Here is a 144,179-nt window from a genome sequence, read left to right on the forward strand (position 1 = left end):
ATGGTATTGAAATCTTTTTCGAACGCGTGCTCGCTTTTCACTTTTACATTTTTGCACAAGAAAAAAAAAAACACCACTCACATTTTCATCAGAATACGTAAAAATCTAGTTCTTGAAATGTTGTAGGGCCAAAGGTCGTTGTAGGGCAAAGTTTTAGGGCAAAAGGAACAGCTCAACTGTTCTGTCAATTTTAACAATTCAGATCTTATACTTGAAATCAAATAATCCTCTCAGCTAACAGCTCAGCTATAAACAGGGAAATAATTTCACAGACGTCACTTACAGTAAAGGAGATCTGGCTTTGTGTAACCCTCCGCGGGGAGGTACCCACTAATATAAGGGTGAATCCTCGCCGGAGAGAGCAGAACCTGGTACAAAGGAAATTACTTCCATAATATGAGTACAGAAGATTTTCATGGAAAACACAGGCAAGATAAATCAAATCAGATACCTGTTATCTCAGGCATTCCTCAAGCAGAGCTGCTATAACATGCCCTGTGACTAAAACCCAATTATTTATCAACGCCTTGGACACTTAGTTCCTCATGTTGGACTTGTTGGACAGTCGGATAGAGTCACGTATTCCCAGTATTATGAATAAACCGGTGGAGTTTGTTTATGTGCATGTGAGATGTATAATATGGGTGGCTTGAGTACAGGATAAAAAGGGTGGAAGTTTCATTCTGGGGTCCTGTACTAACTTTCTCTCTCACTTACACACACTAACAGCTCTGAGAGAGATACTTTTACAGGTTCTGAAGGCATTAAGGACAGTGAGTGACGCAGTAAGATAGCGGAGAACAACTCAGAACAAGAGAAGAGGTTTTTGTCCAGCTGATCTAGTGTCCTCGCAGTCAGACAGGCAGCATGTATTGGGACGTGGCCCTCTGGAGCGTCGGGATCTGGGCGATTCTGAGTTTAGCTGGTGGACAACTGACCGAGCAGGAGAAATCAACCATCGTGGACATGCACAACAAGCTTCGCTCTCAGGTTCAGCCCAGCGCCGCCTTCATGCAGAAAGTGGTAAGAGATGCACCTGACCTGACTGGAGAAACATGTACAACATACTTCACTTTGGTTCTAGTGGTGAAAACCTAATTGTTCCAAGTTACTGAACAAAAAGTATTTATATATTTATATATATATGTATGTATTAAATGGTAGTATACATGATACATAGAAAATAACTTTCCCAAACACATGTGTGTGAAGTCTGAGTTTGATCTCTGACTGTTGATGTTTTGGTCTCTGGATGTTCTTATGAGGTCAAAGCATCTAATCATCTGCCATCAATCACAGGAATCCCATCTATAATAGTCCCATTATTACTGCTGTAAACAACAATTATCACATTAATATACATGGGAATTGTGTCATGATGCTTATTCATAGATCTTAGCATGAAAAATGACCAGGCTTTGCAAGATTCACTCAATGTTAATCACGTAAATTATAATATTACATAGTTATAATAATGTAAAACAACATTGGTTTATTTAAGGCAAGGCAAGGCAAGTTTATTTATATAGCACATTTCATACACACTGGCAATTCAGAGTGCTTTACATAGAAGAAATTAAAATAATAAAAAGAAATAAGAATAATTAAAACAGTTTAGAAAAATAAAATAAAATACAGTACAAACAGTCGGATGAACAGTGGCACAGTGCTCATTCAGTAAATGCATAGCTAAACAGAAGTGTTTGGAATCTTGGAGCAGTTCTGATATGTCTGTCTGTGGTGAGCTCTGTGGGCAGGGTTCAGCTGAGATTGTGTCTGTGAGCAGAGGTTGTTGTGGCGGAGTGGTGTTATCATTGTCCTTGTGTGATATGTCAACCACATGTCCATTTTGCTGCTGAAGTGAAGTCCCGTGGTCATTCATACTGTGTCCAGGTGTGTGTGTGCCGTTCAGATTGAGTGGATTGGCACACACTGCAGAAGGATGATTGAGGGAGAAGTAGATATTGTCCTTTAACACTCTTGAACCAAGTTTGTTTGGGTGATGGCCATCCCGATGAAATAGTTGTCTCTGACTCCACAAAAGATTGAAATTGTCAATGAAGTATACTCCTTTTATATTGCATTTTTTTTGCAGCCATGTATTTAGCCCAAGCAACCGTGAAAACCTGTTTGTTCCTCTTGCTGGGAGTGGTCCACTGATGAATGTTTGAACTTTCAGTCTTTTAAATGTTTCAAAAAGTTCATTGAAATCCTTCTTAAGGAGTTCTGACTGCTCTTTATGAATATCATTTTTCCCCACATGAATGATGAGTCGATTTGCAGTCTTATGTTTCATCACAATGTTCTGAAGTTCCCTGTTTATATCAGAAGTTGTTGCTTGTGGAAGGCAGCACGTAGTTGTATCCCTGCTGCTAATGTTTCTGATTATGGAGTCCCCCACTATCAGAGTCCTGGGCCCGGCTGCGCTCTGAGCTGAGTGCCGCTGTCTGCTCGACCTTGAGCGCCAGTTAGCATCAGTGTTAGCTACTGGCCCATTCAGTCTGTGTTCGATCACATTTATCACATTTGGGGATTCCTCATTTACATTCATTAGTACTTCAAACCTGTTCTCAAGATGTATAGGCGGTGGTAGCAGACCAGTGTTTGCAATCCTTGTCAGAGCTGTATCTGGGGTAGAGGATGCTACTGCGGTAATATGTGATGCTCGTGACAATCTGATGTCTCGAGTGCCTTTGGGTCTCGCTCCCTGTTTGTGCCATCGATTTGTAAGTCGATTGGCTTGTTTCTCTACCTGTCGAGGAGCACTAGTTTCATGGGACTCACCGGCTGTATGCTGAGGGTGTCCATGAGGAAGCTCTGTTGTGTGCTCCGTCTGGTTTGGTGGTCCCATAAGTAACTTTGTTTCAAGAACTGAAATCCTTTGTAAAAGTCTGTGGCAGTTAGTGCAGCAAGTAGATTCTTGAAGAGGCATTTTCTCTTATCCTTGTAGGCAGTTGTGTTTTCCTTTCCCGGAATGTAAGCTGGTCGGGTAAAAGAATTCTGCGTTTTTGTAGTATTTCAAACTTTGTCGTATGAGCACTGTGCTGATTTGCTGAAGTTAAAATTAGGTGATAAAAGGAAATAAAATATAAAAATATAGTAGATAAAATGTAAAAGCGATAGAGCAAAGCGCGGAGCAGTAAGCAAGAGCGTCCAAACAGTAGCTGAGCAGTATTTAAGCGTCCGAACAGTAGCTGAGCAGCATTTAAGAGTTAAGTAAATACATTTTTCTGCTGTCACAAAACTAAAAAATGTCAAAGTCAAATAACATCATCAAACTTGTTTCTGTCGTTTAAGGTGTGGGACGAGACACTGCGTGTGGTGGCGGAAGCTTACGCAACAAAATGCATCTGGGAGCACAACCCTGATCTTGAGGAACTCACTTTGGGGGAAAATCTCTTTGTCAGCACTGGACCTTTTAATGCAACCAAAGCAATGGTTAGCTGGTATGTAAACTATCTTAACTAAAACATAAATGAGAATGAATGAATGGCTGATGACTAAAAGAATAAATACCAATGATCTGTCATATGCAGAAATATTATCTGTAAGCAGTAAATCAACTCATTTCTTTGCACCACAGGTTTGGAGAAAATGTGGATTATGACTATGAAAACAAGTTCTGTCCTAAAAACAAAATGTGTGGCCATTACACTCAGGTAAGCACCGTTTCCATTCTGTGCGTTTGATTGGTTTTCGCAGTATGAATATGCAGATGTGACAATGTGTTTCTGTTTTTACAGATGGTGTGGGCGAACAGCAATAAAATTGGCTGTGCTACTCACTTCTGTGACACTCTTGAGGGTCTAGATTTTAAGAAGGCCACTCTTCTCGTCTGTGATTACTATCCTCAGTAAGTGTGTTACAATAATCCAAACTGAACATGAGCTCAGTGTTCTAGAAAGTGTGTTCATTCTAGAACATGGACAGTTTTACAATATTTATTGTGGTTGCAACTTAACATCATATGAGTTCATATACAAATATTTTAGTCTAGAAGTCTATACTATACTGACACAGAAAACTATCTTAAGTAATGGTTCTCAACCTTTTCGAATGACTCAAGGACCATTTGTAAGTCGCTTTGGATAAAAGCATCTGCTAAATGATTAAATGTAAATGTACATTTTCAAAGGCATCCAAATATATTTCTGCTGTACTGTCAAAGCTGTTCATTTTCAAACTTTTTATTTACAGAAACTATTTCATTCAGTCATATTTGATATATATTCAGATATTAATCATTATATTTTTTATAAAATAAATAAAATATATAAATGTTGTATAATTACAATATATATATATATATATATATTAGATGGTATATATATATATATATATATGTGTGTGTGTATATATATATGTATATGTGTGTGTGTATGTGTATATATATATATATATATATATATATATGTGTGTGTGTGTGTGTGTGTGTGTGTGTGCGCGCGCGTGTGTGTGTGTGTATATATATATATATATATATTTAGCTATTTAAGCTTATATAAAAATATTTAAGCCATTTAGTAGAGAACCACTGATCTAATATACCTTTTACATAATAAATTTAAATATTTATTAAATCCATCCTTCATTTTTTCCTTCATTTTTTCCTTCATTTCAGAGGAAATTTTAAGGGACGAAATCCATACATTTCTGGAAAGCCTTGCTCAAAGTGTCCAGAAAACCTGCCAGTGTGTGAGGAGAAAATCTGCGGTAATGTGAAAACTTTATCAGATCAACTTAAAGCAAACATGAACTAAATCGTTGAGGAAATTGCCATGAATAACGTACTTGGTAACGTAACCTCGGTTCCCTGAGAGTAGGGAACGAGTATTGCGTAGCTAATACGCAGTGGGGAAACTCCTTTCCTCAGATTTATTGAAGCTTTTATGTAAAACGCATTGCAGCTGCACAGCGAGCACAGAGAGTGACAGGATCACTCATTGGCTGTGCTGCAGCAACTGCACATCCAATGGCGAAGGCGCCTGTTAGCTGATTGGCGCACACATCAGAGGGGCGTGGCAGAGCCTATAAATGAGCCCGAATTCACCATTATAAGCGACAAACTTACCATGTTACTACAGTGCGGCAGGCTACGCAATACTCGTTCCCTACTCTCAGGGAACCGAGGTTACGTTAGTAACCGAGTACGTTCCCTTTCGAGAACGGTCACTTCGTATTGCATAGCTAATACGCAGTGGGGACGCAATGTAAAACGCTGCACCAAGTAACTGGCTGCAACTGAAAACCCAGCACCCCTGGGCTCGCAGAAACAAGCTGTAATTCATATATGAATATATATATATACTGATAAGACCGGACACCATCGGGCCTGAATCATATATAGTAAAGTCACTAAGCTCATAGCCCAATATTAGCTAATAGACCGGACACCACTGGGTCTGATTATACATAGGGACCAAAAACAGCCAAAGGCTGGTTCATAGTAAGGGACAGTGTGCTTATAAACAGTGACATGACACATGAATGAGACCGGATCTAGTCGAGTCAAATCATACAGAAAGGACCCCAGCTTGCAGGGAAGGTACCTCCTTGTTATAGAACCTCACAAATGTGGATGGCGAGGACCAACCGGTCGCCGCACAAATGTCCTGAATAGGAATACCAGAGGACCATGCCCATGACGAGGCCATGCCTCTAGTCTAGTCGAATGGGCCCTGGTGCCTATGGGGCAAGCCTGACCCACAGATGCGTATGACAGTGTGATGGCATCCACTATCTTTCTGGACAGCCTCTGCTTCGTGACTCGGCCACCAAAGCAGACAAATAGCTGTTCTGACTGCCTATAGGACGCGGAACGTTCCAAATAGACCTTCAGAGCCCTGACGGGGCAAATTAAATTAGCCTCCCCATCCCCATCAGAAGGGGCAAGAGCCAACAGTGTAATAACTTGTGCTCTAAACGGTGTAGAGAGCAGTTTAGGCACATAGCCATGTCTGGGTTTGAGAGTGACTTTGGAGTCACCTATTCCAAACTCCAAACAGGAGGGGCTCACAGAGAGCGCCTGCAGATCTCCCACTCGTTTGATGGACGCCAGTGCCATCAGGAGAGCAGTCTTTTATCGAAAGTGGTTTGAGATCAACCGACTGAAGCGGCTCAAATGGCGGACCCCTCAGGGCCCCAAGGACCGCGGAGAGGTCCCAAGGCGGTATAGAAGGGGATCTGGAAGGATTCATCCTCCTGGCTCCCTTTAGGAACCGTACGACCAAGTCGTTCCTTCCTAGTAATTGGCCAGCCACGGGAGCATGATAAGCTGCTATGGCTGCCACGTACACTTTGAGCGTGGACAGGGAACAGCCTGCATCCAACAGCTCCAGTAGGAAGGAGAGTATCACTGATACCTTGCATGACCGGGGTTCAAAGTGTCTTTCCGAGCACCAGCCGGAGAACACTGACCACTTCAGAGCATAGAGACGTCTGGTAGACGGGGCTCTAGCCTCAGAAATTGTTTTAAGGACCTTTTCAGGAAGGTCCCCGGGTACCCGCTGAGGGGCTACACATGTAGGGCCCATAAGTCGGGACGAGGGTGCCAAATCGTCCCGTTCGCCTGTGTGAGGAGATCTTTCCTCAGAGGGACAGGCCATGGAACTTCATCCACCATCTGAACCAGTTCTGGGAACCAAGGTCTGGTTTTCCAGAGAGGGGCCACTAGGAAGACTGGGCATCCGCTCTTCCCGACCCGTTTGATGACCCGGGGAATCATGGAAACGGGGGGAAACGGATACAGGGGTGACTGGGCCAGCTGGGCCAGCTTGTTCTTCGAAAAAAATACTGCGCAGTGAGCGTTTTCTTTCGAGGCAAAAAGGTCGACTTCGGCCTCGCCGAACACACTCCTTCAGGGTTCAGGGACCACTCGCCTAGGGGAGTGTTGTCTCGAGAAAGCATATCCGCACCCAGATTTTGAATGCCCGGGATATGTGCTGCTCTCAGAGAGCTCAGGTTGGCTTGAGCCCAGAAAAGGAGGTCTCTTGCCATGGAGTACAGGTTGCCCAACCTGAGACTGCCCTGGCGATTTATATATGACACCACCAACATGTTGTTCGTGCGGACTAAGACGTGGTGTCCTTTGAGGTTTGACAGAAATGCTTTGAGGGCCAAATAAACTGCTTTCATTTCCAGACAGTTGATATGTAAGCTCTTCTCCGTGCTCGACCAGAGGCCGGAGACAGGGTTGCCCTCGTGCAACGCTCCCCAACCTAGGTTGGAGGCGTCTGTGAAAACCACTTTCCTCCTGGAGGCCAACCCCATGGCCACGCCCACGTGGTACCAGTCCTGAGCCCGCCAGGGAATCAGGGTCCGTAGACAGCCGCGATTCATCGTAATGCGCAGGTTCCCTGACCGCCATGCATGGGCCGGCACGCGGCATTTGAGCCAGTGCTGGAGCGGACGCATACGCAGTAATCCCATACGGAGTACTGGCGATGCGGCTGCCATGAGACTTCCTGAGGGGTGCGCATGCGCCTGCTTTGAAGGAGGCTGTCAGCTGTTGTACATAGTTGTAGAGTCGATAACTGTGCCCAGAAAGATCACACTCTGACTGGGGTTTAGTTTGCTCTTGGATAAATTGATTTTGAGCCCTAGGCATTCCAAATGGCCGAGGATCAAATCTCTGTGTTTCAAAAGTTCGGTCCTCGACTGTGCCAGCACAAGCCAGTCGTCGAGATAATTCAGCACACAGTGCACTCCCTGAAATCTCAGGGGAGAGGAATGCCATGTCCATGCACTTCGTAAATGTACGGGGTGCTAGAGACAGAACGAACGGCAGAACTGTGTATTGATAAGCCTGCCCCTCGAAGACGAATCTCAAGAATGGCCTGTGATGGGGGGTTATCTGGATGTGGAAGTATGCGTCTTTCAGATCCACAGTAAATAACCAGTCCCTCGGGTGAGCCTGCGCGAGGATATGTCTGATAGTTGGCATTCTGAATGGCCGTCTCATGAGAGCTTTGTTCATATGCCTTAGATCTAATATGGGTCTGATGCCGCCGTCTTTTTTCTGTAAAACCCAGAGGCTGTCGTTGTGTTCGTCATCCGACGTACCGAATGAGACCAGGCCCGCCACGTGGATGGGGGGTGCTGGTCCGCCTGCGAGAATCAGAATAAGGCTTGTTTCGACGGTGATAGCTTCAAAGTTTTCCGGAGGACACAGAGACGTAAGTTGTCGCTGAAGTTGAGTAAATCTGCTATAATGGCGAATTCGGGCTCATTTATAGGCTCTGCCACGCCCCTCTGACATGTGTTGGCGCGCTGTTAGCTGATTGGCGCACACGTCAGAGGCGCCTTCGCCATTGGATGTGCAGTTGCTGCAGCACAGCCAATGAGTGATCCTGTCACTCTCTGTGCTTGCTGTGCAGCTGCAATGCGTTTTACATAAAATCTTCAATAAATCTGAGGAAAGGAGTTTCCCCACTGCGTATTAGCTACGCAATACGAAGTGACCGTTCTCGAAAGGGAACTAAACTATGCCTATTTTTGCTGTACACCCTCCTCTCAATCTCTCTTTTCCTCACAGTTCGTGAGAATCTCTTCCATCCAACTGAGGAGCCGGACGTCACTAAAGATCCGACTGTCTTACCTGAGCGTTCCCACAGGACCACGGAGCCCGTCGATGTTCCCCGAGAGTCCACACACGTGCCTGTTAAAGTAGATGAGACCGGCATGGAAAAAACTACCAAGAGTCATGGATCCAAGATGGAAAGCGTCTCATCTCATCTACTGATGCTCATTGTGCTGCTGCTTGTTTTGTGAGGGTCTGGAGTGGATGAGATTCTTCATAACCTGACGAGACACACACAAAACATGAATATATATAAAGAATATATATATATATATATATATATATATATATATATATATATATGGTAGAAAACTAAAAACTAACTCTTTGAATTTAACCTCTTGTTTTATTGCAGCTTTTTATATAGTGAAATGAAAAACTTTTTTCAAATGTTTTAAGATAATCTCGTGCAAGACGTTTTTATGGAAGATATGGATTAATAAATAAATAAGGTATTGCTACTTTTTGTCGCACAATTCAGACTTTAACCCCCTCAGAAAAAAATATATCAAAATAAAAAAATACAAATCTGAATATTTTTTATTGCATGGCAGAAACAAGATTCTATAAGATTTAGATCATCTGTTCATCTCAATTTCTTTAGGTTTACTGCAAGATGTGTCACTTTAGCTGGAAAATATTTTCATGGTTTGAATTTGTGCAGCCTTTTTATCTACAGTATAGTATTAGTTTTAATGAACAATTTGAGAATTATTACAATGCACAAGTATGCATGTATTGTATGAAGAGTAGGCCTATATATGTTTTATACGTATAGGCTAAACGTCATTTATAGTGTTAAGAATCAAAAGCTGGTAAAAACTGGAATGGAAAAATCTAAATGAACTTGAATAAATTTAGAATTTTGTTTACTCCATTTTTTTAATGATTTGTCCTATTTAAAGTGACCTATGGTGGTCATTTTCTTTAACATATGGTCAAATGTCCACTGTTTCTTATTTTGGATGTGACAACTTTTATGCAGTCACACGACAGATCACTGACCACTAATAACAGTTATTTATCATGTCCATAAATCATAATTCACAGATGATAGTCACTGCTTTGAAACTAAGTTTCATGTTTACAGCTTGATGTCAGGTTAACCTTCAAGTTAAGCTTTTTTGTTATTCAGATATTTTGCAGAGGAATTCTGTTTGGTAACTAGAAGGTTACATTTGTTACTTAAATGTTTAAGTATTAGTATGTTTTAATAAGTATGTATTAATAAAGCTAGTTTTAAAAAGCTAAAAGGCTAAAAGCTAAAAAGCTACAAGGCTCAATAGGGCATGTGGACCATATGTTACCAAGAAACGCTGCAGAAGGATCTTCCTTGCATTCCCGAATCCAGCTGTCACTGATGTTTGCAGTGGACCATTGAGCTTTCCTTTGGTCAGAGACAGTCCTATGCCAATCATTGAGCCTGAGATCACTGGAAACACAGAGAACTTCACTGCACAAGATTCAGTGAGTGCAACTCCCTCAGTGGAAGCTGTTCGCAGATATCCACAGAGAGTTCGTACTGCTGGATTTGTAAGTATTTTACTATTATGAGTTTGGTGCTATTAATTTGATGTTAAAGGAACAGGGTGTTGTAATGTTGTGAAATACTGTTACCTGAAAGTTGGTAACTGTTGTGTTTTCTCTGTTGCACAGATAAAATAAAATAAAATAAAAAGTTTATTTCTAACATGTTGATTTCTAAAGAAAGTGTTTCAAATCTAAAGGGGAAGGAGTGTAATAGATGTGCTAAGGGACGTGTATGTTAAGCCACGCCCGATGGTATGTACATGAGTGGTCCGTGCTGGCTAAAGTACTCAGTAGAGTCAGCATCTTATCAAAATATATTACACACGTAAAATCACAGAGCATGCTGAGGTGCACAGAAGTTGCCAACTTTCTGCAAAGTCAATACAGACCTCCAAACTTTGTGTGGCCTTCAGACTAGCTCAAGAACAGTGCGTAGAGAGCTTCATGGAATGGGTTTCCATGGCTGAGCAGCTGCAGTGGTGTAAAGCAAGCCGGCACTGGACTCTAGAGCAGTGGAGATGTGTTCCCTGGAGTGACAAATCACGCTTCTCTGTCTGGCAATCCGATGGACGAGTCTGGGTTTGGCGGTTACCAGGAGAACAGAACTTACCTGACTGCATTGTGCCGAGTGTAAAGTTTGGTGGAGGGGGGATTATGGTGTGGGGTTGTTTTTCATGAGTTTGGCCCCTTAGTTCCACTGAAAGGAACTCTTAATGCTTCAGCATGCCAAGACATTTTGGACAATTTCATGCTTCCAACTTTGTGGGAACAGTTTTGGGATGGCCCCTTCCTGTTGAAACATGACTGTGCACCAGTTCACAAAGCAAGGTCCCGATAGAACACAGTAGCGGTTTTAGGCACGGGCGAACCGGGCAATCGCCCGGGGCGGCATTTTTGGGGGGGCGGCGCCGCCGGCACGAGCAAAATAAATAAATAAAAAAATTTATCTGCGCCGCGAAGCGGTTTTCTATTATCTATCATTTCACTGTGTGGGGAATTGGCAAATTTGCGCCCCTGCTTGCTGAGAAGATGCCGTGCACAGAAGCTGTTTGTTTGAGAAGGGGAAAGGGGAGGGGGCGCGGAGGCGCGGGCGCGGATGACAGTTCACCTCTGGGTCTCTCCCAAATGGAACGGACAAGGAGGGGGGGGGGGGGGGGGGGGATCCATATAGTTATCTAAGTCAGTCACACCTCGACTTTCTTCCAAATAACGCACATTTCATTCATAATATTATAAATACAGGCCTCTATATTTCCTGCACATTTTTGTTTTTCTGAATGGTCTGAATAAAAATAGGTAATACAAAAGGATTACTTGGTCACCACCACCAAGGTGAATTGGTTTAGTCTTGACTTCTGGTCGTGACTCGTGAGTGACAGTTGGTATGGGGGGGATCAGGGGAAATCTGTTGATTGTCGTCGATGTCGAGTGCCAAATAAGAGATGGACAAGAAAGGTCACAGCCATCAGGTGTCCAATTTAGAAACGAGCGAAAGATAAAGGTATGCAACTATGTTTTCTCTGTATGATTACGGTATCCATGTCATGAATGAAGGGGCAATATTAATTGGTGGGTATAACTCTTATTTGTTATCCTTTTTGCTATGATTCTTGCTATGCTTAACAATAATTCGGTTTTAACTCAAACACGAGATCTAATTTCACCATAATATTGTGGTTTGCAACAAAACTGTGACAAGTTCAGTTATTACACTGCAAAAAATGCTTTTCTTAATAAGTATTTTTGTCTTGTTTCCAGTCCAAATATCAAACATTTCTTAAATAAAGATGCATAACGTTAACAAAGTGGTAAAATGACATAAGATATTAAGTCTTGTTTTCTGGGGAAATATATTTTTTTTTATTTCCCCAGAAAACAAGACTTAATATCTTAAAATTGAGTGAAACACTTAAAATTGAGTTTTTTTAAAGCAAACCATGATGATCTGCCAATGGGGTAAGAAAAATTATGTAATTCAATGTAGAACCGCCACTGATAGAACACCTTTGGGATGAATTAGAGCGGAGACTGCGAGCCTGGACTTCTCATCCAACAACGGTGCCTGACTCCTCATAGAGTTCAGGAGGAAGAAGTTCAAAATCTATCCAATCAACCAGTCTATCCAATCAGCACGAGAGGAGGCCTTTACGCAGCCGACTCACTTATGTTCCTCGACAGAATTTGTTGCATTTTCCTGTTGTACCGAACTCGTATCTAACCCTGACCCCAAAACCGAAGTACGTGCCGAACCGTGACTTCTGTGATCCAATACACCCCTAATATGCAGGGTATTGAAATCTCTTTTGAATGCACGCTCGCTTTTCAATTAAATTTTTTGCATTTGCACAAGAAAAAAAAAAACACCACTCACATTTTCATCAGAATATGTAAAAACCTAAGAAAATGCTTGATTAGGTATTATATTCAAATGAAAATATATTTTAATTTGCACTATATTAACCCAGTTTTATTGCTCTGTGGTTATTGTTGATTAAAATGTATTGTTAACTCTGATGTCCAAATTACATACTTTATTATCCAATGTTGGTTTGTGCATGTAGTTTTCATGTAATATGAGGCCCAGTGTTTGTTTGTTTTGTTGTTGTACATTATTTTTGTTGTTACAGACATGTGATGTACCTTGCTGTGTAAGTGTTCAAGATAATGCAATAAAAAACAATGTATATATATTTAAAAAAACTAGAATAGGAAAAAATCTGGTTCTTGAACTGTTGTTACTCAAGTTGTAGGGCAAAAGGAACAGCTCAACTGTTCTGTCAATTTTAACAACTCAGACCTTATCCTTGAAATCAATAATCCTCTCAGCTAACAGCTCAGCTATAAAGAGGGAAAGAATTTAACTGGCGTCACTTACAGTAAAGGAGATCTGGGTTTGTGTAAGCCTCCGCGGAGAGGTACCCACTAATATAAGGGTGAATCCTCGCACAAGAGAATAAAAAGCTACAAAAGAAATTCCTTCAGTAATATGAATACAGAAGATTTTCATGGAAAACACAGGCAAGACAAATCAAATCATCTCCCTGTTATCTCAGGCATTCCTCAAGCAGAGCTGCTATAACATGCCCTGTGAATAAAACCCAGTTATATCTCAACGCCTTGGAGACCTAGTGCCTCTAGTTGGACATCCGGACAGAATCACATATTTCCAGTATTATGAGTAAACCGGTGGAGTGTGTTTATGTGCATGTGAGATCTGTAATATGACTAAGGGGCGGCTTGAGTACAGGATAAAAAGGGTGGGAGTTTCATTCTGGGGTCCTGTCCTAACTTTCTCTCTCACTTACACACACTAACAGCTCTGAGAGAGATACTTTTACAGGTTCTGAAGGCATTAAGGACAGCGAGTGACGGGGTAAGATAGCGGAGAACAACTCAGAACAAGAGAAGAGGTTTTTGTCCAGCTGATCTAGTGTCCTCGCAGTCGGACAGGCAGCATGTATTGGGACGTGGCCCTCTGGAGCGTCGGGATCTGGGCGATTCTGAGTTTAGCTGCTGGACAACTGACCGAGCAGGAGAAATCAACCATCGTGGACATGCACAACAAGTTTCGCTTTCAGGTTCAGCCCAGCGCCGCCTTCATGCAGAAAGTGGTAAGAGATGCACCTGACTGGAGAAACACATGTACAACATATTTTGCTTTGGTTCTAGTGGTGAAAACCTGATTGTTCCAAGAGTTACTGAACAAAAAGTCCATGCAAAAATGATTTACTTTAAACAAAACCTTACTTACCCCAAACTTTTAAATGGTAGTGTACATGATACATAGAAAATAACTTTCCCAAACACATGTGTGTGAAGTCTGAGTTTGATATCTGACTGTTGATATTTTGGTCTCTGGATGCTCTTATGAGGTCAAAGCATCTAATGATCTGCCATCAATCACTGGAATCATATCTTTAATGGTCTCATTACTGCTGTAAACAACAATTATCACATTAAGATCAATGGTAATTGCGTCATGATGCTTATTCATTAGCACGATTAACACTAGGGAGTCTAAGTAATGCAGTAATCATGAGTGTGGTTTATCAAATGAAAACTTTTCCTAAATGTAGTATTAAATAAGTATTATATAAATCACTCAACATAAAGTAATTTAGTATCAATGTTAGTATTTAAAATGTCCCTTTAAGAAGAAGCATTGTTGCTGTGTGAAACACGCCTCAACTTGTGTGTCATGTGAATGCATGAGACCATCCTTTCTTATAAAAAAGGGACTTTTCGCATTGAAACCATGAGTCCGGTTGATTTAGACTGAATGGAGTGTGTGTGGGTGTGTGGATGCATGAAATACCATTGCGCAACGTGTGTGTGACATGCTGAGGAATGTGAATGTTATATGAGCCTGCAGGAACACTATGCTGAGTATGAGTGTTTTAATAAAGCCCCATGTGGTCATCCTGTCATACTCTCTTGTGTTTGTATTACAGGGTGAAATTCAGAGCAGGAATATGGGGAGATTTAGTAGAAAAGACTCTGGGCGTCGTGTGAAACATGTTTTGTTCACTTACATTTACACAACAATAGAGTGGATTGTACCAACAACATCATTCTGGGTCATATTTCACTGCAAAATGAAATGAAAAAAATTGTAGGTGCTCAATTCTCATGTAAATCAATGACACAGATTCATTAAAAATAAATGGAATGAATTGAGTTCCCTTTCACCTCTTCTTGTGCTTGAATATTTAAATAGGCAATTCGTAATACTGCATCATCATGAAAGCTTAAGCATTGGCTATTTAAATATTCAAGAACAAAAAGATGCGAAAGTGAACTAAATTCATTACTCGCACACTGTGTGGGAAGTTTAAGCATACGAAGCACACGCCCAGAAAGCCGCGTCTGAGACAGTGTGCAAATACTAAATTGAGCTCTCTTTCATATCTTCTTGCACTTGAACGGATAAATTCACACAAAATAAGGTCAAAAAATGCCCGTCTCGACGAGTATCCTAGTATCCCATAACCGTGGTCGGTTATGTCTTAAGTGAACGTAAACAGTAGAGAAAGAAAATGCATGTGCACAGTATATCAGTATATTGGATCCGTGCATTAAGTCTTAAAGTGACAGTATCCTAATACTATAGACCTACCTGAAAAGCACTGTCTTAGTTCTATTGTATTTATTTGTGCTATTGCTTGTAATTTGATTATTTGTTCTTATTTTATTACTGACTGTTTACATGTCTTTAATAATGTTTTAAATTTATGGTTAGGCAAGTAGTTTTAGCTGTGGTACCAAAATTGGAATAGAGAAAGTCTCGGTTACGTATGTAACCCTCGTTCCCTGAAGGAGAGAACGGAGACGTAGTCGACTGATTGGGATCACGCTTAGGGTGACATCAGTCGACAGCGTGCTGTCACCTTTGAGTATTGTTAAAACGAGCCAATGCACATTGGCGTCCGTGAATTGCATCACACGCTCCGCAGAGCGGGTATAAATACTGAGTGGCCCACTCAGGAATGCTTACGCTGGAGTGCAACCGCTGGAGCGTAACCGCTGGAGCGTCTGCAGCCGGGTCCACGCTGAGGCCTGGGTGGAGGCTGCTGCGGTGGCCCAGTGGTGACGAGCAGGCGGAGGATCTGCCCCGGGCGGACGGGTGGAGGCAGCAGTGGGCCGCCAGGGCAGGATGTGGCGGATGGCCTCCGTCTGCTTCTGGGTGGCAGAGAACTGATGGGCGAAGTTCTCCACCGCTTCGCCGAATAGCCCAACCTGTGAAATGGGGGAGTCCAGGAACCGAACCTTGTCCGCATCTCTCATGTCTGCCAGGTTGAGCCAGAGATGGTGCTCCTGGACCATTAAGGTGAACATCGCCAGACCGATCGCATGAGCTGCAACCTTCGTGCGGCGGAGGGCGAGGTCAGTTGCAGTGCAGAACTCACCCATGAGCTCACGGTCTGGGCTACCCTCGTGTATGTTCATGAGTGCCTGGGTCTGGTGGACCTGAAGCAGCGCCATGGCATGCAGAGAGGAAGTGGCTTGCCCACAGGTTTTGTAAGCCTTGACGGTAAGGACGGATGAGAACTTACAGGCCTAGAGGGGAGACGAGGATCCCTCTTCCATGAGGTAGCAGTCGCTGGACACAGTTGCATAGCGACAGACTGCTCCACTGGAGGGATAGCCTCGTAACCCTTCACCGTTCCTCCGTCAAGGGAAGTGAGGGGGGAGGAACTACTTAGGCGGTTTCTGGCAGAGAAAGGTGCCATCCACGACCTAGTAAGCTCCTCATGCACTTCAGGGAAGAAAGGTACTGGGGCAACCAATCATCCAACCGAGACGGTTCGGGACACGGTGGAGGATTCCAGATGAGCCCTACCGCCCTTTTCAGCATAGCTGCCATGTCTGGATCTGGCTCGGGCAGCGTTGGTCTCCCAGAGGGAGGCAGTGGAGCCGAGTCGTCATCTCCAGAGCCCAGCTCTCCATCCGATGCTGCGATGGACATCCTGTCCTCTGGAGGGGCCCCGAAAAAAATGGCTGGTCATTCCACTACAGAGGGACCAGTGCGCTCATTGGGGAGCTCCACCGACTGCAGTGCAAATGAGGAGTGAGGGACCCACAGGGCTTTGCCGGGTGGAGAACCCCTCTCTGTGATCCTCAGATCACCCAACTCACACGGCACTCCAGCCTTCTTCTGGGAAGTTGGCCCAGAAGAAACACTAGAGCGGGGCATGGGAATGGGGACTCCAGCTTCGCGGACAAAGGCGAGTCTTGATCTCAGCACCGCGATGGTCATGTTCCCGCAGTGAGAACATGAGTCATCCACAAAAGCTGCATCAGCGTGCTTTAAGCCCAAACACGTGATACAGCTATTGTGACCGTCAGAAGGGGGACAGAGCCCTACCGCACCCACAAACGCACGGATGGAATGGCATCTTGAAAAAGACGCAAACACACCCGTGTTGCTCTTTCAGGAAATGGGACCAGTGCCGGAGCACACAGGGGAATGACCGCGGCAACACTGTACAGAAACAGTGAAGCACTTACTACTTCCGCCTTCAACCGGCCATCAACAAACACTTCTAGAAATTAAATGCTGTTAGAACAGCAGTTGAGAGTTTTAGAAGCTCGCGATCACCACTGAAACTTCGCTGTAGAAACTGGGAGTGTCTTCCAGAAGAACACCGACACACTCGCTCGTTGTAACACAACAACAATCTTCAGAGACATCGACACCGATCAACACAGATCTTCTGTCACAAAACTAACAAACGTCAAAGTCAAATAACATCATCAAACTTGTTTCTGTCGTTTAAGGTGTGGGACGAGACACTGCGTGTGGTGGCGGAAGCTTACGCAACAAAATGCATCTGGGAACACAACCCTGATCTTGAGGAACTCACTTTGGGGGAAAATCTCTTTGTCAGCACTGGACATTTTAATGTAACCAAAGCAATGGTTAGCTGGTATGAAAACTATCTTAACTAAAACCTAAATGAGAATGAATGAATGACTGATGACTAAAAGAATAAATACCAATGATCTGTGATATGCAGAAATATTATCTGTAAGCAGCAATGCAACTCATTTCTTTGCACCACAGGTTTGAAGAAAATGTGGATTATGACTATGAAAACAAGTTCTGTCCTGAAGACAAAATGTGTGGCCATTACACTCAGGTAAGCACCGTTTCCATTCTGTGCGTTTGATTGGTTTTCGCAGTATGAATATGCAGATGTGACGATGCCTTTCTGTTGTTTTTACAGATGGTGTGGGCGAACAGCAATAAAATTGGCTGTGCTACTCACTTCTGTGACACTCTTGAAGGTCTAGATTTTAAGAAGGTCAATCTTCTCGTCTGTGATTACTATCCTCAGTAAGTGTGTTACAATAATCCAAACTGAACATGAGCTCAGTGTTCTAGAAAGTGTGTTCATTCTAGAACATGGCCAGTTTTACAATATTTATTGTGCTATAAGTTGCAACTTAACATCATATGAGTTCATATACAAATATTTTAGTCTAGAAGTCTATACCACCAGCGAATACTGACACAGAAAACTATATTAAGTAATTGTTCTAAACCTTTTCGAACGACTCAAGGACCATTTGTAAGTCGCTTTGGATAAAAGCATCTGCTAAATGATTAAATGTAAATGTAGTAACATAAATGTAAATAACTCTCATTTATATATATCTTATATATGTCTTTATATATAAATACTGCATATTTTAAAAATCTTCAGTTATGTATAAATATTTTTAACTCACAAATGGCAATTTCTCAGCAATTTCTTCTCAATAAAATATTTTACAGCTTGACACAACTAGAAATTGTATAGAAGTTTTTACATTTTTATGAGTTTTCCAGGTCTAGAAATCTCACTTATATTAAGCCCATACATACATACATACACACATATACATATATATATATATGTGTGTGTGTGTGTGTGTGTGTGTGTGTATACACTCACCTAAAGGATTATTAGGAACACCTGTTCAATTTCTCATTAATGCAATTATCTAATCAACCAATCACATGGCAGTTGCTTCAATGCATTTAGGGGTGTGGTCCTGGTCAAGACAATCTCCAAACTGAATGTCAGAATGGGAAAGAAAGGTGATTTAAGCAATTTTGAGCGTGGCATGGTTGTTGGTGCCAGACGGGCCGGTCTGAGTATTTCACAATCTGCTCAGTTACTGGGATTTTCACGCACAACCATTTCTAGGGTTTACAAAGAATGTTGTGAAAAGGGAAAAACATCCAGTATGCGGCAGTCCTGTGGGCGAAAATGCCTTGTTGATGCTAGAGGTCAGATGAGAAAGGGCCGACTGATTCAAGCTGATAGAAGAGCAACTTTGACTGAAATAACCACTCGTTACAACCGAGGTATGCAGCAAAGCATTTATGAAGCCACAACACGCACAACCTTGAGGCGGATGGGCTACAACAGCAGAAGACCCCACCGGGTACCACTCATCTCCACTACAAATAGGAAAAAGAGGCTACAATTTGCACGAGCTCACCAAAATTGGACAATTGAAGACTGGAAAAATGTTCCCTGGTCTGATGAGTCTCGATTTCTGTTGAGACATTCAGATGGTAGAGTCAGAATTTGGCGTAAACAGAATGAGAACATGGATCCATCATGCCTTGTTACCACTGTGCAGGCTGGTGGTGGTGGTATAATGGTGTGGGGGATGTTTTCTTGGCACACTTTAGGCCCCTTAGTGCCAATTGGGCATCGTTTAAATGCCACGGCCTACCTGAGCATTGTTTCTGACCATGTCCATCCCTTTATGACCACCATGTACCCATCCTCTGATGGCTACTTCCAGCAGGATAATGCACCATGTCACAAAGCTCGAATCATTTCAAATTGGTTTCTTGAACATGACAATGAGTTCACTGCACTAAAATGGCCCCCACAGTCACCAGATCTCAACCCAATAGAGCATCTTTGGGATGTGGTGGAACGGGAGCTTCGTGCCCTGGATGTGCATCCCACAAATCTCCATCAACTGCAAGATGCTATCCTATCAATATGGGCCAACATTTCTAAAGAATGCTTTCAGCACCTTGTTGAATCAATGCCACGTAGAATTAAGGCAGTTCTGAAGGCGAAACACAGTATTAGTATGGTGTTCCAAATAATCCTTTAGGTGAGTGTATATATATATATATATATATATATATATATAGAGAGAGAGAGAGAGAGAGAGAGAGGTGTGTGTGTGTGTGTGTGTAAATACTGTTTAAGCTTATATAAAGATATTTAAACCATACCTTTTACATAATAAAGTGAAATATCTATTAAATCCATCCTTAATTTCAGAGGAAATTTTGAGGGACAAAATCCATACGAGTCTGGAGAGCCGTGCTCAAAGTGTCCAGATAATCTGCCAGTGTGTAAGGAGAACATCTGCGGTAATGTGAAAACTTTATCAATGCAAATCAACTTAAAGCCAACATGAACTAAATCGCCATAAATAACTAAATGCTTATTTTTGTTGTACACCCTCCTCTCAATCTCTCTTTTCCTCACAGTTCGTGAGAATCTCTTTCATCCATCTGAGGAGCCGGACGTCACTGAAGATCCGACTGTCTTACCTGAGCGTTCCCACAGGACCACGGAGCCCGTCGATGTTCCCCGAGAGCCCACACACGTGCCTGTTAAAGTAGATGAGACTGGCATGGAAAAAACTACCAAGAGTCATGGATCCAAGATGGAAAGCGTCTCATCTCATCTACTGACGCTCATCGTGCTGCTGCTTGTTTTGTGAGGGTCTGGAGTGGATGAGATTCTTCATAACCTGACGAGACACACAAAACACTCAAGATGTGTGTGTGCACTGTAAAAAATTATTGTTTCCTCAGTATTTTTGTCTTGTTTTCCAGTACAAACATCTAAACGTTCTTAAATTAAGATACAGTTACTTAAGAAGCAAAATGACTTAAGATATTGAGTCTCATTTTTTTTTTTTTTTTTGCTTAAAACAAGAAAACATATCTCCCAATGAAACTCCTGACTCATAATCACCAAAGGCTTCGATTAGGACGGCAGAAGCATTATTATCTAGACTGGGTAAACCCAGCCTGATCTGCCGGCGATTTGATTTCACCCTGCAGCTCAAGCTGGAAACCTGTACATTTATCTCTGCTGCTTCCTTTACAAATTTGCGGGAACCAATCACAAACTGGCTTATCCACCTGGCGCACTACTGGCGTGTTTAATCCAATCCAATTCCAGAGCTGTTATGGCTCTGTCCAATTCCTTTTAACCTCTCGACGATGCTCAATGGCTTCTTTTTAGCAAACAAATCACTCGAGTGGGTAAATACCACTTTCATGTTTTTTTTTTTTGCATAACCTACAAAAATCGCTCGATTCCATTGCTGCTTCTGCAAACCGCTGATCAACACGTTTGGTTACACATTTCCTGCCTGGAGTTTTCGCGTCTCTCTGCAAAGTACGTCACCCGGATCATTTGGTCTGATTGGTTGAAGGACTATCCAATTGTGTACAGAGTCATTTGAACTATGCCCGTTGATCACGCCTCTTGTGCAGTAGAAAACACAAAGCAGACTCCCCAGACTAATGTTCAATCTTAAAAGATTGAGCTTGGTCTGGTGATAGCCAGACTAATTATTATCCAAAACATGGTAGAAAACAGAAAACTAAAGCCCTATTCGCACTGGATTAGTATTATCTGGGGACCTTGTGTGATTTAGAAATGACCCCCCACATCTGAATTTCGTATGGCGCATTCGCACAGGATAAGCGAAGCCTGTGATTTTACTCGAATTTACTGACTTATCTCCCGAATATGATGTCAATAGGCTATTGCTTGGAAATGTCTTATTATAATAGGTCTAGCTGTATGCTATATCATAAACAGAAGAATGTTCCTTACTGCATGCTTCTATACATGTCATCCATCTCCATCTAATCATTCTTTTTGTTTATGCTCTTCTAATGGTTTTCAGCTTTCTCTTTCTGCAAATTGTATAGTTGTATGGTGTATAGCGATATGACCCAGCACCCAAAATACTATCAAAACACTCCAACACAGCCTCCATTCTTCGCGAAAGATGGATAAAAAAGCGCACAGGAAACAAAAACCTTGAAAAAAAATATAAACGACCCCACCAAATCACAGAGATGCTGATTCGCACGGGACTAATATTATCACAGGACCTGATCGGCGAAATATGGTAGGTCATTTGCGGGGGAATTTTTACTTTACAAATTAGTCATGGCCGATTCGCACGGGATTAAGATCACAGACAACCTCCTCCAATTATTACAAATGACTAGAGGTCACCAGGTAATACTTGTCCAGTGCGAATAGGGCTTAAGAAATAAAGTAAAGAAGGTGTTTGAGAAACACCTCTTTGAATTTAACCTCTTGTTTTATTGCAGCTTTTTATATAGTGAAATGAAAACTTTTCTTTTATATCTCAGAATTGTGAGATATAAACTCGCAGCTGCAAAAAAAAAAAAGGTCTGCATATTTTTTTATTCCATGGCAGAGACAAGCTTCTATTAAGATTTAGATCATCTGTTCATCTCAACGTCTTCTCAAGTTTACTGCAAGATGTGTCACTTTAGCTGGAAAATATTTTCATGGTTTGAATTTGTGCAGCCTTTTTATTGACAGTATAGTATTAGTTTTAATGAACAATTTGAGAATTATTACAATGCACAAGTACATGCATGTATTGTAGAGTATATATATTTTTATATGTAGGCTAAACGTCATTTATAGTGTTAAAATTCAAAAGCTGGTAAAAACTGGAATGGAATCCCTAAATGACCTTTAATAAATTTTGAATTTTGTTCACTCCATTTTTTAATGATTTATCCTATTTAAAATGACCTATGGTGGTTTTCTTTATGGTAAAATATCCACTGTTGTTCTTATTTTGGATGTGACAACTTCTATGCAGTCGCATGATGGATCACTGACCACTAATAACAGTTACTGATCATCTCCATCAATCATAATTCACAGATGATGATGTTCCATGTAGAACTGAACAGACATCACTAGATAGCAGTATAACTGTATAACTATTTTAATTTTAATTTTAGTTTGCCTTTTGTTTCATAATATATTTGATTTCTATAACCCTTTTGCTGATTTTAAAGTGTTGCATAAACAGGACAGGTACTATCAACACATACACAGACGTAAAATGTTTGCAGTATGCTTTCATGAACCCTCACCTTCCCCAGCTGCACCTGTATAGATCTGCAATGGGTAATTAATGTATGCTGTATTGTATATATGATGTATATATGACAAGTGACTGTGGTGCTTTGCTTGTACATCTGGAAATGGAAATGATTATCTGAACAGCAAAATGGTCCAAGTCTAGAACAACACCCTACAGAAGAAAGAAAATAAATAAACATATTCATACTGTTTAGCACAAGAAAGATCAACCCTTGCCTTTCAAAACCAGTAGTAAAAACTTTATAGTACAACTCTTCACTGAAGAGATACATGCAAGTGAATTACGATCAAATGTAATAACTGATAAACGAAGGCATCTGTTGTTTAGACACAATCCATCAGGTCATTAACACGGGACACATCATGAGCAGCGCAGCAGAGTTCAACAAGTGTGTGAAAATGAGTTCCCTAACATGCGGATGCCAATCACTCAAATACGCACATCAACAGCAAAGAAATCGCACCCTATACCCTTAAAGGGATAGTTCACACAATAATTTAAATTCTGTCATCAATTACTCACCCTCATGTTGTTCAAAACCTGTATGAGTATCTTTCTTCTGTTGAACACAAAAGAAGATACACTATATTGCCAAAAGTATTGGGACACCCCTCCAAATCATTGAGGTCAGGCGTTCCAATCACTTTCATGGCCACAGTTGTATAAAATCAAGTACCTAGGCATGCAGACACTTCAACAAACATTTGTGAAAGAGTGGGTTGCTCACAGGAGCGTAGTGAATTCAAGCGTGGTACCGTGATAGGTTGTCACTTGTGCAATAAGTCCATTTCCTCACTACTTTATATTCCACGGTCAACTGTTAGTGGTATTATAACAAAGTGGAAGCAATTGGGAACAACAGCAACTCAGCCACAAAGTGGAAGGCCACGTAAAATCACAGAGCAGGGTCGGGCGCACAGTGGGCAGAAGTCGCCAACTTTCTGCAGAGTCAATAGCTACAACCTCCAAACTTCGTGTGACCTTCAGATTAGCTCAAGAACAATGCGTAGAGAGCTTCATGGAATGAGTTTCCACGGCTGAGCAGCTGCATCCAAGCCTTACATCACCAAGTGCAATGCAAAGCGTGGGATGCAGGGGTGTAAAGCAGCCGCCACTGGACTCTAGAGCAGTGGAGACGTGTTCCCTGGAGTGACAAATCACGCTTCTCTGTCTGGCAATCCAACAGCCGAGTCTGGGTTTGCCGGTTGCCAGGAGAACAGTTTGCCTAACTGCATTGTGCCAAGTGTAAAGTTTGGTGGAGGGGGGATTATGGTGTGGGGTTGTTTTTCAGGGGTTGGGCCCCTTAGTTCCACTGAAAGGAACTCTTAATGCTTCAGCATGCCAAGACATTTTGGACAATTTCATGCTTCCAACTTTGTGGGAACAGTTTTGGGATGGCCCCTTCCTGTTGTAACATGACTGCGCACCAGTGCACAAAGCAAGGTCCTGATAGAACACCTTTGGGATGAATTAGAGCGGAGAGAGATCAGTGCCTGACCTCACAAATGCGCAAAAATCGCCATTAACACACTCCTAAACCTTGGGTGCCGTCTACTGTTTTTTGAGTATTTTAAGTTGTTTCCACTGTTATAATGAGACAAAATCATTTGGCATTGTGCCAATTTGTGTAGTGGATGTCTCACTACTGCAGTCCAGTGATGAAATTTGCATGTCCTGGAAGTGGGAAGCCTCAGGTGCCGCTTCACTGTCTCCCCAAGGAAAGGTGAAGTTTTCCGTTCATTTTCCGCTTTCCGTGATTTCTTGAAAAAGCTTAATACTGAACTTTGTGCACCAAATGTGACAATGGCAGATGAGTGCATTCTGTTTACTGCTTAGTGCCTAATACACTAAATTATGTTTTATTATCAGAGTTCAGGAGGAAGTTAAAATGATCTATCCAATCAACAAGTCTATCCAATCAGCACAAGAGGAGGCCTTTACGCAGCCGACTCACTTATGTTCCTCGACAGGATTAGTTGCATTTTCCTGCTGTACCGAACTCGTATCTAACCCTGACCCCAACACCTAAGTACGTGCCGAACCGTGACTTCTGTAACCTAGGTCTAAAGCAGAAGCAGTTTGCACGTCGTGATGACGTCCAGAATTGGTCCGCATATATATATGAAACAGGAAGTCCCGCCTGCGGTATGGTAGTTCCACAGGAAACACCGCAGGAAAAGTGAATGGAATCAACTTCAAGCAAGAGATAAATCTGAAAAATCCTTGTTTTCAAGGTAGGTTCGGTCAACTTAGTGAAGTTTATGTTAAATCATGCATTACTAATCTTAGCTGTTTTAGCGTTATTGTCTTAAACTAGCCTACCTAAACCTGTTGTGGGGTAGGGAGTGCATCTCCACCAGCTAGCGTTAGCTAAACATTGGCCATAGTTAGCCTACTTTTGAAAACAACTTTCGCACTGCACCGAAGCTTAACAAGTAGCAGCTAACATCATTCATCATAAACCCCTCTGACTGACATGACTGTGTGTATGCAGAATATTATTTGTGTATGTGTTTGTGGCCACAGAACATACTTTCTCCTATTGATTATTGGATTATTTTCTTTATTGATCATATTTGATTTCTAAATGTAAATTCTTTTCCTTTAGACTCTTCTCTAATGCCGTAATGGCATCTTTTAATATGAAGGGGAGGGGGCAAAAAGGCAAGAGGCCTTTTGGAAACAGAAAAATATACAGAGCACTACAAGGTAAGGCCAGATAAAAAAGAATGAGGGACATGATGTATGACTGCAGAGTGCCTTTGTATGATAGTAATTATGTGTGTTTTTGTATTTGTGCAGATGGAGTTATGAAGTTTGACCAAACTGCTACGGAGGACTCCATTAGAACTTTCACCTCAGAACACCTTAAACATGCACCACAAAGAAGTAGAGGTGGAGGGTTCACTCCACATAGTCACTGATCATGTGCTGAACACAGAGAATATATATATATAAGACCATATATAAAATATATATATATAGAGTTCAGATGCAAAAGCCTCTAAGTGCCATCTGAAATTTTCTTCTAGAATGATCATTTTTATCAAGCTTGTATATTTAGTAATTTCACTTAAATGGCAATGAAAATGACCTATTAATTGTCATTTAAGTGAAATTACTGAACTTAAATATACGAGCTTGATAAAAATGATCATTCTAGAAGAAAATTTCAGATGGCACTTAGAGGCTTTTGCATCTGAACTCTTCATATACACACATACACACACACACACACAGCAGTCAGTTACTTAGTCACTCAACTTTTGCACCTTGTTTTGCACAGATCCAGTTTAGCACTTGTGTGATAGTTGTGTTTAACTGAAATTGTACAGATCATACAGTGATTTACAAAAAATAAAAAATAAAAATGAGTGGGGATTGAACTGATTTCTTAAACCTTTGTGCATTACTGTATGCCTATCCCTTTCCAAAGGGTGGAGGGCCTGTTTTCTGTACAAGTTAATTTTCCTGTAGTTTTATTTGGCTCAGAGGCAGGTTTGAACTGGAAATGGATGGATTAGGCTAGATTGGAATGTGTTTCCAGTTATGTGGTGGTAAGGAAAGCAATCAAATGAATCTACAGAAAAATAAACTGGAACAGTTGAAATTAGACAGATGTTATGAACAGTGCAGTATAAAAGCACTGTCTGCACCTCCAGAGGTCCTCTGGACGTTAATACGCTGATTTCACGCAGCCGCCATTTTGAAATCGAAAGTGAGGCTCCGGTGGGAAAAACCCCGGAAGTAAAGATAAACAACAATGCCTTTGGACTACCAACCTGAAGCTGCTGCCGCGATTTACACTTTTGGATGTTAATATCCAATATAGGATATGTATATAGTTCATTCCTGCTTCTTTTTTTACTTTCTGAATTATATAAAAAAATTATTTTATTTATAAATTAATTTCACTGTATATAGTCTAAAGTACGAAAGAAATGTATGTACAGTTTTAGAATTGACACAACATCATTAAACACAACAATACGCCTTCACATTCACGACTCTCCTATGATTAAAGGCGACACTTCCGGTTTTCTTCCCACCGGAGCCTCGCTTTCGATTTCAAAATAACGGCTGCGTGAAATCAGCGTATACAGGACGTTTGTTTGACGACTAAATAACACGTCACAGTCTGCACCTTTAAGGTATCAAAATGGGACGTCCACAATGACCACATTTGGAGTACAATTAGCCCTTACACAGAGATCCGATGGACGTTAATACAGGACGTTTGTTGGACGACTAAATAAGACGTCATTTGGTGTCACAGTCTGCACCTTTAAGGTACCAAACTTTGAAGTCCTCAATGACCACATTTGGAGTATATTTAGCCCAATACAGAGGTCCTCTGGTCGTTAGTACAGGACGATCATTAGACGACAAAAAAAGACGTAGTCTGGCGTTACAGTCTGCACCCATAGGGGACCAAAATGAGATGTCCACAACGACCATATCTGGACTACATTTAGCCCTTAAACAGAAGTCCTGTGGAAGTCGATACAGGAGGTTCGGTAGACGGCGGAAAAATACGTTGATTGGCGTCACAGTCTGCACCCTCCTGATACCGACATAGGACGGACAAGCACACCGTTGAAACTACGTCATCTGGAGGTAACTTTGCGCAGGGGGCTAGCACCAGTCTAGCTGCCAGGCAGTGAATGTCAGTGGTCAGGAAATCTCAGGATGCAGGGCAGGGACAAACACAAAACTCACAATGAACAAGACAAGACACAACAAGATAACAGAGCAAGACAAGAGAGAAGATAATAAATGAAACAAGAGGCAAACTAAAACCTGATGTAAATAACTATGTCTAGATAAATAAAAAGAAGGAAAAAAAAGAACACTAGAAACAATTGGAACATACAAATAAAATCAAACAAAATAACAAACTTGCAGGAAACTAGATACTGGAGAAGAAAGTCTTTAGTAATAATAAAATCAAAAGATAAAAAGACACAGGGGCAAACTAACTTGAACAAGACTAGAAGAAAAAAACAAAATAGCAACAATTAGGCTACACTAGAACTAATCAAACACTTTACTGGAACGAGAGCAGAGATAAACTGCAGACATATGCAAGCGAACAGGAACACACCATAGGACACAAAACGAACCAGCAAAGACATGAGGGAAATAGGCACAATATAAAGGGACCAGAACACATGAGGATCAGGTGAGCACAAGTAGGCCCTGTCCCATTTCTCCCCCCTTAAAACTTCCACTTGGTTTTGAGTTTTTACACCACTATATGCAAGTTAGCGTAGCGAACATGCTCACCTACGTCACGCGCAGCGTCGACGTGTCTACCGGTAGTAGCCTACTACTATTTTCATTCAAGAAAATGCCGGTTCCAGCGGTTGTGTTGCCTGTTGTGTGGGCTGTGTTGGTTTATCTACGTCTGATTAATCAACAGAGAAGACGTGGAAAACAGAAGATGTATTCGCCGTCTTCTTTGTCTTGTGGATTTGTTTCAGGTATGTCAATTTGTTTATATATTTTGAAGTTCTGTTCAACTCAGCTGTTGATGATTTAACGCTAGCCCAACTAGAACAACCTGTTGTTTGTGTCGATAAAGTAAGACGACCTACACATTCAGATCGTATAGTTACGTAATGTAGCCTTTAACTGTTTTTGATAGGTATTCATTTCCTGTGTGTGACATAAGGAGAAAGTCCAGCTAGACCAGTGTACAAAACTTTCTGCAGTCCTCTGGGGGAGGGGTGTAGCTATTAGAGACCTCTAGGTCGAGGTTAGATACTGCTGTTTACTGAAAGCAAGATTCACACCTTCGAGTGGGGGGGAGGGACATACAAACACACAAAAGCACACATACACACTATCTGGGCCTCTAGAGACTGGAGTCAGATCAGTAGATTAGGGAGAGAAACATTTTATGGCTGCAGAATTTAAATCTCCATGCATTTGCATTCATTGTGATTGTTGTAAATGTCACCAATCTACACTGACTGTGGAATGTGTAATGCAAAACATGTTTTTATTAGGCTAATCGATCAAACTGGTGTTGTTGGGCCATGACTTATGCAATAATGTTGGTTGTTGTTCATTGGTTTCCAGAGTGACTGTCCAGCGACATTCTGCAGGTTGAATATCGACATGCCCATCCTACGCTTGTGGTTTAATGTGGAGTCAGAGGTCAAACAGGACTTCAAGTTAAGTAGGCGGGCCATGCATGCCCTGCAGCGTCTGATGCAGAGAGCAGGAGCATGGCTGGGGCAAGGAATTTGAAGTCCTGATCTATGTCTATTGGCTTGCCCATGGACTTTCCTATCGTGTGGTGTCGCGAGTTTTCAGTGTGCCCAAATCCACTGTTCACAGGATTATACACAAGGTGACACAGTTCATTTGGGACAATCTCCATAGAACCATCGCCTTTCCGAAGCCTGCAGACCTGGACACTGTGGCTGATGGATTTGCCCAGTGTTCTGGGACACCCGTCCTCAACAAAGCTGTTATTGATGGTTGTCATATAAGAATCAAGCCCCCATCACTTCATCGCCTGGAATATTTAAACTACAAAGGGTTTTACTCAATAAACATGCCGTCTGTGACTCTACTGGAAAGTTCCTGGATATTTTCGAAGGCTATCCAGGTTCCGTACAGGACACACACATCTTAAAAAACAGTTACTTTTGAAATGGGTGCGCATCAGTATTGCACCAGTTATAGGCTATTTTTGAAAATGTGATAGTTCCTACTCCTGTCAACTTACCATTAACAATGATGTGGGGTCCTCTGCCGGCTTGAAAGAGGCCACAATCACGGGAGGATCTATCGCTGGCCTTCCCCCCAAAACGGCATGCATCGCCTCACAGTACCGCCAATTGGATACTGTTTTTTTGCCGCTGTCTGTACCTGAGCCCGTCTTTGGTTGTTTCAGGTCCTACAATAACAACCACACACACACGCACGCACGCACGCACACTAGTGATGTTACGTATGACATTGAAGCTTCGATGTGCGTATCACACATGCGACACAATTTCTAGTGAAGCCCCGTATCGGGGTGTGTATTGGTTTACTAGAGTCACGTGATCGACGACAAATGAAGCCTCACTTTCTGTCCAATCACGTGCGCGTTTCGCTTTGGATGTCAGAAGGCTCGAACCCCATATCTTATTTAACAAGTCATTGTTGGCTCAGTCTGGTTGATGGGTTTGTGAGGAGAGAAAATGAATTTATTTAATGAACAAATAAAACACAAACATGTAAGGCTTTTATTTGTACACATAACATTGAAACTATGGAGTGTGTTGTGGTTGCTTCATCTGCCAGAGCTTCTAACACAGGCTTCTGGCTGCTTTATTTTAAATAAGCACCAGATGGCGCTGTTCTCAACACTCTCAAAGCTTTTAATCTTTTCCTGGAACAGTCAGGGGAAAGCCTCAGTGATTCATGAGGCTTCATTTCCCCATCTCTAACGCGCACGAGAGAGAGAGAGAGAGAGAGAGAGAGAGAGAGAGAGAGAGAGAGGGAGCTAAATTGAATCATGTAAAGCAGGGGTGCCCAATCCTACTCCTGCCGATCGACTGTCCTGCACAGTTCATCTCCATCCCTAATCAAACACACCTGCCTTTAATTTTCAAGTGATCCTGAAGACGTTAATTGGTTGCTTCAGGTGTGTTTGATTAGGGTTGGAGATGAACTGTGCAGGACATGCCAACCGCCAATAAAAAGAAGAAGAAGAAGAAGAAGAAGAAGAACTGTGCAGGACAGTCAATCGGGCAGGAGCAGGATTGGGCACCCCTGATGTAAAGGATTTAAAGTTAGATGTAAGTGATAAACACATGAAACAGATCTCTATCCAAAGAATTACCTTGTACCACTTCTTTAAATTCTCCCACTTCTTGCCTGCCTTCTCTCCTGTAATCTTTCCTTCCAGGCCCAGGTCTTCCACTGCTTTCCTATAAACATACAAATATGATGAATAGCTGTGTCGAAATGCATTGTAGCTGGGGGCAAGAGCATTATCAGACATTGATATTGTTATCAGTTATTGAATTGTACAATCTGGTCACTTATTCCCATAACAGTTTGGAGGCAAATTTCTTTTTGGTGAACTTATCCTCATTTTCAGTCCTGAACCTGATGAGGCCAAAGGTCTGCTCGACAGTCCCTGAAATATAAGACACCAGTTGCCGCTTAGTAAATTGCAAATTAACAGGAGAGAAAAAGACCGATTTTTGAATAGTCAATACGATCTGATGAGTGTGTTTACATGCACATACCTATCCCAGTTATGATCAGGATATAAGTATCCATAATAATATGCTAGAAATCTAATAAAGTAATCAAATGTAAAATAACACAGCATAGTTTATTATAGATAGATTAATGCTATTAAAGCTAAAGGTATTCATTCAAGAGCTGCAAGTAATTTTCTCTTTGCCTTTAGTTGTTTTATTCACATTAATGGTGCAATCATCAGCAGGTTTATTAGACGCTGCCACTTTAAGACCGAATGCAGATCTAATTATACATATTGTCTCCCAACTATTAACTCTCATTTAAGACATAAACTGTGTATTTGATCGTTTAGTTTTGTGTGTATTTGCACACGAAACCCAAAGTATAGTTTGCTTGTCTAGTTGCAGTCCGTTTCCAAGCGCGTGCCGCCATGGGAACAGGGGCAACGTCTCTTGCGTGGATCATTGTGCTTTTAATAGCTCTTTTTACTATCAAACATGTCCCGCAATTTAGAAACAGCAGACAGTGCATTTTACAACAATCACTGATTGTGCTCAGTGCTGATTCTGACGTTAAGTTTGGGTTTAGGGAGAAATGATGCGCTAGACGGCTAGTTTTTAATAGTTTTACCTCACATATCATCTTTTTATAATCCTTGGAAGCCAAAATCGAAAAAAAGATTTATATCTTAGATCAGATTTATATTTGATGGGCAGACTCTCTCGAAGCACTCGGCAGATATCATGAACATCGTCAGATAGCTTCGTGAAATATTTTCTGTCCATTGGATGTGCATCAAACTAACATATTCCAACATATTTCGAAATTTTAACATGCTTATTTGCAAAAATATACTTACAATTCAATTGTTCCTTTCCAGCGGTGTCCGCCATCTTGGTTGAAAAATTTGTCCGGCTCGCTAAGTTCGCAAGGTATCCTGGGTAATTTCATCTCCCACTTCGTTTTAAGCCTGTATCGGACCTCACTATGTTTTGCGGGTTGATTTTTAAGGGAAGAATAGCAGTACCCCTTGCTCCCTAAAGTTTTGGGACACCCTACCCCTACACGAGAACGCGCAAAAATGAGGGTTAGGGCAAAAAATTTGGGGAAGGGGAGGTATTGGGACAGGGTTAGGGTTAGTGAAACAAGGACTAGACGTGGATTAAACAAGGGGGCGTGGTAACTGGAAATGAGGAGGTGGGACAAGAGGAGCACATGGCCTCAGGCACAAGACAAACAAGGAAACATTAAACAGTGACAAGATGGACAAGACTGTCAGGGCAGGAACCTGACAGGTTTGTGCATGTAGTTTTCATGTAATATGAGCCCCGGTGTTTGTTTTTGTTTTTGTACATATTTGTTGTTACAGATATATTATATAACATATATTTGTTGTTACTGATATGTGATGCAGATTCAAGAAAATAAAATGAAAAAAATAAAAATTAAAAAATTAAAAAACTCTAGAATATGTAAAAATCTGGTCAAAAAAATTGAAATGTTGTTACTTAACTTGTAGGACAAAAGGAACAGCTGTTCTGTCAGTTTTAACAGTTTAGACCTTATCTTTGAAATCAAATAATCCTCTCAGCTAACAGCTCAGCTATAAACAGGGAAAGAATTTCACTGGCGTCACTTACAGTAAAGGAGATCTGGGTTTGTGTAAGCCCCCACAGGGAGTTACCCACTAATATAAGGGTGAATCCTTACCGGAGAGAGCAGAACCTGGTACAAAGGAAATTACTTTAGTAATACGAGTACAGAAGATTTTCATGGAAAACACGGGCAGGACAAATCATGTCATATCCCTGTTATCTCAGGCATTCCTCAAACAGAGCTGCTATAACATGCCCTGTGACTAAAACCCAATTATTTCTCAATGCCTTGGAGACCTAGTGCCTCTTGTTGGACTTGTTGAACAGCCGGACAGAACCACGTATTCCCAGTATTATGAGTAAACCGGTGGAGTGTGTTTATGTGCATGTGTGATGTTTAATATGACTAAGGGGCGGCTTGAGTACAGGATAAAAAGGGTGGGAGTTTCATTCTGGGGTCCTGTACTAACTTTCTCTCTCTCTCTCACACACTAACAGCTCTGAGAGAGATACTTTTACAGGTTCTGAAGGCATTAAGGACAGCAAGTGACAGGGAAAGACAGCGGAGAACAACTCAGAACAAGAGAAGAGGTTTTTGTCCAGCTGATCTAGTGTCCTCGCAGTCAGACAGGCAGCATGTATTGGGACGTGGCCCTCTGGAGCGTCGGGATCTGGGCGATTCTGAGTTTAGCTGGTGGACAACTGACCGAGCAGGAGAAATCAACCATCGTGGACATGCACAACAAGCTTCGCTCTCAGGTTCAGCCCAGCGCCGCCTTCATGCAGAAAGTGGTAAGAGATGCACCTGACTGGAGAAACACATGTACAACATATTTTTCTTTGGTTCTAGTGGTGAAAACCTGATTGTTCCAAGAGTTACTGAACAAAAAGTCCATGCAAAAATGATTTACTTTAAACAAAACCTTACTTACCCCAAACTTTTAAATGGTAGTGTACATGATGCATAGAAAATAACTTTCCCAACCACATGTGTGTGAAGTCTGAGTTTGGTATCTGACTGTTGATATTTTGGTCTCTGGATGCTCTTATGAGGTCAAAGCATCTAATCATCTGCCATCAACCACTGGAATCATATCTTTAATGGTTAATCAATTCATTACTGCTGTAAACAACAATTATCACATTAAAATCCATGGTAATTGTGTCATGATGCTTATTCATTAGCACGATTAACTTCAAAACACTAGGAAGTCTAAGTAATGCAGTAATCATGATTGTGGTTTACCAAATGAAAACTGATGCTAAAAGTATTAAATAAATCACTCAGCATAAAGTCATTTAGTAGCCTATTAATCTTAGTATTTAAAATGCCCCTTTATGAAGAAGCATTGTTGCTGTGTGAAACACGCCTCAACTTGTGTGTCATGTCATGTGGATGCACATTGTACCACTGCATAACGTGTGTGTATGTGTGTGTGACATGCTGAGGAATGTGACTGTTATATAATGTCTTGCACTTGAATGGACAAATTCACACAAAATTAGGTAAAAAAATGCCCGTCTTGACGAGTATCCTAGTAAACATGGTCAGTTATGTCTTAAGTGAACGTAAACAGTAGAGAAAGAAAATGCATGTGTAGAGTATATCAGTATATTGGATCCATGCATTAGGTCTTAAAGTGACAGTATCCTAATACTATAGACCTACCTGAAAAGCACTGTTTATTTCATTTGTATCTTAGGTCTATTGTATTCATTTGTGCTATTGCTTGTAATTTGATTATTTGTTCTTATTTTATTACTGACTGTTTACTTGTCTTTAATAATGTTTTAAATTTATATTAGTTAGGCTAGTAGTTTTAGCTGTGGTACCAAAATTGGAATAGAGAATTGTGAATTTTCACCAGTATCTAAAATGTTGGTGTCATTACTGCCTTGTTTTTTTGCAAATACAGTTCTCTTTCGAAAGGGAACTTGCACTGCGTCAATGAAAGTGCTCCCCCTCATATGGGGAACGTCTCCGTGTGAACCGGTGTCTGAAGCGCTTATAAAATCACGGCGACCCTATTGGCCGGCAACAGCCTACGGCATCACTAAAGTGCGAACTAGAAGTAAATAAGGGGAGCCTGGAGAACATATTAACAGCTTTTTCGTCTTCAGGGACTGTTTTGTCTGTACGCTTCAACCTGAAACTTCAAAAAGGTAATCATGGCTTGTGAAAAACGCTTCAGGAAGTGTGTGCATCTGTGTCAAAGATATTTGACACCTGATGACAAAGACAACTTGTGTGTTTATTGTTTGGGCTCAGAGCACGCACAATAAGTTCCTGAGGGATCTGCTTGTGCCAACTATGAGTTTTTCCTTTGAGAAAACTCTACTCTCGTCTGCCCTCTTCTCGAGGGAAGAGAGACAGACATCTGCACCCGGCGATTCGGGTCCCGCTCGTGCTAAGGCAGAGCGGAGACTGGAATCGTGGGATTTTTCAGAGGGAGCTTGCTGAGGAGTTGGAGAGAATTGTTAATCTCTCACGCCCCTCAGAGACTCGCGAGAGTGAGCTGCAGGATGAGGATGTGTTGTCAAAAAAAAAAATTTTTTTATATATATATATATATCCTCATCCAGCAGCAAGTGCTCTGCTGGCTATAAAAACAAACTAGCCCAAGAGAGCAAGAGATGGCTGATGATGGTGAAGAGGATGTACGACCTGAACCCTCACAGCCACCCTGTCCCGCGCATGAGTTGTGAGTGTAATGTAATGCGCTTCAGCGAGGCTTCAGCTGCCGTTGGAGCGCTTGAGGAAAGAGACCACTCGTGGCAGACTTGGCGAATGGTTTCCTTTCCAGCTCTCGTGAGCCTTTCATTCCTGCCCGATCTACACAATGTGATCGAAAAGGCATGGAAGAACCCCTATTCAGCGGGTTCAACAAACTACGTTGATGTTGAGGGGACGCGGGTATGTGTCGATGCCCCAATTGATGAGATGTTTGCAAACTATCTCGCGGCTGGAAAGGCATCGACACTAAGTGCTCCGGCCCTGCCTTTTAAGCCATAAAAAAGAGAAAGTCTCACTTAAATGGCAGGGCATACGCAGCGGCGGGTCTGGCTGGTGATGCCTTGCACACAATGACGGTGTTGCAAGCATACCAGACTGATCTGCTGTCAGATTTGGACCGCATGATTAAAAAAAAGGAATGCGATCCGAATCTGCGTTTCCTCACCCCAAGCGCTTCTTGCATCAGCCCTGAGGATGGACCCATGATGAGTTATTCCTTCAATGTAGGAACCCGTCTGTAGGTCTAGCATCGGGTTTGGTAGTAAGTGCACTCTTTCGAGGCCTCCATTTGTGAATGTCGTTTAGGCCATCGCTCTATGGGCAGCAGGTTGAGCTCTGTAGGTCTCCTCCCTTTACGAGAGTTTTTAGTAAGGTTGAAGGGTAGACCACGGTTCCCTGTTACAAAGTATCATGGGGGTGTTAGGTAGGGTTTTTATAGGATGGTGAAATTAGTGCCCTAAAGTTCCCATATATAGGTAGCCTATGCATACCCTTCCCAGAGGCCTCTTAAGTTAGAGTTGGCAGGCTTAATTAGTGGGTAGTGCCAATCTGTAGTAGTGAACAGGTTGGCTTTATTAAATGGAAAATTCTCTAGTGAGGCCACCGTTCATCTGAGCATCAAACAGACACTCTGTGTGAGATGGCTTCCTCCCTAGCGGGAATTATTCTACTGAGGCCACCGCTCTGTCAAGCTCCAGATAGAAGAGTCAAAAATGTGGCCCTCGTCGGGCCACCCTGATAGCCACCTTATACTAGAGAGGCAGGTCTCCTCTCACTTTGAGAGTCGCTTTGAGATTATAGCTCTGAACTTCAGTCATATAATATTTGTGTGTCGGCCCTCACAGGGCCACCTCGATATCTGGCTTAGGCTTACTAACTAGGAAAATGGTGGCGGTCTGCGACGCATTTTCGCCTTGAGCCTCTCAGTATCTGAGTGTAGGTTCCTTAGATCTAGAGCCCATCAGGAGATTTATTCCTGTAAATCTAGTTTTTCCTAGTACTTGCCTCCTCTTACTACAAGAGTCATCTAGCCAAGGCCCGCCTTTTGCACTGGTGTTACAGGGTAGATAGCATCATAGGTAGCAGGCTATCTTCAAAAAGCCTCCCATGCAGATACCTCATGGGCGTTGTCAGGCCTTTCTCTCTAGAAAGTAAGAAGCAGTATGCTCAGGCCTCCACCTTAGAGCTGAGTATTGTAGCTAGTTTATCCAGCTAGGCCTTAAAATTGAAAAAGGATTTTTCCGCTGAGCCCCTTGAATAAAATAATTCAAGTCATAAGGTTGAATGTCGTTGGCCACTTACTGTGGCCTCCATTTCCTTGGGTTTAGTAGAGAATGTAAAATTCTTGTAAAAACAAGATAATAGGCCTCGACCCTGATACATTCCTCAGAGTCATGCTGATAGTACTCCCCTTGTTAGGGCAGTATTTAGAGTACTTTGCTACCCATAGCTCGTATGACATCACCCTTCACCACCCAGGCTCAGGTAGAGACACACTCCTTCCCATTTGGGATGGTTGAGTATGCTCCCGTAGAGCTGAAGCACTGCCCAGGATGACGCCTGTGACATTCGAAGCTGTAGGCCTTACAGTAGGCCTCCTTGATAGTCCGGTGGCGTAAGACTGTACTCCCCTAGCTTTAAAGGGTCGATAGCACTTCTGTTGAGTGCACTGTCTGTTGGCAATGTAAACCCCAGAGCTGGATGCGATCCCCTTATTAGGGTCAGCCTCCACAGGGCCCTGAAACACTGAGTAGATCTAGGATCGAGTACAGTTACTGCCCTCGTTTGCAAGGGTTAGAAAGCGCTATGCTGAGTTCTACTCTCCAGTGATTACTGCCACTATCTGCAGTCCTAGGTTATGACTGTAACCTCTGTTCCCTGAGAACAGGGAACGAGACACTGCGTCTTTTTGCCATGCCTCGGGGATGCCTGCTGAACAGTCCCTTCAGACGATTAGTTGTTGACATGTTCTTCAGGCTCCCCTTATATACTTCCGGGTCGCACTTTAGTAATGTCATAGGCTGTCACCAGCCAATATGATTGCCGTGATTAGATAAGCGTTTCAGACACAACGGTTCACGCGGAGGCATTCCCCATAGCGTAATCAACGCAGTGTCTCGTTCCCTGTTCTCAGGGAACACAGGTTACAGTCATAACCTAGACGTTTTCTTAAGTCGCCAGCCATTGGCAGGTGTGGCAAAAAGTTCGTTTTAAGCCCTGAATATTTATATAATGTCCTTATTTTGGATCTTAGCATGAAATATGTCCAGGCTTTGCAAGATTCACTCACTGGTAATTACCTAAATAATCATTTTACATAATTATACACTGTAAAAAATTAACACTCCCAAATCAAAAATTTCAATTGACCGATAACATCTAAATTTTTCAATTGGCCCAAGTGAAATTCTGTAAATTCTAAAATTAAATGTACAGATTTTCACTTGGGCCAATTGAAAAATTTAGATGTTATTGGTCAATTGAAATTTTTGATTTGGGAGTGTTACAAATTTTTTACATTGTAATAATGTAAAACAACATTGGTTTATTTAAGAGTTTAAGTAAATAAATTGTACTGCTGTCACAAAACTAACAAACGTCAAAGCCATAACGTCACTTGTTTCTGTCGTTTAAGGTGTGGGACGAGACACTGCGTGTGGTGGCGGAAGCTTACGCAACAAAATGCATCTGGGAACACAACCCTGATCTTGAGGAACTCACTTTGGGGGAAAATCTCTTTGTCAGCACTGGACATTTTAATGCAACCAAAGCAATGGTTAGCTGGTATGAAAACTATCTTAACTAAAACCTAAATGAGAATGAATGAATGAATGATGAATGAATGAATGAATGAATGATGACTAAAAGAATAAATACCAATGATCTGTGATATGCAGAAATATTATCTGTAAGCAGCAATGCAACTCATTTCTTTGCACCACAGGTTTGGAGAAAATGTGGATTATGACTATGAAAACAAGTTCTGTCTTAAAAACAAAATGTGTGGCCATTACACTCAGGTAAGCACCGTTTCCATTCTGTGCGTTTGATTGGTTTTCACAGTATGAATATGCAGATGTGACGATGCCTTTCTGTTGTTTTTACAGATGGTGTGGGCGAACAGCAATAAAATTGGCTGTGCTACTCACTTCTGTGACACTCTTGAGGGTCTAGATTTTAAGAAGGCCACTCTTCTCGTCTGTGATTACTATCCTCAGTAAGTGTGTTTCAATAATCCAAACTGAACATGAGCTCAGTGTTCTATAAAAGTGTGTTCATTCTAGAACATGGCCAGTTTTACTATATATATATATATATATATATATATATATATATATATATATATATATATATATATATATATATATTGTGGTATAAGTTGCAACTTAACATCATATTCATATGAGTTCATATACAAACATTTTACACACACATTTATATATATATATATATATATATATATATATAATGACTCTTCCAGGTCTAGAAATCTCACTTATATTTAGCCCATACACACACGTACGTATGTATGTATGTATGTATGTATGTATGTAGAAATGAATTTTTAGCTGTTTAAGCTTATATAAAGATATTTAAACCATACCTTTTACATAATAAAGTGAAATATCTATTAAATCCATCCTTCATTTCAGAGGAAATTTTGATGGAGAAAATCCATACGTGTCTGGAGAGCCGTGCTCAAAGTGTCCAGATAATCTGCCAGTGTGTAAGGAGAACATCTGCGGTAATGTGAAAACTTTATCAATGCAAATCAACTTAAAGCCAACATGAACTAAATCGCCATGAATAACTAAATGCTTATTTTTGTTGTACACCCTCCTCTCAATCTCTCTTTTCCTCACAGTGCGTGCGAATCTCTTCCATCCAACTGAGGAGCCGGACGTCGATGTTCCCCGAGAGCCCACACACGTGCCTGTTAAAGTAAATGAGACCGGCATGGAAAAAACTTCCAAGAGTCATGGATCCAACATGGAAAGCGTCTCATCTCATCTACTGATGCTCATCGGGATGGTGCTTGTTTTGTGAGGGTCTGGAGTGGATGAGATTCTTCATAACCTGACGAGACACACACAAAACACACAAGATGTGTGTGTGAACTGAAAAATGATTGTCTTCCTCAGTATTTTTATCTTGTTTTCCAATAAAAATATCTAAACGTTCTTAAATCAAGATACAGTTACTTATATCACCCCCAATTTTGGCAAGTGCTGCATACATGAAATGCCCAAAATAAAAAGGTTACTGCTCATAAGTAATTCTGAATAGAAACATAACACACATACATATAGAAAGCCAACACTTGAGAGTTTATAGTTCAAGACTCAAAATTAACCAGACTGTTATTAATATTGAGATATATAAGCTCAAACATATTTTGAACTAAAATAATCTGGGATCACCAGTGATCCCTGACTGGTAAGGGGTTAAGAAGCAAAATTACTGAAGATAATGAGTCTCATTTTATGAAAAATACATACATACTTTTTTTGTTGTTGCCAAAAACAAGAAAAAATATCTCCCAGTGAAACTCCTCTGACTCAAAATCACCAAAGGCTTCGATTAGGACGGCAGTAGCGTTATTATCCAAAACATGGTAGAAAATAGAAAACTAAGACATAAAGTAAATGAAGGTGTTTGAGAAACACCTCTTTAAATTTAAACTCTTGTTTTATTTCAGGTTTTTATATAGTGAAATTAAACCCTCTTTTTTATTTCTTATATAAACTCGCAACTGCAAGAAAAGAAAAAAGGTCCGAATATTTTTTTATTCCATGGCAGAAACAAGCTTATAAGATTTAGATCATCTGTTCATCTCAATGTCTTCTCAAGTTTACTGCAAGATGTGTCACTTTAGCTGGAAAATATTTTCATGGTTTGAATTTGTGCAGCCTTTTTATTGACAGTATAGTATTATACTTATATAATTATTACAATGCACAAGTACATGCATGTATTGTATGTAGAGTATAGCCTATATTTTTTATATATATATATATGTAGGCTAAACGTCATATATAGTGTTAAAATTCAAAAGCTGGTAAAAACTGGAATGGAAAAACCTAAATGAACTTGAATAAATTTAGAATTTTGTTTACTCCATTTTTTTTATGATTTATCCTATTTAAAATGACCTATGGTGGTCATTTTCTTTAACATATGGTAAAATATCCACTGTTGTTCTTATTTTGGATGTGACAACTTCTATGCAGTCACATGACGGATCACTGACCACTAATAACAGTTACTGATCATCTCCATCAGTCATAATTCACAGATGATGATGATGATGATGTTCCATGTTGAACTCAACAGACATCACTAGATGGCAGTATAACTCAAAGGTGTTGACATCTCTCTGTTCTAATGGATTTTAAGCGAATATTTTGCACAAATTTCAAAGACCAATGAAATTAAAAAGGGAGATCAGTCGCATTTAGTCCATGTTAGCTTTGGGGTCATTTATATGATAGTGAACTATCAAAAATTCACTTTTAGTAGCCTAGATAAACCCATTTTATATGCACAACTCATGGAAAACACCCCAAAGTAGCCTTGGACTCTAGATTGTATAACATTATTTGTCCAATGCTCACTAGAATGACAAGTATTAGTAAATAGCAAATAATGTGCCTCTTTATTAATGTAATCTTGGCTTGAATACATTGTACGTACCCCAAAAACAAACACAAGTTCACGTTTTTCTTCATCATCCTCCGGTTCTTGAAGGTCTGCAGTCGTCGGTGAAACCGGTGGTGGCAAATCCTTTGTTTTTGTCTATATATGACACAAGTTGTCAAGGGTAGTCTAGTTCTGCTGGATCGTGATGTCAAAGGCCTTTGGCAATTACATTTTTGATAGGCCTTTCTTGCATCGATCTCCTGTTTCAATTATAAATAGGCTACATCACAACATATTTAGGCTAATTTGGGTTTAAACCTTTTCACATTTCTCAGAAGCGGAAGTCGTCCCCACATAGCAACATTGTGTCGGCCCAGATCCGGCCCACATCTGGCACACGTGGAAAGATGATCTGGCCCACATGCAGCGTGGAATTACGGCACTTGGGTGGGCCAGTCCTGTTTGCCAAATCTGGGCCACAAGCAGGCCATAGCAATGCCACATCTCAGCCAAGAGCAAAGAAATAAACCAGAACTGGACCTTATCTGAGCCACAAAATCTGTGTATATTAAATATGAAGTCATCTCAGCCTGTTAACAAAAAGAATCACTGAAAGAAAGAAGAGAACAGAAAAAAGAGACGAGCAGAAACACAAGAACTACAACTGACTTCAGACACAGCCTCAGATGAAATCAACTGAAGAGAAAAGAAGACATTAAATCTGTGAAGATCTCAGCAGAGGAGGATTAAACAACTCCACAAACAGCATTACCAGCTTCACTTATTACTAACCAGACTGACTTTATTTCTGTCAGAAGTCTACAGAAGTTTTTATTGAGAATTAACAGCAGTTTAACTCTAATGTGTTTCATTTGAAGTCACCATAACAGTGATCAGTGTTTCCATTAGTTGGGCTCTTAACTCTTATTATATCTTTTATCTTTTTTGGCCGCTGTGACAGTGTGTTTGTCAAACACATTTGCAGCAGCAAAGAAAGTTAAAGTGAAACGAGATCAGGTGATGATGGTTTCCTGTTGATGGTTTTATAATCATCATGAAGTAACCTGTTTTACTGAGGTAATTTGAATCTAACAATTGAGTTGTACCATTAATATATTCTCATCACAAACCCTGTGTTACTGCAGCGTGAGGTCCAGCAATATTATAATAATCAGTTCGAAGATTTTAACAAACATGAGCACAAAAAATTACTGTTCGATGACAAACACAGACATCAATAATCAACGTATGAATCTCAACAATGGTGACAATCTAAAAGTACCTTGCTGCAATGCATGCTGGGTACCATCATTGTACAAAACTCCCAGCATGCATTGCAACATGAATAAATTATGCAGCTGAATTGTCCTATTATTTTAATTCTAAATATGTGCTTTTATTTTTTGCTGTTTTTTTTTTGTGACATTTAGTAGCTTTTCAGTGATGTTATGAATTAATCTGTTTATCTAAAAATATATATATATATTGTCACCCTTGTTGAGATTCATGTGCTGATTTTTTATATCTCTGTGTGTCACCGTGGATTCATTTTTCATGTTTGTTAAAATCTTCTAACTGATTGTTATAATATTGCTGGACCTCACGCTGCAGTAACACAGGGTTTGTAATGAGAATATATTAATGGTACAACACAGTTATTAATTCAAATTACCTCAGTGAATCAGTCTATTTCATGATGATTATAAAACCATCAACAGGAAACCATCATCACCTGATCTCGTTTCACTTTAGCTTTCTTTGCTGCTGCAAATGTGTTTGACAAACACACTGTCACAGCAGCCAAAAAAAGACAAAAGATATAATAAGAGTTAAGAGCCCAACTAATGGAAACATGAATCACTGTTATGGTGACTTCAAATGAAACACATTAGAGTTAAACTGCTGTTATAGTCAGGTCCGAATCTTCAAGATTGTGTAACCCTGTAGGCATTTTTGAGGAAAAGTTGTTATACCACATTTTTAGAAAGTTCAATGTCTCCTGAATAAGGATCCACCGTATAACATTGAAATAAGGGTCCCATTTTCTTGTAATTGTTATTGAAACAATAGGTGCATTATTCACAGCCGAAACACTACAGGTGGATAGGGTAAAAATTTTAAGTTATAGATATCACCATAAAACCTTTCCAGTTTTTCACTTACATAGAGACAGACATTTTTTGTATTACAAGTTTTCTGAAATGTCATGTTTACATATGCAAATGAGGCATACCAGTATATATATATATATATATATATATATATAATTCGAGGGGCAGGCATACCAGTACGCGGTTCTCCCTTTCGGGCTAGCCCTGTCTCCTCGCGTCTTCACGAAGGTTGTCGAGGCAGCCCTTGTTCCTCTCGACGACTGGCTGATCCTAGCTCACTCTCGAGACAAGGTTTGCGAACACAGGGACCTAGTGCTCCGGCACCTAGCTTGTCTGGGCCTTCGGGTCAACTGGGAGAAGAGCAAACTCTGCTCCGTGCAGAGGATCTCTTTTCTCGGTATGGAAATCGACTCGGTCGCCATGTGCGCGCAGCTTACGAGCGAGCGCGCGCAGTCACTGCTAACTTGCCTTCGTCAGTTCGAGGGCAAGAGTGCGGTTCCACTGAAACTATTTCAGAGGCTCCTGGGGCATATGGCATCCGCAGCCGCAGTAACGTCGCTCGGTTTGCTTCATATGAGACCGCTTCGCGATCAAGTCCCGAGGTGGGCATGGCAACACGGCACGCTCCGAGTCCCAGTGACTTCGACCTGCCGTCAGACCTTCACCCCGTGGACGAACCTCAGTTTTCTATGGGCTGGAGTACCTGGCATGTTGTTATATCAACAGATGCCTCCACAATGGGCTGGGGCGCCATGTGCAATGGACATGCTGCCGCGGGCTCCTGGACAAGACCCCAGCGCCTTTGGCATGTCAATTGCCTCGAGTTGCAGGCTGTACGTCTCGCCCTGCACCGCTTCTGGTCTGGAGACTCCATCCCCAGTCGGTTCAGCTGATTTGGGATCAGTTCGGGGACGCACAGGTAGATCTGTTTGCCTCCCACGACTCGTCCCACTGCGACCTGTTTTATTCTCTGACCGAGGGCACGCTCGGCACGGATGCACTGGCGCACAGCTGGCCGCGGGGCCTCTGCAAGTATGCGTTTCCCCCAGTGAGCCTTCTTGCGCAGACTTTGCGCAAGATCAGGGAGGACGAGGAGCAGGTCATTTTGGTTGCCTCGTATTGGCACAACCGCACCTGGTTCCAAGAACTAGTACTCCTCGCGACAGCACCTCCCTGGCCAATTCCTCTGAGAAAGAACCTGCTTTCTCAGGGACGGGGCACCCTATGGCACCCTCGTCCCGATCTTTGAAATCTTCATGTGTGGTTCCTGGACGGGACGAGGCAGGTTTGAGTACCCTACCACCAGCGGTGGTGGCTACCATCACTTCCGCTAGAGCATCGTCCACGAGACATGCCTATGCGTTGAAGTGGAACCTCTTCGTCAACTGGTGTTCTTCTAAACTTCAAGAACCCACGAAAGGCCCGATCAGTGTCGTGCATTCCTTCGTGCAAGAAGGGTTGGAGTGAAGGCTGTCTCCCTCCACCCTGAAAGTGTATGGTGCCGCCATTGCCACACATCATGATGCAGTTGATGGTAAGTCCATTGGAAAGCACGACCTGATCATCAGTTTCCTGAGAGGAGCGAGGAGACTGAATCCTCCTCGCCCTCCTCTCGTTCCCTCTTGGGACCTCTCAGTGGTTTTAACTGCTCTGCAGAGTGCTCCCTTTGAGCCTCTGCAATCAGTGGAGCTTAAGTTTCTGTCAATGAAGACAGTGCTCCTGGTTGCATTGGCCTCCATCAAGAGGGTAGGGGACCTGCAGGCATTTTCGGTTGACGAAGCGTGCCTGGAATTTGGACTGGCTAACTCTTACGTGATCCTGAGACCCCGGCCTGGATATGTGCCCAAGGTTCCCACCACACCCTTTCGAGACCAGGTGGTGAACCTGCAAGCGCTGCCCTCGGAGGAGGCAGACCCAGCCTTGGCACTGCTCTGTCCAGTACGCACCCTCCATGCTTATGTAGACAGAACGCAGTGTTTCAGGACTTCAGACCAGCTCTTTGTCTGTCATGGTGGGAAGCTGAAGGGAAAGGCTCTCTCCAAGCAAAGGTTGTCTCACTGGATAGTGTAGAGCTGCAGGCTGGGCGACACCTAACACGGCCTCTGGGCGACCCCCACGTGTGTAGTCCACTGTAAGCCTCTCTGAGCATGTGTCTTTCCCTCGGCAAGCCACCTTGCCACCCCTGGGATTGAAATATTCCACCTGCGGCTGGACACCCCAGTGATTCTCAATATGCAGCCCCCTGGGGTCATGTGTATTCCAAGTTCCCCCCTTCGGGCTGGGCATAATTGCATATTTCCACTGATATATGCTTCCCAGTGTACCTTGGTACCTTGGCATAATTCCAGCAGCCATTAAAAACTGTCCCTTTCATGTTAGTTGTTTTTTCATTGTTTACATGTTTTAATATTCTGAGAATGCATAGTTTAGTTATAATGTTTAATGTTTAAACTGCAATAAATGCATTAAAACGTTTTTTTTTTTTTTTTGGCAGCCATTTTGTTTTTATTGTTTATGCCAAAACAGTGATGTTTACAACTTGTTATATGGCAGAAATGGATTCAGCACCTAAAAATCATATAGAAACAACACTTGAAGTACTTTTCCTCAAAAATGCCTACTGCATCTTATCCAGGGCTATTTATCTATTTTGGGACTCGACTATTAATTCTCAATAAAAACTTCTGTAGACTTCTGACAGAAATAAAGTCAGTCTGGTTAGTAATAAGTGAAGCTGGTAATGCTGTTTGTGGAGTTGTTTAATCCTCCTCTGCTGAGATCTTCACAGATTTAATGTCTTCTTTTCTCTTCAGTTGATTTCATCTTAGACTGTGTCTGAAGTCAGTTGTAGCTCTTGTGTTTCTGCTCGTCTCTTTTTTCTGTTCTCTTCTTTCTTTCAGTGATTCTTTTTGTTAACAGGCTGAGATGACTTCATATTTAATATACACAGATTTTGTGGCTCAGATAAGGTCCAGTTCTGGTTTATTTCTTTGCTCTTGGCTGACATGTGGCATTGCTATGGCCTGCTTGTGGCCCAGATCTGGCAAACAGGAGTGAGACACCAAAGTGCTGTAATTCCACGCTGCATGTGGGCCAGATCATCTTTCCACGTGTGCCAGATGTGGGCCGGATCTGGGCCGACACAATGTTGCTATGTGGGTCGTAGTTGGGGAAACTATAGCGCGAATGAGAGACTACATTAATTTGGGTTCCAATTTTCTAAAATAGCAACAGAAAACAAAACAAAAAACTCGACAATATGTTTTTACAACTTTCAAAAAGAGAGAGAAAAAAAAGAAATAGAGATATATATTGATAAGGGCAGTCAGAAGAGTGAAAGATGTCAATTTTCACGTCACTCCCAGAGCTGCTGTAGAAAAAAACTCACAGCAAAGTTAACTATTTATTTTGATACAACGGTAGTAAGTACAGTGTTATAAATGTGCATACATAACAAAATAATAAAAAATAAAAAAATCTTGCAGGATTTACGATGACAGTTAAAACGCGTCATCACGTCTTAAGTGTGAATAGCGTCAAGAGTCTTTGATAGCGTTGTCTAGTTTCCCCCTGCTGGTAGATGTTGAAACTACACCACATATTGATTGTACAACATGATTGGTTCTCAATGTATGATAAAGAAATATTATATAAAATAAAACGTATACAGACACGATCAGCTTTAGAGACACAGAATAGCCTACTAAATAAATAAATGCAAATTTGAAGACGTGCGTTTGCTTTGACGTGTTTCGGAATAAATCAAGTGCCTAGCTATTCATTTCTATTCATTCAGCGTAGCCTAATATGATTAAAACACATGGACAAACACTCAAACTGAAATCAAGCACTAGACATCGTTCCTCATATCAACCTGATTAACATTTGTAAAGCAAATGTCAAGATCTCACAGTCAGATCGTCTGTGCAGCAAATAAAGGACGGGATTAGATCCATCTGATGGGACTTTCAGCAAACATCACTTGAACTTTTTGATCGTTATGTCGTGCGTTCATCCGTTCCGTCCCGAGTGTGATTTATTCGAGTGAGTCAAAGCCATGACATTCTGACAAAACAAACAAGCTTAATTGCTAAAGCAAACAGAGTTTATGTTGTGCCTTCTGTTTTGTAGAGGTTAATAACATATATATATCTATCTATCTATCTGTCTATCTATCTTCATATTTATTTATTTACAATTATTTACCGAATTATTTACCTATTTCTAAAATAATTTATTTATAATTTATATTTTTTATTTAAATTATTTATTATTTAAAATAATGTATCTGAAATTATTTATTTACATATTTAAATATAAGTATGTAATATGTCAAATTGTTTGTTTGTTTGTTTGTATAAAATAATTTATCTATTTTTTTATTGAAATTATTTTTTACTTTTTTATTTAATTATTTATTTATTCGTTTAAATCATGTATTTTATTTTTATTTTTTATTTATTCATTTAAAAAGATTTATCTATAATTGTTTGTTTGTTTTGTAAACCTATATTTGTTAGTTTAAAAATTCCTAAACTTTTAGTTTAAAATCAGAGTTTGAATGAATTAATCTTAGAGCTGTATTGTTTGGCTCCTGGCTTTCAATTCTTTTCTGATGAACTTTTTCTTTTCTTCTTCTGCCTTTCTTAATATTTTTTAATATTTTTCATTCTTGGACTTTCTCTCACACACTGCCGGCGTCGGACTGTATGATCCAGTGGCGTCTCCACGGGTCTACAGGCCTGATGTTCAGATTAATGGACCTCAAGATGAAGTCTCGGCCTGATGCATTATGGCCTTCCACTGGGCCAGAGAGCTTTAGCTCGTCCACATCCGTCATGACTACCGTAAGCCAGACACAAACACCCACGCATCTGAGCAACATTACATCGCTTTGATGCTGGATTATACGCTAGCAAATGAAGACGGAGAACTCTTCAAACCTGGAAATCAAGCAGGACGAAGTCAAAGCAAGCAGAAAGTGAAATATTCAGTTGAATGCTCCTTATGTCCAGTGCTGTGATGATTCCTTGACATTTAAAGAAAAGATGATAAAAAGGTCACTCTGTTTTCAGATGGTGAAATCTGTTCAACACAGAACAGAAATATCATACATATCATATTATAATACATGATATATGATATCATAATATCATAGAGTCGTTCTTACAAAACAAAAATGATTTAATATGCTGCATGTTCCCATACTGTAATTAACAGAATACTGAAGGTTTTAGATCGATAAAACTGTGGTTAGAGTATAATACATATAAGCTTATTACACATAAATTATTTTACTGTAAATAAAACATTATTTTCATTTTTGCACATTATTCATCACATTACATTTTAATGAGCTATGAGCTTTTTTACAAATAAACAATGTTAATTATTCATATTTTATAAATAGATATTCTTTTTTTTTATAATATTTTTATCTGGTCTCTAAAAATGACCATAAAGTGACAAATAAAATGTGTCCAACAGAGCAAATAAAGCAAATCCTTACAATCTCAAGAACGTTTTACACTGAACAACCCCATTGCAAATCTGAGACAAAGACCATCAGTTTTAAAGCTAATCTTTGAGGAGAGCTTCAGTTCAGACTGTTGTAAAGGTCCACAAAGCTAATAGCTTTCATTGAAGACAATGTGACACTTTTATTCAAAACCTCGTTCAGCTCAAACCATGTGTCTTGAGTGACATTGGGAAGAGTTTTAAGGGTTTTGTGTCCTCTGGTGACGCATGACAGACCCTGCGATGTGTTAATTAATGGGTTTTTTATGAATCTCTCAACTCATTATCACCAAAGACAGGAAATAAACTTCAGTGGCATTAGTAACAAAAACACGTCAACCAGAGAACAAAGATATGAAGAGCATATGAAGGACATGCGGTTTCAGGGTCTCCATTTATCCGCTTTATCTGTGAGAAGTCATCTATTATATGTTAATCTGTTAACATATTTTTAAGATTTAACATATATTTAACATATTAAATATCTGAAGAATTTTGACAACACGAGCTGCAAATACTCAAATCGCAACCAAATAGAGAAACGTGCTGCAAATACAACAGAACGCAACCAAAACCAGAAACAAGCTGCAAATACTCACAATGCAACCAAATACAGAAACGCCCAAATACTCACAACACAACCAAATAGAGAAACGTACTGCAAATACAACAGAACGCAACCAAAACCAGAAACATGCTGCAAATACTCACAACACAACCAAAACCAGAAACATGCTGCAAATACTCACAATGCAACCAAATACAGAAATGCACTGCAAATACTCACAACGCAACCAAATACAGAAACACCCAAATACTCACAACGCAACCAAATACAGACATGTGCTACAAATTCTCAAAGCGCAACCAAATACAGTAACATGCTTCAAATACTCACAACGCAACCAAATACAGACATGTGCTACAAATTCTCAAAACGCAACCAAATACAGTAACATGCTTCAAATACTCACAGTGCAACCAGAAACAAAAACGAGCTGCAAATACAACAGAACGAGAGATCTTAATGTGCTGCAACTGAAGAAAACACATGCAAATAGAAATAATTTTGACAACACGCGCTGCAAATACTCACATCACAAACAAATACAGAAACGCCCAAATACTCACAACACAACCAAAAGAGAAACGTGCTGCAGATACTCACAATGCAACCATATACAGAAACATGCTTCAAATACTCACAACGCAACCAAATACAGAAACATGCTGCAAATACTCACAACACAACCAAATACAGAAACATGCTGCAAATACTCACAACGCAACCAAATACAGAAACATGCTTCAAATACTCACAACGCAACCAAATAGAGAAACGTACTGCAAATACAACAGAACGCAACCAAAACCAGAAACATGCTGCAAATACTCACAACACAACCCAAACCAGAAACATGCTGCAAATACTCACAATGCAACCAAATACAGAAATGCACTGCAAATACTCACAACGCAACCAAATACAGAAACATGCTTCAAATACTCACAACGCAACCAAATAGAGAAACGTACTGCAAATACAACAGAACGCAACCAAAACCAGAAACATGCTGCAAATACTCGCAATGCAACGAAATACAGAAACGCCCAAATACTCACAACGCAACCAAAAGAGAAACGTGCTGCAAATACTCACAATGCAACCAAATACAGAAATATGCTGCAAATACTCACAACACAACCAAACACAAAATTGTGCTGCAAATACTCAAAACGAAACGCAACCCAAATACAGAAACACACTACAAATACTCACAACTCAACCAAATGCAGAAACGCCAGCAGGCGTGTTGTCAAACTGATGACGTTTTTTCAATTCGCATGTGTTTTCTTCAGTTGCAGCGCATTGAGCTCTCTCGGCCACCGTAATAAGGCCATAAAATGATTTTTTTTTTTTTCTCCAGGCCTCACACACTTATTTGATAAATAAACAACAATAAATAAAGAATTCCCCAGAGAGAGAGTCTTTGTCAAACTACGAATGCTGAAGATCTTGAGGGGTGAAATATCCACAAAGATATAAAATCAAGAGGTCTCGCGGCACTAACAGCACTTTAGTACAAAGCCATTCCACTGTACGGTGTCAACAGATGCAAACAATTTACACAGTCGTAAAAACCACATGCTATTTTATCTTCTGGTCATTTCTGCATAGAATGAACTTTAATCCAGCATCATAAATATGCCTTCAGACTCCAGTAATGTGGTCGTTTCTTTACAAAGATCTTACTGGTTGAGACAAGACTGTGTGCATCAAATATATTTATTGATTGTTTATGCATGCAAGTCTGATTTAATGAGTATTATTATGTTAAAACATTTCAAGCACACTGACATATTCAGATGAGCATCTATATATTGATAAGCATATGCCAAGAACCTATATACAATAATAAAGGTTGTGACGTGGTAAATCACATTATATGTTGTAATTCTATGTTAATTTAAATGTGTGATTTTAAATGTTAGTCATGCACAGAAACTGACTTTAAAAATCATTCCCATCCTAAGAAATATTCACTACTAGAGTGAAAACTGTGTATATTTAATTAGTCTTTTATAGTTTGCAACACATCACGTCATGTCTGCAGCTGCTTTGAGATGGATCTTTCGTCCTTGACCACTGAGACACATATTTATGGTGCTGGGAGCAAAGTGCGGAGGAAATGAGACTCTACACAGGCCTACAAAATAGCCTACTACTCCCTTGCTGCCCTGAAGCTGTTTTACTGCTCGTTCACAGTCGTTGATCTGCAGACTCGACGCCTCTTCACCGCGTGCACCGCTGGAGGGCGCGCGTGCGTCTGTTCTCGGTCGTCCAGGTCAAGTCGTGCTCCTGTTCTGTGTCCAAAAGGCAAAGCTCGAAAAAGAACCAAAGTTTTTGACTAGTTTCATCTTCTTCTTTCAAAATATTGTCAAGTTGATCGTTTTTGATCCAAAATATATATATTAATTATAGTATATAGGCTACTTACAATAAGTATTAATGTTTCATTTTATAAAGTAATATAAAAATACTTATAAATTTGAATTTATGTATAATAATTTTACAAAAAAAATTATATACAATAAATACATAAATTATAATATCAACATATAAAACAAAATAATTTAACCAAATTATTGTAATACAACAATATCACTCTCTAAATATATATATATATATATATATATATATATATATATATATATATATATATATATATATATATATATATATATATATATAATTTGTGATATTTTTTTCTGAAAATATATAAAATAAATATATAAAATGTAAATGACTTTACACATATATATTAAAATATCAAATAAAGGCATTGAGTAATATATTACAATTTCAGCACTATATATATATGTGTGTGTGTGTGTGTGTGTGTGTGTTTGATTAAATTATATTTTATAAATGATATCTAAATATAAATTAAATTACATTTTAGTCAAATATTAATATATATAAAAAAATTATAATAAATATATAAAATATAAATAACTTTAAATGTAAATAAATTAAAACAATAAATTAAATGTTTTATGTAATATATTACAAAATTATATCAACATAATTTTGGCATTGATTCAACAAGGTGCTGAAAGCATTCTTTAGAAATGTTGGCCCATATTGATAGGATAGCATCTTGCAGTTGATGGAGATTTGTGGGATGCACATCCAGGGCACGAAGCTCCCGTTCCACCACATCCCAAAGATGCTCTATTGGGTTGAGATCTGGTGACTGTGGGGGCCATTTTAGTACAGTGAACTCATTGTCATGTTCAAGAAACCAATTTGAAATGATTCGAGCTTTGTGACATGGTGCATTATCCTGCTGGAAGTAGCCATCAGAGGATGGGTACATGGTGGTCATAAAGGGATGGACATGGTCAGAAACAATGCTCAGGTAGGCCGTGGCATTTAAACGATGCCCAATTGGCACTAAGGGGCCTAAAGTGTGCCAAGAAAACATCCCCCACACCATTACACCACCACCACCAGCCTGCACAGTGGTAACAAGGCATGATGGATCCATGTTCTCATTCTGTTTACGCCAAATTCTGACTCTACCATCTGAATGTCTCAACAGAAATCGAGACTCATCAGACCAGGCAACATTTTTCCAGTCTTCAACTGTCCAATTTTGGTGAGCTCGTGCAAATTGTAGCCTCTTTTTCCTATTTGTAGTGGAGATGAGTGGTACCCGGTGGGGTCTTCTGCTGTTGTAGCCCATCCGCCTCAAGGTTGTGCGTGTTGTGGCTTCACAAATGCTTTGCTGCATACCTCGGTTGTAACGAGTGGTTATTTCAGTCAAAGTTGCTCTTCTATCAGCTTGAATCAGTCGGCCCATTCTCCTCTGACCTCTAGCATCAACAAGGCATTTTCGCCCACAGGACTGCCGCATACTGGATGTTTTTCCCTTTTCACACCATTCTTTGTAAACCCTAGAAATGGTTGTGCGTGAAAATCCCAGTAACTGAGCAGATTGTGAAATACTCAGACCGGCCTGTCTGGCACCAACAACCATGCCACGCTCAAAATTGCTTAAATCACCTTTCTTTCCCATTCTGACATTCAGTTTGGAGTTCAGGAGATTGTCTTGACCAGGACCACACCCCTAAATGCATTGAAGCAACTGCCATGTGATTGGTTGATTAGATAATTGCATTAATGAGAAATTGAACAGGTGTTCCTAATAATCCTAGGTGAGTGTATATATATATATATATATATATATAATTTGTGATTTTTTTTCTGAAAATATATAAAATAAATATATCAAATGTAAATTACTCTACACGTATATATTAAAATATCAAATAAAGGCATTGAGTAATATATTACAATTTCAGCACTATATATATATATATATATGTGTGTGTGTGTGTGTGTGTGTGTGTGTGTGTGTGTGTGTGTGTGTGTGTGTGCTTGATTAAATTATATTTTATAAATGATATCTAAATATAAATTAAATTACATTTTAGTAAAATATTAATATATACTTTTTTATGATAAATATATAAAATATAAATAACTTTAAATGTAAATAAAATAAAACAATAAATTAAATGTTTTATGTAATATATTACAAAATTATATCAGCATTATATATATAATGCTGCATTATAGAAATTTAAATGATAAATAATTAATATATAAATTGATAAATATATAAATGTAATTAAATGAAATTAGATATATGTAAATATATATTAATTAAAATATATAAATTATAATAAATATTAAATATATATATATAGTCTTCTTATATATTATTTGGCATGACAAAAAAGCCCAACTGTATGTTAAGCTCATTAACATACAGAAGGCCTTGAAACAAATAGACGATGTCATAACATGTTCTCAGATGTATTAGCACACAGAAATACATGGCGGTCAGAAGGTTATAACATTAGTCAGTTCACTCCTCCTGCTCGCGTCCCCTTCAGCACTGAACACACACACACACACACAGAGATCTGGCCTCTCCGGTGACTCTCGGTGGGCGGCTGTGTGTTCGTGCCACTGGCACAGAGTGGGAACGACTCCCACATCCCACCACAACACCTTGAAGGCGCTCTGTCATCGTGTATCATCTGTCTACGTGAGATATTTGAGTGTGTGCCACCTTTTATTTACCCACATAATAATCCTCTGGCTTTAAATGCTCTATAAAACCTGGAATTACATTAATTCCGTATATCAACACAGGCAAAAACAAACATTAGTCAGCATGCAAAGGCTGTTTTATGAGATATAAATATATCAGAGAGTCATATAGTCTTTTTCAGATGGATATCTATGACCTTTATTACTATGATAGTTTGTTTATAGAAGTTGGTGAAACTGTTGTTATAGCATCTGTTGTTTTCGAGTATCAGCACATGTTTATATTCTAAAATTGGGCCAAAACGTTTTAGTCTTGCTTAAAAATGTTTCAATGTCATTGCATTCGATCCAGGGTTTCCTTATATGCATTTGAGCACAGTCACAGATTATTGCTTTCATATTTGATCATCTTAACGGATAATCACGGTGACTTTAAGTGTCTAAATAACTTTTAGAGCTATACTTTAGGACAGCATGTAGGCTATATATTGTGTAGACGAGTATTTGTAACCATTTGACTTTGTGCTGCGTCACTTTCCTTCGAGCCAAGAACAGATTAGCTGTTCTATTCCTGGAAAACAGCAATTTAGATTGGGATTAACCCCATCCAGGAGCTGTAAGGATACGGATCGGAAGAGCCGGTCTATGGGATTCCTTTCCAGTGGTTCCTCCCCTGTTAGGTCATCAGCTTTAGTGGGACAATTTGCTGAGCGTTTTATGCATCAGTTCATTATGTGACGATTCAAATGTAAATCTTTTATGTGTTTCTTTAAATGGTTAAGAGAACTTTTTGTGGAAGAATAATAATAAAGAAAACTTTTCGCTCTCTTTTATCATTTTTATTTTATTTGTCTGACATTGCTGAACAGTGAACAAACATGATTATAAAAATGTTTTTGTCATTTATTTCACCTCTCAAATGAAGTAACGTGTTTTATAGCATTCATGGAGGCAAAATAGTCCATTCTGTGTGAAATTATCATCACAATACACATTTACCCCATCATATATTTTTAAGTACAATCAACTTGGATGTTTAAGTCATTTCAACTTAAAGACAATGAGTTGAATCTTGTATAACAAAAAAAGTTAAAGCAATGTAAAAACATCTGTTTTCATAACTTCTTGATCATACAATCTTTACTGGTCAAAAGTTTGGAATAATTAGGATGTTTTAATTCTTTTGGGGGAAAAAACTAAAGGCTGCATTTATTTAATCAATATACGGTAATATTGTGAATTTTATTGCAATTTAAATTCATTCTAATATGCTGATTTGGTGCTCAATTATTATTGTCACTTTTGACAGAATTACTATTGTCACTGAAGACTGGAGTAATGATGCTAAAAATTCAGTTCATTTTAAATTGTAATAATATTTCAGAATATTTCTGTTTTTACTGTATTTTAATCATTTGAAATATATATATCAAAAGATTTATATATATATATATATATAGTTTTTCTTTCAGGTCTAAATGCTGAGTTTATGCTCAAATGAAGTTGAATGTCCATGACTTACAGTAATTACAGTCTGGAGTGAGAATATATCAATTCTGCTTTTTAAAAGCTTTCAGCTGAAGACGCTCTGGTCACGTGTGTGTCTGGCGGTCGGGCGACGCTGTGGCACGTGTCAGCTGAGACAGACTGTTTGGGATTTTAGAAGTGGGTCAGATTTGTCAGCTGACACAAACGGGACATCGTGTCCTGCTCGTCTCTGTTCTGTCTCAGCTCATGACCACCGAATCACTGACTCACCTCTGTATCACCAGTACTCAAACTGATCTTCTTTTACATCGCGGTTACTAGTCAAAACACAGCTTTGTATGTGCACATCATCACAAAACTCAACAATTTCAGTTACACACATTTTAGATATACTGTAGGCCTATAAATATGTATGTATACTGTATGCATTATTAAACATATGAAAATATCATAAAATGCACATTAAATGCACATGCGTCGTATTGCTCTCGTGAACTCACATCAGGGCCACACACAAGAAAATGAATAGTTGAATAAAATCGTTATTTTTGTTTGTTTTTTTGCGCACAGGTTGGGCCACTGTAGTCACTTGGACTATTTTAACGATGTCTTTTACTAACTTTTCTGGGCCGGCAGAACGAAATTGCCTATGGAGGAGTGAGACAGCTCTCAGATTTCATCAAAAATATCTTAATTTGTGTTCTGAAGATGAACGAAAGTCTTACGGGGTTGGAACAACATGAGGGTGAGTAATTACTGACAGAATTTTCATTTTTGGGTGAACCAACCCTTTAATAAGGATTCATCTATATTCAATGTATAATGTATGCAGTGAAGACTGTGCAGTGTTTGATTATTTAATTTCTGTAGGCTATATTTACCTGCTAGACCTACCTGAATGACTATAATTAAAGAGGTCCTATTATACTTTTCCACTTTTTCAACTTTAGTTAGTGTGTAATGTTGCTGTATGAGCAAGATCTGCAAGGTTACAAAGCTCGAAGTCCACTCCAAAGGGAGATATTTTATTTTCCTTTTCAAGAACTACAATGCGTTTTTTTCTGGATCTTATGAAGTCATAATGTTCCTCATTTAAATAATCTCCGCCCACGGAATACATTGTCCTGGTTGCGCTGCGCTAGAGAAGATAAAGAGTGTTGTCGCTGTTTTTCCACGCCGGTAAAAGTTTGTACTTGGGCTGACGAACTTAGAGTGGTTCAAATGTATTTTTAACACTGTTCCTGAACATTATAACTTCAGTGTTTGTCTGTGCGCTGCACATTTTACAGAGAACAGCTTCCAGAAAGTCTACAATGCAGGCTATAAACGCATGCTTCTCCTGAAAGCCATTCCCATTTTGTTGGGACAATCTGTTGTTTATGGATCACAACTTGTAAGTAAGGATTTCTTATTATTTGTAGTTGTGTTTTCTATTAACAGTTTCAGTTATAAGTTTTATGTAGTTGCTATGATGTAAACCAGGGGTGGGGAACGTTGGTCCAGGAGGGCCATTGTCCTGCAGAGTTTAGCTCCAACCCTGAAAAAAACTCACCTGATTGTAGCCTTAGTGATCCTGAAGACATTGATTATCTTGTTCAGGTGTGTTTGATTAGGGTTGGAACTAAACTCTGCAGGAGAGTGGCCCTCCAGGACCAATGTTCCCCACCCCTGATGTAAACGAAGGGCAAAGCTTTGCCTCGGCTAGCCTGCTAACTAACATTACAGTATTGATGTAGTGTTTACTGTAGCTTTTGTAAAACTCTTGCTTTTGTAAGTACTGTTCACTGCCCCTTAGGAAAATTATCCATGATTTTGTGATCGATTACTGTTTGTTTAAGTCTTTCCACTCTAGAAACAAACATACCACTCTGAAGCGTCCTGTGAAATTCATGCTTGCAAAGTCCGTGCATAAAATCCGTTCTGGACGATCCTCTTGTTCGTTAACATTGTCTGGGTCTGAATCGGGCTCGAAATATTTTGAACATCTGGGCTGCGTTCCAGTCCACTTTTAGACATGCACTTGCGAACTTCCTTAAGCACTTCCCCTTGGGGGAATCCCTGCCGCCATTTTGAAGTGCGTTCCACTTTGTGAAGTGGATGAGGGAAGTTTATATGGACAGACTCTCGTTCCCTCGATTTTGACTGAGGGAGCGAGTCTACTTCATATGTACACTTCAGGCACCTATATGTCCCACAATGCAGTACGATTGTGACGTCACCACAAATCTCGTCTAATCACCACTACAACAGACAACTCTATGATATATTAATTATATATATTTTTAATTTAAAACAACCCAAATACACCTATATACATTTGGATGCTGCATTAAACAAATTCTTAAAGGGAAAATTTTTTAAATAATAAATCAACTCTTTAGCTGATTCCAAGTGACCAAGGGCTTAGGACGTTCCAATTTAGCCCGCCGCAGTTTCCGCCAGTAGTGGGCACTCGTGTAACGTATGCAATGACGTACATCTGAGTGAACGAGACGGAGGGAAGTTAGCGAGTGAAGGGCATGACAATTTTGGACTGGAACGCAGCCCTGGGTAGAGCTCCCGGTTATGAAGGGGCGGGACATTTCCTGAACATGCGCTGAGCGCTGCCAATCACAACACACTGGGCCAGCTAACCAATCACAGCACATATGGTATTTCGGAAGGAGGGGCTTCATCCAAAACGACGAGTTGAACCATTCTAGTTCTAGTTCTAGTACACCCCAAAAACAAAATCAAGACTTCGTAAAAGGGCATAATAGGACCCCTTTAACTGCTAAAATTGAGATTTAGAGACATCAGTATTAGGACATACTGTATATATTAGTATATGTAGTAAGTATGATATAGTACTATATAAAATAGTATATATATAGGCTATATATATATAATTTGAAAATAATTTGTAATCGATTATAAAATTAATTAAAAATGAGATTAAATAAGAGTAAAGGTCTTTTAAAGGTAAAGGTCATTTTCATCAGAATGGACGGTTACCCCCCTAAATGAAAAGTTAGTGTACTTGTTATAAAGAGAAAAAAAGTGTCATTGAAAAACTTAAATATTAGGCATGACGTGTGAAGAAAACAACAACAACAAAAATATATATATGAAGCTATATTGCCTACAGTACAGAGCTTCATAATGTTCAAACACAGATGTATACCTACGTGAAATTTCGACTTTTTAATGGATCCCCAGGTCTGGTCATTTGTGAGTGTCTCACAGTCTCTCGGTGTGAAAGGAGTGTCGTCCATTAGTTTTTAGCTTTCAGCTCTCCGCACTTCTCGAGCCCCTCAAAGCTTCGGCTCTTTTGTGATTGTCACGGTGACTCAACATGAGACGAGAGATCGAGACTGATGTCTGTCGTCCTCTTGACGCTCATTAAAAGGAAAGGTGGACTGATGTTTATTGTGATGTTTTTTTTTGTTTTTTTTGTGCATTTTAATCCACGTCCGTTTATCAGTGAGATCAATGCTGGTTCTTTTATTAGGCTACACTCTTTGAGAGAGAGATAAACACAAATACTGTATGTTCTTAATGTGTTGATGGAGTCTTTTGTGATGGTGTCATGAAAGGCGATAAGAAGAAAGTCTCTTTCGTTCCCAAATCATCCACCTTTCTGATCTCTTTCTCAACTCACAATGCAAAGTAAATGAGAGACTGAATACAAAGGATCTCCCGAGGTTTCCTGGCAGAATGTATTGAACTCATTGAGACACTCAGAGTCTGATTCTCCTGCTTCTTCATAAAGCACGTATATAGAGAGCTAATGATTCCCACCAACCTTCATAATCATAAACAAGCTCCAATTAATTTGACATTTAGCCAGATAATGAAGACCGAGGAGGATCTCAGTGATGAAGAAACACTGCAAAAAGAGTTCAAAGTCACGCTCATCAACAAGATGCATGTGGGGAATCATCTTATTCTGATATTTTTGCTTGTTTCATCTTCTGTGTTACCAACTCAAAACACAAATGTGTTCCTTTTAAGTCATACAGCATACTATAATTTATTATTTAGCATCATCTTTAATATTAATGTCACTCAGTAAAGTTTTCATGTAGAAAACTATGAAGGCCTGTATGTCTCCAGAGTAAAACATATAAACATAATTGTGAAAGTTTAAATTAGACTTTGTAGTGAACAAGTACTACTTTTATTTAGTAAGTGCGTTAGATTAAATGAAAGTGACTGTAAAGACATTTAAAATGTTACAAAAGATTAATATTTCAAATAAAAACTTTGTATTCATAAAAGAATCCTGAAAAAATATACACTATATAGGGTTCTATATAGAACTCTATGGGTTCTCGACTCAATTTTAACGCTTTATGCCAAAAAGGTTCTATAAGGAGAAATGTCTTAAATTATTCCATAATACGTTCATGTTTAATTCAATTTTTTTCTATTGATAATGTATGTTTACGAGCGTTTTAATTCACAAAATTTAATTAAAATTAAGAATGAATTAAAACAAAAAATAATTCAGTTAAATCCATGATCACATGATTGGAACCCCTTAAAGATTCTATGTATATAAAGTGTCTGACGGAACCCTTTAAGGTTCCATATAGAACCTTTTCTTCTAAGAATCTATCTTGGTTTTCACAACTGTTTTCAACATTGACAATAATCAGAAATGCATCTTAGAATGATTTCTGAAGGATCACGTGACACTGAAGACTGGAGTAATGGAGTGAAATACGGATAAAACAATAAATATTGCTGTTTTTCATCTAAAATCCTTAATTAGATGTCAGAAACACCAAATAAACCTTCTGAACAGCTTAAGTAACAATGCCCAAAGTTTCAGGGCAGCGTGACACTAACAGACAAGAGCGAGAAAATTTGATTCACACATCTGCCCTGATGTGCTGCAGTCGTCATGGTAATAACACCAGCCAATCGCAGCAGCTCTTAAAGGAAAAGTACATCATTCTGCTCCAGCACTTCCTGTCCTTGCAGAGTAGAGCATGGCATGTGAAAAACACTCAAGTCTCACTTCCTCCTCATTTGATTTTTGTGTTTACCTGCTCAGTTTCTGCAAATCCTCAGACAGTTCAACATTTCAGGACACTGTTAGAAATAAAACACTTTTGTGTCCAGTCTTACTGAAAATTTGTATGATGACTTTGTGCCTGCAGCGCCTACTCATATTAACATAAAATACAAGGACAAGTGCTTCAGCTACGTTTTCTGTATGCTCAGGCAGTGTTCTTATAGTGTGTGTGTGTGTGTGTGTGTGTGTGTGTGTGTGTGTGTGTGTGTTGGGTGGGGCTATAGATATGTGCAGTTCTTCAGTTATTATCAGTCTCCACCCGTGTGTGTTAATGGTGTGTTTCATAATATATGGTTCAGCTGATCTATAGGATCTGTTTCCTGCTCTCTCTCTCTCTTTCTCTCTCACTCACTCACTCACTCACTCAACAAGTACACAGTGTGCTTTCTTTATCTGATCATGTATTTTCTTTGCAGTGTTTAGTCCAGACATGACACTAATCCTAATTCACTCAATTATTTCAGACATTTTATCTTAAATCCATTCTAACAAGATGATTATATTGATTAATTTCAATATTCATTGTATAAAATAAATGATTTATAAAAAAGTTTAAATGTATGTATATAAATGCATGTATGTGTGTGTATATATATAAATATATATTTCAAATTAATTCACATTTATTTGTATAGCGCTTTTCACAATACATATCGTTTCAAAGCAGCTTTACAGAAAATGCATGAGTCCACATTACAATATAGAGTGATCTGTTATCAGAGGTGGCTGTGTCCAAGTTATGTATTTCAGAAATGTAAATATACAAATCAACGCAGTTAGCTAATAATGTATTCATTTAAACAATACATTAATTTAAGGCAGAAACAATGAGCTCATTAAAGTGGACTAATTATTACAAGTTGTGAACATAATGATCACAATATATAGAAATGTAGCATTGGTGCATGTTGATTCAGAGTTTGCATCATGAAGTCTTCGCAGGAGTTGGATCATCTGAAGTCCTCATAAGAGTCTGGATCCAAACTGGAGCTGAAGTAATCTCTAGTTACCTCGGGATGGGTATCTCGAAGTAGAAATGGAAAAAGCTAATGGAAAATAATCAGTGTAGCTGCTATTCATAACATTTCAAGCACAAGATAATCATGTGCATTTAATCTGATATAACTGGAGTATACGGTCTGAGCCCCCAACATCATCAGGAAGGCTATTCCAGAGTTTAGGAGCCAAATGTGAAAACACTCTCCCTCCTTTAGTGGACTTAGATATGCTAAATACTACCAGAAGCCCAGAGTTTTGTGATCTTAAAGAGCGTGATGGATTGTAAGGCGATAAAAGATCAGTTAAATACACAGGAGCTAAACCATTTAGGGCCTTATTGGTCAGGGATACTTTATAATTGATACGGGACTTAATACCCAGTGTAGAGATGATAAAATTATTAACCTAGTAAGAACTAGCAGCTGCATTTTGGACTAATGAGTAGCTTGTTTATTGAGGATGAAGAACAACCAGCTAGTAATGCATTACAGTAATCTAGTCTAGAGGTCATGAACGCATGAAATAACGTTTCTGCATCAGAAACAGAAAGCATGTTCCGGAGCTTAGCGATGTTTCTGAGGTGGAAGAAGGCTGTTTTTGTAACATATGAAATATGATTTTCGAAAGAAAAGTTGCTGTCTAATATAACACACAGGTCTTAAACTGTAGAGGATGAAGAAATGAAGAGAAGAGATTCTGTGTACAATAGCAGAGGGCCTAACACAGATCCTTGCGGCACTCAACAATTTACTGACGTTATCTTAAGATTTTTCCCCGTTTAAGCAGACAAAATGGTAACGGTCTGATAGATACGATCTAAACCTCCTCAATGCCCGTCCCTGATCAACAGTGTAATTTTGTAGTCGATCGATCTAAGAGTATTTTATGATCTATAGTGTCGAACGCAGCACTAAGAACACGTAAAACTAGTAGAAACTATTATTGATTGATTGATTGACAGATAGAGACAGACAGACGATAGATAGAAAGATATACAGACAGAGAGACAAATAGATAGACAATAGATAGACAGACAGATAGATAGATAGAGATAGATAGATAGATAGACAGATAGATAGATAGATAGATAGAGATAGATAGATAGATAGATAGACAGATAGATAGACAATAGAGATAGATAGACAGATAGATAGATAGACAATAGATAGACAGATAGATAGATAGATAGATAGAGATAGATAGACAGATAGATAGATAGATAGACAATAGAGATAGATAGACAGATAGATAGATAGATAGACGATAGATAGATTGATTGATAGATAGATAGATAGATAGATAGATAGATAGATAGATAGATAGAAAGATAGATAGATAGATAGATAGACAGACAATAGATAGACAGACAGATAGATGATAGATAGACAGACAATAGATAGACAGATAGATGATAGATAGACAGACAATAGATAGACAATAGATAGATAGACAGATAGATAGAGATAGATAGACAGATAGATAGATAGATAGATAGACAATAGAGATAGATAGACAGATAGATAGATAGACGATAGATAGATAGATAGATAGATAGATAGATAGATAGATAGATAGATAGATAGATAGATAGATAGATAGATAGATAGATAGATAGATAGATAGACACACATTTATGTTGATATTCTAAAAAGAAATTATTTGTGAAAATGATTAAAAACATATTGAGTATAAACAGAGTATAATAATTGTCATTTAAAGGTTGTCTTTCTTTCTTTCTTTCTTTCTTTCTTTCTTTCTTTCTTTCAGTTAGTCTCTGGTAGATGCCATAACTATGCGCATCTTTCTCTATTTACAGCTAAAGTGGCCTTGTTGCATACGACAAACGCTTCTTCAAAGTACAGTAACAGTTGATGTAGTGTGATGTCTCTCTCCGGGTGTTACAGACCTCCTTAACTTTATTACACAACTGACCTCTAAGGCCATTAGCTGCATTCATGTGCTTGACCATCACTTCAAAACTGATTATAATGGATTAGGTTTCATCACACACTACTGACCTACTTTAACACAATGTGGACCTCAAGGGTGACCTTTCACTGAGCTCCCATTATGTGATCATTACGTGATGATGCTGTCACTGAACACGAAGTTTCATGAGTCTCAAGTCAGTCATGTATGAAACAGAAGCTCAACACAAAGTCACGTCATGCTGTGCAAGTATCTGCGTAGGTAATTAAGCGTGTTTATACAGGCCAGTGGTGAAAAACAAAGGCTAGAAAGTTTGACAGACATCTCCTGTGAAGTGTTTACCAGAAGTCAAGTGAACCTTAAATCCAAAGGCAATTTTCGAATGTGCCAAATGTGACCAAGTTATTAATGACATATCAATCACATTTCTTTATTTCAAGAAAACAAGAGACTATTAAGTCGTATAAGTCTTAAATAATATTTTAAAAAGTTGAAATTATGAGATACCGAGTCATAATTATTACATAGTCAGTAGTAGATATTAGGAGGTAAAAAGTAGAAACTACGACATAAGTCATAATTTATGTAAAAGTAAAAAATTATGACATAAAAATCATAATTATTACATTAAAATTCAAACTTATGACAAAAATTTGAATTAGGAGATAAAAAAGTATAAATTCTGACAAAAAGTAAAAATTCAGTCAAACTAAGTCATAATTATGAAAGCCCATTTCCACCACATAAGAAAAAAAAAATTATACTGTGGTAAATCATAATTATGACAAAAGTAGACATTAGTAAATATATTCATTATTATGACACAAAAAGTAGAAATGATGACATACCAAGTCATAATTTTCATTTAAAAAGTTGAATAAAACAGAAATAGAGAATAACAGTCATTATGATACGAAAAGACAAAATTGTAACAGTAAAAATTAAGTGATAAAAATCACAAGTATGACAAAAAAGTCAAAATTATGACATACACAGCAAAACCTGATAATACATAATAATCGAGACAGAAATATTCATTTCTATTTCTTTATTTCAAGAAAACAAGAGTCTACATACATTTAAGAAAGATCGCATTGCAAAAACATCAAATGGCTCGTAGCATCACAAACCAAACCCAGTTCAAAATTAACTATGAGAAGACATTTGTGCAATATAAAATATCTGTAATCTCAAAATAGTCAGACCAAAAAAATCACCAAAGGATAGAAAGAAAACAATTCAGTAGAAAGATAACAGTTTGGTTTCCGTGTTTGTAGTGAACAGTCGATGTGCGTGTTTTTGTGTAGGTTAGTATTCCTCAGGCTGTTAAATGGTTCTGTTTGTTTGACCTGCAAACATTTTACAGTGAACACCTGAGGGACAAGAAGCATGACCTTACTGTGAGTCGATGAGGTTTTTTGGTATTTCAAGGTGAGTAACACTAAATGTACTATTTTCAGACTTGAAACATCCTTTAATATGATTCACCGGTGAAAGACACGAACTTCTTGTGGATTTTGTCTTGATGAAAGAACAGCTAGAAGTTCCCTAAGCGATTAGAAAGTGTCACTGGCAGAGGAGGTATATCAGGGATATTTTAACTGTATTGATCCATAAAGAGATCAGAGGCTAAAGGGACATGGTGAAGGAAAACAATATGAGATGGGAGGAAAAATTATTTGTCAGTAAAAATTTTGCGTTCCCCGAGAACCTTTGCGTTCGCTCCCAAAATGTTTTGCATTTCCCGGAGAAACTTTGCGTTCGCTTGCTAAATGTTTTGTGTTCCCCAAGAAACTTTGCGTTCGCTTACTAAACATTCTGCGTTCCCCGAGAACCTTTGCGTTCGCTCGCTAAATGTTTTGCGTTCCACAAGAAACTTTGCGTTCGCTCGCTAAACGTTTTGCGTTCCACAAGAAACTTTGCGTTCGCTCGCTAAACGTTTTGCGTTCCACAAGAAACTTTGCGTTCGCTCGCTAAACGTTTTGCGTTCCACAAGAAACTTTGCTTTCGCTCGCTAAACGTTTTGCGTTCCACAAGAAACTTTGCTTTCGCTCCCAAAATGTTTTGCATTTCCCGGAGAAACTTTGCGTTCGCTCGCTAAATGTTTTATGTTCCCCAAGAAACTTTGCGTTCGCTCGCTGAACATTTTGCGTTCCACAAGAAACTTTGCGTTCGCTCGCTAAATGTTTAGTGTTCCCCGAGAGCCTTTGCGTTCGCTCGCTAAACATTTTGCGTTCCACGATAAACTTTGCATTCGCTCGCTAAACGTTTTGTTCAACGAGAGCCTTTGCGTTCGCTTGCAAAATGTTTTGCGTTCCACGATAAACTTTGCGTTCGCTTGCAAAATGTTTTGCGTTCCACGATAAACTTTGCGTTCGCTTGCAAAATGTTTTGCGTTCCACGATAAACTTTGCGTTCGCTTGCAAAATGTTTTGTGTTCCACGATAAACTTTGCGTTCGCTTGCAAAATGTTTTGCGTTCCACGATAAACTTTGCGTTCGCTTGCAAAATGTTTTGCGTTCCACGATAAACTTTGCGTTCGCTTGCAAAATGTTTTGCGTTCCACGATAAACTTTGCGTTCGCTTGCAAAATGTTTTGCGTTCCACGATAAACTTTGCATTCGCTCGCTAAATGTTTTGTTCAACGAGAGCCTTTGCGTTCGCTTGCAAAATGTTTTGCGTTCCACGATAAACTTTGCGTTCGCTTGCAAAATGTTTTGCGTTCCACGATAAACTTTGCGTTCGCTTGCAAAATGTTTTGTGTTCCACGATAAACTTTGCGTTCGCTTGCAAAATGTTTTGTGTTCCACGATAAACTTTGCGTTCGCTTGCAAAATGTTTTGCGTTCCACGATAAACTTTGCGTTCGCTTGCAAAATGTTTTGTGTTCCACGATAAACTTTGCGTTCGCTTGCAAAATGTTTTGTGTTCCACGATAAACTTTGCGTTCGCTTGCAAAATGTTTTGTGTTCCACGATAAACTTTGCGTTCGCTTGCAAAATGTTTTGCGTTCCACGATAAACTTTGCGTTCGCTCGCTAAACATTTTGCGCTCCCCAAGAAAGTTTGCGTTCGCTCGCTAAACATTTTGCGTTCCCCGATAAACTTTGCGTTCGCTTGCAAAATGTTTTGCGTTCCACGATAAACTTTGCGTTCGCTCGCTAAACATTTTGCGTTCCCCGAGAAAGTTTGCGTTTGCTCGCTAAACGTTTTGCGTTCCCTGAGAACCTTTGCGTTCGCTCGCTAAGCGTTTTGTGTTCCCCAAGACACTTTGCGTTCACTTTCCCTTCCCCTGAGAAACTTTGCATTTGCTCTCTTTCGCTTTCTATCACCATGTCCCTTTAGGGAGAATGTAAGATAAAAGCAAAAAAGACCTTTTTGCTTTAATGTAATAAATGAAGATTCCTCTTGCTCTGCAACTCATATAAAGCACAATAAAATAACAACATATACAGTGAAATGCAAAGTCTGCTCGAGACGTTTAATACGTTACGGATAAAAGTACTACCGCTGAAAAGATGCAAACAGCAAAAGACTGAACTAAACGCAACGCACCACAGAGAGGAAAAGTGAGGTGAAAGATGTCATGAATGTGAGGTAGAAACACTGAGTATGTAAACAAGAACACTGAATAGAAATCATTACTAAAATACAGAAGGAAAACTATTTCTCACTGACTTTACCTGGTACAAATGCCCAGTTTACGGGAGAAATATAGACTATTGTGACCTCAAGTACTTTAACCTTGAATGTGAATGTGAACCCTTTTTATAATTAAAACAAGTATTCAACACATTTTCTCACAAAGGTCCTAATCGGGTTAGTGTGTTTGTGTCAAACAGTACTGAGGAGAATCAAGCAACATCTACTCAATGGTTCCTATAGAAACAGAATCTTGCAGTGTTCTGTGTATAAAATCCCATGAAGTGAATTCAAACTGTTCCATTCCAACGGAACTAAAACATTCCATATATCCGTGTTTGATGTGAAAAGGAAATGAGACATTTTGCTACAACAACGTGGAGATGAAAACCAGGATTAACACCTACAATATTTGATCCCTCACCAATTCATTATTTACATAACATCAACTCTCCAGTCTGCATAGAAAGTGAAATAATCTCCTGGTTAACGGCGTTAGTAAAAAAAAAAAAAAAAAAGTGTCATCATTTTGTTTACACCTGATCTGTATTTTGATAGATGATAAATGACACATTAAAAAAAAATATATATTTGACAGATATTGCACTGGATCCTGTCAAATGAACTCAAATCAAAGAAAAGTTGAAATGTTAAATGTTAAAACATTTGAAACCAATATTATTAGCATGGAAATAACATGGCGACATTTCCGGTAAAACAAAATCATTTTAAATATCCTTGAAAAACTAAAATAAAATAATAAGACCCATCCAAATACTTTCTTTAAAAACAAAAAAAAGTAAAAATAAGGCACAACGGTGATTTAATAAAAAATTTTATATATATAGAAGTGCTGTTGTTCGGGGTCAGAAACATTCAAACCTACAGGAGAGACGGGGTCACTATGTACCCAGTTATTCACATTACATCATTCACAGTATGTCTTTATGGTTGTGAGCTTTATAATAACTTCCTTCTCTGTTGTCCCGTGAATATTTTAGAGCATTCAACAACATTCGATCGATCATAGTGCTGCTATGGTAAACCTGTCTAAATGGTAAACCATCTATACTGTCTGGTAAACCCCCGTCCAGAAGGATGGGGCGAAAGGTAGTTTTCATGGGATATGCTTGTTTGAGGACATAGTGCAACGTGTGCGTCTAAATCTGGTCCAGAACAACAGCACGAGTCACAGCAGAGAACGAGAGCGACGTGAAGTCATTGCTGGTGAGATTTGAGCAGAAAACACAGTTCGGAAGACTCGTATCATGTGACATCCGAATGCACTGAAGTAGAAAAACAGCGTGTTAAGAAAGATACCTGCATAACATTTCCACGTGATGGGTCTTTAATATAGAGATCGAGACTTCTCTTTTCACTTCTGCTTTCTGGAAGTGAGCGCAAGACAAAATTCACAGTTCCGGGATTCACTGATTCCTTTTGATTCCCTTCCATCGGTGAGCAATTTTACTCTGCAAACCTGTAGAGAGAGCAAAACAAAACTTACTCGACCAAACACACCCAAGAACGTAATACATTTAATAAACATAATAATAAAACACATGATTTGGAAAATCATAATAATGACAAAAAAGTCGCAATTATGACATAAAAAGTCAAAATTATGACATAAAAAGTCAAAATTATGAGATACTAAGTAATAATTATGATGTAAAAATGCTAACTTATGAAAGAAAAGTAGAAATTAGGAATTAAAATTATAAATCAATGTTTTGTCATGACTTTTTAATGTCAATTGTTTTTTGTCATAATTTACTTTTTTTATCTCATAATTATTACTTTTTATGTCATATCGAATTTTGTCATAATTAAAAATTTTAATCTCTTAGTTATGACTTTTTTTGTCATAATATCAAATTGTATATCATAATTTAAATTTTTAATCTCATAGTTTAAAAATTATCATTATCAAATCATATCATTTCATCTTTTGTCACAATACAATTGCACAAACTGCAAATAAATGCAGAAATAACTTATCTGAAAGCATAAAAATTCAGCCATTCAGCGTGTGATACTGTAGGTAAACTAGACCCACTCAGACCCACTGAAATGCACATGATCAGCCGGTCATTGATCGGGCAGTTCTGCAGACGGCTGATATCTGGCCCGAACACAAGAACATCTGGCTGCTGTGCTGACGTCAGCAGAAACACACCACTGCTCAAACGAAGACCATATCTTTCATTGATATACTCTACTCAATAGTTACAGGCTACAGGCCTGGTTGTTGTTGTTCTCCTAGTGTTTCTAATCCGGGGTCCATGTGTCGGACGCTTGGCAAGTAAATGAATTACTGATGTCATCCAAGCTGTTTCTGCATCAGATCCGATTTCATCCTCGGCCAACTATGGCTGTAAGCTAATCCAATAATGCTGAGTGTCCGTACAATTGTTTTTCCAAAGTTTGACCCGATCGAAACTACTTTACAGAGACTGAGCCAGAATATATTCCACAAGAGGATTACATTAAGAAAACTGAGTAAATATTGGGTTATAATCAGGGGTGCCCGTAACTGGTGCGCATGCGTAGAAAAAAATACTCAATGCGCAGCAGAAAACATGTGTGGAGGGAAACGCTTTTGAGTACCGACATTTTTGGGGACAGGGACACGTTTTTCTCCATCTCGGGTAAAGATAGCAATCATGATGATATGATAAGTGTGTTCATTAATTATTAGAGGTGCAACGGATCAGGCCCCAAGGTTCGGCACGCGTGTAATTTGCGGATTAACTGCCAAGTTATACCATCATAGAGTGAACGTTTATCATTTGGATGTGTTTTGTCTTGCCAATTTACACATTCAAACGATTTTAAACGCAGGAGAATTGGCTAAAATCTGGACTCGTGCACAGAGAGAGAGAGAGAAAGAGAGAAAGAGAAAGAGAGAGAGAGAGAGAGAGAGAGAGAGAGAGAGAGAGAGAGAGAAAAAGAGAGAGAGAGAGAGAGAGAGACGTGTGTGTGTGTGTATATGTTAAAACACTGTGGTATAAAATGTTCTGATACTATAATTTGTATATATGTTAAAACACTATGGTGTAAAATGTTTACAGATATTATAATTTGTTACACTGTTAATTTGTACAATTAATTTAAGTAGTACATTTAGATTTAAGTTATGTTGTAATATTTTATTATTTTGATGTCTTTTACAAGCTTTGGCAATATTGTAATATGTACAGTCATGCCAATAAAGCAATTTTGAATTGAATTGAATTGAATTGAATTGAATTGAGAGAGAGAGAGAGAGAGAGAGAGAGAGAGAGAGAGAGAGAGAGAGAGAGAGAGAGAGAGAGAGAAAGAGAGAGAGAGAAAGAGAGAGAGAGAAAGAAAGAGAGAGAGAGAGAGAGAGAGAGAGAGAGAGAGAGAGAGAGAGAGAGAGAGAGAGAGAGAGAAAGAGAGAGAGAGGGGAGCGTTTCAAACAGCGCTTGAACACCGAATTGATTCCTCTTTCGCGTTTACTTGCGCTTGAATGGCCACATACTCACAAAATTATGTCAAAATACCCGTCTCGACAAGTATTCTCTCGGTTATGTCATTAGTGAACAGCTGAGAAAGAAACCGGATGTGTGTCAGTATATTCGGTCCGTGCATTTGGCGGTCTAATATTCCTGCTGTTGTCTGTGTCATCATTAATGCTAATAAAAAACACATCAGCATCATCATCTACCATGTTGGAGAGAGAATAAGATAGTGAGGAGAGCAGTCAGGAGCAAAGTGATGACGACAGCTTGTAGGATAAGTGCTGTGTGAAGTGTATGAGACCTCAATCCCATAAAAGCACAGATGGGAGTGTAAAGTTCTGCATGTGATCTACTGACAACGCCCCAATTAAAGAACAGATGCAGCCGGATCATTTCCATAATGACTGACGCAATCTATCAAGAGCTGCGTCTGGTTTAAGACATGTTTTTTTGGGGGTGGTAAATAATGGTAGCCTGGGTTTCCCAGTTTCCTTTTTTATTCACGCTGCTAGGCAGCCTGGACACCATGGACCAGATTTTCGCCTCAGCGAGGGAACCAATCACAGAACGGGGAGGGAGCAGCAAGACTATGACGACGTCTATGCGACACACCGAAGCAGTTTGTTTATATCTATGGATCAACGCTGGCAGGATCTTCTTGATTGCCCTGACTCCTGTGCGACTGTCACCCCTAATAACGCTAACTTCTCGGATAAACTCTGTGGTTTTTCCGATAAAAACATGTCTGTAGAGTGTCCATATATACCTTCTACCCTCATGTTTGTCTTGCACAAACGGCAATAGTCGCAGAACGCCATCGTGTACACATAAATCTCTGACCCATCGTCTTCTTCCTCGTCGAATTTCTGTCGCTCTGCATACGTCATCTGGTATAATTGAAACGATTGGCTATGATTGGCTACGTACAGGCGCATTTGATAGACATTCGTAGCGCCCAATAAACGGCTCTGGGCATTCGTAAACCACGCCTCAAATACGAGAAAATGGACATGTGGTTCCCAGACCACGTCTCAATGAGACGAGGTCTGACGTTAGCCAGGCTAAAATAATGGCGGAAACACCAGAAAATTGACTAGCGCAAACCTTAGTAAATCACCTTACACCGTGTCCTAACTACACGCGACATGACGCGCGATAAAAGGCGTCTTTTCCATGTTAATCAGAGTGTTTGTCCTAACCAGCCGCGACGGCGACACGCGATGATACTATTTTAGAAACGGTTTCTATTTTTCTGTGACGTCGCGCTGGAACAACAAACACAAAGTGTGGCGATGATAATCTCAGGTACTGTTAATGTGCTTTATTTAATGTTAAAAGCGTGTAATGTGACACTGAATATCATTTAGTGTTCCAGCTTTGTAGCTGTAAAAGCAAACAATGGATAATTCACCTCAGATCATGAAATTAAACAAATGAAAACAAGAACGTTCAAACTGTGAACAAACAAGTGTATTATTTGACAAAGATTGTTTTAGTAACTCAGTAGCCTATGTATTTGAATAATGTTTTGAAAGATGTAATATTTGTGAATTTGATTATGTAGCTACTTATCCATTTTATGCCGTCAAGATTACCGTGCACTCGCCGCGAGACTCCGCCCACACGCTGTTCTGATTGGCTGTGGGTTTTGATTGATTTTGGCGCATCTCGCAGTCGCGTCACGTCTAGTGTGCACAGGCAAATTATTTGTCGCTGGAATCGCATCGCGTCTGGTTAGGACGGTTACATGATTCATTTAAATACTCTCCTCCCGTAAACTTTGCATCTGAAAGGGAAACTCCTACAAATGCATATGCAATAAGGTCAGCCGCAAAAATAACCCCATCCACGCCTTTTCAGCGCTATTTTTCACTGCGTGTCTTTAGTAAATCCTGACAGTAGTTTTTTAACACCAAAAGAGGGTTTGAGTGTTTTTTACAGTGAACAAATTACTTATATGTCACATCTTACACTGACTTATTAATAATTTGCAAAGGGTTTGAGGTTGTTCTTCTTTAGTTCAAATAAAATAAAAATGATCTGATATCTAAAAAAAAAAAAAAAACGAACCAAACCAGTTTAACAATTTAAAAAAAGCAAGCTCTGATTGGAAAAGTGTGCTAAATACATGGAAAACCGGCATATTTTTATATATTCCAGCTTGCATAACAGTCTGTAAACACTCACTCGCTCCCTCCAATCCTGGAAAACAACCCCCACTTTTCCCAAAGGAGTCTGAATCGCACACAAAAATGTTGAGAAATCTGATGGTGTATAATAATGCATTTCTCACATTTAGCCTAGTTCTGTTGTCCCGTTAAGTTTAGGCATAAACACTGACTTTCTGCTCAGCTCCGTGACTGTATGTTGATCAACACGACATGGCTGTCGGTGAACAGAGACAGAGAACACACTGTACCATATATTACAGCTGCTCTGCACTCAGTGACCCGCTTATATAATGACCATAATCACAGATACAACACGGCCACAATCACACTAACATGATAATGTACGCTCTTACATCTGCAAAAGATCTGAGCACAGAGAGAGTTGTGCCTGCGAACATCAGTCAAAGTCGTAGTAGTAATTATAATATTTATAAAAGGTAACAAATACAACTTGCAAACTGGCCTAAGACAACAGACTTGATCAAATGCTTTACTATTTTTACAATACTGACTACAATTCAACGATTTACTTGTGTATGTATTTGAATTATCTTCATTCTACGCTTTTCTCAGCAAATATTGATTAATAGACAATTAATTTGGAATAGGCTAATCATATTAATTGGCACTAGCAGTGATTATTCAATTGGTCAATTGGGTCAAACTAACCCATAATAATAATAATAATAATAAAACAAATAGTATGAATTAATACAATTTAAATATAAATTAATAAAAATATTAAAAACAAAAAGCATTACAAATAAATAAATTGATTTATTTTTGAAATTATTGAAGATTAGTATTGATATGAGTGAATATAATTTACGTATTGGTACACATTACAAGTACTGTGGTGTGAATTTTGCTATTAAATAGTATTTTTAAAAGAATAAAATTTTAAATAAATAATAAAAGATATATATAAAAAAGTATTAGACATAATAAAATATACAATAAATAAACATTAATGTTAAAATAATAAATGTGTTGAAATAATGCAATAAATAATAAACATCATTGATATGAATGAATATAATTTACATACTGTTACACATTACATGTTCATTACACTTTTGTGATGTGAATTACTGAAAGTGTGAATGTCTTTAATTAAAAAAGAGGAGCAATATCACCATTGCTATATGTTAGTTGTGAATAATAATGTACCTGACAGTGACAGTGTATACACAGCAGCAATGGAGACTCACACATGCTGGCAGGCAAAGAACAAAATGTTCTGAACGCGAGTCTAGAGCGAGACCATAGACCCCCTCAGCGTCTCAGGGCCTGAAATGTGCGTGTGTGCTTCGGGACGGGAGGGTGGAGGGCTTGAAGAGCACGTCTGAAGGCGCTCCGGGTGTAAATACGCAAAAGTACCCCCTCTTACCCCACTAAGACACACAGGCCGACTCCCAGGCCTGCTTGTTTTGACGGATGGCTGCATCCATTCAGGCCGTCGGGGAGAGGAGGAGTGTTGCATAACTGCTCTATATGCTCACTGAGGCCATAAACCCCTGACGCACGAGTCTCGTACACGTTCACATCCTCGCAAACACAAGGCTCTCCGATTTTACATCAAACAAGCCGCCATCTTCATTGCATTTCACTTTTCTCCTGGTTAAATAAAGGCTATACAGATGCGTGCTAGTCTGAATGAAGTCATTGTTTTAGAACAAACCGGCTGTCGTATGTTCTAGCCTCCGGACAACAATGAAGCCAGTTTTGATTAAAATCGTGCTATAAAATGGCTTCAAAATGCATTTAATTTCCGCTGGCCTTTTCAGTTGAACCTCATCCAATGCAAAATCCATAAAAGAATGCAATAAACTCTGCGGGAACGACATTCCGGTGTTACTGATGTTGTATAACAATTGGTTCCCATCCCAAGACATTGAAGCACCTGGTTGGGAGTATACAGCAGATTTAAAGTGTGAATTTTAAGTTAATAAAATACTTTACTGACTTTAATTACAATATATTGACTTCTAATGACACGTGACAATGTAATATATTTAAATTATAATTTTCTTCAGAAAATATGAATACATAAACAATTAATTAGATTATGCAGCATTTTATTTAATTTTATTAAAATGTTTTTTTATTTTTTTTTTATTGACAGCCCTAGATTTGAATTAAAAGGAAGTTAGAGGAAAAACATATTATTTTTACTGTTTCAGCAAATTTGTAATCTTCCAACATTAACAGCAAACTCATAAATAAATAACTTTAGATAAAATTACATATAAATAAATAATTATATATATAAAAAGTAAGTTATTATTAATTAAAAGTTATTATTAATTAAAAAATAAGAAACATTATAATATAAACATACATTGATATTAAATATTATTGATTTGAATGAATACAATTTACTTTGTTACACATTACAATACTTGGCGTGAATTACTGAAAGTGTGAATATTTTTATACATCAGATTATTCAGCATATTATGTCATTTAATTAAAATGATTATTTGAATGCTGAATTGACAGCCCTAGATTTTAATAAAAAGGAAATTAGAGGAAAAACACATAATAGCTATAATTATTATTGATTCAGCAAATGTAATAATCTTCCAGCATGAACAACAAACCAATAAATAAATACATTTAGATAAAATTAAATAAATAACATTAATAATTGTTATTAATAATAAGTTAGTAAAACATTATTAATAAAAGTAATACACATTAATAAAACTTTAGTGATTTTAATGAATAAAATTCACAGTTATTCACTGTGGCGTGAATTCCTGAAAGTGTGAATATTTTTAATTAAAAAAAAAAGCAGCAATAGTAAAATTCCTCAAATTAAAAAGCCTAAATATAGCTACAGTAAAAAAATAAATAAAGAAAATAAAAAAATGCTATAGAGTGACTTGCATTCAGGAAATGCATTCAATTTCCTCTGGCCTTTTCAGTTGAACCTCATCGAATGCAAAATCCATTTAAAAAAAGTGCAATAAACTCTGAACGCCATTTCGGTATTACTGACGTTGTATAATAATTGGATCCTACCCAAAAAAACAGAACGCACCTGGTTGGGTGTATGCCGTGTATCACACAATCACGCTATCGCCCCTGGCCACATGCATTCTGCTGTTAAAAAGGTGTCGGATCTTGTTAGTCAAAATGTTGGTAGGAACTCGGGGCGTGGCGTCGGTAAAACCAAACAGGCCTGCGAAACGTGCAAAGGGTAGAGCGTGGCAGCCTCGCAGGGTACATGTTACCCCTGAGGCCATTTACTGTACGTGGGTTTGATTAGAGAAACACAAAGCAGCTGGAAGGACGAGAAATTCTAGAATAGGCAAAGAACTCTGGGAAGCAAACTCAAGATCGGCCTAGTTTCGATTATAATCAATTCGACACTTGAGAGCACTTTAACACGTATGTATTTACATCATAGACGCACCATCACTCTCTTCCATTGGTGAAAAGTGAAGCCGCCAGAGACCTAATATGGCGCTGACATCTTGCGCTGATATGGGACCTGATTCTGCCCAGTAGTGAACGTGAAGAAGAGCCGCGATGTCAAGGTCCCGGCCTCACTCACTTTACTCATTATGTCGGTGTTGAAGCTTCAATCTCCTCCCGAAAATCCCCCCAAAAGTATGTTGGTGCCCCAGTGACTACTTCGTTTAGAGAAGCTGTCGATCACAGCTGTCAATCATAACGTCACATTCCCATTTTTATAGCATCAAATAACTAACTAAGACCAACCAAAAACAACCTAAAATTACATAAAACATCTTTGGAAACAATGTATTTGAAGTGTAGCCTAATTTGATTGTTTAGTTTTGCGTCCCATTAGACTACATGGAGAGGCGGGGTTTATGACCTATACTGGGACCAGCCACTGGGGGGGGCGATCGAGGCGCTTAGGCTTCACTTTTCAGGACTTGTGCGGCACGCTTGATTTACATATTGGTAAATTTATAACAACCTAAGAGGCTTGTTTTCGTGCATTAAGGGATTTTTAAACTGGTCTGAGGTAAACAAAAATGGTGAATACAACATTTCTGTCAGGACCACTATCGTCAAATACGATTGGCAATTAGCATACAGTTTGGATTGGCGGTATGGTTCTGTTCTGGGCGAGAACTCCCTGTGCATCCATGCAGCCTAGCATGAATAAGAGCAGCAATTACCCCCTTAGGGTAACAGAAAAGAAGCAACATGAATATGTTTTGCAGATATCAATAATTAATAAAGATTTTAATGTACAACATAGTCTGATTCAAAGGGGAATCAGAATGCTAAATCCTGACTGACGAGAGGAGGAGCTGGGGATGGAGGAGGGTAATGAGCTCCTGAGAAACGCGATAGCTGCTGATAATACTGAAGGAGCTTATATACTGTATGTATACAGTGATAGGTGTCATATTCCTACAGGTAGACGTGGATCAGCTGAGAGTCAGCTGACGCGAGCTTGACTAGCGTAACCTGCCAGAACTGACGCTACGCTTGATGTTTAAAATGATATCAAGAAATTGCAACCCACCTGAAAGAGCAAGCATGCTCGTTTTGGCCAATCAGGTCGGCTTATCCCGCACATGTGACCTGGTCCATTCTAACTTCTAGCTGAAATGCGTCGGGCCGGTCCTGCGGGTTGACCGCCAACATGTCCTGCAGAAGCCGCTTGACGCCCTCCGACATGATACTGCGTGTCCTTTGCGGGATATGCAGGATCATCTTCGGGTTCTCCAGCAAGGCCTCGCCCACCGGGACGATCTCGGTTCCCTGACGAATGTACGTGCCGAGGAGCTCTCGCTTGGATTCGGCGTCGATAAACGTGATGCGTTCTACCATGGCCCAAATGATGATGCCGAGCGCGAAAATGTCCGCCTTGGCGGTGTAATGGCCCTCCCACACCTCCGGTGCCATGTAGAAGTCAGAACCGCATGCTGACGACAGCCAGAACTTATTAATGTTCACCATGTTCTTGTTAACATGGTTGTCGCCGTCGTTCTCAATGTAGCTGAGTCCCGCGCACACCTTGCTGAGGCCGAAGTCGGCGACCTTGATCACGGGACCGTCCGATTTCTGTGAGATGAGAATGTTGTCTGGTTTGAGGTCCCGGTGGACAATGTTGTTCTTATGTAGGAAGGCCACAGCGCTGGTCAGCTGCTTCATGAAACTGCGGTTGGTCCGCGGATCAGGTCGTCGGGAGAGGATGTACTGGTTGAGGTCGCCGCCATCGCAGAACTCCATAACAAACCAAAGATAACACGGCTGCTCTGGGTGACCCAAGATACGCTCACCTGGAATGATAGTAGAATGTGGGAATTAGGCGATGAAAATGCACAGGTGGACATTCAATGCTGAAATTTGCAGGTAATTGTTGTGCATAACTCCAGTAGTCAACATTTCAAGTGGATCAAAACAGTTCAAAGTTGAACTGTTGAACAAAGTTAACTCGTGTATGACATTGATGAAAGGTTTTCATCCACTTCAAATGTTGACCCGCTGTTTAAGGCCCCGAAACACCTTGACACAAGTTGGAGGGGGCCTTTTTACCAATTCATGTTGAATTATAAAGGTTTCAAAGAAAATGTTTCTTTAAAATAAGGTGCACTGATTAAACATTCACAGTAAGACCAGAAATGTGTATTAAAGGGATAGTTCACCCAAAAAATTACAATTCTGTCATCATCTACTCACCCTAAACCCGTAAAGACTTTCGTTCACTTTCGGAACACAAATGAAGATCTTTTTAATGAAATCTGAGAGCTTTCTGTCCCTCTGTTGACAGTCTACGCAACTACCACTTTGACGCTTCAAAAAGTTCATAAAGAGATTGTAAAACTAATCATGAGTTGAGCAGATTAGTCCAAATTTTTTGATGAGACTCGATCTCTTTATATGATGAACAGATTTAATTTCGGCTTTAAAGGAGAACTCGGCAACTCTAGCGAACTCTAGTCACTTTTTCGCTGATTTTCCCTTTTGTTGTCGCATGTTTTCCCCACGAGCTCCCCCTACAGCTGTGGGAGGGTGTATATTTCACAACACGGTCGTAAAAACTCACTTGCGGCGGCCTCCTCCCCCTCTCTACCGCTGCTCATGTGCGTTTGTTTTGATTGGAGCAAGCCAACTGTATCGCGTGGAGCTATGTCTACCGAGGTGGGTAATCTGGTAATACATCATACATGCGTGTTTGTTTATGTCGAATTGCCGTAAAGCAATTTGTGTTTCGCACTCGTTCTCGTTCTAGTTCTCGCTTCTCACGACACTTCCCATTTCTATCTTGCCGGGACGGTAGTGCCCAAGTTGCAAGGTTGGTTTTCCGCCTGGGAACGCTGGGGGGAGCGGGGAAAGTCACCAATATCACCAGAACAGGTTGTTTAACCATCCAAATGATTTCTAGACAGTTTTATTAAGTTAAAAAAGTTACCAAGTTCTCCTTTAATTCACAATATAAACTTTGTTCAGCGAATATAAACTCAACTGAACCTGCTTGACGCGCGAGAATGAACCTCATTGGTTCTCGCACATCGAGCAAACATTCTGTTAACGCAACTGATGTGTGAGTTGATGAATGCTTATATGTAAATAAAAGCCTAAATTAACTCTATTCAGTGTATAAAGCGATTTTGTCTCTTCAGAAAATTTGGACTAAACCACTCGATTCATATGGATTAGTTTAAGATCTCTTCATGAACTTTTTGAAGCGTCAATTTGTAGTTGCTTAGGCTGTCAATGGAGGGACAGAAATCTCTCAGATTTCATCAAAAAGATCTTTATTTGTGTTTCGAAGAAGAACAAAAGTCTTACGGGTTTGGAACGACATGAGTGTGAGTAATTAATGACAGAATTTTTGGGTGAACTAATCCTTTTAAGAAAGTAAACGGGGTCAATTTTAATTTCATGTTGCGAAACTAACAATTTCTTTTGCCTTTTTAGTAGCTCCTTGCTTTCAAAGCATAAAGTCCCAATTTAAAGATTTAAAGAAAACAACGTTGTTGGACAACAACGTGCTCCAAGTGGCCTCCTTTTTATGTCAGAACTGGCCTTTATTGTAAACCACTTCGGGGATGATGGCAAATCAAACCCACTCCAGTCCATAATCTACTCATGTGCTTCAATAGAGCTGTTTCTGCTGAGTTAGGCCAAACATCTCTTCATTGAACGTTTCTGGTCTCTAACTGACACTGATAAGCCGTTGTGTCAGACTCATTAGCAAACAGAGACGGTTGTGTTTGATTAAACCGAGTTCTGTTCAAACTACAGCGGCTTTACTGTCCAAAGCACCAAAGCCTTCAACAAAGAGTGTTATGCCGGCCAGAACTAAAGTGCTGCTTTAGCTAATGCTGATAGACTAGCAAAACACCAATCAGACTTTAGCTGAGCACAGATTTCCTCTGAGCGACACGTTTGGAGCCCTTCCAAAGAGACTGTATGAGGCTAAGCATTGATAATCTGTCTGCGTTCTGTAATAACTAACATAGCTTAACTTCAGGAAACAAGGGTTGGGAAATGCATGGAAAACAGGTGGACTGAGACCTGTGGAAGTAGATAGCGACTTATAAACACTTAGGGAAAGGAAACACTTGGGAACACGTTTCTCCTATAATCCTAAAAAACAAATGTTAGGTCTCATGAAGCAGGATTTCCCAAACTGGGCTTATCAAACTTTAATAAACAGCAAAAGATCTACCTAAATACTTAATTTTTTACTTATTTTGTTTGCTTACCTGCATTTCAAGGCCCCATTATGCTTTTTTAAAATATATATTATCTATTTGTTTCATGCAGTGTGTAATATAGCTGTTTGTGAAGGTAAAATGTCTGCAAAGTTTTAAAAATTAAAGTGCACGACAAACAAAGTTATTGTCTCCTATAAAAGAAAGACTCGATTCTGACCAGCCAAAACGAGAGGCTGAATCTTCGAACGAACCGTTTTCAGACTCTTTGAGAAATTAAGTGATGATGTGCAATATATATCATTATGAGATATAATGTATAATAATGAAAGTGTTTTTGACCTTTGATGCATGTAAACCTATTGTAGGAGAAAATTAGGAACCTTTAAAATATCACAATGGGGCACTTGAACTGACATCAGGGCAGCATGAACACGCAAATGTGTTGTTAAATTATTGAAATATTAATTTTATTACTGAGGGGATTTACTTTGGGTTAAAAAAGGAGAAAGAAAAGTTTGGGAATCTCTGATATAAAGTAATGTGTGAGCTATAAATTGGTTCACTTTGACCGGACTGACTGATTAAAGGCCACAAACACAATATTCTGGCCTAGTCGATACAGACGTGACGGACATATATGACGTATCTGTCAAAAAGCATTACATAACCCAAAAATCCATCAGCAAAAACATTTATATCGGGATCATTTCTAAAGAAGGCTGTAACATCAGGATTAGTTTTTCCGCTGTAGACGAGGCCACTAAATGGTGGCACTTGCATAACAACACCAGTCAGCACAAAATAGATCCTGCCACTGCTGAGCACAACCACAAATATAGCACTCACACGCAACTCACTGTCACCTCCACACACCAAACGCCACACAAACTCCAACATCACATTCATATTGTGCCATTTTGAAAATGTATCAAAAATTGTTATTTTTTAAAATTGTTATAAATGGAGTACACCAAAGTGTAACATATTTCAAAATTTCAACTAGCCTATATGATCAACTATAATCAGGGTTCCTATAATCATGGAAATATCAGGGCATAACAAATATATATATTCCCAGGCCCCGAAAAGTCAAATACAACAAATTCTAAAAAAAAAAAATGAAAAAAAACATGGAAATTTCAATTTTTCATGTTATAAACCACTCTAAAACATATAAGGAGCTAGAAATTGTTGTCTGTGATTGCAATCGCTTAAAAATACTTTTTTATCCTGTAAATGTCTTTAAAAGTACTTGCACTCTGCACCTTGACAGCAGAGTTTAATCTGATTTTGGTAATACGAATGCCATGAAAATAACAATATTATTAAACCCACTGAAAAACTCGAGTTTTGAAAATTGCATACAATGAATAGAGGTGTACATAAACATGGCCTGTATGGGAGTGAAGGGGTTAATGCATTGAGTGCTGGAACATGATGTTCCCTCACGCACAGACGAGCTTCTCTTCCTACTTTGTGCATTCATGATATGCATTTAAGATGCACAATAAAACCATAAAGGGTTTTAATACTAATGCATGCATATTATTAAAAGTGCAATTGCTTTTATGCAACTTTCATTTGTATTGCAAAGCAAAAACCTACTTGTGTTGACAAGATAAATAAATAAATAAATAAATAAATCAGATATCAAGCATTTAGTTCACCTTATGAACAGTGCAAATGCTTTCAAGAAGCTCCAGCTACAGTACAGTACTGGTCTGTGAAACTTTATTTACCTTTCAGTGAAGTTTCCACTAATCTCAAATACTGCTTGTTTCGCTTGTTCCCGTGGCTCATTTTCTGTGCCATCCCGTTTCTTTGCAACACACACTCCTCCAGCTGCACCACATTCTCGTGCTTCTTCTCCAGGCTCGCCAGGGCCCAGAACTCAGCCAGTGCAAGCTCCACTTTCTCTGGCGCGTCGCAGCGGAGCTTCTTCACGGCCACCCGGGCTCCGGTCCTGCGGGCGACCGCTTCATACACCACGCCGTAGCTCCCCCGACCCACCTCCCGAATCAGACTGTACCGGGGCGCCGAGAACAGCGTCGCGAGCTCCCGGTTGGCACTCTTAAGGAAGCCCGTGGAGAAGCAGTCCTCTTCTTCCATGGGCTCATCATCATCATCATCATCATCGTTGGTCTCCACGGGAAGCGGGCGCAAAACTTTACTGACATCCCGCCTCATGTTCGCGATGGGCGGCTCGACTCTCTTGCAGCCCCGCCGGAGGCTCGTTACTCTCCCCTGTGTGCCGTTGCGCAGCTCCATGAGTTTATTACCCCCTGTGTTGACATATGTTTCGGGGCAATAATCCTATTTGTCATAACGTCCCTATCTAGCTGACTGTGCTCGTTTTTTGAGGGGGAAACTCGACAGGTTTGTGTGTAGGTTTTTGTTTTGTTTTTGTCACTTCTTCTATCAAACGTCCAACTGACATAAACAATAACAACATTAACAGGAGAAAGCAAAGGGGGCGTGGCCTCGGCGGACTGTTCCATTTCATTCAAAAGACGGGTGGGGTTTTTCACACAAAAAGAAAAAGCTTTTTAAACAATATTAAAGCGATTAATTTTTTTCAGAGTTGATTTAAATGCACAGAATAAAAAATAATAATAAACATTTAAGGGTGTTTTTTATATATATATTGAAAAGAAGTAAAATTCTTTAAGAATTGAATCATTCCATTAAAGATTGTATTTTGACAAACAGTGTTGGGCAAGTTACTCTAAAAAGTAGTTAATTATACATCTTCAACAGTGTATTTAGATAACTGTACTAATTACTCTCGGTCTCTCTATTTAAAAAGTATTGGATTACTTACTAATTACTTTCTATATCGCATATCAACCTCGAGCAGTAGATCAACACAAGGATAGACATGAAACTGCTCTTAATTCTTTCCCAAAATCATATAAAATAGCAAACATTATTCTTGAACTGACCTAAGTGTGTAAAGGGAGAAGGTTACATTAAAACATACATTTTAACATTGGATTTTGATGTTAAATCCACTATTGTTTTATATAATTGTTCATAGTCTGTACAGTATTTTATGCAGTTACATCAGAAGTAACTGTAATTAAATTAGAGTAATCCCTTTTTTTAACAAAAATGTGAACTTGATATCATATATCAGTTTGTATTAATAGAATTGTACAGCATTTTTGTAAGTGATTGTAAGTGGACTGACTCACTCATTACCTGAAGACAAAATAATAAAATGAAATAAAATATTGTGTCCACTAAAATCTATAATGTATATAAAATATGTAAAAGAAAGAGATAGAATAAGAAAACAAAGATAAAGTTACTTATTTTGTCTATGTGTTGTTAAACAATCCCAGTAATACTACATGGTAAAAGTCATTTTTAATTCAGAATTATTTCATATTATATTCACATTCATATGGGACACAAAGGGCAAAAGGATATTCACAAATTTTTCATAGATCTGTGTTATTATACATAATGTATTCATGTGGTTAAACACAGCGTCATTCTGTAATATGCAAAGTAGGGGGATCCCACTTTTCCATGATAGGGGGAGGAATTGACGGAGCATAATTGCGCTGAATTTGAAATTGATGACACTGAAGTTCATCAAACATCAACTTATAAAAACAAAACAAAGATGATGCCCTTATGAAATGACAGGGTAGTAGTGTATCGGCGTGAGTTGATGATGTGCGGTGGCACGTGAGGGGGGAGGGGGGTTGGCACGTGCGGTACAGCATGTTCCCTTACATAGCATGTTCCCTCAGACACGCGCAGCCTGTCCCTGACGTCATCGAAGACATGTGTTCATATAGACCTATGTATGTATGTATGTGTCAGAAGCGTTTCATTGTGCCTGCATGTTGCTTTTTTTTTATTTTTTCTCCTTTGTTTTTATGATACACGTTTTTCTTAACCATTGATGTGCAGATTGATACACTGTAAATAATTTCTAACCCTCCCAAATCAAAAGATTTCAAGTGACCGATAACATCTACATTTTTCTATTGGCCCAAGTGAAATTCTGTAAATTATAAAATTTAATTTACAGATTTTCACTTGGGCCAATTGAAAAATTTAGATGTTATCGGTCACTTGAAATTTTTGATTTGGGAGGGTTAGAATTTTTTTACAGTGTATTCACATCTGTCCATGTATGTAGTCATTGATTTATTCAGCTATACTCTGGCTTATTTTTCCTTTTCATCATAGGTACATATATATTAACTAATTGCATATTTTGCATGCAAGGCATCACGTGACCGCACCTTGTAAAGTGATGAATTAATTATTTTCCATTTTATTTCACTGCATATTCCCCCAGGAGATCAACAATGAACTACTATAAATACAAAAATATTTTTATTAAAAAAATTAAATAATTAAAAAGATATAGAAATGTTTCACTTTCTCACAATATTTTGGATAGGTTTTATATTATTCTTTTTTTTATATAAAGCACAAGCTTTTTAATGTTTTTGTAAATGAAATGTTAAGTCATTGCTTCACAATTAATAACATTCACAGGCATCAATAGCAATTGTCTTTTGCAACAGGAAAAAAGTATTTACATATCAGTCAAATAATCGTTCTAAAAAAATATTTTTTGAGAAAGTAATATCAGTCTTAATCCATTATATAAACACAGTATGTTTCTACATCAGATGCACATAATATTTCAAAATTTGTATTTTAAGTGGATTTTTTATATATTTTTTCCAAAGCACTAAAAAAGCTACAAATGTACAAATGTAAATCGCACCAATTTCATGATGGTTTCCTATTCTATATATATATATATATATATATATATTTGTGTGTGTGTGTGTGTGTGTGTGTGTATATATATAAGATGTTATATAATCTACAGTAGGCTATACACACATATATTATATAGGCTAAACACAAACTTTTATGTTAGATGTGATTAAATCGTGATTAATATATTTTTTCTTTCTTTCTTTATTCGCTTTTTCTTCTTCCTTTTTCCTCTCTTTGTTGTTGTTATGCTTAGTACCAAGAGGCTAGTCTCAGCCACACACACATATCAACAGCTGTCCTTGATGATCCACTATTCGCCACTAGTTTGAGAATACTTGTTTGAGCAATTGCGATGTGTCCTGAAGAAGGCTGTGTTGCCGAAACACGTAGATCTACTTTAAACTGGTTTAATGATTTAGCCCAGTTCATTAAAGGCTGTTTACTTTACTGCATCAGTGCCTTGGAGTATTTCGTCTACATAATTTGATGTAAAGACACCCGTTTACTCCTACTTCTGTTTTTTTGCAAGACTTTTTCCTGTTGGAAACGACAACTGCATGCAATCCGTGAATGTTAATAATTATGAAGCAATGAATTAACATTTCATTTACAAGAAAATTAAAAAGCGTGTGCTTTATAAAATAAATAAATAATATAAAACCTATTCAAAATATTGTGAGAAAGTTTTTTTTTTTAAATAAAATTATTTTTGCATTTATATATTTTGTTGTTGATGTGCAATGAAATAAATTGGAAAATAATTCATTATAAATAATTATCTCTCTCTCTCTCTCTCTCTCTATATATATATATATAGGCCTATGTGTGTGTGTGTGGGGGGGGGGGGGGGGTGTGTGTGTGTGTGTGTGTGTGTGTGATTAATGATGCCAAGGCTGTCCCAACAAATGAGAAAGACTGAAATATGATTTCATTTCACAAATAATTTGGTGTGAAATGTTAAATCGCACCATTATTTAGGTGATCATGTCATGACTGTAACTCTTTTGCATCAGTTCTATTGATTTCTCCATTATTCCACTGGACACGAACGCTACAGAAAGAATATAATGCCTTTCACAACTATATAAATTACTTGAGAAGAGCCCGGGGGCCGAGCTCAGGAGTTTTACAGCTCATAGTGATAGAAGAAGCTCGCTGAAGATCAAATCTGGCTGATTCTCATCATTACATCTCCTCACGTTCAGAAATCTCACTGGTGTGACTCTCCTTCGTTATTCTTCAGGCACTTCAGTGGTTTGATAACATTTCTCTGGCGATATACTGTATGTGTGACTCACCAATAACCATGAAGCCTCTCAAAAGAGATGATTTGATGCAGGTTTTTTCTTTTTAGGTCATTTCCAATGCAATATTCATATAATTCTCTCACCCTTCCATATCATTCATTAATTGTAACTGTAGGCAGATTTTGTTGCTCAAGTTTCAGGGTCACAGTATGACTCACATATGCCTCTCTCTTTCTCTTCTTCTTCTTTGTCTGTCACTCTCTTACTTTTACACCCTGCATCATGTCACTTGCGTTGCCACAGCAACTTGAAGGCCAGCATTTTTTTTTTTTAACAAAGATAAATGAAAAAGCATGTAAACAGCTTCACAATAACATGCGTGTGTTTATCATCTGCTGAGAGGAATAAAAAGCAGGATGTGATGTGGAGAGAACATATAGACCTTAGAGAAACAAGGGCGGAGCCATCTTTAGAATATTGTCTTTTAACTTCCGTTTTTGCGGTCGCTGTGTATATTTCTATGGCATTTCTGTCCAGGAGTAATTAGCTTTTGAAGTGGATTTACTTAATGTAAAGTTGACGAAAGTTATCATGAGGATTGTAATGTTTAAAGCAGATGTCTTAACAAATGTCAGTCGACCGAGAAGATTTTAAATCGAGCCGTTCATTCATAAATAGCCTACGCAAGACCGCTGTGAAAATACAAACCGGAAGTCAAAAAGACAACGAGCGCGGCGCTGAAGAGGGGCGAGGTTACATACGGTATATAAGGCAAACAAAGATATTTACACTTCAAAATTGTATTAAAAAGACTGAAATCACTTTGAAACGCGCAACTTTGAAAAACTAACATGTTTTTGTTGTTTGCTCATGCTAAACATTTGTATTTATGTAAATCACAACGATGAATGACATTTAAATAGTTTCACGGTGCAGGCGAGAGAAAAGGAGTAGAGGATCTAAACTTTATATACAAAAACAAAGGTGTCAATCCAGAAGACATGAATCAACATAACAGCTTCACCAGCGTAAAGACAATATAGGACAAAGAGAAGAACCAAACAGAGGGGCTGTGTACAGCATTTGAGTAAAAGTACAGATACCCTACAACGAAAATGACTTCACTACAAGTTCTCCAATTCCAACAGGACTTGAGTAAATTGATTTTAACAGTGCTGGCATACTTTACTCATATGTGACCCTGGACCACAAAACCAGTCACATGGGTCAATTTTTTTGACATTGAGATTTATGCATCACATGAAAGCTGAATACATAAGCTTTCCATTGATGTATTGTTTGTTATGATAGGACAATATTTGGCCGAGAAACAATTACTTAATAATCTGGAATTTGAGGATGCAAAAAAATCAAAACATTGAAAAAATCGCCTTTAAAGTTGTTTATGTTGGCGATTGTGCTGCATTCACTCACAAAAATAAATGTTTTATATATTTACGGTAGGAAATTTACTAAATATCTTCATGGAACATGATCTTTACTCAATATCCTAATGATTTTTGGCATAAAAGAAAATCCGATAATTTTGACCCATACAATGTATTGTTGGCTATTGCCACAAATATACCCGTGCAACTTGTGACTGGTTTTGTAATCCAGGGTCTCATATAGTATACCTAAATGTAGACTTAAATATGCACTATTTCTCAACACCTGAGAGACATGCAAGTGAAGAACAAGAAAAAGTCAAAGCCTATACTTGCTCTGTTCTGGTTTCGACTGCAGTCATGTCCTCATCTCATATATGAAACACCTGCGATTCACAACTATATCTGCAAATGCACTCATATTCGCTTACAGTAGCCATGCTGACAAGTTTGGGAGAGTAAGAGCAAAACACTAAAGCCCTGTACAGTAGATGGTGATATCGCTTCTTTTATAGCAGAAATACACTGCTGCAGAAAAAGTTAGGTGCCATGCGAAATGTAAAGATTAAGTGCATTACTCATTACAAATGTATTCAAGTACATATACTTCAAAAATGTAGTCAAGTAGAGAGTAAAAGTTGCTAATATCTTTGATACTTAGTAAAACTACAAAGTAGCCAAAAAGATGCTTAAAGTCCCCCTGTAGTCATAATTTTATCTCTTAAAAATCACCTTTGATCAACAAAATTACACATTTAAACGATTTTTATTTTCTCATTTAGTTTATGTGGTTTTATGAATATGCAAATTAGCCCCACCTCCACTCACTCACTCACACCAGCTCAGAGATCCACTCGCTCAACTTTACTCAAATTACTGTAGTAAACGCTGCACAAAGGTTTCACTATTTACCATGTCGGACATATTACAGTAATTAATATGATTAGCCTTTGGCTTGACTAGATTATAAAAACAGCTATTAATGTGTTGCTAATGTTACACAAACCATGTTCCTGTTCGCATCTCAGTCTGCCTTCTGACAGTCATCAGAACGCCTGTGGAGCGGACAAAGGCATATAGTTAATCGTAATATACATCATATACATAATTCACCATTGCTAAATGTACCAGATTTATCATATCAACAGAAAAATATACTGGGATAATCTGGCTTCTCTTGAGACTCCAGAGCTTTAGAGAAAAGCAGGCCCGCATGTTGATCTGATTGGTTACAAGGTAGTTTGTGACGTCAGAAACACCAGTGATTTCTAACTGTGTTTTTGAGACTGTCTTTGGTTCACTGCAGTTTTAAGGAGAACATTTTCAGCAATGGTGTTGACTCATGAATTTGCACATGGTTTGTCTTTGTATTTAAAACACCACATAGACACATAAACAACATTAAAACTTGATTTATACTTTTTTACTCTAATTATATTTCCTCAAATATTTTGCACCGCTGGTTTACACGACAATGAAAATGGGAATTAAAATGACCCATTTTTGAAAATGGGTTTCAAAGTGCAAATTTTTTAAAACAATGTTCTCCGTGTAAACCACAAAAATGTGAATTTGTGAAAACAGTGACGTAATGTGTATTACGTTTACAGTCTATAGTGTTTCTTTAAACAGTGACATCGCCATCTACTGGCCTGGCAGCAGATTACAGCGCTTTAAGTCGTTTTCACGGATCCGTGTGAACGGGGACCGTTTTGACAACGTTGTTGTCTGAATGCGAAAAATGCAAAAAATATATATATTTCCGTTTTTAGTACATTGCTGTCATGTAAAAGCACCCTGAGGACTTAAAAACATGGCTAAGTGAGGAACCAAACAAGACACAGGTGAACATAATCAATTAATCAATGAGTAGCCATAGAAACAAACTACTACAAACAAACAACTATACACTGGAAACAACATAAGAGTCCACAAACCGAACATAACCGTTACAAACTAGTAGTGAACAAAATGAGGGAGATATACATTTATAGATTAAAGATTAAAGATTTACATCCCTTCCTTGTCTCAGCTGAAGCTGGACAGGCTCATGAATGTGTGATGTAACAAATGTTGTTTGAGCAGAGCCTCTTGTAAGGAAGTGTGTGAAAGTGTTGAAGGACTGTTGAAGTACAGATGGAAAACCCTTGAGATGAGGCTCGAGGAGAGCGAAGAGCAGAGACCTTCAAATGAACACTAATAAAGAGGCAGCTCTTCTTCTTCAAGCTCTAGGCCACTGGATTCAAAAGAGAGAAGAGGAAAAATCTCCCACAATCTTTCTCCTTTTTTATACACCAAATCACTCTCTCAGTATCCATACACACTCTGAAATACATTTAGATCATTAATATAATATAACCGCCTGCTCAAATCATGCTTTCACAACCAATCACTCATTTCTTTTTCACAAGTGACTCACATTCTGAAGGTTTTTCAAGACTCCAAGGGTACATTTATGTCAACGATGTACTATAAATGGATAAGGTTTTCTTTCGTGTTTTTCATGTAACGTTGTCAAATTGATCCCCCGTTCACAGGGATCCGCAAAAACGACTAAAATCGCTGTATTCTGCTGCCAGGCCAGTAGGTGGCGATGTGACTTTGCAAAGACACACTCTAGAGTCTAGACTGAACACGTAATACACATACGCATGACGGCACCATTTTCAAAAGTTTCAGGGCTGCAAAACGCCGTTGTTGTGTAAATGAACGGCCAAAGCGCATAAAAAGGTTTCCGTTTTTAGTTGAAAATGGTGTCGTGTAAACGGCCCCTAAGTAACCTGTAATCTGCTACCACTAATCAACCCAAATCCCATCAGTTACCCAATTAATGGGTTCTTATACACTATGCTAATTTAGTATTTTTTTTGTATTGTGAGAGTATTTGCACTCTTTTATTTTGTACTTTGAAGACCTTGTTCTGAACAGCAGAAGTGGATGAAAAAGAGAAAGAGATAAATAAATGTGCATTTGTAATTTTGCACGAAATGTATTTATTTATATGTAACTTTTTTTTTTAAACCTATTAGAATTTTTTAATTAGGAATGTCTATTTGCACCACTTTATTTTTTTCATAGGTCTCTTTGTTCTGAACAGCACTAGGAGTGAATGAAGAGAAAGAAGAAGTGAAAAGTGTCATTAAATACAAAAATACAAATTAGTCAGTTTTATCTTTATTAGTCATTATTCTTATTAAAATGCAATCAAAAAACAAAACAAAAACTATACAGTCAGGACCGCCCACACAGCCGCATAATCATATCAAATATGTCAATTACCTTGGAATTTAATCTGGAATTGTATTAATAGTTACAGCCTGTTAGTTTTGTAATTGCTTTTATTAATGTAGGCCGACAGATTTTTGTTTTTGTTTGAAGCCATACTCCTTAAACAATTCCAGATTAAATTCCAAGTTAATTTACATATTTGATATGATTATCCGGCTGCGTGGGCGGTCCTGACTGTGTAGTTTGTTTTTTGATTGCATTTCAATAAGAACAAAACATAATTTACATACATGAGTACATATAAGCATACTGTACATGTGTCCTGACTGTATAGTTTTGGGAGGCAGAACACCTGTCGGCCTGTGAGTGACAGTGACTGGTTTCTGGCGCCCCCTTCTGTCTGAACTGAGATCAACAACAGCTTCCACATGCGATGATGTGCAGCCCGTGTGGAAAGACAAATCTGTAGAAAAGCGCTGACGTCAAATCTTTATTTTTTCACACCACAAGAGTGTCTGTGTCCAGAGCTTCTCTTTCTAGTTGAAAAAGAAAAACAATTAGAGTAGGCTATATGTTCAAGGTTGCACAACTGTTTTTTAAGACTCTGCAAGACTTGTTTTTCTCAGCTCTGATGTTTAATAGGCCTACTGAGATGCGTGCTCACGCAGGATCTTTTAATAAAGTGTCCATAATGCCTGACAGATACAGTTAAAAACCCCGCTGTTTTTACAAAACACTCCTGGCAGCTGTGGTTGCTATTCTGTAAAAAAAAAAAAAAAATGCAGTAAACATGTTTACAAAACAACCTTTTACATTTTACAGTATAAAACTGTAATTTACAAACATGAAAACTGCCATTTAAACCAGTAAATCCAACAACTCACTGCTACTAAAATGTGTTTTGTACCTTTAACATTTACTGACAACCACCATAATGTAGGTGGTAAAAGAGGAAGCCACATGAAGAATCATTAGGAAGTTCATCTAGCCTTTCCATAAGCTGAATTATAGTATACAGAACAAGTCATTCACGCAAACAGAAAACACCATCATGGAAACACACATGCAAATAATGCACTAAACATTCATTTAACAAGATGTTACTTAAACTCAAATATGCATGATAACAAAATCTATTAAGAAACATAATTAGCCTATTTAAACGAAATACTTTCAAATGTGAACTATCACAAGGGAATTCTGGGAATGTCGTTTTTTTAAAGTGTATAAAATTGAACAGTCCTATCTGTAAACAACAAAAATGAATCCGAAAAGCAATCCACACTTTATTAGCCAATCAAAAACGCTTTTCGACTGTCAATCGTTGAGTGTCATGCCTTGAGGCGGTCAAATCTAAAATAAAACATTTATAACATGTAATAGATCATTTATCAAAAGTTTGTGATATGAACAACAATGGCATTGTAGGCTCATTTTTGCAGGTCAAAATTGATCCAGATTTGTAAAAGCCTACTATATAGGCAGACAAACCGATTTTCTCTAATGTTTCACACACACACGCACACACACACACACACACACACACACACACACACACACACACACAAAGTAGAGCAGCATGTTTCATGAACTATTCCTCTAATTACTGCAGTAATTCACAACTTTTCTTTGCATTTATTGGTTTGTCTCACCATTAATCATCAGATTAAAAGCAATATGATAAGGACACAATACACTCTTAAAAATAAAGGTAATTTATTGGGATCGATGGTTCCACGAAGAACCTTTAACATTCATTGAACCTTTCCATTCCAAGGTTCTATAGTGGGGAAAAAAAGAAAAATGCAATCAGCGATATTGATACAGAAGGTCCAATAACAGCGTTCGTGTTTCAAAGCCTTACGGGACTGGATTTACACCTGGGTAATTTAATTTCCAATTCTCAGAAATATAAACCAACAGATGTGTGCTATCATTGTCCCCTGTCCTGTTCTCCTTGAACCGCGGCGCGAGCACACGCATGCACACGCACACACACACACACACACACACACACACTCAGTCCTGCTGTGTCTGAGCGGAAGGCTTTTGTCCAGCATCCGGAAACGCCGGAAAGCTTTCAGCCTCCGCGCGCGTACAAGAGCTTCACGCTGCTCACGAGACACACGGTGCTCTGCCCGTTATAAACCCCGTTCTGAGATCACAACCGCTGTGTGTAGCATGTCAATGAGCATCTCAGAAACTGATCTCAGATCAGAACTACAGGAAGAGAAGCAGTGGACTCTGATCTGAATTATTTATCAGCAATCAAACAAACATAAAGGAAAGAGCTGCTGTTTCGATGTAAAGTCGCTATAACCAACATTGACAACTCTTGTATTTTTATGGAATATTTGAGTATTTATTATAAATTATTTATCCGTGCACATCATTATAAAAAACAAAAAAAACAAAAAAAAAACATGTGCCTTTGTTATCTTTAAAACGTGAATGAACCCCCAAAGGAGAGAAGATATGGGCTACAACAAAACGGAACTATTATTTGCATGACATTAAAAAGGATTTAGCCAAATCACAAAGATTGAGCACCTGGGATTATAATTAATGCATCCTTTATCAAGGACGGCTTGAACAACAATGGTAAACACTGAGCTTAAGGCTCACATAATGCACAAAAAATAAAAGATTCACAGATGATTCATCCCCATTTTACCTTTTTTATTAGCGAAATATTAAGCAAAATTCTGCTGTTTATCGATTCTATGCATGCACATATTTTACAGAAGTTGTGATAAAATGTTCAACACCTGAGTTTCTTAATTAATAGCCTAGCTAGGCTATTGAATAAGAAGCCAGTTTTTTTCCATATTTTCTCCTGTGCTGAATGAATACAGTAATAGCAAGCAGATCAGTCAGAAGCAGAGGCTTTGAATCTGTTTAAACTTCTGATTAGATCGACTCTTAAGTCAATCCGTCTTAGTCACCGACACGCGCTTATTTTTTTTTTTTCCTGCCGTATCTTTGGAGACCAAGGTCATTTCATACTAATTCCAAGTGTGAAAATAAGAGCTATTCAGACTCTCGCTCACAGAAACACGTCATACAACTGCATGGACACGCTCACTGAAAGATACGTTTAAGGACTAAAGGACACGCCGATAAAGCTGTCAGCACGTTTATCAGGAGCTGAAGTGTGCCTTTTGCTTCTTTTACCTCATTACACACCCAAAGCTTTCTATTAATGTATCGGAATCAGCTGTGATAATGTCTGCATGTTTTATTCTGCTAATATTGTTTGCAGCATCTCTATTGTTGTTGACGCGATTGAGGAAGGAAACGGAAGTTGCGATAGTCTTTTCTGTTGTAACTTACATCCGAGTGAAACGGCTTCCCGAACAAGATCAAAAGTAGGGCGGGGCTTGCTAGCTTAAAGGGATGGTTTGGAGTAAAATCAACCTAGGGTCCTTTGCACCATGACCTCGAGCCAAACACCCCCCCCAGAAGCCTTTTTTCCCCTTGGTCGAACATTATTAAAGTTAGAGCTTATTTAGAGATATCAGCCGGATGGCTTAGTGCAGGCGCTAATGGATCCTATGATGTATCTCGTAAATTACCCCACTAATAATGCCCATAATGGTACCAAACTTATACAGTAGTACAAATAGTTTCTGTGCTCATAAAACGAGGCATTGGAAAGTTTGTAAGTACATCAGGAGTTTATTTAAATAACACTTGCCTGATGGCTAATGCTACCGCTAACCCGCACGTCGAGGTCACTTCAGTGATTAGGGAAAAGCACGTAAAAGTCCTGACAGAAAGCGATGCATAAGGATGTGGTGTAACAACGCCCCGTTCCAGGAATGCATTAGCGGCTGCACTAAGCCATACGGCTGATATCTCTAAATAAGCTCTAACTTTAATAATGTTCGACCAAGGGGAAAAAAGGCTTCTGGGGGGGGGTGTTTGGCTCGAGGTCATGGTGCAAAGGAGCCTAGGTTGATTTTACTCCGAACCATCCCTTTAAGCTATTTACAGTAAATAATGGTTACACTCCATTTTAATATGTCCGTGTTACAGTGTAAGTACTGAGTGATATGAACTAACTACATGTACTTAGGGCTTGGTTTTCGGGGTGAAGTATGAAATAGGACTAAAATAGCTCCATTTATCTGCACAGAGCACAACTGTTGTTTGTAGCAGCTGTTGTGTTTCAAGTCCTTCTCTGAGATTTATTTTTATCAAAATGAATCATTGCAAACATTGTCATCACCTCTCTGAGCTCGTGAAAAACACTGAATGTCCCTAATGCAGTACGTCACACCATGCCATCTTTCCATTGACCAAGCTGTGAAGTGCGTCTTCTCATTTCACCTGTTACCGCTTCTCCAGGCCTGTCGATTCGGGGGTTATGGGATGTAATGAGAAGTTAAAAGTTGCAACTCCCACAGTAATTATTTATGGCAACAACACAATTGTCTCTGCTGCTATGGTTACGTTCACACCACACGCAGCTGCAATTCAATTTAAACGAGATAAAGGTTTCTCCCTCACTGTCTTTACGTCATCCACTTGTTGCTTTTCAAAACTCATTACAGACTCACTGCCTGATCGGGTGAGGAGTTTGCATGCAATCACAATAACCACATGTAGGAATCATGTTTTATTAGTTGTACTCAGTGAAAATTCATGTTTAAAAAGTTCAGTGCTTTTACCTTAATTGCTTTTGTGACAAATAAATCATAGAAACATATTAGGTAAACTTTATTTTAAAGTGTCCTTGTTACACATTACATGCAACTAACCCCAAACCAAGCCCTAAGTACATATAGTTGATTAATATTACTCAGTACTTCAATGTATAATTACACCGTAACATGGACACGTTAAAATAGTGTAACCATTATTTACAGTAAATAGCTTAAGTATAATGTTTCAAATGATCTAATTCTTGTACTGAACTTTAAAGAACTGACTTCAAATGAGTCAGTGAATCAGATTCATTTGAATCAGATTGAGTTGAATGGGATTCAAATAAATTCAAATGAATCATGTACGTCAAACCGATTTACTAATATGAATCATAGATTCATGAATTCATTTGAAGCCTTTTGAGGCAGGTTGTGCACTCTAATGGAGATCTTCATTTTCTTGTGATTTGATCTAATAAATATATATATATTAATATTAATGCACTTAGCTCTACCTTGCTTAAGTAGCTTATATGCAAAAGTATAGTTTTAAAATTGACCCGTTTTAAAATTGTAATTGAACTGTAATTTAATCACTTTCAATGACAAGATGCATCTGCCAAATTATAAATGCAATAATTGTTCCAAAATCTTGTGAGCTGCTCTGTTTTCTGCTGTCTAACAGGGAATGTTCTTAAAACGTTATGGCAAGGTTCTCTCAAAGTTATGAACAATCGTTCTTCCAGTAACGTTAATAGGATGTTCGTTAAAAAAAGTTATCTGGTCTTTAATAATGTTTCCACAAAGTTAGCACAAAAACATTATTTATACATTGTTTTTTTTTTCTAATGTTTTCTAATTTGTCTAATTTTTTAAAAAATGTTTTAACTGGTTTCAGAATGTTTACAGAACATGCTATTCCATATGATGAAACAAATGGAATGTTCCCTTAACTTTCACACAACCAGGAAAAAGCTTTTAAAAGAACTGGACATTTTGAATGTTCAGGCAACATTCAGAAATAACATATTCATAACTTTAATGGAAACATTAGCAAAACGTTTTAAGAACATATTTCTGACAGCTTCCTGAACATCGGCGGACCCTGGATTTGAAACAGGCCCATTAACATACTGTTTTTAAAATGTATTTCACATTGAGGCTAATTTGTGACCACTGTTCAAATCTCAAGTACGCAACGTTTAAAAGCATTTTCATAAGTCAGTTTTTAGCCGTGAAAGAGGACGTTTCCGTTTGTAATGACTCAGGATTGACATGCTTTTGTATCCAGGTTACTGGGAAGGATAAACACTGACAGTAGAACAGTAGAGTATATAAAAACTGTGTTCGCTGATGGGCCCACATAGATAATTGAGTATTGTGTTTGAACAGGCCCCAGCATTAGATTAATGATTTATTCAGGACTTACAACAGAGCTGGTGCACGACACACTTCTGTCCGGACCGCTTCCTCCAGGATTGTGTGGAAGAATGTTCCAGCTTTCAGTCTCAGGTATTACCTGTTAAAATAAGTGCAATATATGTATATATATATATAAAACAGCAGGTTTCCAGTCAGTGTGACAACCATAGGGGCATGTTGTCACACTGTCTTTGTAAACTGCATCTTTTCTTCAGTGCTTTCTTCATGTTACACCTCCAGTTCCACAAGTCACTGTTTTTATTATTATTATTATTATTAAAACCTCATGTGTAGTGTTTGTGAAGACATGGATTTCATTTCTTTTGGCTCATACACGCCACTGATCTTCTCCTGGGAGGAAAGAAGATCAATCTGTGCGTCCTCCGTGACAACCTAAATTATCATTTTTTTTTCCCTTTGGTTCTTTGGCAACAAGCAGGAAGATCAACATGTCCAAACGAGCTCAGGAGACTAACACACATTATACTGTTAGGTGAGGTTGCTTAGAAACTGCCATTTACTTACTGAGCATCACTGACAACAGTGTCTCTCACTGTACTACGACACATCACATCACATAGCTCTAGTTCTTACAGAGGTCTAAAGATCTGAGCTGGCAACTGAGCGTTTGAACGAAGAGATTACATACATTACATACATTTAGTTTTGGTTTTTAGCCTTAGGTGTGTCAACTTTTTTTGCTAGAGTTTACTCTTTTTATGAAATGAAAGGTTAAAGTAAAATCAAAGCCACGGATGCTAAAGTTGCTATAGGGTGTCAATGGAGGAGAGGCTTCACTACGCTGAATAAACTGCTTTTGTGGGAAAACGGCTTGGGGTTTAATGAAACGACAGCCCGTCGGCTAATCTTCAGCACGTTTGCTCTTAAACATATACGTTTCATTCATTTCTATGGTATCCGCAAAATCACGGGCACAATTCGAGGGGACAGCCATTTGTAGTGGTGTCTGAAACCATAGAGGACGTTATCCAGTGCACTCATTCAATCCCATAATGCACCACAAAAACAAGTGTACGGCTAGAGAATACCCATAATGCACTGAGACAGTCTGAGCGTCTGAGCTGAAGATGGCGCCCGCATCTTAAATGTATGATAGCGTAAAATCATACATTCATTTTTAATTGATTATTAACTTGTTTCATTAAAGTTCATAGATGCTATAGCTTCCATGACAATGTTCAAGATAAATCTTTTCATTACTACTCGAGCTGCCAGTTTGCTAAGTGTCAAATGATTATTAAACAGCAAACATAAAGCGGCAGCCCTTCCAGCGCACTCCGTGTCCGAATTCGTTCACTCGTTTTCATTCACTCTTAGTTAATTATTAATGGACTAATGTAGGGAATAGTGAATGAGGGTATAGGTGGTCATTTTGGACACAGCCAGTAATTGACTGTCGCACAACTCTAAACGATATTCAGTGACATCAAGGGTGTAATGTGATTGGTTATCACATGGCACATGTGATCCCTCCGTAGCCACCCTAGTATCTCCCAATAATAAAGACCCTCTCTGGTAAAATCTCCCACTGACCCACAATCTTAGGATGACTTCGAAGACGTAATTTTTGAATATAGATTGGTATTTTTATTTTATTTTATGCAAAAACCAAAACCTGCCTAAAACTTTAACACAATAATTGTACTTTTACTATCATTTATTTGTTCGCACACACAACCACAAACGTTATCTTACAATAATTTACCACACAGACGGCTCGCTCATAAGCGGGACGAGGTAACCAACAGTAGGCTGATATTGATATTACAATATAATCGTTTTAGTAATTTGTTTGAAAAGTCTGTAAGATAATTAGCATTGGCAAGCGGCAATGTTGGTTGCGCGGGAACCTCCGCAGATTGTGTCCAGATCCCCCTGAAGGTCATAATTGCTCGCTAGCACTTGTAGAAACTTGATGTTTCTTTCGGGAAACATCAACTAATTAGTCAGAGCGTGATTTTTCACCTGTTTTTCAATAGGATATATACCTTATGAGCCAGAGAAACAAGCACGCAGCCATCTGTAAAATGTTGTGTTTGAACTTCCGTTTTTGTTGCAGAGTATTAGCTAATGAATTTAGCCTAGGCTACTTATTGTAGAGTTAACGACCGTTAGTCCGTTACTATGAGTGTTGTAATGTTTGAAGCGGATGTCATAACAAATGTCAATAGACTGGGAAGAATTTAAAAGGAGCGCTTCATTCATAAATCCCTAAGATCTTACCGTCATGCTGTGAAAATACAAACCGGAAGACAGAACACAACGAGCGCGGCGCTGAAAAGGGGCGGAGCTACATAAGCTCGCAACAGCAGTCATGGGACGATACAGCAAAAACTTTAATGCATGCCATTATTTATCAAGATATTATAGACTTGCATATCACAAGCGTATTACAAAACCGTTAGTGTTTAAGAAGGTTTGATACTACTGCGATGCAGATCCATCAGAAATGAGTCATATACAAGATTTACTGCAGCTGTAGCCTACGTCTTGCCTTGAATCGCACAAATACAACAAAACGTTTCGACGCCCATAGTCGTTTTGTACCAATAAAAATCACTTAAAACGTTGTGTGCTCCGGTACTGCTCCTTGGTCCTAGCTAGACCTTGGGTCTCCTCTTTTGATTTCTGCGTCCTGTTCCGTGAGCACCAACCAGGCTGAAGCGCAAGTGACCCCCTTTTTAACACACTAAATGAATTTTGAAGTTCCAGAAACTGAGAGTGGTTTACAGCATCCATTAAGTAGGAATGATATCAGGTTAATAAAGGACAACGACTGATGTCTGGGCCTTGATCTCGTGCGAATATTTTATAGCCAAAAAAAAGAAAAGAAAAAAAAGTGTGATTTCTGGCACTACAAATGTTTTGCAAAGGACTTGCAAGGACATTCAAATGAGGAGCTGCAGTCTTTGATAAGAGAACACAAGCCTACAGCCTTGAGCTAATACAACTCAAGTTACCCGTGGCACATCCTTCTCCTCAAAGTGGGTGTGTTTTTAATTATATGAAAGACTATGCATTTTACCCTTAAAATACTGTGAAGTGAATATTTAAAAACCATTAGGAATATCCATATTATGTTAAATAACAGTTTTGCACTTCATTGTAATTTCATTATCAGAGCCTAATATTTTTATTAGCCAAGCTATTGCTGATGTGACCTCATCATTGTGTGGGTGGGACCTGTCAATCAACTGGCCCGTTGTTCCCATTGGCCAGATAAACGTTCTTTCGGAGGGGTGTGTGGGCTGCGTGAATAAAAGTATGGAGGCTGGGTTGAGTCCAAATAAGAGCCGTGGATGGATAAAGAGTGACTATTGAAGGACAGAACAAAGAAGTTTCAACCAGCTTCACCAAGTGATCGCCTTGACGCTTGGACAACAAGAAGCTCTGTAGGCATTCAAGGTAACGGAGTAGATTTAGTGTTGGCACACGTGCCTATAACTGTATACAAAAGGTTTTGGATATGAAACTGGTAAGAAAAAGACAACATAGGCTAAATAACCTCAAACATCAGTGAATTCTCCCTGAAGAGAAGATAAAGTGGATCCTGTGAGGAAGATAGTGTCACTTGTTTTATGTTTTCTTCTCTCGCACCACAGGAATCCCAGTGAATGATGGAGTGGTATGTTTTGGTGTTGATGCTGAGCTTGCCAACCTTGAGTCAGGCAGATTGTTCAGCGCAATGCCTGAGATGCGCGCAACAGATCTCCGACCTGGACACTGCAGTGAACCGCTTGGTAAGATCACCCTCAGTTCTCCTCATTTTAAACCACTTAGGACCAGATATAGTTTGCATGCGCTTAATTTTGTGATAAATGTGATGCACGATCAGGTGCAAAACCGATTGAAATGGATTCAACTTTGTCGTTATTGGCTCTGTACTTGTACTGTACAGAAAAATAAAGTTAGCATCTAATCAGAAGTGCAGATAGTATGTAGCATTAAATAAATTATGGTCCAGCAAATGAAGCAAAAATGGCAGTATAATGGTAAAACGAATGAAAAATTAGATGCAATGAGTTTTAAACAAAATCAAATAAATAATAAGCATTTGTAAATTAACAAATAGAAATGTCTATCTGTAATGGAAACATTTCAAAATTGAAAATGGATCTCTTTTGTCATTTTTTTTGCAATTAAACTCTCACTGGGGCGCGCGCATTCAGCACCACGGAGAGCGCGACAATACGCGCGCTCGTTTTGATAATAAACGATCTTGGGAAAACCTTCTTCATATACTGAGGAAAAAATGATAGATTTGGCAAGTACATAAATGATAGTTTGCACAATTAAAACAATTTATGCATGTAGTTTCGGTGAAAAAAAGATATAGCCTAAATCCCCATGGTTTATGCTAAAATAAACCAAAAAAAACATGGTCATTGTAGTTAGACCATGGTAACCACAAATAAAAAAATGGGTTTGCTACACTAACCATAGTTTAACAATTGTATCTGTAGTAAAACTGCGGTTATGCAAATTGTAATCAATCCGCAAAAAAAACGTGGTAAATAAATAAAATGCTCTTCATACTTGAAAAGTTTCTGAATCAAACCCAAATTGTTTCTAATCTGATATGGTTCTGTTTCTGTAAGGTTCTTTTTGAGACTAAAAAACACGTTAAATATATGGTTCTACATGTGAATATATGGTTCTATATGTGTAGCCTATTGGTTTCTGAGTTAAGTGATGTTTTAAAAAAAGAAAATAAATAAAACGTTCTTTTTGGAACTTTAGGCATCAGATTGTAAAACCCTTTAGGTTCTATAACGGAACTTTTATTTTCAAGAGTGCACAGAGTCAAGTTTGTCCCACTTTTCTTTTTGCAGACTTGTACTTTAGAATGTGAAGGAGCAGTCCCATCTTCTGGTACACTAGACAGATGTGAGAAAGCGTTACAGGAACTTTCAGATGAATTAGCGGACCTCGACCCAGACGACGACGGCGAACGAAGCGCGCTAAACGCAGAGGATCTCCAAGACAAGCCATACAACCTGGTCAAACGATACGGGGGATTCATCAAGAGGATCGATAAGAATAAAAATAAAATTTTCGCCTCACCCTGGAAGGAGAACGCCATTCTTAAAGGATTGTTCGCGAAGAAATACGGAGAATCCCTCTCGAAACTGAGCGAGCGAGACGTCCCGTCGTTCACGGAAGACGACGAGGGCGACGATATTACGGCGGAAAACGAAACGGGACTTTACAACAACGAAGTTCCTTTGAATGAAGTCAAACGTTACGGTGGGTTTCTTCGCAAATTCGGTCCTAAAAGAAGCGACTTGGTGGACAACACCAGCCGGCAGGTGTTACAGAAGCGATACGGTGGTTTTATGCGAAGAATTCGCCCGAAGTTGAGATGGGACAACCAAAAGCGATATGGCGGTTTTTTACGGCGCCATTTTAAAATCAGCGTGCGCTCTGACGAAGAGCCCTCATCGCACGAGGACTATGCTTTATAGGCTGTTGTATCATATATATAACTCAATCAGAACTCATTTTGCCTACGCATTGCCCACCCCCCCCAAAATGGCTAACCGAAATTGCTGCTGACCTCTGGACGCTATCAATCATCCACTATCAACTTGTCAATCATGCCCTCAGGACGTTTCAGTGACCGACCACTTGTTGTTTCCAGTGAACTTTACCCCATGTAAGCAATCAATACATAGCTACTGCAAATAATGCTTGTTTAAGATGACCAATAAAGGGCAAGACCATTAGGTTACCTGCTAACATTGTTCGGGTAATGTTTTGTGTGACTTTTTCCCCCTCCACTTATTTTTTTTTTTCGAGCACATTACAATTTCTAATAAATTAAACATGAAATTGCATTGCTATGTTACTATACGATTCACTAAGGTTAAACCCCTTTTTAGTCTAATCCAAAAAAAGATTGCTTATCTTTCAGGAATTGTCCATCTTAAAGGGATAGCCTAGTTCACTCATAAATGAAACTTATGTAATTTACTCACCCTCATGTTGTTTAAAACTTATATGAGTTTCTTTCTTCTGTTGAACACACAAAAATATATATTTTGGAGAATGTTGATAACCAGACAGTTGATGGACCCCATTGACTTCCAAAGTATTTTCTTTCCTACAATGGAAGTCAATGGGTGCCATCAACTGTTTAGTTACCAACATTCTACAAAATATGTTCTTTTGTGTTCATCAGAAGAAAGAAACTCATACAGGGTTGGAACATCTTAGGGTAAGTAATGAGAACATTTTCATTTTTGGGTGAACTATCCCTTTAAAGTAAAATCTCACGGTGCAGAATGTTTGGATAAACAGCACCACCTGTTGGTCAAAATTACAAGTTAAATATAACGAAGTCCTGTTGTACGGTGATAAAGAAACACTCAAGTGATGCACAAAAAAGCACCAGAGAGCTTATGACTCTATGCTGATTATTCTGTGAAACAGCTAAAACACATAGTTTTACTATGGTAAGTGGTTAAAAGACTGCAAAACAGGAACTTTGAGGAATATTCAGCCTATTTTATATCGACTGCCTATGTAGAATTGGATCCCACCCCCCACCTCCCACCTAATCCTTGATATCACGTTGTTGATTATAAGGTCAATTTGCTGTATTGTACAATCAATGTATATTTATTTTGAAAGCAAGATGGTTAATCAATTTTAAATAATCAATGACGAGTCAGAAACAGATACCACTGTAATGAAGTACTCTCAGAAATACTAATATGAAACATCAATATGGAAAAAATGATGTGCACAGTATAAATATCGAAGTGAGCGTTACGTCAAAAACACATTATAACTACAAATTATACACACTGGTCAAACAGAATTTTAAGGATTAGCATTTAAAATGTCCTTAAACAGTTTATCCTGTATTTCACCACATTGTAATCAGTTTACAATATAATCAAAATGCAATGCAAACAAAAGACTTTCATTACCAAACCATGGCTGTTTTTGCAAAAAAAAGTTGCAAATTCCTCATTAAAAAGCAAAAAAAGTTCATCCTCTGCAAACAAATTATATGATGCATTGACGTTACGCCAAAAAAAAAAAAAAAAAACGCAACTTTTTCCTGGCTTTCAGGAGATTTTCACTCCTTCTGGTCATCTCTCTGTTCTGTCGCCGCGTCCGCTTGCGGCCCGACGGTCTCGACGGCAGTGTTTATGCTACTGACAGTACTAACGGGCACAGCGACTACAGTGTTGCCTGCAGCGCCCCCTACTGGTGCTCCCAGGTTCTGCAGTGTGGCTCCTCCTCCCATTGTGGGCAACGTGACCAGCTGAAACGGACTGACCACTTTGACAAACGTGTGTCCCGCGGAGCCCTGTGGGACGCCGGCAGCACTCAGCACGGTCAGATTGGAGCCGTCGGGATGCAGTTCGGCCCCCCCGGGTGACGTCAGCACCGTGTATCCGCCGATCAGCGGAGACTGAGTCTGAGCCGACAGAGGGATGCCGGTGAGCTGGGTGATGGGCAGGGTGAAGTGCGTGGATTGGGCGGGGGTCGGGGCCACGGTGGCGGGGCCCGAAACGGCACGGGTCAGACGCGGGCGTTTGGCAGTGGGAGGCGAGGTCACAGGGGTCAAGGTCATCAGGACGTTGTTGAGGTGCTGAGATTTGCTCTTCAGCTCTTTGGCGCGCTTGCGATGCTCGTCACACTGTTGCTCTAGGGCTAGAAATGCAAAGAGTTAAAAAAAGTCACTTCTTAAAAACTTGCTTTGGGGATTTTTGTGATGAAAATTGCGATAAAAATAAATAAATCCACGTTTGCAGTGCTTGTTTATAGGGCTCCACACAAAATGTGTTGTTTTGTGTGGCTATTTAATAATAATAATCATTACCGTACTAGTGTAACTTTTCACACAAAAAAAAAATCAAGCATTTAAGAAAATAATATAATAATAATTTTAACTGTAAAATTACAATAATAATATTTATGGCTGTCTAAAAATTTTTTTTTTACTTTTAAATAAATTAACTTTTATTTTGACAACACCTCAGGGAGCCCTTGAAGCTTCTCATTACAAATTTGGGAAAATTCACAAAACTTTATATTTTATATTTATATTTATTTAAGTTCCCTTTTCAAATGGGTTGAGTATTATGTTGAGTATACATTTCCTTTTTCTACTCGTTTGTATATTTTATTTGTTTCTTTCTTCTTTTAACAGTTCGAAATAAATATTTTCATTCAATAATTCATTAATTCAAATTAATTTGCAGCCGTCACGATTTGATAATCATATTTGATTCGATTTCTTATCATTCATGCAGCCCTAGTGCTTAGTAATGTTTTCCTCTTTAAAAACCTGATGCTGCCACCACACTGCTAGTATGCACAAAATAAACCCAAAATGTGTGGTTGGATATGGAGAAACACACACACACACACACACACACACACACACACACACACACACACACACACACACACACACACACACACACACACACACACACAGGTACTGACCCACTAAGCTGCGTGTGTACTGCTCCCTACAGCGGTCCATCTGGCTTTTGTGACTGGAAAGAACTTTCTTCACCAGGTCCAACATCCCAAAGTTCTGGACTATATTGTTGAGCAGAGCGGCATCTATTGACAGATTCATATAATGAACAATATCGAATCAGTCTGAAGTTTAATAGAACATTTGTGTCCATTGCAGCACACTGAATCACAAAAAAAACAGACATGGGATAAATGAAAAAACGCACAACAAAATGCCAAAATATTTAACTAGAATTAAAATGAAAACAGAAAATAATAAAAAATAAAATCGAATCTAAAATAGCATTTAAATGATATAAACTCATTTACCACAAATTGAACATTAAACAACAAAAATATAATCTGATGCAATATATTCTGAAATATTGAGAATACATACAAATATTATATTAAAATAGATCTATATTTTATTATACTAATAATAATTAGTATATAGATTATTTAATTTTAACATCATATAATTATTAATGTGACATTTCATATTAATATTGTAATTAATTAATTATATGTATGTATGAATATATATATATATATATATATATAAAAAAATATATACAGTGAGGAAAATAAGTATTTGAACACCCTGCTATTTTGCACGTTCTCCCACTTAGAAATCATGGAGGGGTCTGAAATTGTCATCGTAGGTGCATGTCCACTGTGAGAGACATAATCTAAAAAAAAAATCCAGAAATCACAATGTATGATTTTTTACCTATTTATTTGTATGATACAGCTGCAAATAAGTATTTGAACACCTGAGAAAATCAATGTTAATATTTGGTACAGTAGCCTTTGTTTGCAATTACAGAGGTCAAACGTTTCCTGTAGTTTTTCACCAGGTTTGCACACACTGCAGGAGGGATTTTGGCCCACTCCTCCACACAGATCTTCTCTAGATCAGTCAGGTTTCTGGGCTGTCGCTGAGAAACACGGAGTTTGAGCTCCCTCCAAAGATTCTCTATTGGGTTTAGGTCTGGAGACTGGCTAGGCCACGCCAGAACCTTGATATGCTTCTTACAGAGCCACTCCTTGGTTATCCTGGCTGTGTGCTTCGGGTCATTGTCATGTTGGAAGACCCAGCCTCGACCCATCTTCAATGCTCTAACTGAGGGAAGGAGGTTGTTCCCCAAAATCTCGCAATACATGGCCCCGGTCATCCTCTCCTCAATACAGTGCAGTCGCCCTGTCCCATGTGCAGAAAAACACTCCCAAAGCATGATGCTACCACCCCCATGCTTCACAGTAGGGATGGTGTTCTTGGGATGGTACTCATCATTCTTCTTCTTCCAAACACGTTTAGTGGAATTATGACCAAAAAGTTCTATTTTGGTCTCATCTGACCACATGACTTTCTCCCATGACTCCTCTGGATCATCCAAATGGTCATTGGCAAACTTAAGACGGGCCTTGACATGTGCTGGTTTAAGCAGGGGAACCTTCCGTGCCATGCATGATTTCAAACCATGACGTCTTAGTGTATTACCAACAGTAACCTTGGAAACGGTGGTCCCAGCTCTTTTCAGCTCATTGACCAGCTCCTCCCGTGTAGTTCTGGGCTGATTTCTCACCTTTCTTAGGATCATTGAGACCCCACGAGTTGAGATCTTGCATGGAGCCCCAGTCCGAGGGAGATTGACAGTCATGTTTAGCTTCTTCCATTTTCTAATGATTGCTCCAACAGTGGACCTTTTTTCACCAAGCTGCTTGGCAATTTCCCCGTAGCCCTTTCCAGCCTTGTGGAGGTGTACAATTTTGTCTCTAGTGTCTTTGGACAGCTCTTTGGTCTTGGCCATGTTAGTAGTTGGATTCTTACTGATTGTATGGGGTGGACAGGTGTCTTTATGCAGCTAACGACCTCAAACAGGTGCATCTAATTTAGGATAATAAATGGAGTGGAGGTGGACATTTTAAAGGCAGACTAACAGGTCTTTGAGGGTCAGAATTCTAGCTGATAGACAGGTGTTCAAATACTTATTTGCAGCTGTATCATACAAATAAATAGTTAAAAAATCATATATTGTGATTTCTGGATTTTTTTTTTTTTAGATTATGTCTCTCACAGTGGACATGCACCTACAATGACAATTTCAGACCCCTCCATGATTTCCAAGTGGGAGAACGTGCAAAATAGCAGGGTGTTCAAATACTTATTTTCCTCACTGTATATATGCATGTATAATAAAAGTGTTATAATTTTGAAAAAATTAATGTAAGCGGGCTCAAACTGATTCCAGCATCAGATTGTTTAGTATGAACAGGTTTAGTGGCATAACTCTGACCTTTGACCTGCAGAGGCGGGTCTTGGATTCGCTCCTCGAGGCCCTTGAGAATCTCCTGGATCTGTCTCTCCAGATCCTCCATGACTTCCTCCAACAGCCCAGCATCCCTCAGTCCTCTCCAGAAGGTCATGGTGTCCTCTGACATGGAAAAGAACGGCCAGTGAAAGAGTTAAACCAATTAACTACACAGATCGTTTAAAATGTCAGAGACATTAGCAGTGCCTCTCACCTCCTATAGCCGTGACCCATTCAGTGCTGTCGTCCCCATCTGTGGAAAACGAAGCTGAACATCCATTCACTGAAACAGCAATACAAACTAGGACTGTCAAGCAATTAACATTATTAATCTAATTAATCACATGATGATATGCCAATTAATTATTTAAATCAATCACAAATTAATCGCACAATTTTTGCGAGAAATTACCCCAAAAGTTAATTTAGTGTTTGATGAGAAATACATTGAACTGACATTACAAAAAGTAGTGTTATAAAGAAATATTTTGATTCAGCATAGAATTTATTACACATAAACGTTTAAGGCTACAATGTGGCTATAGCATTTTTTTTTTCAAAAGCAGCATCTGAAGTGGCATTTAGGTATATTTATACAGACTGTTTAATGTAGCTCAGAATATGAATGAAAAATTAACTGATACTCTAAATATTAAACAAAAACCGCCAGTATGTGGCAACAAGTCACTAATTGAGTGAGTCATTGAGTCGTTCACTCAACCGATTCATTCTAACGGCTGATTCGTTCGGGAACAAAGCAAGTGAACATCTTTATGAATGAGTCACTGAGTCATTGGCTCACTCGTTTTGTTAAAAACCACAGATTAATTCAGTAATGAAACGTCGCTGTGTGTTGCACGGAGAAGCACAACACTTCTGCTCTGGCTTTCATTGGAACTGTTTTCATTGGCGAAATTGAGCAAAAACAGGCAATATTGACATTATTGTGTCTAACACGTAATTACCATATTTGTATCGGCCGATATATGTTAATTTTTTATGTTATCGTTATCGGCCCGATAATAAAATTTGGCCGATATATTAAAACCGATGAATAATGTATTATTTCCTTCAGCTGAGACACTTCAGATGTGCACTGTTCAACATGATGGTTTTAAATTGCTTAAAATATGATTGAAATCACTTCAAAAAAGGAAGATACAGTAAAGTGCAACATGTGCAGCGCAAGTCTGTCATATCGCTACATAAAATTATAATGAGAACATCATAACTGTGTGCTTGAGACATGGATTTTAATGGTGAGACTTTTGTTTTTGTAATCAGGCTCTAAAAAAATACATAAAAATTTGGATTTATCAACCAATATATCGGTTATCGTCATTATCGGTATCGGCCATAATGTTCATAACGGTGCATCCCTATTCGTAACTAAACTGCATGCAGTGTAAGATGAAGTACAGGTCTGAGCTGGGTGCGTTAAAAGCATTAAAAGCATTTTCTATAATTAATCATACCAAATTAACGTGTTAAACATTAGCCCTGCTCAAACAATTAATGGGCACTACCATGACAATCATTCTGAAGTGCAAACATATGTGAAAGTCTACGCATAAACTATTGAAATTGACTGTGTGTCGGTACCGTCCACTGAGGCGGGGGTCGCAGGAGCCGTTTCTGTGGACTGCTGGCTGCTGAGAGACACTCGGGACCCCACCAGGTCAATCTTGGTACTGCGGCAGGTGTTTGAGCACAGTCTGGAGTGCTGATAAAAGTCCAGCTCTCCTGAATCCATGATCTTCCTGTAGGAAGAACCAGGAGATACAGCTGAACAATAGTTCCTTCATCTTCAACAATAGCCGCTTTCCGACCAAGTGGTTACAGGAACTTCTAAACAGTTCTAAGAACTACTCTAAGAACTTGCGTTCGCACTGGCCAAGTGGCCATAGGAACTGGTAGGAGGGGTAAGGGAGTGACGCAAGCACGGTGACTTTTATTTTGACGGCGCTGAGAACGCCAGAGTAAACAATGCTTGCATTCTCTGTGTTTATTAGTTAGCGATCTGTCTAACAGTACTGTTTAATATCTTATTAGATAGAACTGTTATAGAAAGTAGACAGTATATGAACAAAAGGTTATTAGCCTACGCCGTGTGGTTGATGTCCAGTGTTGCTAGCTGGGCAGATAAACATAATCATGTTTGGCTTGGTCCCCTCAAAGTTGGGTTGGATTTTCTCTTCAGCATAAAGGTTTAGAGACCCATCTATCACTGTTTTCCATGTTTGTATCTAGTTTCTGGAGTAAATATATAGGCTATAATCTGTGTGTTTACATATAACGTTAGCTGTTTTAAAAATGGCGGGTGCTGGTGTTCCGCGTGCGTTCGGTCAATCAGCGTACACTAACGTCACGGATGGTTCCTATAGTGCTGGTTTAGACCCTACTCTGAAGTAGGACCTAAATTAGTTCCTCCAAATGGAGTTCCTAGAACTAAAATCGTTCCTAGTTCCTGCGGTGCGAACACGCCGACATCCGGGTACTTTAGCCAATAGTTCTAGGAACTGTGAAAAGGTTCCTCCGGTCGGAAAGCGGCTAATATAAGGAAGACGGGAAATTAAGATCAACATAAAAACACAATGTCTCCATTTGCTGCTTTAATATGCATACCTGATCTTATTGTGAACAATTCCTCAATGCACAGTATTCCAAAGAAAAATAGCCATCTTTTATTAATTTCACTTTTGTAGGAGTTGAATGATTTGAATTTATGGTATATACACCATGCTCAAAAGTTTGGGGTCTTAAGATTTTTTAAAGTCCCCCTGTGCTGAAAATCAAGCTTTTAATGTTGTTTATATGTCTATGTGGTGTTTTTAATATGCTTTAAGACAAACCATGTGCAAATTCATAAGTCGACACCATTGCTGAGTATTTCCTCCTTAAATCTGCAGTGAACCAAAGACAGTCTCAAAAACACGCTTTGAAATCGATGGTGTTTCTGACGTCACAAACTACCTTGTAACCAATCAGATCAACGTGTGATCGTCACCCAGTGGATCTCTGAGCTGAGTGAGTGAGAGGAGGCGGGGCTCATTTGCATATTCATAGAACCGCGTATACTAAATGAGGCAAGGGTGTCGAGTTACATTCAAGCTATTTTAAGACATTTTTTTTTCCAATGAAAAAACATTTAAATATGTAATTTTGGTGATCAAAGATGAGTTTTAAGGGACACAATTATTGACTACAGGGGGACTTGTTTTTGAAAGGAGTCTCTTCTGTTAATCAAGGCTGCATTTATTTAATCAAAAATACAGTAAAATATAGTTAAACATTATTACAATTTAAAATAACAGTTTTCTATTTGAATATATAGTCAAATGTAATTTATTCCTGTGATCAAAGCTGAATTTTCAGCATCATTACTCCAGTCTTCAGAGTCACATGATCCTCCAGAAATCATGTGCTGATTTGCTGCTCAAGAAACATTTCTTATTATTAACAATGTTGAGAACAGGTGTGTTTAAAATTTGAGGAGATGAAAAGAACATTTAAAAAGAACAGCATTTATTTGAAATAGAACACTTTTGTAACAAGTAACAATGTAAAAAGACTTTACTGTTACTGTTGAGGAAAAAAAGATTAGTGAGAGAAGTGTTTGTGCTTTATATTCCACCATATACTAATATAAAAACGTCCAGAGCTGGGATGTATTTCTAGCTGATATTCTTTTTCTGCCCAGTGCCACAAACCTTAACATGGTCCCATTGAGGCGAATGGCTCTCTTCCAGTCCTTCAGCGTGGATTTTCCCGCTATATACACGAACTCCTTCGGACTGATGAGATGCTCGTTCAGCTGGAACACAGCAAGCCGTCCAGTACAGACAGTTATATATCAAATCAAGCACACGTGAAATGGTCTATGTGGCGAGGATATTCCTGTCAAGACAGTCCATTACTCAAAGCGGCACATTTAGAGGAAAAACAATGACAGCATCTCAATCACTACTTATAGATCTTTTTTGAATATTTTCTTAATTTGTATTGCAAGATGAAGTTTCTATATGATCATAAACCATTATCATTCACATCTGCTCTTTCTTTAATAATGCTGCTTTCCCACATTTTATAATAATAGGAATTTGGAAAGCCATCAAATCTAGGAAAGAACACTAATGAAAGTGTGGGAATTATGCAGTGACTACAACTAAATCTTATTAAAATATGTCATTAACATCTTATATCAAGACATTAAGATTTTCATGCAGTTTGAGAAATAGAAAATCTGTTGTTCTTATGCGAGATGGTTAATCAGCAATCATGATAATTGACCTTAATAAAAATTTTTTGATGCAGTTTGAATGAATATGTTGTTTTATGTGAGATGAGTAATTAGCACCAGTGTTTTTATTAATATTTTGAATCAGTTTATATTTTCCCATTTCATTTAAATTTTTGATATAGTTTTGCAATTTTGTTGTATGTTTTTGACTTTATTATTATTATTATTTAAAATATATCTATATAGTTCCTAGTCATTTTTATTTCAGTTTTAGTTTTAGTTGTTTTAGTACATAAAGATTAGCGAAATGAAAATAAGAAATCTTGCCTTGGCAACTAGCTGAAATAAAATACGTTTTTATATATTTTATTTTAACTACGATAGACCTGACTAGCACTGCAAAATATAATAATAGTAATACTTTAAACATAATAATAGCATTATTTATTTTCTGAAGGAAATGAATGCATTAGCTAAAAACAGAAAAATATAGATGACTAATTGCGTTTAATTATCTGAATCGATAGACATCCCGAGTTAAGCACAACCTCTTAAATCAAAAAGATCACGAGAAACGTAAGTTTGAAGTGTTTTTAAATAGACTGCATCATGTATTTACCTGCACACATTTGATGTTGATCCCGGGACACACAAACTTCTTCCACACGAGGTTGGCTTTGCTGTCCCCACAGGTTATGGGGTAGAGAATATCACCCTCAACATCTGTATCGTCAGATATTTTCACTGTGTAAATATGAACATGGCATGTCTATTGTTAAAATCGGAATTATGATATATTACGCAGGGTTATTTTATTGTTAACTAAAACTAAAACCATTCAAAAACATTTTTAATACTTGAAATAAAATGAACATGAACTGACATAAAATAAAACTTATTTTATTTCTGCTAGTTGCAGCTATAGGCAACATTTCTCATTTACGTTTTAAGTTAAATCAAAATCTTAAAGTGCCCCGTATTCATTTGTCCTGTTATTGACGTAATGCGGGTCATTGACAAAATGCGCAACCAGATGTTCGAATAGTTCGAATATTCGTGTGTTTTTTAGAGGGAATATTCGAACGTCATTTTTGAGCAATTCTGACAGCCCTAGTGCCCCTATTATGCTTTTTCAGATTTGACCTTTCATGCAGTGTGTATGTGTCTTCAACGAGCCCAAGAGGGCCCACGTCACTCCTCTGTTCATCTCTCTGCACTGGCTACCACTCGCTGCTCGCATCAAGTTCAAGGCATTGATGCTTGCTTACGGATCTATCACAGGCTCAGCTCCCTCCTACTTTCACTCACTCCTACGAGCCTACAGTACATCCCTACCAGAAGCCTACGACTCGTGGTTCCATCACAGAGAGCCACAAAAATCACTTTCCAGAACATTCTCATTCACGGTTCCATGTTGGTGGAATGCTCTCCCCACCCTCATCCGGAATGCAGAATCCCTGGAAGCACTTAATGCTAACTTAATAAAAAAATTAAAAAAATCTTTCCTTTTCCTTACAATCCTCGATTATCGGGCTTATGCTACTCTGACCAATGCCTGAACTTCGTATTTTGAGCACTTCTTGCGTTGTTTTTTGCCTCTTCACGATGACTCGCTTAATTTAGTCCTAATTTGTAAGTCGCTTTGGACAAAAGCGTCTGCTAAATGACTAAATGTAAATGTGTAATATAGCTGTTTGTGAATGTAAAAGTTCTGCAAAATAAAATTATTGTCTCCTAAAAGAAATAATCAATTCTGAACTGCTGAAACGAGTCGTCAGTAATTCCAGTCTCACTTCCTGTTACAAACCTACATAACAATGTAACAAATTTCTATAATGACAACATGAAAAAAGTCTACTTTGCCCCTCAAACACTGAGACTGGAAGAGTTTGGTTCGTGTGTCGACATGTTGAAAAGCAAATCCACTTTGCTGCAATTTAAAAGGATTTGCACTCGAATTGAATTGATTGGTAAAACCGACGCCATCGTCACTGTTCATATCACTGTGTATCAAGTGCTGAGGAACAGCTCATATTCAGATATGGTTTTGGCCGTTTGGTTTCCGATATACACTTTAAGCGGTCGACCAATCACAACAGACTGAGCCATCTGACCAATCAGAGCAGAGAAGACCAATCACAACAGACTGAACTATCTGACCAATCAGAACAGAGTAAACCAATCACAAAAGACTGGGCTGTCGGACCAATCAGAGCAGAGTAGTCTCGTGGAAAGGCGGGGTTTAGAGAGACTAAATCTTCGAACGAACCGTTTCAGACTCTTTGAGAAATGAGGCGATGTGCAATGTATATTATTAGAAAATTCAAGTATTGATACATGCAAACCTGTTGTAGGAGAAAACTAGAAACCTTTAATATAGCATAATAGGAGCACTTTAATAAAAACTATATTTAAAAATAAAACTAATTTCATACCCAGCACAGTGTCCTTGGGCAGAGAGAGAGTGGTGCTAGACTCGGCCTCGGACTCCATGGATTGCTCCATAATGTTTTCCCTGCGCAGGAAAAGACAGAAGCTGCTGTGAGAGTCTGAAAGAGGTGCATGATGGGAGTCACAACAGAATGAAATGCTCACTCAGACTGTTCCAGGTCAGAAGCCACCAGTATATTCTTCTCCTCATCGCCAGATGAAGTCTGACCCGCGGTGTCAGGGGTCGTAACCACCACCACCTCCTCCATGTGGACGTTCACCTCAGAGGACGAGGCCATGAGGTCATCAGCATCTGACAGCTGTCAATCAGCATCTGATGGGTGTGGAAAGGAAAATGCCCTTTTTAATTAGTATTGTGGAGAAATTATGGTTTAAACATAGTACTTTCATATACAGCATATAACAACTCATTTGAATACAAAGGTATAGTAATGTAGTAATCATTCAGTTATGATTTCTACATTACTATACCTTTGTATTCAAATGAGTTGTAAAAATACCATGGTAAATGGTAATACCATGGTATAGTTTGTTAGTGTAATCAGCAATTTCATTTATTAACAATGATTAATTATAAGAATCCTGTTCATAGGCTTGAACTAACAGATTAAATATGTTTTGAGGTTTATCGCTCAATGTTTACGCTTCGCCCAAATTGACCTAATTAAATACGAAAAAAAGAGCGATAAATACGTGTGAATGTAGAGAAAAATGCGCAATTCAAATAATAATGTATAAATCGAAACGTTACCCGCAAGAGTTTGAATCCGTTTGTGTTTAGGAAGCGCTGGACAGACAGACTCTATTGCGCATGCGCTCCGATGACGTCACGGGGCGTGGAAAACAATAGAAATCAAAGTGGATAGATGGAAGTTTGCGTGAATCCGGAGTGATAAAATGGGCGGGGTTAGTTGAAACAATTCTTTTAGTTAAAATAGCTACTTTGTATTTAATCTAATAGCTATTAAACCTTCTCAGTATCATTATTCGCTTTTAATTCATTGTCCAGCGCCAAAGAAGCACAGTTACTTTTCTGAGGATTCGGCTTTATGGGCCTCCATGCGCCGCCTTGTGGAAAGTTCATGGTAAGCTGGTCTCATAGTAAACAAGTATCTGTAAGGAACATTTGAAAAAAAATAAAAGATAAAAAAAAGCTGAATTCTAATGTGCATACAACTCTTGCTGTTTTACTGACTTCAGCTTTTATTTATTTTACTTTTCCCATTTACAATTATGCATTTCGCAGATGCTTTTATCCAAAGCGACTTACATTGCATTCATTTTCATCACTATAAAATACTCTCCCTGCTGGGAATCGAGCCCATGACCTTTGTGTTGGATGGCCTACAGCTACAGCTTTTTCACCATTTTGTTCCTTTAAATATAGATTATTTTATGCATGATTGAATGCTTTGTGTATCCGAAAGCTAAGCTAGTTGTGCATCCATAGAACAGTTAGCTGTTCATATTTTGCATATATGTTCTGGATCACAGAAAACATAAATCAACATGGTTTATTATCATTTATTTCTGAATAAATATATATCGATATAATACTGGTAATGAAACTTGTACAAACATGTCTGAATTAAAAGAATAGACAGTCAAGTTGAGTATTAGACAGACTGAATGCTCTTCAATCATCACTGATTATTGGGAGGCAACATAAATGGGCCAAAATATTATATTTATTTGTTGAGTAGCATTGGCCAGTTTCAGGATTTGTCACATGCAGTGTTGGAAATTTGATAAGGTTTGCAGGTGCTGCATGTCAGTGGATAATAGGAGAACATACACGATGTTTCTTCTCTGCTTTCTGTAAGATGCATTTGTAACGGACATAGTAAGAGCTGTGTGTGTGTAAACCTCACTCCCATCCGGGTCACGGCACCACATGCAACTGGTCATACTCAGCGGTCAATCTGCATAAAGACACAAAAAAGCATTAATGAGCTTAAGAAAACATTTCGTAATATTTTTTAAAAGGCAAAACCATATAACCACTTTAAATGGTTTAAAAGACTGTGTCATGTACTGGCGGTGTCAATGTTTTTAATGATTTTATTGCCATAGCAAAATACGACATGTAAGACGTACAGTACAGTTTGACCTTTAAACACTTCATAAATTGCTAATTACACTAATGGCTCACTCTATTCCTAAAGGTGTAGATTAAGGCCAGATAAAGGCCATTTCTTGTGGACACTTAACCAATGAAATAATAACAACTTCTGAGGATTAATCTGGATTCTCAGACTAAAGAAGAGATGGAGACATGTTATTAAAAAGCATTCAATGCAATACAAATTAACGGATAAATAAGTTATTTAAAAATTAATAATTTCTAAATGACAATAATAATAACAACACACACACTCACAAAAAAAAAACACATCCCGCAATCAGTGTTGGGTGAATTAATTAATTAATTACTAGCTACTAATTGTACCCAATTACTCTCTCTAAAAAGTATTGGATTACTGATTACTTTCTAAATCCCTTATCAACCTCGCTCGGTTGATCAATACAAGGATAGACACAAAACTGCTCTTTTAATTCTTTCAAATAAACAATATACAATTGCATAAATTATTCTTAAACTGACCAAAGGGAACAGGTTACAGTATAAACAAACATTGATTTTTTATGTTAAATCTACTATTATTTTATACAGAATAGTTCTAGAAGTAGGCAATTTAATACAATTGCATCTGTCATTAAATTACTGAAAAATTAAGTAAGAGTATAGGCTAAGTTAAGAGTAATCCCTTACTTTACTATTTCCAAGACAAATGTAATTAAATGACAGTAATTAGATTACTTAGTAATTAATTTGGCACTACTACACCTAACACTGCCAGTAATGCCAACCTAAGATAACTAGGACTTGTGCATATAAACAAATAACTAAATAACAATGGATTTAAATTACTAACTAGAGTAGTTTATTCGGCGTGCTGGACGCATATTCCTGCAAAAACCTGGAAATGACTGAAATCACTGCATTAGATATTTTAACTATCGATTTAAAACGCCAAAACAACACCGAAAACGGACGTCACGTGTGCGTAAATAACGGTTCCTCTGAGGCGCAGAGGAGTTTCGGCCTGCAGGGGGCGCGTGATGGCTCAAAATCACAACCCGCCATTAAAGCGTATTTATTTAAATATCATTTCGTTTTTGTTCTGTTGGAACAAATACTTATGGAGTGTAATCGATAATATTAAATACGTGCAAAGGGATGATATCTGACCAATTATATCGGCCTCTTCCAAACAAACAGTGAGAAAAGTACCATCACGTGACAGGTCGCTGTGCCCGTTTTAAATTATTTACATTTATACGCTGCTATTCTAACTTCTTATACAACTTTTATTTTAAACGCAGAACTCAGTTCAAGACCAGTAGCTATGCGTTTTTCCCCTGTCATGTGAAGTTTAACGAGGAAATGAATTATACATCTAATTTAAATATCATAGCATTAATTCAGCATTTAATTTAATAATAGCCTATAGACAAACGACGCGAGTCACGTAATTGTACGCACAGAAAGGCATTCCGACTTATTAGTCACGTGGAAAAGCAAGTGTTTAAGATTTAATCACATATATTGAGAAGGAAAACACAACTGCCCGGCAGAAGGCAGCAAAGGCCATCTTCTGTTTCCCGCAGACTGAGGGAGAATTCCAATCTGAACTGAGCATCCCTGTGCCCTACTCTTTGTGTGTGTGTGTGTGTGTGTGTGTGTGTGTGTGTGTGTGTGTGTGTGTGTGTGTGTATGTATGTGTGTGTGTGAGAGAGAGAGAGAGAGAGAGGTGTTTCTCTCTGTGTGTGTGTGTGTGTGTGTGTGTGTGAGAGAGAGAGAGAGAGAGAGAGAGAGAGAGAGAGAGGTGTCTCTCTCTCTCTCTCTCTCTCTCTCTCTCTCTCTGTGTGTGTGTGTGTGTGTGTGTGTGTGTGTGTGTGTGTGTGTGTGTGTGTGTGTGTGTGAGAGAGAGAGTGAGTGAGTGAGTGAGTTGTATTCACTTTCTGCTGTTTATAAAACTAAATAAACCCTGCCGTCTCTTCTTTGAACCTTACAAGTCGTCACATTTACCGTATCACCTAAAGCCAATACCCACGAAACTTATTTTAACTTCATATGAAATACATGACGAAAATGTGTGCAATATACTGAATAACAACCAAACCAAACAAAACAACATGATTTATTCTGTTAAATCAAACTCTCCAGCCAGCTGGCTTTAAAATAAAATCAATTTGTATAATCTGGAATATGCTACACTCTTTTTGTGAGGATTTAAAATGATTTAATTATGCCCTTTTATACTTTTGAGTTAATTTATCATTATTATCATTGAAATACTTATTTTTCAGGTGGTATATGCTAATCATGATATTGAACAGTTTCTAAATTTCATTGTTTTGCATCATAAATCCTTATACCTCATAAGGACTAATTTCTTGCTCAGATTTGAAGTCTCTGTAATAAAAATTATAAATATTATAAAACCCCTTAAACAAGTAAAGTATTGTGATCTTGTATTTCTCTCTAATTGAGGTTTTTTTTTTTTTTTTTTTTTTTTTTTACAGTACATGTTCTTTCTTTGTGCATTATGCAAATGAAAAATTGACTTTTTCAAAACTAGAGAGCTTAAAGGCACGTCTTTTCCTCCTTGTATGCATACTTTGCGAGTAAAAACATCATGCTAGTTTTGCCTCTCGATCAGTGAATGAATAATAATGCCAGACCTGAATAATCAGTGTTTGATTATTCAGGTCTGGCTCGTGGCCACAGAACACGGAAGTAGCGTTCAGAAATACAAATGTATCGCCGATTGTTGGATTGTCAGCGGCCTTCGGATCACCTGTCTGTCTGCTGTTCATATTCACCAACAATGCGTGTCCCACAGGTGTCAAGGTGAGGATGATGATGATGATCTAACCTGTGTTTACAGCGTGCTTATAATCACAGTGTGTGTTTGATGATGGTTCTGCAGGGCTGAGAGAGTGTGACAGCATCCTATGGAGGTCATTTACTTCTCTCTGTGTGTGTGAGAGACATTTATTACATGATTTCTGGATTTGATTCGCTAATATGAAACATTCAGTTGGTTTTATATGATGACAGTGGATTCATCCAATGATTGAAAGGGATTCCTGGTTTATTAGAGCTCAAATTTGTTTAAATTCCCAGGAATGAGACATATTCAAGCACTTAAAATACCAAATGCACTGTAAATGTGCAAAGGTATTATGTATATAATGTGTTCATTTACATTATTTTCATTTAAAATAGATTTTGTGTGTGTGTGTGTGTGTGTGTGTGTGTGTGTGTGTGTGTGTGTGTGTGTGTTTCACCCATGAGAAAACATCAATGGTTGTGCAATTGTTCTTGAAATGTTCTTGATAAAAAAATAAATAAAAAAAAAGTGTGTATCTTGTTTTTATCGTGCTGTCCCAGCATGTTTATGTGAGGAAAGTCTGAGTAACTCCACATGTGTGTTGTGTGATCAGTTCGTCCAGAGATCTGTGTCTGGATGTCTTCCTGTGCTTAAATATTTGTACTGAACCTAATACAGTCCCATTATTCTTTTTTCAGATTGAATATATGAAGTTTTAATATGTTTATGACAGGATGAGGAGAGAGAGAGAGAGAGAGAGGGAGAGAGAGAGAGGAAAGTATTGTGAAGAGATTAGGATGCTTGTAAGCCATGTTACTTCTTAAAGGTATAGTTCACCCAAATATAATTTACTAGGGATGCACCGATATGAAAATTTTGTCCCATACCGATAATTCTTTATATTTGAAAACTGATATATTGGCCAAAAAATATCGCTTTTGAGAGTCTCACCATTAATATGTCCCAAGCACACAATTATAATGTTCTCATTATAATTTTATGTAGCATATATGACAGATCTGCGCTGCACATGTTGCACTTTACTGTATTTTCCTTTTTTGAAGTGATACCAATCATATTTCAAGCAATTCAAAACCATCAGGTTGAACAGTGCACATCTGAAGTGTCGCAGCTGAAGGAAATAATACATTATTTATCGGTTTTAATATATATCGGCCAAGTTTTCTTATCGGGCCGATAACGATAACATTAAAAATGAACATATATCGGCCGATACCGATATGGTGGCTGATATATCGTGCATCTCTATCATTTACTTATCCTCATGTTAGTTCCATATCTGTCCGGCTTTCCTTTTCCTGTGGATCACACAGAAGAACTCTTTGAACTGTTCCTTGAGCCATATGTTGAGTGTGTGTTTCATGTATCTCTTTCATTCCCAGCTCTCCACAGATCCAGGCGCTGTTGACCAGTGCATCCTCAGGTCTAGAAGGCTTCAAAGCTCACGCTGTCTTCCAGGAGATCAATAAAAAGTTGCTTGAGGTACGGGAAAGACTGCTTGGGTTAATTCATCTGAAATGGTTGGCTGTCGAGGTAAAGCCTCGTTACACCTCGGCGTCTCTGCCCGAGGCTACATCGAGATGGATCTGAATTGGAGTTATTACCCAGCTTTAATCATGTCAGCAGTGATCCGCTGTCAGGCCTGCTTTTCCCTCGCTGGCTGATGGCAAAGCTTTTTAGTCAGACTACAAAGTTATTGGGTGCTGAAAGGATCGTCATTTCATTAAACCCAAATCCCTTGGTTTTTATCTTTTCATGTCATTTCATTTGCAGCACATACTTTGATGAATCTGCAACATATGTGTCCATCCCCTCCACAAACTAATGTTTCATGACCTGCTTTATACCTCAAATCGAGGCCTTTACCCGCTCAGCCTCGTCACCTGGGTTTAGCTGCTTTACAGGAATAGTTAATCTCCATGTATTGTTTCAAAATCAGACAAATATATCAAATATTTATTTTTGTGAGTGAATGCAGCACAATCATGAACTTTAAAGGCGATTTTCTCAATGTTTTGATTTTTTTTGCACCCTCAGATGCACACATCGCGATATCGATGCCGAAACAATATATTGTGCAGCCCTTCATAAATTAATGGATTAACTAACATAAACAAACAATGAGATTACAGCATTGTTATCTTTTGGCAATGTTAGTTAAAAGTGTTCATGTAACATGTTCATGTTAGTTCACAGTGCATTAACTAATGTTAACAGATTGAGCTGGATCTTAAAAATGTAGTAGTAAATGTTGAGATTAACTAAGATTGCTGTAGAAGTTTTGTTCTTATTTGGTACATGCTAAATAATGTCGTTAAACGAAACCTTATTGTGAAGTGTTACCATATAACGTAAGTAGCTTAAAATAAAACTTACACATTCATTTCTGTTTGAGGGTAAAGTTATCTCTTCATCGTTTAAGTTTAGCTGCGGTTCACACAGTTTATGGCGGGTGTGCAACTGACGGGCTCTCTGGTGTGTGTGTGTGTGTGTGTGTGTGTAGGACGGAGAGCAGTTTGTGAAGAAGATTGGAGGTGTGTTTGCCTTCAAGGTGAAGGACGGGCCGGACGGAAAGGAAGCCATCTGGATCGTTGATGTTAAGAATGGAAAAGGCTCTGTTCACAATGATGCCGGTGAGTGTGTTTCTCTGTTATTAACTCTGGGTGAGGATGCAGATGCTACGAACATCTGCGAACAGCTGACCTTTCCTAGTCCGTCAGTGTCTCGGGCTGGACGCACCTGGATCAGGTGGAGTTATTTTACATGAAAATAGCTGTAGGTTGAAGGACAGGTTCGATATTTTCCCCAGTAGAAGTGTGACATTTTCATGTGTCTTTCTGAAAACCGTGATTATCAGAACACACACACCAAAACCCACTTAAAATGAATAAAAAAAAGTTAAAGGTGCAGTGTGTCATTTTTAGTGGCATCTAGCGGTGAGGTTGCGAATTGCACCCAACAGAAGTTACGGTGGTCGTCAGGAAGTGATGTCGTCGTCTGAGACAGCAGAGAGTCGCCATAAGCAATGAGCTTTCTTTACAAAGATAAATTAAGAAATAAGGTTTATTTAATTATTCAGTAAAACTATGTTATTGTGAATATTATTGTTACTTGTTCATCATTGTGTCAGTGTTTTATTCGCTGACTTTAGCTAGCTTCTTTGCACGAAGAACAACATAGTGACGAAACGCGTTTGTCCGTTCAGGGCCACTGTAGAGACATGTCGGCGCATTTCAATGTAAGGGGACCCGCGGTGTGTGTAGATAAAAATAGCTCGTTCTAAGCAGGGGGTAATTCAGCATCCAGAAAGCGTACCACCCCTGGGGCCATCACCTGCTGTTAGCAATCCATCGACTCCCATTCATTTTGGCGTCACTTTGACAGCGAATAACTTTACATCTGAGGCCTTTAAAGACTCCATTTGTCCATTATTTATTTCTAAAGAAACACGAAAATGTATAAAAGGCTCCATTACCTTGTATCTTACGTTATGGCCCCGTAGAAGCAGTTTTTGTAAAAATAGGCTAACGATTGCGTCATAACCACACGACTCTCTGTCGCACAGTAGAGAAATTACTGTATAGACAGGAGGAGAAGCTCGCAGTCAATCGGGGGGACGTGGAGGTATAAAGTCTGATAAAGTCTGATAAAGTCAAGGGAGAAGCCCATAGAGAGTCATAAAGTTGCTCCTGCTCCTAGCTCATGGACAGCTCCTACTCACTCTCTCCGTCTCTGCAAGATTCGGAAGGGAATGATTCAGATTTCTCTTGGCACAGCTACTAGAAGACTTACAACTGTCAGGCAGGTTGCTCACGTCACATCTACGTCGTCAAGCTCAGTTTGAGTCTGCGCAGTACGCTCGACCATCAGGAAGTGAGTGCTTCTAATTTGCTTCACTTTTCTCCGTTGAAATCTATGGGGTCGCTGTGTCCATTTCTTTTACTGTCTATGGTTCTAAGGTAGTGGAAACATAATGTAAGGTCTTTATACACAACTGAAAACATAGTTATGTATATGATATTGCATTTCTGTCTACAGATCCTCCTAAATATTACACAATGTACCTTTAAAATCCAAAAACTTAATTGAACACAAAAACACACAATGTAATTTTAATAAATTATGAATTATTTCATACATTTATTTGATATTTCAAAATGACGTCACAGTATGCGGAGTCACTGCGTGTTACTCCCACTGAGTGGCAACATTGGTGTTCAGTTTAAATGCTATAATGCCTTAAAGAGATAGTTCACCCAAAAATGAAAACTCTGTCAGTAATCACTCTCCCTCATGTTGTTCCAACCTCGTAAGACTTTCGTTCATCTTCACAACACGAATGAAGATATTTTTGATGAAATCTGAGAGCTGTCTCACTCCTCCATAGGCTTCTATACGATTTCATTCTGTGGGTCCAGAAAAGTTAGTAAAAACATTGTTAAAATAGTCCAAGTGACTACAGTGGCTCAACCTTAAGTTTATCAAGTGACGAGAATACTTTTTGTGCGCAAAAAAATCAGTTTATTCAACTATTGATTTTCTTCTGTGTGGGTTTGAGTGAGTTCACGAGAGACACGACACATGCGCGAGAACTGAGGAGGTGACGCTCACGATCATTTGATGGGAAAGTGTGAAAGGTAAGCCGCATTGGTAAAGCACTTTTACGTTTTCTCGTTGGTTTCTCACGATTCGGACATCCAGGAAATGCACACTTTAGAACCATTGTAAACACGACATCGAGACCCTCATCTTCTCAGTTCTCGCACATGCGTCGTGTCTCTCGTGAACTCACTCAGGCCCACACAGAAGAAAATGAAGAGTTGAATAAATTGATTTTTTTGCGCACAAAAAGTATTCTCGTCGCTTGATAAACTTAAGATTGAGCCACTGCAGTCACTTGGACTATATTAACAATGTCTTTACTAACTTTTCTGGGCCGGCAGAATGAAATTACATAGAAGCCTATGAAGGAGTGAAACAGCTCTCAGATTTAATCAAAAATATCTTAATGGTATTCTTGGGTCTTACGGGGTTGGAACAACATGAGGGTGAGTAATTACTGACAGAATTTTCATTTTTGGGTGAACTAACCCTTTAATGCTTTAACAAGTTTTAGGGCTGGGGGATCTGGGGAGATATGACGATATATGACAATGATATAAGTGATCATCCAGATTTATATCTACCTATATTGTATTTATAGTGTTGTCTAGCACAGTGCTTCTCAAACCTGCCCTGGCGTCTCCACATCACTGCACATTTTGAATGTCTCATTTAACACACCGTATTCAACTCATCAGCTCATTAGTACAGACTGCAGGACTTGAATTGTGTGTGTGTGTGTGGGTGTCTGATGAGGGAGACACCCAAAATGTGCAATGGTGGAGAAGCACAGGTCTAGCAGATTAAGCGCTCACAGGCTTTTCTTTATGCATCATTCCTCGGCGTCAAAATCACACATATAAATGTCAGGAAACCCGATTACTGGCCATATGGACTGCTGGTTATTTGGTGAGTATTAAGGATCCCTGTCAAGTTCAACTGCCTTTAATTTAAGAAGATAATCTTCTTTTTTACTTGCAGTATCCTATTAAATCCTGTCATGTTGCAGGATGTTTTGCCACTCAGTTCGGCTGAGAATACTGAGCATCGGGCTGACGTCAATGCATACCCTATATTCACAGGTGTGTGTGTCTGTCCACGGCCACGAGATTGGTGTGAAGGCTGAGAGGAAATGAAAGCAAGTGAGAGTGTGTGTTCGGTCTAATGACTAGGATCAAACCCGCTCACACATGCCGGAAGACAGGAAGCAGCAAGTGCTGAGCTGTATTTTTCACCGCTCACTCCTGCTAGTTTCACCCCTATAAATGCCCCAATATACTCTTAGTGACGTTCTTTTTTTTTTACTTTTTTTTTTTACTTCACTGGGGTAAAAAGATATTAGAAATAGTTACTGTTAGCAAACATCCCAATGCTGTCGGGAGCGCATATGTAAATATGTGCTGTGCGTTTTCCTCTCAATAACAAAATAAACACACAACAGCGGTGAGAAAACAGCAGTTAAGAAAGCATCTGATCGCAGGCCTCGTTTACACTGTCAGTGAAATGTGACCCAATTCTGATTTTTTGCTCATGTGACACAGATCGGATGTGTTCTATGACCGTGTAAACATGAAAAAAATGCATGGATTCAGATATTTCGAGATCGGTTTCAGGCCTCATTCATATGTGGAAATAAATTAGATATAAATTGAATATGTGCCAATGTGACTGTCATGTAAACGGGCAGATCGGATTTTCTGAGGCTTTAGGCAACGTCTCCGCGGTTTAATGACGAGAAAAACCCAGACGCGCCTCTGCAAAGGGACGGATGGCCGGACGAAACGTCATGTCGTCGTAGGAGTGGAATGTGGATAAACGTTGACGCAACATATCAAAGGTTGTCTTGCTCATCCTAAAATTTCAGACCCAATGCTTCTCGTTAAAGCCAATATTTAAACACAATATGCTCCCGCCAGTCCTGAGATCTCTCTCACACACAATAAGTGAAGCACATGCGCAGACTCCAATGATGGCACTTTTCGTCGTCCTCCGCCTCAAAATCATGGTGATGTTTGGCGAACTTTGCATTTATCGCAGAGCTAGCGTTTGCGTTCGTCCATCTGTGCAAGATAATTTAACCCTTTAAGCATGCGCGATGTAGTGTGGAAAGTGTAAACACATGAATCGGATATGGGTCACAGTTGAAAGAATGTGTAAACGGACGGTCAAAAAAATCGGATAAAGGTAACAAATCAGAATTGGGCATCAAGACCTGCAGTGTAAACGAAACCATAGTGATGTGGATATTTTTGCACCAGCTCTGCAATTCGACACTCCTGTCAAATCACGTCAGGTTCATTTATATAGCATTTTATATAGTAGATTGGTTAAAATCAAGCAGCTTTACAGTATTGAACTTCAAAAAAACGGTGTGAGTCGCTTTCATTCAGAATTAAGGCTCTCCAGTGGGTTCATGTTTTTTACCTCTGGACATCTGACCTCGACGGACTGAACAGAAGAAACAAAACAGAGTATGTTTCCACGTCAAAGAAGGCGGAGCCTCAGAGCCACACCCATTTATTACATAATGATATTCAAAGGTGTTTACATCAATCAAAACTAACTTTAGCTGGACAATAACTTTATTCTAGAGCTGCTGTAAAGCCAAAACAATCTCTGTTACTGTAATTTCCTATTATCACTGTAAAGCTGCTTTGAAACAATCTATATTGTTAAAAACGCTATATAAAATGAAGGTGACTTGACTTGACTTTACCAGCCGGAGCCAACTTTCAACTTCTTTTTGGCCTGATTTTGAAATAACTTCCCTCCAGTTTGTTCTTCGATATCATTTTAAGTATACTGTGATCTTCAATGTTCTTCTCTTGTGTTTCTCAGAAAAGAAAGCAGACTGCACTATTGCCATGTCCGACTCCGACCTGCTGGACCTCATGACTGGAAAGATGAATCCACAGACCGTAAGTAGTGATGAAGCAGACAGACAAATCACTAAAACAACCCTCTGTCTTGTCTGTCTGTCTGTTTAGAATAAAATCAACCGTATATCCTACTTTTCAGTTACAAGCTGGACTAAAAAAACTGTATTTATCCCCCCATTAAAAATACGTTAACATTTACTAAACACGCTAAATTTATTTGAGGAATTGGTTCTCAATTTAAGCAAAAATCTTTTGAGTATCAGTTTAACTTTTTATTGATGCTTTTCAATCAGAGAGTTACTAAAAGACAGATAATACAGTATTTGTTTCAACATAATAACCAAGAAATTAAACCAAAGCATTCCTTACTCTCTGTGTCAAATCTTTTGAGTATTGAACAAGAATTCAATATATATTCTCTGAAAACTATTCTTCAAATGTTGTGCAGTTTTGCTAATCTAGTAAATTTGTCTTGTTTTACGAATGTTTCCATATTTTTTACTGAAAACAAGAGTAAGAGAAAACAAGAGAAAAACATCCCAAATTCACAGTTTTTCATTAATTTGAACATCCTGTTACACTACCATTCAAAAGTTTGGGGTCAAAGTTTGGTTTGTTAAAATAAATGAATACCTCTATTCTGTAAGGATGCATTAAATTGATCAAAGGCAACAGTAAAGACATTTATAATGTTACAAAAAATCTGTCTCTTTTTAACTTTCTATTCATCAAAGAATCCTGATTTCTTTTTTTTTTTATCGCAACTGTTTTTCTACATTGATAATAATCATAAATGTTTCTTTAGCATCAAATCATCACATTATACTGATTTCTGAAGGATCATGTGACACTGAAGACTTGAAAATTCAGCTTTGATCACAGGAATACATTACATTTTACACTATATTCACAGAAAACAGTTATATTAAATGGTAATAATATTACTGTTTCTGTAATCTGACTGACCCCACATTATTGAATGCTAGTGCATGTCAAATAATACAAGTTAAATAGTTTGCGAATGTCATTGTATCCTAACTTTTAAGCATACGTTGCATAAAATATCCTGGAAAATAATGTTTTGGAAAGAGTGGGAAGCCTAGAATGGCTGCAAAGGCAGATCTCTGGCATTTCCAATTGATTTGTATGGTTATAATTATGATTTTGGCTGATCTCGGTCTCAGTTTTCCCGTTTGGATTTACCACAGAGACTCATCCCACATAACCCCGATGTTTTTCTTTCTTTGACTCTGACTTGCGTAGGTCTGCATAAGTGCATGTGCCGGTGAATTCAAAGCAGTATTGTCTTTTAGCTACACGTGTGCTGTTGTTATCTTTCTTTTTTTTTTAAACTGCAATTCACAATTGAATGAAAGAAATGTGGAGATATTTTGTTTTCAAGGCCTCTCCTTTCAGGGACATCAATTTTGAGCGTTTAAAAGCATAGTTTGTGTAGCCTCCCACCCTCCTTTTGTGCATTGTCTCAAACCCGCCAACTCTTTTCCACGAACAATTTCTCCACACTCGCTTTCCTTTTCTAATACTAATGGCCTATGTTGAGAGAGATATTGTGCGGCCTCCCGTCTGGATCAGAATGAGTTTCTTTCCATGCCTCCAAGTTTCCACGCTTCCTCTAATCGAAGCTCTTCGCCCTTCGTGGAAAAGCCACAGATGGAGCGAAAGACATTTTTGACCCAATACAAATCAACAAGCTCAAGTGAGACCATTTAACCTGCCGATGCTCAACGGGTTCAGTATCCAAGTTCACTATTTATTTATTTATTTATTTAGCAGGAGACACATTTTAAATGCTCAATATTTGGATATATATATATATATATATAGTGATTTTTAAATATTGTAGTATTTTTAAATCACTGCATTCATGATTATTAACCTGCTACCTATAGGTTATTATAAGACAAAAAAAAAATGTCTTTACTTTTTGGGAAATATAGGTCAACAACTATACACAATGAAAACTAAACAATGAAAAGTGCCATTATTCTCATATTCAAGTCTCAGCCTTTTTTCTTCTTCAGTTTTTCATTTAAATTTGAAAGTTTCCCGCAGAATTCCATTGACAGAATGTCAAACTCTAACAGACAGTGATGACATTATTGTAATGTTTGTATGATTTATTTTGAAGGCTGAATTGTAACTTGTCTTCTTTCTTGCATTTTTTTGCATATATCTTTTTTTTAAGCAATTGAAAAACCAAAATCAGTGCCTTTATTGTAAAAGAAAATCACATTCTGCTTTTAAAGCTTACTGACATTTTTCTGAGATGGTTTTACAAGAAGCAATTTGAATATCAACAGATCCAAATGTTCATTTCATTGTTCACTGTTAATTTCACTGTTTTTCTATAAACAGCCTCCCATTTTGTATCTCTAAAAAGAAAAAGAAAAAGCCCTGGATGTTGTTGAGACAAAACTTTTGTATGTAAAGTCACAGAAAAATACTTAGGTCTAAGTAGGTCTAATACAAACAAAAAAGGTCTTCTACAGGACCACAAATGAATTGCTGTGTCTCAGGAGGTTAAGATCTCCAAAATCAATGTTAATCACGGTTTCCTGTCCTCTCGTTCATGCAGGCGTTCTTTCAGGGCAAACTGAAGATCACTGGAAACATGGGAATGGCCATGAAGCTTCAAACCCTGCAGTTGCAGCCAGGCAAAGCCAAGCTGTAGGAGGCGGAGCCAAGCGTGGAGAGGGCGGAGCCTTGAGTAGCTCCTCCCACAGAGTTCACTCTATTAGAGTAGCAGCACAGGAGTCAGAGACCAGATGTGTTTCTGTGCTGTAGTGATCAGTCACTTCCTAAACAGGGAAAGCTATAGTTCACCCAGAAGTGAAATGGTCATCGTTTACTCGCCGTCGCTTTCCAGAACTTTCCCATAAAAGTAGTTCATAATACTCGTGCACTATATTCTCACGTTGCAAAAAAATATTTTCTTCTTCAGTATTTTTTTGTTTTTGTTTTCCAGTACAAATATCTAAACATTTAAACTCAAGATACATTTACTTGAAAAGCATTATTACTTACATTTTTCAGAAAACAAGACTTTAAAATAATGGGGTCAGAAACATTTACTGAATTTAAAGGAGAAATAAGATAATTCTGACTTTTTTTTTTTCTTGTTTTAAGCTTAAAGTCACTTAGTTTTGATAAGTTTTTCAGAAAGTAAAACATGTAATTTGGCTTTTTAAGTTATTGTGTCTTTGTTAGCTATTTGTACTGGAAAACAAGACTAAAAAAAGCAAAAAAAATTGCAGTGTAGTCTTCTGGAGACAAACGAAAGATGTTATGAACTTTATACAGTCATATGGGTTTGGAACAACATGAAGGTGAGTGAATGATGCCAGAAATCTTATTTTTGGGTGAATTATTTAATGTTGAATCACTGATAGATACTGATAAGTACTATGGAATTAATACTGTTCTTAATAAGATCGATTTGATAACTTTGATAAGGTTTTCCTTTGATTGGCACCCATAACTGTTTCGATTATATGTGTGTGTGGATCGATTTCCCCAATGCCTATCTGTGGTGTTAAATATGGTGTGTTTAAGGATTTTAATGGAAGTGAGGCCTGGTAAAGTGTGTGTGTGTGTGTGTGTGTGTGTGTGTGTGTGTGTGTGTGTGTGTGTGTGTGTGTGTGTGTGAGAACTATCAACACACACACTGCATGGTGTTGGGCTTTGATGGATGGATGTCTTGTCAAAATGTACGACAACATTGAAATTCATTCTCTTTGATCCTTATAGTTATCCTAGGTTTATTCTATTTCACTGCTTTGATAAAACAGACCAATTATAAACATGTCCATCAAATCAGTGCATGGATATATTTTATTGTATCCTTTCATTTCATGTGTGTCTCTTTCATGCTCGTCAATGAATTCTGCCCATCAGATGCTAAAATACTTTTGTACTAAATAAACTTAATCTTTCTCATGAAAATGGGAAGTGTCTGTTTTCACTCTCTCTGTAGATGGATGATGTTCTGTATGATGATAAGAGGAGAAAAGCCTTCAGTTTGTGAAATATACGTCATTACTGCAGCTCTCTATATTAATTGTGTCAGCGAGAACCTCAATAACCAGGTTATTGCAAGAGGATTTAGTCTGTAATAAGTGTAATTTGAGTCACTTTGCATACAGGTGTAACAAGGTTGATAAGGGAAGGGGGAGGAGGGAACCGGCCAATGTTAAATGTAACTATAATAATAAAATAAACCTAAACAACAAAACGAAAGTAAAGTGGCAGCCCCTCACGGACGACTGCCGCACATAAACATAAAATAACAACAACATGAAGTCCAGTCCTGGTCCTCTCTCATCCTTCACTGTCGTCACTCCTTCTTTTATCCTTCAGGAGTACCTCCGTGGGACTCAGGACCGGTGTGGATCGTTAACACTCGCTCCGTTCCCACAGCTCTCGGCCCCGCCCTGCCTGCCACAACAGGTCTGCTAAACCTGTTCCTTCCCTCTGGGGTTTTTTGACCAGGAAATTCTTTTAGATTTTTTTTTTTTAAAGTGAGTGTTCATCGGAGGGGTCCAAGACCCCATGACTTTTGTCGCACTTGAACCACAAATGCACAAAAAACATTGAGTGGATTCGAGGAGTTGTGTGGTTGAAATTTAAAAAAGTAACAAATTCTTCCCTCACGGGTCAATTTGACCCCTATGTGAATGAATGGAATGCGAGGAATGCTTCTGTACACATAGAAAAACTTAAAAAACCTCAAAATTCAATCTGAAAATTATTATTTTATAATGTCTACATGTTTATCTGAATGCATACTGAAGAGAAATGACTTGAGGACCCAGCGGAACAGCTCATTTCCTCCAAATAATGCTAAAAGGCCATCTAGTGGCTAGAGTCATCAAATATGTTATTTTTTTTCCACAAGAGGTCGGCAAAGACCAGGGGGACAGGGTTTCATAAAACACTGAAGCTTCCCCGGGCGCCGCCATTGATTAGCGGACCCTCACCTGCTGTTAGCATTCCATTGACTCCCATTCATTTTGGCATCACTTTGACAGCGAATAACTTTACATCTGAGGCGTTTAAAGACTCCATTTGTCCATTATTTATCTCTAAAGAAACACGAAAATGTATAAAAGGCTCCATTACCTTGTATCTTACGTTATGGCCCCGTAGAAGCAGTTTTTGTAAAAATAGGCTAACGATTGCGTCATAACCACGCGACTCTCTGTCGCACAGTAGAGAGATTACCGTATAGACAGGAGGAAAAGCTCGCGCGCAATCGGAGGGACGTGGAGGCAAAATGACAAAGTAATTAATCAGAATACTTAGCAAAAGTTTCTCCTGCTCCTAGCTCAAGGACACATCCTACTCACACTCTCCGTCTCAGAAGGGAATGATTCAGATTTCTCTTGGCACAGCTACTAGAAGACAGACGGGTTGCTCACGTCACATCTACGTCGTCAAGCTCAGTTTGAGTCTTTTATCCAAAGCGACATTTACATTCTTACCAGTTCTTGCTTTCCCTGGGAAACGAACCCATGACCTTGGTGTTGCAGGCATCAACGCTCTACTGTTAGAGCTACAGGAAAGCTTTTGAGCTGAATTAAAAGGTTTAGGCATGCATTTGTGAGTTAATTTGAGTTTAAGTTGAAAGAATTCGAGGATTGTGCTTAAATTGCTAAATTACTATTTATTATTTATTGGTTAAATCTGCTTCAGAATGCCCACTTGATATAGCAAGAAAAAACTCAAACATAAACCACCACTTTTTCTTTTTGTTATGTGCTCTGATCATGTCGAAGCTTGTTTGCCTGTATATCATTCTATCTGCTCTTCTTGTGAGATGATTCAGTGTAAGTGTGTGTTCCAGCTCTCAGAAGTTTCCACTGGCCGGTGTCCAGTCTGCCACGCTTTTGTTTTTCCTTTGAAAACTTCAGCTGAAACACTAAATCCCTGAAACTGTTAATGAGCTCTGACCTACATTCCACAGCTGAGACCTTCTCTCTTTCCCTCGTTCCAAACCTTTATACAGATCACATGCATTACTAGTATAGTATACTGTAGTATTATTATTATTATTATTATTATTATTATTAGGGAAATTTGAATTGTAGCTGAAAGGACCCTTTTCACATTTCCAGGGTTCCCAGAAGCGGAAGTCATCATAGTTGGGTAAACTTCTATTGCGATGAATAGAAACGACAGCTAATAAATGGCAATAGCAAAAGAAAAAGAATCCCTGATAGAATCTCCACAACTTTCCAAAAGAGGGAAGAAAATCTAGAGAAATTGATGACGCTGGTCAGAAGAGACGGAAAGATGTCAAAGTTGCTGTCACTCCCTCAGCTGTTGATTTAGCTGCGTTAATTCGTGTTTTTGTAAATGTGTATAAAATGTTTTCAAAAATGAAACCTTTACTAGATTTGCAATGTTGATAAATGTGGAAACGCGTCGTCACAGTCTGTGAAAGGGTCCATTGTGTGTTTCTGTGCCACTAGTGTTCCAAGTGAATTTGCATTTTGCAGAAATTCAAACATGTTTCCTGAATATTTCCCCCTGTGCTATTGATCAATCAAACAATGGACAAAACAAAGCTGATGCTGTCAGTCATAAACATATGCACAACAGGCACAGAATGTTCACCTAATGTTAGAGTTTGATTGTATTTTTGTGATCTAATTCCTGATGTTTTAGGAACATTATTTTGTTCTATTATTATTATTATTATTATTATTATAACCATAAACTATTATTCCCAGAATGTTCCAAGAACCAAAGATTGTCTGGGACAGCCAACTGGTAAGCTAATGAAATAATTTACTCTGCAGATTTTTATTATTATTTGCATAGTAATTAATACATTATTTATTCATTTATTTATTAGTAATAATATAGTATTAATTTAATTGTTAATGTATTATTGTTAGTAGTAATAATTAATTATTAGTGGTAATAATTATTATTTAAATGTTATTATTGTTATTTTAACATTATTAGCATTATTATTTTGTTATTAATAATATTTTTATTTAGGCCTATTATTAATAATAATAATAATTTGATAATACATGCCATTATAAATGCTGAATATTAACATTTATGTAATTTATTATATTATAATTTTCTGCTGTTTCGCTTTTAAGTAGGTTTTATTGGGAAAAATCACTGTGAATTGTCTCATTACTTTAAAGGGATAGTTCACTTTGAAATTAATTTTTGATATGTTTTAGCTTACCTCAAGGGCATCCAAGATGTAGGTGTCTTTGTTTCCGCAGTAGTTTCAATTTTGATATTTTTAGGTCAAACCGTTCTTGTCTGTCAGTCATATAATGCAGGTCGATGGTCATTGTCTCAAAACACAAGCACAGAGTCCAAATTAAAACAATTCCCCATCGTCCAAATGAAACAATTCCCCATCATAAGTACACATTGATGGCCTAAGACACGAAACGAGCGGTTTGTGTGAGAAAACGAACAGTATTTATATCGTTGTTGTTATCTCTTGAACACAGCACGGTCCAAATGATCTGACGGCGCGGGCGGGTATAGATATATAAATAGATGTCGCCTTGGCTACTGCAGTTCATTGGAACGAAACCGTAGCCAAGGCGACATCTGACGCGCCGTCAGATCATTTGGACGCGTGCTGTGTTCAAGAGATAACAACGATATAAATACTGTTCGTTTTCTCACACAAACCGCTCGTTTCGTGTCTTAGGCCATCAATGTGTACTTATGATGGGGAATTGTTTCATTTGGACGATGGGGAATTGTTTTAATTTGGACTCTGTGCTTGTGTTTTGAGCCAGTGACCATAGACCTGCATTATATGACTGACAGACAAGAACGGTTTGACCTAAAAATATCAAAATTGAAACTACTGCGGAAACAAAGACACCTACATCTTGGATGCCCTTGAGGTAAGCTAAAACATATCAAAAATTAATTTCAAAGTGAACTATCCCTTTAAAGGCACACTGCAGTTTCCCTTTTTGTCAAACAGTGAACCCTAGAGTCATACTTGTATTTAATGTTACTGTCGTAAATACCACTCACGCAGAGCCGTCTCTAACTCATGGCCTGATCCACTATTCGTTTTCTTCGTCGACTCTGCCATGATTCACGTCTGAAATGCGTGCTAGTGTCTTCCATAGAGGCTGCTTCATATGTTGTTGATGTATGTGACGTCGTGCAGTAAAGCAAGTGGTGATTCTCGTGACATTTGTCGAGGCGCCAAGCCAACTCTCAAACTTGCATTGCTTGTTTTGCCAGCGGCGAGTTCGCCCTACTACGAGTTCGTTTACCATCGAAGTGACTTCGAAGCTGCTATATTAAGGTACAAATCTCGCATAGTGTCTATATGCTAAAATCTGATTAGATGAGCTGCTAGAAATAGGCAATATACGCACACCTGTTATTGCACATCTGTTATTGCACATCTGTTGAACTCTATGTCAAGATGCCAGGTGTTACTCTATGCTAAAGAATTAGGATTGATTATAGGGATTTTTATTAGTCAAGTCACCATTTATACAATACAGATTGTTTCAAGCCACATCATCGTAATAAACACAGGAAAATAATGATTCAATGATGCAAACAGAGTTTAATTCTACTGTAAAGCTGTAAAAAGACGATATTGTTCAGTTCAGTGTTGATGCAGTTCCGTTCAATAACTGTGTAAAGATCATCAAATATGAAATTAGTTGTATTAATCTATAAAGCAGCTCTGTAGAAAAACATGATTTTTTATAAAAGCAAAGCATGACTTGAGGCTCAACTTTACACTGATTTTTCATGGTAAAGAGTGTTTCCTCTTTGCATCATGTTTAACACCGCTTACCATGGTAAAATCACTGTAACACAGTTTAGAGTTATTATTATTTAGTTTTGTCTTACTAAATAGCTTTATATAAGTTGTTGCTCATTCTAAGTGCTCTTGCATTGATTTAACTCCAAGCCATTGACATTAGGTTCACTGGAGTGGAGTGAGTTTAAAACACATTGAGTAGTGAACGGGTGCTGTGAAACTTCTTAAACCTGTATGAAAACACGCGTGGAATGTAGAACTTCATAATTGATTGAGATTCTTCCATTTACAGATAGATGTTTTTTTTCTCTGGTTTTAAAGAAACACTGAGAAAGCAATGCACTGTTGATGCTTCTACTCACAAAGTGTCCTGGAGCTTTTGCCGTGAATTGAGAGCCTCTGTAGGCGTTTTTATATCCCACGTTTCTCAGCGTCCTTCACTGTATAATTGTTTCCTCTTTTTTATTTTCCTGAGAGCTGAACTCAAAGCATCAACTGCACATTTGAAGAACTCAACGCATCTATTGGTGCTTAAATCTAAACAGAAGAGCTATAAAGAAGTGAAATCGCGCTTCAGTTTGTGTTATTAATGTGTGCTGTAGGTCTGACCTCAGGGAGTGTTTCCCGGTCAGACTGACTTCTCCAGGAAGAGTTTTTTCAGGAATTACATTTCTAGGCCATCAGTTTTATTGTCTGTTTCCGTAGATCAGCCACCAGACACAGAGGAGTAAAAAGAGGATTTTATTAAACTGCGAAACTAACCAGATGTTTGGCCATACAAAACGCTTAAAACATTTTCTCTCTGTGTTTAAATACTTTCTTCTATCTTAGTTTAGACTATAAGTGAGTCATACTGACATTTTTAGGCATTATTTATTCAATTTCGTTTGGTGATGCTATAGCCTAGTGGCACAGAAACACACTTCAGCTTGAAGAATCATTGACTATGATGAGATTTTTACACATTAAGCTTATTTATTTTCGGAGAAACTTTAAGATAGATGACTTTTTTTTTTTATTTTTTTTTTTTTTTTTTTTACCAACCCGTAAATTACCATCACTCTGTTTCCGTCAACAAAAACCCAGTGATTCTTACATGTTTTGTGCATCATGATAATAATTTTCTCAAATGAACGACATTTATGAATTTTGAAGCCTAAACACAAGTAGTAAAACTTCTACTACTGTCTACAGTCACATGACTTCAATGCCACCACCAATACGCTTCAACAACTCTTTCAGTCTTTATTTTAAAACATTTTCCCTAAAAGTTTGAGTTATAATAATTTGCAAGTGTGCGATTATAAACATAATGAGTCTGTGAAAGTGAGTAGATGATGTTTAGTCCCGTTTAGAAACTTGTTATTGCTGATGTATTTTTATGTCATATAGAATAAGACATGAAAATATCTTGCGGTGAACTTTGGGTGAACTGTCACTTTAACAAACATCAGGCTTCGGGTTTTGTTTTTATGCGTCATATCTGACTATAAATCTTTTAAATGGTGTCGTATTTCATGTTTATAGTCAAAATGTTTAGTGAGTGATCTGCAGGTTGAATGCAACTGTGTTCATTCCAGTTTATTTGGCTGAAAGACAAATGTGTCTAGAGTAGACTGGATGGAGAGGGTTAAAGGGATAGTTCACTTTGAAATTAATTTTTGATATGTTTTAGCTTACCTCAAGGGCATCCAAGATGTAGGTGTCTTTGTTTCCGCAGTAGTTTCAATTTTGATATTTTTAGGTCAAACCGTTCTTGTCTGTCAGTCATATAATGCAGGTCTATGGTCACTGGCTCAAAACACAAGCACAGAGTCCAAATTAAAACAATTCCCCATCGTCCAAATGAAACAATTCCCCATCATAAGTACACATTGATGGCCTAAGACACGAAACGAGCGGTTTGTGTGAGAAAACGAACAGTATTTATATCGTTGTTATCTCTTGAACACAGCACGCGTCCAAATGATCTGACGGCGCGGGCGGGTATAGACATATACATAGATGTCGCCTTGGCTACGGTTTCGTTCCAATGAACTGCAGTAGCCAAGGCGACATCTATTTATATATCTATACCCGCCCGCGATTTTATTGAACTATCCCTTTAAGCGAGTATGTTTGCAGGTTTCATCATTGAGATTTCATGTGTTCAGGGTGTTGAAGGTCAGTCTGACTCACTTTAACAGGCACTGATGAATGTGTCAATTATTTTTCCCAAAAAAGGAAATGCAATGTGATTAATTAATGACGTCTGGATTGCAATACTGTGTAATGTGTGAGGAAGCTTATTCCAATTCTTCTCATGTGACTCTCAGACATTCACGAGACAGGAAATCATAACGAGGTTATCATGTATTCATCAATGCAATTATTTCAGCAAGTTTTTGTTAGAAAAAGGTGTATTTGCATCAGGTATATTCATTATTGGTTCTTTTTTTTACTATCATATTATGTGACTGAAAATGAACCATCCCAGAAACAAAGGAATATGGTTATGGATTTCCAATCTGAATCATGCAAGTTGACCCAGAAGTGTCTTGAAGGCTTGTTAATTATTTGACTTGTTTGTGCCAAAACATGTTTAGAGAATTAGTGTTAAAGAGATGATTCATTCATTTGTCTGTTGTGAATTTGATATTTGGCGACTAGAAAAGAATCCTAAGTTTATTTGTCAAAAGCTGGGCCAAGAAATAATGTAATACAAAATAAATGAGGAACATGAGAAATTCAATATTCATAGTATACAGTGCCAGTTGTTTTACTTATAAAAGTTAGAGCAGACGTGAAATGTGGAAGTGTGATTTTATTATTTTTAGTTTTAGTAAGTGCCTTAGTTTTTCCGGTTGTGGTTAAGTGCTTGTAGAATATATTTTTGCCTTTTCATCCAGCAAAAATCAGAACATTAGACTTAAAGAAAGCAGTGGCCCTGCTGACCCTAATCCCCATTGTCTAGTTTCATAGCAATTAAGAAATCTCAGTGCATTCAAAAGGTCTGCAAGCGCTGCAGTCTTGAGTTAATGACTGTGAAATGTGTTGATCTCGTTTTTTTATCATCAGAGTTTGTCCTTGGTGTGCTTGTGGATTCTGCATCCGCTCACTTTGTCCCTGCGTTTCTGCCTAGAAACAAGTCCAGTTTTCCAAGGATGAAAAAGTGCTTTCTTCCTGTTAAAAACTTGCAGAATTCTAATGCCTGCATCTGCATATGATGCAGCTTTTGTACATTAATACATTGGATGCATGGTACACTTAGGTCAACGTGAAATGAGCCCTGTAAAAAAAAAAAGTAAAAAAAAAAATGCACACCTATTTTAACTTAAAAAAGTTCAGTTGCTGCCTTAATTTTTTTAATATAATCAAATTGGCTGTACTGTCCTTCTTCCAAAATGTGTTTTTTTCTTGCTCTGATTCACTATGGTAAGCATATTATAAGTGTTTACATTTGAGACCTGTCGGGATGGTTTTCGTGGTAAATGGCGTACATGCGTCACTCGCCCGTGTGTGTCCCGTCAGATCCGTAAAAACAGAGAAAAATCGCTCAGGCTGCTTTGCTGTCTGGTGTATGAGTGTGTGTGTCTGTTGTGTGTGTGTGTGTGTGTGTGTGTGTGTGTGGTGTGTGTGTGGCAGGGGTTAGCGAAAGGTTGACATGGAGCAGTTAAAACTCCATCCTCTGGAGAATCACCCGTTTTAAACAAACGGCGAACAAAAAAAGAGAACGAGACAGAGCTCGTAATAAAACAAGAACCAACATCGGCTCGGCTTTTCAATGATGACGAGAACTGAGGGATTTGAAATGTTGTAAAAGCGACGCAGAGATGAAGGTGTTTTTATTACTCAACATGTGAGGAAGGTGTTTTATTGAACAGATAAATTGTCATATGTAGCTCTTTAACAGTGTTCATTGTAAAGCTTTATCTATTGTGAAGATCAGTTGTTGTAGCGCTGTGCTGGGATATATTGTCTATTATTGGGTACAGTTACAGTAATGTTTTCAGCTAGTCAACTTGAGATCCTTTCCATCTAAACTGGTCATATCTCTTAAGCCTAGTATGAATGTTTTACGAGCAGTAGGAGAATCTCTCTCTCTTTAGTGCTTTTTACAATACAGATTGTTTTAAAGCAGCTTTACAGTGTTAACAGGAAAAATAATGCAATAAAGTGTTTTTTCTAGAAGAAAATAGCATCATAGTCAAGCTTAAGTAAGTTCAGTGATGGCTCATTTTTGTTGTAAAAAGTTATTCATTTAGTTCATTTATATAGCCGCTATGGAGTAAACCGTGATGTCATCGTCCAGCTCAGTTCAGTTCTCACATAATGGTGTCAATGCAGGCAGATCAATAACTGTACGCGAGAGTTCATTAACATGCGGTGACAGTGGCGGACGCACAAAGCTTAATATTACGCTTTCTCAAGAAATCACGGCAAGATGAGCGAGACGGAGAAAAAAAGCCCTCTTCACCTTTCCTCAAGGAGACCGAGAGTGAAGCGGCACTTGAGGTTTCTTATTTCCAGGACTGGAAAATGAGACACAAATCGGCACAATGCCAAATGATTTCTTCTCATAATAGCAGAAACAACTTAAAATACTTAAAATAAGAGTGAGACATCATTTGAAACTGTAAAGGGTTATTTGTGTATACTCCCAATAAAAACAAAACATTGTGCTTTTGTAAAATAGCATTTTAGCAACTCCAGTTTCCTTTCCGGGAAGTTTGTGGAGCGCGTCACACTATATTGAAACTCAGCGTATAGGCTAGCAAGCTCTTGCATGCTATCTGAACGCTTGTTTTGGGTTGGTGCGTAGATCGTCTCTTCTTCTTCTGCTCTTTTTCCTGTTGTTGTGGTGGTTAGCAAACGGTGTTGCATTACCGCGTGCACCTCCTACTGGATTGGAGTGTGGATCGACTGTGACTGACTGTTCATCGTCTGACTGTCGGTTCGGGACGAACGCATGTACTGTTACACCACTAGTATGTGAAAAACAAACTGAAATTGAATGTATTAATAAAAAGAAAACCCTGGTCTTCTGTGCACAGCTGCACATTCATGACTCTATTAGCGCCGCATAACACTCTAGGAGAGTCTTACGAATTGGCAGCCATTAAGTACCTTTTAGAAAAAAACCTCCTTTTGTGGGAAAGAAGAGCATATGGTATAAGAACAACACCAGGGTGAGTAAATAATAACTTAATTTTCACTTTAGAGTGAACTATCCCTTTAAGGGGTGGGACTTTCTCATTCACACAAGCATTTGATTGGACAAAAATCTATAAAGTACAACATGACTCATCAATTTTGTACTTATTTTCCAGAATAGATTTTTTTTTAAATGCATAGGCAAATGCAAATGTTAAACTTTTAAGACTACATACAAATGGACGAAATGGCACACAAGTTTAATTTTGTTCAATGCACATATTACAGTGAATTAACAGTCAGAAGTGAATTAAAACATGCGATTGGATTTACTGAGATCTGCATGTGCATAAATTATGCAGTTTAAACCCAAGAGACAAATAAAAAACACATGTTCTTCTGGGCTGACCTATATGTCTCCTAACGGTTCAGGAACTTTCATGATGTGAATGACAAACTTATAATATTGTTTATATCTTAAAGTGAGAACATTTCTACTCACTGTGTGCGCAAATATGTTTCCAAGAAGATGAAATCCACACCAGCCTCATATATCAACTACAATCACGGAAGAGTTGTTTTCAAGAGGAACAGAAGACGTTAATTTTTGGCAACACCACTTATTCCTCTTTCCTCTTCAGCGTTCTCTCCCTTTCTGGCTCTTCACACATCTGGAAGGTACAACGGGTGACCGCGTCTCTCCAGTGCTGCTGATCTTATGTGTTTGGGCTGTTTTAGGAAGCTTTGACACGCTGGACTTTTGCTTTAACTTTGTTTGGAGACTTTCAGGGAACTGAGGTATGAATCTATACTTTCTGAATATGCATATATGCTTGTTTTTTTCTCCCAATCCATTGAGTTTTCCTAGAGCACGTGAACTGGTTCCAGCTGTTTTTGATGTCGAACAGGTGTTATCTTGGTGTCATGTGTTTTTCATAATACTGTGTGCTATATAGTATCTGACCTGTGAGTTACAGTTGGTGTTACGTAACAGTGAACTTTATGGAAAGTGTGAACAGAATGTGTTTTTCTTTCTGCATTAATATGAGGCTTTTTATTGTTTGAGAAAGTTTGCAATCAAAAAGTTTAAGAATGCTTCCTTTTTGCCTTCTTTTTTAATTTAATACAAGTTTTTCTTTAAGTATATTTTCAGCATATTTGAGTGAATTTGAGAAAGTTTTAGTATTTGGTGTCTCTTGGCTTTAATAACAGAAAACCTGATGATCATGTTCTCCACACTCTTGGAAAAAAAAAAGGATCAATGGGATTCTAAATAGAATCTTATATGTTTTTTTTATTCAATTTTAAAGAACCCTTTATGCCATACATGTTCTATATAAGGAGAAATGTCTTAAATACTGTCATGTTTAACAGGTTATTTAGATTTGTTGCTGTTTAAGTCATACAAAAATAAATGAAAACTAAATCCATAAAATGGATGGGAATCTGTCATGCTGTTTACACGACAACAATGCACTAAAAACAGAAACGTTCTTCCCTTGCGTTCTTTGTGTACAGACGACAACGTTGTCAAAACGATCCCCGTTCACACATGCGAAAGCGACTAAAAACGCTGTATTCTGCTGCCAGGCCAGTAGGTGGCGATGTCACATTGTAAAGAAACACTATAGACTGAACAGGTAATCACATGGGTATGACGTCACGTTTTCACAAATTTGCATTTTTGTGGTCTACACGGAAACAAAAACGTGCACTTTGAAACCAGTCTTCAAAAGTTTGCGTTTTCAGGCGCCCAAAAACGCTTATGTCGTGTAAATGAACGGACACAAAAAGCTTTCCGGTTTTAGTTGAAACGATCTGATGTGATCTAAAGAGTGTCAATGGAAGCGAGGAAGTCATGTGATCAATGTCAGTGCTGAATGAGAAGTATTTGTTAGTCTTTGGTTTAGATTATTGTGGTCTCGAACTTTCGGACCTCACTGTATATAAATTAGCCGGTGAAAAGGATATTTGGGATGCTGAGACTTTGCCAAGTAGGACATGTTCCTGGATCAATGTCCTTGTTGATACTGGAGTATGATTCCTGTCAGATTATAAATTCATGGTTAGGGCTTGACCAATGTTCATTTCCCTTGATTTTAGTTAATGTTGCGGTTGGGGTTACAACTATGTTTATTGTTCTAGGATGTTGTAAACACAATATGACCTACTTAGCAAACTGAAATTCATGATGGGTTTAGAGCAGTGTTATTGCTGACTAAAATATCAAAATCATTTTCATTCATTTAAATAAAGCTGAAATAAAATATAAATATTGCACAAAAAAAATTGAACTTACAAGAAAATAGTATAGTATACAAGAAAATACAAGGAAATACAATTTCAGTCTTTCTACTTTAAAATTGACTTGGCGCTACTTTGTAGCCTAATTAATTTGGAAATTTACAAGCAATATCTGAGTGAAAATGGTATCAAAGTAAATCCAACACCAGTTTTTTTTAGTGCAAAATAAAATAAGTTGAAGAAAATTCCTAAGACTTAAATACATTAAAGCATATAAATAGATATATAAAAAAATACAAATGCACATATCTTAAATTAAAATGAGTGAAAACTGAATATATAAAAATAAAAGCGAAATGCAAATATTAACAAATCATTGATTTATTTTTATTCATATTTTGAATTAGTTTGCATTTTTATATTTTCTTATCATTTTTC

At 38.4% G+C, this 144,179-nt stretch overlaps 8 protein-coding genes across 9 annotated transcripts in view; 6 read left to right on the plus strand and 2 right to left on the minus strand.

Moving 5' to 3' along the window:
• Positions 1-801: 801 nt before the first annotated feature.
• LOC311302380 (peptidase inhibitor 16-like) lies at positions 802-4,760 on the plus strand (the record flags this gene model as incomplete). The annotated part of the gene is made up of 5 exons (XM_084428197.1): positions 802-1,023; positions 3,298-3,446; positions 3,584-3,659; positions 3,744-3,853; positions 4,622-4,760. Exons 1-5 carry the CDS (start codon positions 868-870, stop codon positions 4,758-4,760), a joined length of 630 nt encoding a protein of 209 aa, XP_084284323.1. The 5' UTR covers positions 802-867.
• An 8,475-nt stretch (positions 4,761-13,235) lies between these two features.
• LOC311302142 (peptidase inhibitor 16-like) lies at positions 13,236-23,003 on the plus strand. The gene is made up of 6 exons (XM_084427785.1): positions 13,236-13,719; positions 17,387-17,535; positions 17,673-17,748; positions 17,836-17,945; positions 19,909-20,000; positions 20,121-23,003. The coding sequence occupies exons 1-6, from the start codon at positions 13,564-13,566 to the stop codon at positions 20,354-20,356; spliced, it is 819 nt and encodes a 272-aa protein (XP_084283911.1). The 5' UTR covers positions 13,236-13,563; the 3' UTR covers positions 20,357-23,003.
• Positions 23,004-30,470: 7,467 nt separating this feature from the next.
• Positions 30,471-40,154, plus strand: LOC311302875 (peptidase inhibitor 16-like). Its single transcript, XM_084429001.1, has 7 exons — positions 30,471-30,612; positions 33,121-33,414; positions 38,271-38,419; positions 38,580-38,655; positions 38,743-38,852; positions 39,289-39,380; positions 39,501-40,154. The coding sequence occupies exons 2-7, from the start codon at positions 33,259-33,261 to the stop codon at positions 39,680-39,682; spliced, it is 765 nt and encodes a 254-aa protein (XP_084285127.1). The 5' UTR covers positions 30,471-30,612; positions 33,121-33,258; the 3' UTR covers positions 39,683-40,154.
• Positions 40,155-68,484: 28,330 nt separating this feature from the next.
• On the minus strand, positions 68,485-83,390 carry stk35 (serine/threonine kinase 35). The gene is made up of 3 exons (XM_084428124.1): positions 82,698-83,390; positions 77,814-78,573; positions 68,485-69,127 (listed from the first exon to the last, which is right to left on the minus strand). The coding sequence occupies exons 1-2, from the start codon at positions 83,224-83,226 to the stop codon at positions 77,855-77,857; spliced, it is 1,248 nt and encodes a 415-aa protein (XP_084284250.1). The 5' UTR covers positions 83,227-83,390; the 3' UTR covers positions 68,485-69,127; positions 77,814-77,854.
• Positions 83,391-100,887: 17,497 nt separating this feature from the next.
• Positions 100,888-103,407, plus strand: pdyn (prodynorphin). The gene is made up of 3 exons (XM_084428699.1): positions 100,888-101,073; positions 101,271-101,408; positions 102,501-103,407. Exons 2-3 carry the CDS (start codon positions 101,283-101,285, stop codon positions 103,131-103,133), a joined length of 759 nt encoding a protein of 252 aa, XP_084284825.1. The 5' UTR covers positions 100,888-101,073; positions 101,271-101,282; the 3' UTR covers positions 103,134-103,407.
• An 854-nt stretch (positions 103,408-104,261) lies between these two features.
• On the minus strand, positions 104,262-115,996 carry gmeb2 (glucocorticoid modulatory element binding protein 2). 2 transcript variants are annotated; one of them, XM_084427142.1, is made up of 10 exons: positions 115,910-115,996; positions 115,303-115,471; positions 115,143-115,222; positions 113,327-113,451; positions 112,178-112,281; positions 110,070-110,227; positions 108,682-108,720; positions 108,453-108,590; positions 106,135-106,257; positions 104,262-105,336 (listed from the first exon to the last, which is right to left on the minus strand). In XM_084427142.1, the coding sequence occupies exons 2-10, from the start codon at positions 115,434-115,436 to the stop codon at positions 104,756-104,758; spliced, it is 1,482 nt and encodes a 493-aa protein (XP_084283268.1). In that variant the 5' UTR covers positions 115,437-115,471; positions 115,910-115,996; the 3' UTR covers positions 104,262-104,755. The 2 variants fall into 2 exon arrangements, with proteins under 2 accessions (XP_084283268.1, XP_084283267.1); XM_084427141.1 differs by having other exon boundaries at positions 108,682-108,750.
• A 3,843-nt stretch (positions 115,997-119,839) lies between these two features.
• On the plus strand, positions 119,840-131,524 carry scp2b (sterol carrier protein 2b). The gene is made up of 5 exons (XM_084427788.1): positions 119,840-120,076; positions 121,463-121,562; positions 122,584-122,713; positions 127,521-127,600; positions 130,158-131,524. The coding sequence occupies exons 1-5, from the start codon at positions 119,982-119,984 to the stop codon at positions 130,251-130,253; spliced, it is 501 nt and encodes a 166-aa protein (XP_084283914.1). The 5' UTR covers positions 119,840-119,981; the 3' UTR covers positions 130,254-131,524.
• Positions 131,525-142,158: 10,634 nt separating this feature from the next.
• Positions 142,159-144,179, plus strand: part of podn (podocan) — a 25,184-nt gene continuing 23,163 nt past the window's right edge. The window contains exon 1 of the mRNA XM_084428717.1: positions 142,159-142,295. The gene's annotated coding sequence lies outside the window, so the exon portion shown is untranslated. The remainder of the gene's footprint in view (positions 142,296-144,179) is intronic.

Source organism: Rutilus rutilus (assembly GCF_951802725.1).
Source record: "Rutilus rutilus genome assembly, chromosome: 13".
Classification (NCBI taxonomy): domain Eukaryota; kingdom Metazoa; phylum Chordata; class Actinopteri; order Cypriniformes; family Leuciscidae; genus Rutilus; species Rutilus rutilus.

Excerpts from the sequence above, each read along its gene's own strand:
- stk35 (XM_084428124.1), bottom strand. The coding sequence starts at position 83,226 with ATGGAGCTGCGCAACGGCACACAGGGGAGAGTAACGAGCCTCCGGCGG. Across the intron at positions 78,574-82,697 it reads AGTGGAAACTTCACTGAAAG|GTGAGCGTATCTTGGGTCAC; the intron begins GTAAATAAAGTT and ends CTATCATTCCAG.
- pdyn (XM_084428699.1), top strand. The coding sequence starts at position 101,283 with ATGATGGAGTGGTATGTTTTGGTGTTGATGCTGAGCTTGCCAACCTTG. Across the intron at positions 101,409-102,500 it reads ACACTGCAGTGAACCGCTTG|ACTTGTACTTTAGAATGTGA; the intron begins GTAAGATCACCC and ends TTCTTTTTGCAG.
- LOC311302142 (XM_084427785.1), top strand. The coding sequence starts at position 13,564 with ATGTATTGGGACGTGGCCCTCTGGAGCGTCGGGATCTGGGCGATTCTG. Across the intron at positions 13,720-17,386 it reads CCGCCTTCATGCAGAAAGTG|GTGTGGGACGAGACACTGCG; the intron begins GTAAGAGATGCA and ends CTGTCGTTTAAG. Across the intron at positions 17,946-19,908 it reads GTCTGTGATTACTATCCTCA|AGGAAATTTTGAGGGACAAA; the intron begins GTAAGTGTGTTA and ends CCTTAATTTCAG.
- scp2b (XM_084427788.1), top strand. The coding sequence starts at position 119,982 with ATGTATCGCCGATTGTTGGATTGTCAGCGGCCTTCGGATCACCTGTCT. Across the intron at positions 121,563-122,583 it reads TCAATAAAAAGTTGCTTGAG|GACGGAGAGCAGTTTGTGAA; the intron begins GTACGGGAAAGA and ends GTGTGTGTGTAG. Across the intron at positions 122,714-127,520 it reads CTCTGTTCACAATGATGCCG|AAAAGAAAGCAGACTGCACT; the intron begins GTGAGTGTGTTT and ends TGTGTTTCTCAG.
- gmeb2 (XM_084427141.1), bottom strand. The coding sequence starts at position 115,436 with ATGGCCTCGTCCTCTGAGGTGAACGTCCACATGGAGGAGGTGGTGGTG. Across the intron at positions 112,282-113,326 it reads TCAACATCAAATGTGTGCAG|CTGAACGAGCATCTCATCAG; the intron begins GTAAATACATGA and ends GCTGTGTTCCAG. Across the intron at positions 106,258-108,452 it reads CCCGCCTCTGCAGGTCAAAG|ATGCCGCTCTGCTCAACAAT; the intron begins GTCAGAGTTATG and ends ATCTGTCAATAG.
- LOC311302875 (XM_084429001.1), top strand. The coding sequence starts at position 33,259 with ATGTATTGGGACGTGGCCCTCTGGAGCGTCGGGATCTGGGCGATTCTG. Across the intron at positions 33,415-38,270 it reads CCGCCTTCATGCAGAAAGTG|GTGTGGGACGAGACACTGCG; the intron begins GTAAGAGATGCA and ends CTGTCGTTTAAG. Across the intron at positions 39,381-39,500 it reads GTGTAAGGAGAACATCTGCG|TGCGTGCGAATCTCTTCCAT; the intron begins GTAATGTGAAAA and ends TTTTCCTCACAG.